Source organism: Patiria miniata, unplaced genomic scaffold, assembly GCF_015706575.1.
Source record: "Patiria miniata isolate m_02_andy unplaced genomic scaffold, ASM1570657v1 HiC_scaffold_23, whole genome shotgun sequence".
Classification (NCBI taxonomy): domain Eukaryota; kingdom Metazoa; phylum Echinodermata; class Asteroidea; order Valvatida; family Asterinidae; genus Patiria; species Patiria miniata.
The window spans coordinates 6,300,357-6,444,535 of NW_024037062.1; the positions used below are offsets into that span (position 1 = coordinate 6,300,357).

Below are 144,179 nucleotides of genomic sequence, written 5' to 3' on the forward strand. Positions count from 1 at the left end.
TGGTGGGTGTCCTCGAAGCAATATACCCCCAGGGAACACGAATACGTATAAACTTGGGACCAACCGTATTTTTTCTTGTTTACCCATCTTATCAAGATGGTAAAAAGTGCAAACAGCTCACGATGGGACCATTTTAGGAGAGCACTGTCCGAAAATATGATTTTATCTGGTTTTTTTTTTTTTTTTTTATAAATAAGCTTCGAAAGTAACAGTTTTTAGGAGCTGGAAGGCAAGAGATCCCGGGCGAACAATTTGACAGTTATTTTGGGCGAACGCTACGCTCGATTTTTACGGCTATGGTGTTTAGAAGCCGTAATATATCAGCCTAAAAGCCCACCCTCAACACGACAAATGGGACTAAGTTAAAAGCGGTTTCGGCATGACAAAAATTGTCCCTACAAAAATATCGCACCTACCTTTCGTACAGGAGACATGGACCGCATCCAGTTGGTCTCGAAAGACGTCCAGTTGGCTATATAACGGACGCAGAGCTGCTTCGAGACACGAATCGCAGTCACTGTCGGCGTGTGCGGTTGCAGCAAACAGGCAGCACTGGACCACCACGGCAAAAAGAGCTATCAGAAGGCACTTCATCTTGATCATCAGAGACACACACTGTACTCGAATCAGTTGCAGAATCGCACTTATGAAGGTATACAATTATGTATGCTAGTTTGGAGAAAACGTTGGTTCTTAGCATGACATTTTTACAATGAATGACAATGCAAATAATGATGAATAGGTAATTCAAGTCCCGCTGAGTAGTCAATTTAGAAGCTTATGATGTCTAACATCTGCTCATGTAATATGACCCACTGGGCTTGTCATTGGTGCGTGTCTGTATGTATTTGTGAGGAATTTCTCAATTTTCTTCAATAGTGCAAAACAAATATGTAATTCAACCAACTGACTTCTAACTATTGATATTACATTTGTATTTACATATAGATTTCCTGGAACATCGTTGGTGCCACCGATACGACTACCCCATCTGTGCTGTTGATCTACCGACCTCACTTATTAGTGTGGCAATTACAACACATAACGTACTGTAGTCCAGCAGCCAGAGAGAGAACTGTGTTTTGTTGGATACTAACATATATTTCTTCTTGCATATTCTATGCAAGGAGATCAAACTTTTGTAGAATTTGAATGATGACACCTTCGCAGGGTTGGGCAATGTTGGATATCGATTATTTATTTACTGATATGTTATCAATACATATGGTGTGCGCGCAGTTAAAACAAACACACAAACTCACAAATGTTAATATAGATGTCCCACATTTACCTGTTAAGAGGCATGAAGCATTATAATAGCCTTAAAAAATGTAGGAATTGGGTGAGGAGTGGTTAGGATGCGGCCTAGGGCGTGGCTAGGGCATACACAAGTTTAAATGAACTTTAACACTATAAATCCACAAACTTCAGGTTAGGATTCATTATGTTGTCATTTTAAATCCAATTCCATGTAACATTACATGACTTTCTAAGACAGATTATTGAGGCTGCATTGGGGGCGTGGCCTGAGGAGATAATAAGTGTTGAATCAAATGTAACATGACAAAACCATCATATTTCAAGTGCCATGTCGATTTGTTAAGACCAATAAGCATGATTGTACTAAAAATGCCTGTGTTAGCGTGGGTTTGTAAACACCGGCAATCGTGGACGTAGGACAAAAGAATTGGGGCGCAAACAATACGTCCACGATTGACCGAACGTCCACAATCTCAAATCGTGTACAAAACCAATGAGAGCTGTCGCTAAAAAATTGCCGGCATTTACACAGGTGTGTGTGAGTTGTGGGTAGCCATTACATTCACTGCGTGGACTTCCGAGCAAAAGAGGTCCACATAAACCAAGTAGAGACGACGTTGTGTGGACTTGGGCAAGTCCACATAGTGTTTTCCTATTTCTGGAAAACAGGTTTAAAGGCATTTTTTGGTTAGGTTTATCCGTGGTAAAATGAAGAGAAACACTAAAGAGGATCATAGAAAAAAATTGGGTTGAAAGCGTTTTCACAGTTTGAGAAAAAGAGGTTTTTTTCACTGGTTTTTCTTCACTACATGAAACCAAGGGAATGTCCCCACTTGGTATGTAACGTAAACATGCGAGTGTGCAGAATAGTCCCATGTGTTTCATTGCACGCTACGGTATTTCCGTAGGCCCCCCATTTCTCGTTTGTTTGAGTATCATCGGTTTTCCACAGAGCTAAGTGTTGTGTATAACGTCTGATATTTCGAAACATGCAGATATATTCAAGCCGCGCGCCAGCCAATTGGAGTCGACTTTACTAAATAGTAAGGTAATTTCATTCCCAACTCAGGACTAATGGTTTGATTGGTCAATTCGAATGCAGTGTTTTGTAATACAACAGCCGGGCGCATATTGCGTAAATGATACAGAGCGCGTGACACGTGTTTTTTTTATCCATGTCTATGACGCGCAAAGGTTGAATGACCGAAGACCCGATGTAAAAAAAACGCCCGCTGATTGGTCAATATCTAAAAGGTCAAGAAGCAGTACCTTGCAATACAGATCAGCGAATCTGTTCATATGTAATTTATTACATAGACTAATTTCTAGTAGGCCCCGAATTTGTCGAGGCCCTAGGCACAGTGTGCCCATTAGGTAATCCAGGCCTAGGTGGGACCAGTCAGTGGCCGTGTCACGCACACAGCCTTATTTGACCTCAGTTTCTTGTCCCCATGTCATGCATATATGGCCCAAAAGCCTACGAGAGTTTTTACGAGTCTGTATTCAAGACTACAAAAAACAAGAACAGTTCTAGATACATGCACTGTTTGGCCCAGATGGCGACGTTAAGACGTTGCGACCTGTCAAACAAAAATCATATTTTATAGCAACAAAAGTGAGGGCCGTTTGTTTTTAGGTGTACATTCTATTCTTAAAAAAGCCGGAAGAAATGGCAAGGTTTCAGTAAATAGATAGTGTACGCTTCATTCTTATGTGAAAAACGTGCAGGAGACTTCTATTTTTTTGGTCCAGACTTCTAGACTTTTGCGAGATTTCATGATTTGCAATTACATGTAAGCGTGCAAACATACGTAAGTACTGACGTAGGTACGTACAGCCATATGGTTGCTACGGCAAAGTGTCGGTCGTTGTAGAGGAAGGCTAATCCGATTACGTACTAAGACACTGTAACAGAGCATTGAGATTCGTGAACCCACCAAAACATGGCCTTTTGAACATTTCGTTTCTCAGAAAATATGCTCGGTATGATTGCGATGTCACATTCTAACTGAAGAAAGAATTTTAAACTTCATGTCAGTGAAAAAAATCGCCGCCATCGATGCCGAAACGTCGATACTGGTTACTGTCAAAGCTGACCATCAAGTCTGGAAGAAATCGTTCGAAAACTTCTCCAAATGCATTTATCCCAATTTCTAGGAATTTACCCAAGTTGTTATTTCACCAGATAATTGAACACTTATATAATCGAAGTATATTCAGAATATCTGCTTAATCTGTTGTTGCGGACGCTAGTGTTACACTTTGAACCACCTCTAAGGAAATTTTGAAGACGATCTGAAAAATTATTTGCCGACCCAACCCATGTGCATTGTTCCGCAAAGCGCCGTAGATGCTACGGCTGATCGATTTTTGCCCGGCACACAATGATGACCGGCATATTAACATATTCATAAGCTGCGTCACTCGGCGTGACATGGCTTGGGTCTCGGTATCGACCAATGGAAGCCGGCAAAAAGGGTGATATTTGTTAATTAACAACTCGTGAAGGAGGCTTTTATGCATATGTTTACTGGACACCTTAATGGATAGGAACCTCAATAATATTCGTGAGGCTTGAAAAGATTGATAGATATTGCGCACGTCAGTGTTACAATTTTCAAAATTGCACGTAGCAAGGCCTCTTTTTCAAATTTCAACGAAAGGTAATAAACACATCACAACGACTATTAACACATACTTGGATCATTAAAGGGGAAATGAATCCTGAAAATTGCAAAACGATACGGTCTTCCCAACGGGAGAAATTATTTTTCAAAGGTTTCACCCGTCAACGTGAACATGTCTGTGTACATGTAGTTTCATTCAAAAGTAACCTTTAGAAATCGCCCTTCGCAACCATATGGCTGCGTAGGCCTGAAAAAAATTGTGAATAGCGCGCGCGAACGCGTAATGAATGATTTATGAATATTAAGCAGGCCATCTCGAGCTAGCTCGACCAATGTCTGATTTTTGCTACAACTAATAAGGAATGTCAATATCTTTAAATTATAATTGAATGCCCTGTCACGAGTTGGTAGCTGTATGGAATAACCCATATCTAGAGATTTACAGGAATGACACCCAAATGGCAGGACCAATTCTTGAATAAAGTTTTGCCTGTAAGCCTATATGTGTGGATGTTTATATCCTACTTTTTAAATTTCTTTCCAATTAACATCATTTCATTTAAAGCGCGTTTTGTAGCCCAGTTGGATTGATCCATGACGCAGTGTCCCTTTAAGCTTGAGTAACAATTTAATTAGGCCCTAGGCCGCGGTTATGCGGCATCCCGAGTCATTTAATAAGAGGGAAACAAGCGTAGTATTATTTTCATTGTAAGGTTTGTGAAGTAAACAGCTTTTTAACATTACGGGTTGTTCCAACCCTGAAATTGTGGGTGGATTAGCTTTTACTGAAACAAATTCTGGTCAGTTTCTGGTCACCCCAACGATCAAGTGAGCTGCTCCATAGTAATCGGAATCTTCATTAAGCAGGGGAATCTGCCTCGATATTTATTTATTTATTTTGTTATTCTTTTTTTTTTGCGGTCAGACTCTACTCGCAAGTTGGTAAGGGCCTGAATGGCTGACAGGATTTCTTGATTTACTTCGCTGGGCTGCGACTGCAAGGAGCTGTCTTCCTGAGACGTGTTACAAGAGTCAAATCATGCACGAGTGACAGGTGAAAATCTTTTTTTTTTGACTTTTTTGCCCAATAAGAAGAAGCCTTCGGCTCTGGGCATTATCCGCGACCAGGTCGGTTTTAAATGTACTTGTTTGAAATCGTCTATTCAAAGTCATATGATTTGGTGGGTGTCCTCGAAGCAATATACCCCCAGGGAACACGAATACGTATAAACTTGGGACCAACCGTATTTTTTCTTGTTTACCCATCTTATCAAGATGGTAAAAAGTGCAAACAGCTCACGATGGGACCATTTTAGGAGAGCACTGTCCGAAAATATGATTTTATCTGGTTTTTTTTTTTTTTTTTTTATAAATAAGCTTCGAAAGTAACAGTTTTTAGGAGCTGGAAGGCAAGAGATCCCGGGCGAACAATTTGACAGTTATTTTGGGCGAACGCTACGCTCGATTTTTACGGCTATGGTGTTTAGAAGCCGTAATATATCAGCCTAAAAGCCCACCCTCAACACGACAAATGGGACTAAGTTAAAAGCGGTTTCGGCATGACAAAAATTGTCCCTACAAAAATATCGCACCTACCTTTCGTACAGGAGACATGGACCGCATCCAGTTGGTCTCGAAAGACGTCCAGTTGGCTATATAACGGACGCAGAGCTGCTTCGAGACACGAATCGCAGTCACTGTCGGCGTGTGCGGTTGCAGCAAACAGGCAGCACTGGACCACCACGGCAAAAAGAGCTATCAGAAGGCACTTCATCTTGATCATCAGAGACACACACTGTACTCGAATCAGTTGCAGAATCGCACTTATGAAGGTATACAATTATGTATGCTAGTTTGGAGAAAACGTTGGTTCTTAGCATGACATTTTTACAATGAATGACAATGCAAATAATGATGAATAGGTAATTCAAGTCCCGCTGAGTAGTCAATTTAGAAGCTTATGATGTCTAACATCTGCTCATGTAATATGACCCACTGGGCTTGTCATTGGTGCGTGTCTGTATGTATTTGTGAGGAATTTCTCAATTTTCTTCAATAGTGCAAAACAAATATGTAATTCAACCAACTGACTTCTAACTATTGATATTACATTTGTATTTACATATAGATTTCCTGGAACATCGTTGGTGCCACCGATACGACTACCCCATCTGTGCTGTTGATCTACCGACCTCACTTATTAGTGTGGCAATTACAACACATAACGTACTGTAGTCCAGCAGCCAGAGAGAGAACTGTGTTTTGTTGGATACTAACATATATTTCTTCTTGCATATTCTATGCAAGGAGATCAAACTTTTGTAGAATTTGAATGATGACACCTTCGCAGGGTTGGGCAATGTTGGATATCGATTATTTATTTACTGATATGTTATCAATACATATGGTGTGCGCGCAGTTAAAACAAACACACAAACTCACAAATGTTAATATAGATGTCCCACATTTACCTGTTAAGAGGCATGAAGCATTATAATAGCCTTAAAAAATGTAGGAATTGGGTGAGGAGTGGTTAGGATGCGGCCTAGGGCGTGGCTAGGGCATACACAAGTTTAAATGAACTTTAACACTATAAATCCACAAACTTCAGGTTAGGATTCATTATGTTGTCATTTTAAATCCAATTCCATGTAACATTACATGACTTTCTAAGACAGATTATTGAGGCTGCATTGGGGGCGTGGCCTGAGGAGATAATAAGTGTTGAATCAAATGTAACATGACAAAACCATCATATTTCAAGTGCCATGTCGATTTGTTAAGACCAATAAGCATGATTGTACTAAAAATGCCTGTGTTAGCGTGGGTTTGTAAACACCGGCAATCGTGGACGTAGGACAAAAGAATTGGGGCGCAAACAATACGTCCACGATTGACCGAACGTCCACAATCTCAAATCGTGTACAAAACCAATGAGAGCTGTCGCTAAAAAATTGCCGGCATTTACACAGGTGTGTGTGAGTTGTGGGTAGCCATTACATTCACTGCGTGGACTTCCGAGCAAAAGAGGTCCACATAAACCAAGTAGAGACGACGTTGTGTGGACTTGGGCAAGTCCACATAGTGTTTTCCTATTTCTGGAAAACAGGTTTAAAGGCATTTTTTGGTTAGGTTTATCCGTGGTAAAATGAAGAGAAACACTAAAGAGGATCATAGAAAAAAATTGGGTTGAAAGCGTTTTCACAGTTTGAGAAAAAGAGGTTTTTTTCACTGGTTTTTCTTCACTACATGAAACCAAGGGAATGTCCCCACTTGGTATGTAACGTAAACATGCGAGTGTGCAGAATAGTCCCATGTGTTTCATTGCACGCTACGGTATTTCCGTAGGCCCCCCATTTCTCGTTTGTTTGAGTATCATCGGTTTTCCACAGAGCTAAGTGTTGTGTATAACGTCTGATATTTCGAAACATGCAGATATATTCAAGCCGCGCGCCAGCCAATTGGAGTCGACTTTACTAAATAGTAAGGTAATTTCATTCCCAACTCAGGACTAATGGTTTGATTGGTCAATTCGAATGCAGTGTTTTGTAATACAACAGCCGGGCGCATATTGCGTAAATGATACAGAGCGCGTGACACGTGTTTTTTTTATCCATGTCTATGACGCGCAAAGGTTGAATGACCGAAGACCCGATGTAAAAAAAACGCCCGCTGATTGGTCAATATCTAAAAGGTCAAGAAGCAGTACCTTGCAATACAGATCAGCGAATCTGTTCATATGTAATTTATTACATAGACTAATTTCTAGTAGGCCCCGAATTTGTCGAGGCCCTAGGCACAGTGTGCCCATTAGGTAATCCAGGCCTAGGTGGGACCAGTCAGTGGCCGTGTCACGCACACAGCCTTATTTGACCTCAGTTTCTTGTCCCCATGTCATGCATATATGGCCCAAAAGCCTACGAGAGTTTTTACGAGTCTGTATTCAAGACTACAAAAAACAAGAACAGTTCTAGATACATGCACTGTTTGGCCCAGATGGCGACGTTAAGACGTTGCGACCTGTCAAACAAAAATCATATTTTATAGCAACAAAAGTGAGGGCCGTTTGTTTTTAGGTGTACATTCTATTCTTAAAAAAGCCGGAAGAAATGGCAAGGTTTCAGTAAATAGATAGTGTACGCTTCATTCTTATGTGAAAAACGTGCAGGAGACTTCTATTTTTTTGGTCCAGACTTCTAGACTTTTGCGAGATTTCATGATTTGCAATTACATGTAAGCGTGCAAACATACGTAAGTACTGACGTAGGTACGTACAGCCATATGGTTGCTACGGCAAAGTGTCGGTCGTTGTAGAGGAAGGCTAATCCGATTACGTACTAAGACACTGTAACAGAGCATTGAGATTCGTGAACCCACCAAAACATGGCCTTTTGAACATTTCGTTTCTCAGAAAATATGCTCGGTATGATTGCGATGTCACATTCTAACTGAAGAAAGAATTTTAAACTTCATGTCAGTGAAAAAAATCGCCGCCATCGATGCCGAAACGTCGATACTGGTTACTGTCAAAGCTGACCATCAAGTCTGGAAGAAATCGTTCGAAAACTTCTCCAAATGCATTTATCCCAATTTCTAGGAATTTACCCAAGTTGTTATTTCACCAGATAATTGAACACTTATATAATCGAAGTATATTCAGAATATCTGCTTAATCTGTTGTTGCGGACGCTAGTGTTACACTTTGAACCACCTCTAAGGAAATTTTGAAGACGATCTGAAAAATTATTTGCCGACCCAACCCATGTGCATTGTTCCGCAAAGCGCCGTAGATGCTACGGCTGATCGATTTTTGCCCGGCACACAATGATGACCGGCATATTAACATATTCATAAGCTGCGTCACTCGGCGTGACATGGCTTGGGTCTCGGTATCGACCAATGGAAGCCGGCAAAAAGGGTGATATTTGTTAATTAACAACTCGTGAAGGAGGCTTTTATGCATATGTTTACTGGACACCTTAATGGATAGGAACCTCAATAATATTCGTGAGGCTTGAAAAGATTGATAGATATTGCGCACGTCAGTGTTACAATTTTCAAAATTGCACGTAGCAAGGCCTCTTTTTCAAATTTCAACGAAAGGTAATAAACACATCACAACGACTATTAACACATACTTGGATCATTAAAGGGGAAATGAATCCTGAAAATTGCAAAACGATACGGTCTTCCCAACGGGAGAAATTATTTTTCAAAGGTTTCACCCGTCAACGTGAACATGTCTGTGTACATGTAGTTTCATTCAAAAGTAACCTTTAGAAATCGCCCTTCGCAACCATATGGCTGCGTAGGCCTGAAAAAAATTGTGAATAGCGCGCGCGAACGCGTAATGAATGATTTATGAATATTAAGCAGGCCATCTCGAGCTAGCTCGACCAATGTCTGATTTTTGCTACAACTAATAAGGAATGTCAATATCTTTAAATTATAATTGAATGCCCTGTCACGAGTTGGTAGCTGTATGGAATAACCCATATCTAGAGATTTACAGGAATGACACCCAAATGGCAGGACCAATTCTTGAATAAAGTTTTGCCTGTAAGCCTATATGTGTGGATGTTTATATCCTACTTTTTAAATTTCTTTCCAATTAACATCATTTCATTTAAAGCGCGTTTTGTAGCCCAGTTGGATTGATCCATGACGCAGTGTCCCTTTAAGCTTGAGTAACAATTTAATTAGGCCCTAGGCCGCGGTTATGCGGCATCCCGAGTCATTTAATAAGAGGGAAACAAGCGTAGTATTATTTTCATTGTAAGGTTTGTGAAGTAAACAGCTTTTTAACATTACGGGTTGTTCCAACCCTGAAATTGTGGGTGGATTAGCTTTTACTGAAACAAATTCTGGTCAGTTTCTGGTCACCCCAACGATCAAGTGAGCTGCTCCATAGTAATCGGAATCTTCATTAAGCAGGGGAATCTGCCTCGATATTTATTTATTTATTTTGTTATTCTTTTTTTTTTGCGGTCAGACTCTACTCGCAAGTTGGTAAGGGCCTGAATGGCTGACAGGATTTCTTGATTTACTTCGCTGGGCTGCGACTGCAAGGAGCTGTCTTCCTGAGACGTGTTACAAGAGTCAAATCATGCACGAGTGACAGGTGAAAATCCAGTTAACAACACTAAGGTTCACTGCTTGACCGAGCTTGAGCTAAAAGCTAAAGCTTTATGCAAGGGTCATTATATTGTGGATTATAGACCATTAATTATCATGTTGCGGCCATTTTTATTTTTTTTCCCGTTCAGAACAAGGTAACCAAAGCGAGGCTGGAAGGAAAAACAGTCTGGTTACTTTTTGCCCAAAATCACTATCGTTCAGGACTGAAATGGCGGTAGCATGATAAAGGTACATATACATGTGTATTGTGTTTGTACCATACTATCTATGACTATTGTTAGTATGTGGCCCAAGGAACGGGAAAACGCACAGCTGCTTCGTTATGTTAGGCAAGTGTATAGCGCCCTCATGTGACGGGTGAAGATGTGACATCCCCCTTTTTTGAAAATAAAAATGTAATTTTAAGAATAATCTTTTCCAAACTTGACATACACAGTTCTTTTAAAAAGAGAGAGGATGATTAAATAAATGATTATAATTGATCAGTCTGTATCCACTCTTGCAAAAGAAAGAGAATCGTTTGATTGTAATTAAAATATATAGTAGTTTTCCCAAAATTCTTGGATTAAAAATAATGTCTACTGACTGTTTTGCTTAGACTTCTTTTCTTTTTTTTGGTTCTTGTGAGTTACAGGATTATCAAATAAACTTTTTAATTTTTTTGGAAGAAAAAACAAATTAAGATAATTAAATAAAAATCCAAAAGAAAATTGTGCTTTCTCAAATCAAAATGAATTGAATTTTGGATCCGGCAAAACCGGATTTTTCTTGTTGTTCTTTCTGATGAAAATTTGGTTTCCTGCTGGTAATAAGAGTGTGAATTAAAAATCAAGTGATTTACACCGAAAATGCTTAGCCAGAGCACTGATGTAGAGTCTGATGGAGAATCGGATGGAGATCAATGTTCACAATGACAGTCTTTCTGGCCTTCGCACAAGCCTTCCAAAGCGAGTCTTGTAGAGTTGCTTTTGGATCGCCTGGGTGGTAGGTGTCTGTGATGTCATTGAGTAACTTGCAGTTGGTGAGTCGGATGATGGTGGTACTTGACGACTTGGGAGTCAAGGTTAAAGGTCATGGTCTTCCTGGCTGGCTCTATGTCACGGATGTGTGTACGGTGTCGACGTAAAATACTGCCGTTAGGGGTGTTGACCATGTATGATCGGGGTTCATGACATTTCTCCTTGACGGTGGCTGGTGTCCATCGGCCGGGTATCGGATCTCGGATGGAGACTGCTTGGCCTGTCTTGAGAGGTGGGAGGCCGGTGGCATGTTTGTCGTGGTACTGTTTCTGGCTCAGTTGTCGCTGATAGAAACGGTCTTGAATTTCATCTCACGACCTCATGTGACGGGTGGAGATGCGACAACTATATACTAAATATGTACAACACACTCGCGCTCTTGTGCAAAAACAACAATAAAATCCACTTGTCATTGAGATGATTGAGATTGCTTATGTGTATTTTGTTTATTCGGTGGTTAGTAATCAGTGATGATTATCAGAGCAGTGTTTGATTTACTTAGCTTTATATTTCCTTTCATCATAATTAATTTAATTATATAAATGAACATTTCAAATTTACGGACTTTACAACCAACGTGGTGAATGGCGTAGGCAGTCAAAGGCCAAAGCTTGTACATGGGCAATGCCCAAAAAGTAAACAATTCGAAGTTGAAATTTAACAGAAAGAAAATTATTACACTTAAAAAAAACAGATAAAAGACTAACATTACTTTGAAGTAGCTACAGAAATATTTACCAAATAAAACATTGATTGGTTAAGGCCAAGAATTACACGTGATATTATTCATAAGTAAATCAATTGAGAGAAGTGTTTGGAACGATATATGCAAAATAATTCATCATTCCTATTTATTACAATTATTCAGCAGGTATTTTGAAACCACCAATTGACCCATGAGGGGTGGTGCAGAGAGACTATTCTTGCTGTACACTGGATATAGTATTGTTGCGTTCCCGCAAATTGCGCAGTTTACTTCTTTCCCAACCAATCCATTCCACTCCGTGCACAGCGTAATGCTTGCAGCGATTCTGTGTGCCCTCACACAGCGCGAAGCTTTACCACGAAGTCTTAGACACACGTAGAAGTGTGCAGCACATTGCATGTACAGTACGCTATTGTATAGCGCGCAATGCATGTAGCACTCACTGCTATTGAACATGTACCGCCATGGGACATGTACTTAGGACTTAGCCATTTTCCCTCCACCTTTCCCCGGAGTCGATGCGAATTCCCCTCACACACCTTACCTCGCATCCGACTCACATTGACCCCAAGCATTTAGCGAATGTGGCTCGCTAAAACCTACCCGTGTATTCACCCCTTAGTGACCCCGTACACCCCAGCGAGTGTGTCCCGCTAACCCACTGGCCGAGACCCACGGTAGCTAGAGGTCAGGTTACGTCCTTCGTCTCATAGTTTTACTCCATAGCATTAGTGTGTAGATTCTTACCTAGTCTAGAGACTAAGTCTTGTACACAAGCCTATGTACCGAGAAGTTATTCCCTTTCCCTTTTCCTTGAGGATCAGTTCCCCGTAACGCACCCACGAGTGATCCTACTTCGCCCGCTAACCACTGCTCTCGGACTTTCTCCCACTAGAATGTCTGTCAGTCGTGTACAAATCTCCCATAGAGAACTTTCCCCATGCCTTGTGTACACGGATGCATTATTCATAACTACCAGAATCCAATGCTCCCATTGGCTAAGACGCGCACCCAAAAGTGTATATAAAGCGCGCAGAAATTGCAGTTCTGGTCATTGTTGATCTGGGCTCTGACCCCGACAGAGTTCCTGACATGTACACGTAGATTATCGAGCTGTCCGCTCACTGACCAAAGACCCTTGTCTGTACCAGATAATCATGTACGCCTTAACTTTACATTGTATAGAGTGCGCCCTCTATTGAGCTGAGATGTAAATAATCCCAAATAAAGTACTAGTGTGTGTGTGTGTGTAAGATATTTGTATCTGACTCTTTATTTGATAATGTCTCTCACCCCAGAGAGACGTTACAGTATGTAGCTGCCTTTACCACATAACAACTGATCCGCAGATCGCATATATGTCTTACCTTTTCCCGCAGTCAATCGCTATGTATTTGTTCCTTAAAAAGTCTCCTTTTTTTGCAGTTTTAAACAACGACCTCGAATGACCCCTAGATGACCTTTGACCTCCAACTTTGAAAGAGTTGTGATGAACCCCCACCCAAGGATCACTCAATCTAAGTGACATAAAATCCATCAAATTCTGTAGACAAAGAAAGATTTGGAGCACATTTGAACAAAACAATGACCTCTACATTACATTAAATTTGACCTCAGTATCTGATGAAGAATTGTGTCTTCTCATGGAAGGGTCACTGCATCTTAAGTTCATCAAAATTCATGAAAGCATATACAATATCGTAAACTTCCCAACGACTGTATTACAGCATATTATGAACCTCAGTTGACCTTATCCACTACTCGATGCTCTACGCTTGGGTCCAAGTGTCATGGAATTCGGGTGGATATTTATTACATGAGAGCAATTCCAAAAACGTTAAAATACGGTGATCCCAGCAGATGGGGGTTCAGGGGTACTTACTTGCATTGTACTTTTATCCCGTTTCTTGAACATGCACATACATGTACTTCTGGGGGGGGACCTTTTTCAAAAGAAAAATTGTTGGGTACCAGTCGGCACCTTTGTTCCATTTGTGTGCAGTATTCTACAATGTAGCCCTTGTAAGTACGGGTTTACAGGTCTATACGGTCAACCAGTTACAGAATTTAGGACTGGAAATGTCCCCCAAAACTTTGTTTAGGCGACAGAAGAATGCAAGTTACTTGAACTCCTTGTGTACTTGCATAATATTACTCGCAGAAACGTGTTTGATTAATCTGGCTTATTATGACATTATTGAAAAGAATATTATGAATTCGATCTGGATCATTATTATGAAATATCATACAGCATTTCTTCTTTAAATTAACTGATAGTCTTTTGCAATTTATTCATATAAACAGAATCCAGCTCCAAATTTAAAACACTTACTGCTTCTTTAAGATCATCACTACTACAATGTATAAAATAAATTTGTAACATCTGCAAAGAGAATACATTCTAAAATATCTGAAGAATTTGGCAAATGAGGGTGGGCTGGGGTGGGCCAAACCCTTGGCAGAAAAATAAGAAAATAATGCAGAAAAAAGTCGCATATGGGTCATTTTTCATGTCAGACCAACGCACTTTTTTACCTCATGTCTTCCGATTTTGATAAAAATTGCTGTGCTTGTAGGTCCTGATGAGCAATATAATGCATACCAATTTTTAGCACGATCTGACCTACCATGTGGTCAGGGAAGAAGCCACAAAAAACTGACATTTTGGGAGTAAAATACCACCCTTTTGGTAGAAATATGTCAAAACAATGTCAATTTTCATCGAATATATGCGAATTTGGTATCAAAATAATAAGAATCGCATGCTCAAATCAACTCTTTTGTCAAAATTAAATTTTGTGAAAAGTAGGTCACGTGACCTTTAATACGTTGTCGTGACCTTTGACCCAATTTATGTACTAATGTATCCTTCCGAAAATCAACGAAATTAAAATGACTTGAGCATGTCTTCCGCTATCAGAATCCACTAGAAATCAATTGGGGTCTTGAGAATTTACAACTTTATGACTATTTTTGTACAGTTGGTAGGTTACAAAGAAGTCAATTTATAGACTTTACATTAGAAATCCACCATCACAACTTACTATTCTGTTTCTAAAACTACTTAAATTAATCTTGGTTTGGGAATTTCTCATGTTTAGGGCTGATGAGGTCTAACCAGACTCATAATATAAATTATCAGCAGAGGCGCACCCAGGATTTTGATTTTTTTTTGTGGGGGGGGGGCTCATAATTTGTTTGTTTTCAAATTTCTGTAGAAGATTGACCAAAAAAAAATTCCAAAAATCAAACAAGCAAATTGGCAACCTTGGAGGGGGGGGGGTTCCAGCCCCTCGAGGCCCCCCCGGTGCCACTGATAATTAGTTTTCCCACGAGTGCGCTTAGAATTGAGCCCCCCCCCCCCACCCACCCAGGGGTGCCACTGATAATTAGTTATCCCATGAGCGCGCTTGGAATATAAAACAATGCACTGCTGCTGTGACCCATATGCGACTTGACGCACTACATTATTCCGTGTTCCACGAGCGCAAGTAGGCTAACGAATTTATCTTCAAGCAAACTTGACGTCGAATGCTTGAGAGTCGATTGTTATCAGCAGTTACTGTTTAGGGTACGCAACAGCTCTATGCTTTCTACCCGGACCCAGTACAGTGGACACACATCCAGGTGAAATTTATCTCGAAGTAAAAAATTGCCAAGTCTGTGAGACTCTTTAAATTTCAAGAAGCGCAGTGATGAATGAGTAAGGTAACTTTGATTGCGAAATTGAGTATTATCTTCAAGCAATCTTGAATCCTAGACCCTGATTAGTCCATCTATAGCAACAACAGTGTGATTTGATATAATACTGCACAGCTATATTGCACCCCAGATATCGAATGTACATGTATGTATTGTGTTTTTTTATTTGCTGCTGAACGGTCCGATACACTATGCACCTACATCCCTCACCACGTACAATGTACGCATTCGACGTCAAGTTTGCGTGAAGAAAATTGCACATCAGAACCTACAAGCACAGCAATTTTTTTCAAAATCAGGAGACACGAGGTAAAACAAAGTGCGTTGGTCCGACATGGAAGGACCCATAACCGTTTGCATCGGTTAATATAACCGTGTCTAACCTGGTGATTATCCCTTATAAGATGGCTGGTTTTATCCAAAAGTATGAGTTAAACCAAGGTATGTGCAAGAAAAAAAAACTCTAACTACTATGAAAATGGCTAGTATTAACAGCGTCACCAACGGTGTCTAAAATCTCTCGGAGGCGGCAGGACCTAAACAATACAGGTTCTACTCTTTTCATAACAAAAATCTTCATTTTCACACTCTTTATATATCGTGAATCACCTCAATATCATTTGACAAAAGTAAAACAAAATTAATCACTCCCTGAGCTCGGCTGTCCTAGTGTCAAAGAAAAATAATGGCAAAATGTGATGGAAATGTTAACGTTGAAAAAACGATGACAAGCATATGGTGGAAAGGAGTAGCGCCCTCTAGCTTGAACAAAATATCGACCATAAGAGTGAATAATACACTGAACGATATTCTGGCGACTAATTCATTGCATGGGTAAGGCGAGCTATCAGATAACAGACCGTTGGGGTACCGGGTCCGGTATGCTAATTTCTTTCACCCCAATCGGTACGAAGCCAGAAGCCACCCGGTCACTAAAGCGTGACGCCCCAATCGGTCCAAACTGATGACTCAGGGTTTCACAATAGGCAACATAAATTGAAGTCTGGCCATTGTTGGAGGATTATTCGGCCCACTGGGATTGCCAGCGGCAACTTCTATGAAGCTCATCACAGTCATTGTTGCCTACTGGAGGATTAGCGCGTTGCAAATTGGTTCCTTTGTGATGAGCCAGAGCCATGGTGCAGAAGCCTGGTGGAGTTAATCCAGGCCGATCGGTTCCATGCAAGGTCCCAATCCCTTCAACATGCTGGGCGGGCTCAACCCCGAACTGTCCGGGGAGGGATTCTAATTTGAGGGCTCGCCTAAGAAGGGATGTAAATTAAGTCGCGATATGGCATCATCGACTCTTCAGGTATACAATGTGTGTGTTCCTTCAGTAGCCCTAGCAGTCTTGTAATGAGTCCGTGAATATTGTGGCTCAAGTCGAGTCGAGTGATACTATTTGCAGTGACTCAAAATGAGTCTTTGTAAGAATACAGTGACTTAAGTTGGGTAGAGTCGTTCTAAGACAAAGACTTGAGTAATGACTCAAATTCAGGTTGAGTCGTTTGGAAATAATGGAAGTTTAATTCTGAGGAGTGACTCGGGTCAAGTTGCGTATTCGTAGGTAGTGACTCAAGTTGAGTCGTTCTAAGTAATTGATAAAAGTTAAATAGTTCTAAGGCAGTGACTCGAGTTGGTCATTCGAAGGCAGTAGCCCAGAGGCATTGACTCATTCTAAAAAAAGTGACTGTTTGAGTTTAGTTATTCTAAGGCAGTAACTCGAGTCACATTTAGTGCTTTGAAGGCAGTGCTCGAGTCAAGTCTTTAAGATAGCCACGTTGATTCGAGTTATGTCACATTCTTGCTTGAGTGACAAGAATTCGGGCGTGGAAGGATTTGGATGAATACTACCTAGAATTTCCTCCGTGTTGTGCAAAGTCGGATTTGATGAAACTGTCTAGTCCTTCGCCCTGAAGAGGATGAAGCTTTCCAATGGCGTAGCCAAGGGGGGCATGGGGGTGAGCACTTGCCCCCCCCCCCACAAATTTTCCGTGCCCCTCCCGAGATGCCCCCCACCAAAACACTGATAAGGTCCCTTTTCCTTTTTTTCAGTTAGCCAAAGGCCTACCTTTTACAATCTCTTATGTCAATGAATATAGCGAGGCATTATAGGGCCCAACTGGGAAATACTGCAATAGGAAGTTTGCGATATGTGCCCCCATGATATTCTGATCCCCCCCCCCCTCCCGTGCCCCTCCACTAAAAAAATCCTAGCTACGCCACTGAAGCTTCCATGAATGGAATAATGATTTTAAAAAGACCCAGTCAGTCCTGTCTGTCGGTCAGTGCGTGCGTGCGTGATTTAGAACACACTAGGCTGGCCCTCTGGGTCCAGCGCAAAGTTAGCCTTGAAAGATACACAGGTCAGGAAAGGACATTCATGTCAGGTTAGGTCAAGTCAGGTCAGGTCAGTCAGGTCAGGTCGGATTGGGTCGGTTGGGTCGGTTGGGTCGGGTCCGGCTTATGCAAGTCTAAATCACAAGAGACAGTCAGTCCGGTCCGGTCAGTCGGTCTGTCAGTGCGTGCGTGCTTTAAAGTGCACTAGGCTGGCCCTCTGGGACCAGCGCAAAAATAGTTTAGAAAGATGCATAGAAGGCCATGAGACACTTTAAAAGATCACTGACAGTAATAAATGATATCTAGAGACAACACAACACTGCAGGTGCACGCTTACACTCTATCTAAAGTGCTTTTATTGAATGAATATAAATTTAACACAGGAAAGAGACGTGGAAAAAAAGGTTTGTGCCATGATATGCCGAACTTTCTCTATCTTGTCTCTGACTACATATTTATTAAATTGATTGGGCTTTAAGTTAATGGCCATCATTTGCAAACACTTTTTTATTGGCGTTTCAAGAAACATAACAATAATGCAATCAATCGGATGCAGGTTATTAATAACAAACAAACAAACAAATTGTCGAAATTATTAACAGTAGATGACTTGTCATACTTTTGAGAAAACTGTGACAATGCATTTTCATTTTTCTCACGCAAAGCATGTTTCCGTTGACAGTTTGAGGGTTTGGTCCTACCCATCGCGAGGAAATGATGGTTATTTCTCTTGTGTGGCAAAAGACAGCATACTAGTCGCATTTCACAGGATGTTCATTGCTATCACTTACTTACAAAAACATGGGACATTTCATGATATTTGACAGTTTAAATTTGCAAATGGTGTCGATTACCTTAAACCTCTTTAAAATGTAAAGGAAAAAGAAAGAAAAAAGAAAAGAAAAGAAAACTAGACAAGATAAGTTTGCGGTAGAACCATGTCAATAAATTTTTTTGTGAGTATATGTGGTTCTGAAACGTCCCTCCTGTTCTTTTCGGGGCACACATACTCACAAAAGAGATATGTTCACATTGTGCTACCGCAAACCTATCTTATGTTAATATCTTTCCACCATGCAAATATTAAAACGTCAAAAGAAAACTATTTGCTGAAAAAAATAGGTCCAGTTCCTTTTTTTTTAAATTTATTTCCACCAGTTACTGAACTGCATGTATGTGCTTAACCATGTTCAAAAGGACAATTAAGAAATAGTAATAATCTATATAATTATGCCAACTTTTAGGCCGAAAAAAAGTTCTGCTTCCGGTTACCCGACCGACCCTATTTTTAGGCTGCGACCCAAAAATTGTATCGGCAATTCCCCCCCCCAAAAAAAAAAGAGAAAATAATGAATGAATAAATAAAAATAAAAACCTGTTGTCTTTTCTGTCTCCACAAAATACCTCTCAACAACCCTTCTGCGTCAAAAAAAAAAATGCTTGTATTTTTTCGTTTTCTTACTTACATTCGCTATTTTTTTTTCAAAAGAAACCTCCGTTATTTTTACAAATTCGCTTTGCACTATAACTAGTTCGCAATTCGATGTCACGGTGACTATAATCACGAGCGTAAGCTCAATGCGGCGGCGATCTGGTTAATTCACAGAATGATCTAGCTTGTCTGTGTATGTATTTTCCGTGTTGCACTACATGTACTCGTATTTGGAGTGATACAATGCAGCCTGTTTTTCTCGAAAATTTCGACCGTGAAAACGAGGTCTGCTGGCCACACATGCACAGTGCATCACTCACTTCGGAGTTTTGGCCAGCTTCCCGTCTTGACTAGCGTTGTGCATATGTTGCGAACGACCTGAATTTTCCATTATTTTATTAAGAATTATCGAACGTTAATATATTGACAATAATTAAGGTAGGTATAATTTACTTTTTGTGGCCATTTTGTGTATAGCTTTCGTAGTGCAATGGAAATAGTGCAGGCTAAAACTTCGCATATAATTGAATACCCCATTCAATCTGCATAAAAAAAATGGCAAAAAAAAAGAAATTCCGACCGACCAACCCTATTTTTGAAAGGCATGTAATCGGAAGCAGAACTCTTTTTTTGGCCTTTTATAAGAAAATGTTGTATACCAGATTTGCTAATATAATAAAATAAGCTATATTGGATATTTGAACAGTTTCATGCAAAATGTATTGGAATTTTAAAGTCCTATGCGGAAAAAAAATGTTTGCAGTGCATACTGAATAATATTCGTCCATGGGTTTACGAAGCGATTTTGAGTGGGGAAACTCTTTTGTATTGACTCAAATTCACCCACTTCAAATTGCGTCCTCTTATTGTGTCCATCATACTTCAACAAGGATAATAGTTTGTGAGGCTTGAATTTATTATCCAAGTTTCAGGTGCACTTTCATCCGGAGATTGGCAAACCTTGGTGCTTTCCGGGTCCAAAAAAAAAATGTCCTGTGCAAAATGTCTGACATTTTCCAGAGAAAATGTTGAAAACACCCGTTTGTTTACATATTGCTCGTCAGCAATTTTTGCCTCTCCTTTCAATTATTTCAATTAGTGAAAAAAGCCATTGAATTTCAAAGCAAAAGTGAAAACGTCACTTTCACGGTAGTGTTGTGTGCATGGTACTTTTTCTACTTGTCATCAATCTTTCCAATGATTATTATTTCGTGAGCTATGCGTTTTTAGAGCCCAAAAGATCGCAACCGGCCAAAAGTGCACATTTAAGAGTATTATATTTTGAGTGAAAACAATTTCATGTTCTAGCAGGTCTTCCAAAATACAATTTTCACAATTAACTTCTTGAAAAAAGGGATACTACAAAATGAAAATACATGCCATTGTGTATTATCACTGATTAAGCCAATAAGAATCTAAAAAAATCTGGGAAAAAAAACCTGTTAACCATCAGTTTTTATACAAATAATTTCTTTTGTCGGCATCAATATAGCACGGGAAACTCCTGCCTCTAAAGCTCATTGGGACATTTGACAACTCAAAACTGAGGAAGAGTCTATATCTTAAATATGGGTTAACCGTTAGACTGGTTCCGGGTCCCTCCATCATAGCCCTTACTCCGAATGTAGGAGGTGGGAACAAGTCCGGACGTCCATATTAGGGACTCAGGAGGAGCACTTAAAGTGCAAGTCTCTTTTGCTTTTGAGCATTTGTTTTAAGATTAACAACAAAATCTATCAAGAAGGGTGCATAACAACTATTAAACGTGTTGAATTTGCAGCTAAGTGGATACTAGACATTTTGAGAACAAATGCAACATTAATGGAGTCTTTTGTAAATGGACTGCGTTGCTAGCGCACGTACAGAACAGTGCACATATTAATAAAATAATCACCTTCAAAGAATGTTTCTTCCGAATGATACCATTTCAGGCAGGGAACTTGTTAGGAGTTCTGTCTTCGTTTTGAGCGAGGATTTCTTGTTAAAATCGGTTGGTACATTTCTAGGTAATTGCAACAGTGTTGCTATGTGCCTTAATTTGTTGAATGGAGCATTCTGTGCCTGATGTGGGCAGACCTTTATAAAATCACCTTCAAAGATTGTTTCTTCCGAATGATACCTTTTCAGGCATGAAACTTGCTACCAGTCCTATCTTCCTTTTGAGCGGGGATTTTCTTGTTAAATCGCTAGGTACGATTCGCGGAAACTGCAAATGTTCCTATGTGCCTTTTTTGTCGAATTTCCAGCGAGCACTTGAGCAAGGTTTTCCCAAGCTAGCATCGATGGAATTTACTCCTTAATTGTGCAGCCGAGGACTTCAAACCGCATGCAGCAGTGTCCATGACACCGAGTAGGCAGGATACGCAGGAATCTGGCCTGGAAAGCCTTCGGGAAAGTGGTGGTCACGTGGGTGTTTCTGTCCGAGTTTCCAGGGAACTGTGGAGTAAACGATATGAACACGATTTTGAAACCAGCGTTGAAAGGTTAACGGGGATGAGTTTTCCCTTGCAGTCACACGGTTTTAACAGGATGGACAGAGGGAGGGACAGAGGACAGAGGGTCATATGGCATGTATACTCATAGATTTCAGGGTTTTGTAGAATCAGTAAAATAAATAAAGATTTAAAGTATTTAAAACACTAAAGCAAAAAAACAGATTTGTTGATTGGAAAATGGTTGGAAGGAAACATAAGTCGATCTGACAACAAATCCCAAGGTTACCTTTTGTTCCCTTCTCATTACAGCCCTACTTCTTTTTTTCCATTTACTTTTAAATTCAAGAGATACGAGGAATTATGTTCACTTGGGACTTGAACCCACGACATTGTGCTGGTTGGAATCTGATCTGGCTTTCCTTTTCATCCAAATCTGCGCACATCAACAGGAGGTCGTGGGTTAGAGCCCTGGCCAATCGACTGAGTAAGCTGTGAAGTTTATCTCACAAACCCTCTGACAATACTTTACAAGTATTATATTCACTGTGTGGACTTCCAAACAAAAGAGGTCCACATAAACTATGTAGCAGCGACGTTGTGTGGATTTATCCACGTCCACACAATGTTTTCCCCTCTCTGGAAAACAGGTTTAGAGGCATTTTTGGGTAAGGTTTATCCGTGGCAAAATGAAGAGAAACACCAAAGGGAATCATAGAAAACAAATTGGGTTGAAAAAAATTTCACAGTGTGAGTTAAATTAGTTTTTTTTTCACAGGTTTTTCTTAACTACGCGAAAACAAAGGAATGTCTGCGCACTACGTATGTAACGCAAACAAGTCAGAGTAAACAGTGTTTATGAAATTACATTGGTGAAAGGGCAAACTGAGCGATGTGACTATACCTTCATTGGTGAACATGATCCATCATTAGTGACGTCAGTCCAATCTACGCCATCATCGCTGAAGGCTACTTTGAAGTCTGTCACCCATTGGTCAAAGTTACCATAGATGTAATCCCCGCGCCCCTGGGTGATAACGTCAGTGATGATGACACTACCGAGGTCGACTTGGACCCATGGATTGGGGTCACGGTAATTACACCAGGCTGCGGACCCTCTTGTGGCTGCAGAGTAAGCAGATAATCAAACCTGCTAAGCATAAAATTCCGCTTAGCAAATGTATGCACTAAAAACTGAGAACCTGCCACAAGCCTTACACCAGGCTACACTTGCAAAGCGGATAATAAGGAGAAAGCATCGCATGGCTAATTCATGCTCATCAACAAACGGGAGGAAAACAGTCACAAGCAATGCACATACTTTTTGGTGGTAACACTTCTTCCCTTTATGCATGGACGTCGCCAGGATTTTTTCTAGAGGGGGCAAAAATTCTTTTTTTGCAAAAAAATTCTTGTATTTATCAACACATTCTCGATTTATCAGTTTTAGAGGGGGGCAGGGACATTTTGCCCCCCCCCCTCAACTCATTAAATTTACACCACTTTGTCTTCGCGCCTCTTTTTCTTTTCTTTTTTTTTCATTTTTTTTTCTTCATTTTTTTTTTTTTTTTTTTTTGCATGGGCGTCGCGAGTGGGGGGGGGGGGGGGGGGGGGAGGCAAGTGCCCCCTTGCCCCCCCCCTCGCGACGCCCATGCCTTTATGTGATTTAGATGTTGTGCTGAGCGCCTGTATGGGTGTCAACCAATGAGGAACTTACGCGACTTGTGAAAGCTGTGAAACTTTCTGACCACAAAATGTGTTATGATAACATTGATAAAAAATGATAAAAAGTCTTATTTTTTGGTGTGCATTTTTGTCACCTTTAACGAATTATTTAGTTTGAGTTGCTTTATTCTTTATCCCATGTTGAACAAAAATAAAATTACCTTCAAGGTTAAGCCGAGCCCTGGTGGGTCCGAAATGGGCCCAGTTCCTCCACATTGACGACACAGTGATGCTTGCATCTGGGATGCGTCCATCTTCCATCCCTAAGGGTCCTACGTCAGAGCACTCCAAAATATCTGTCGGAGAAGAGGGAAAAAATCAATGAGGGTGGGAGGCGGTTTATTAAAACAATCACAACCATTTTTATTGATATGACGGCGGATTCCAACTTCTCCTGATCTTTGAAACGTGATATGAGACTTGATCACTTTATAATCCAATGTATTACATGAAAAGGAAACTACCAGAAAGGCCTTGGCAATATTGCATTCTAAGATACTTATAAAAAACAATAGTGGCTTCTGTGGCCCAAAATGTTTGAAACAACACTAATATTTGTCTTATTATTGAACACCACGACTGAATCACCCCCTTTATCGGTACCTCCATGTCTCATATCGTTTGAATATTTTTACTGCTTCCAAATATCATCGCTCCCTGTCACTTTCCAATCAGGAAGATATACATGAATGTACACACTATGAGGTCTCAGCAACTCTCTTGTTGGCCCCATTCTACTGGCCTTGCATAAAGTGTGAAATCATCGTTCAAATAATCCACGAAAGAGAAAAATTATTACATTCATATTTATTAACCTATCAAGAATACTGGCAAGCAATGACACAGAAAGCACTGGATGACTGTGTTCCTTTGGGTATATTCCGGCGGTTAATGTATTATTAATGACATAACATAACATACAGAAAGGCTTCAGTGACCACGCTTTTAGTGAACATATTTGTCCTTGAGTACGGCAGCCTTTATTTGGGGGATCCGGCACCACCCGGTCACCGTTTTAGAATCGTACGAGCTTTTCTTTCTTCTTCCGGACGATAATTCTCGGCCACTTTTCTTCAAACCGTTCACAGCAGGAACTTGAAACTTGGAATGAAAATCAAAACTGATACAAAGGTCACGTCATCATGACATCATCTGGTATCAATTACAAAAGCGTCATTTTTAACTCATTGACAAAATAAACAATCACGTTAATATAGGTTTTCCCGGGCAATATTCCCAAGTATTCATTCATTCATTGTAACGTCTGTGTCATTCAATTTTGATTAAAGTTAAAAGATCACGCATATCGTCATTCGACCATCAAAAAGAATCATTCATTTTCACTATCCCAGCAATATGTCGTCTTTTCGCTTCACTAAATTAAAAGTATCGTCTTGTTCATTCAATTTCATCTGAACTAGCAGTAAGGGGTTGATCGGAAATTCCTTTTTTTTTTATTAATGGGCAAACATATGTTACATTTTGTCAAGCATCTGTTTACTTCCTGCATGTCCGTATTCCTTTAAAATTCTAAATTATCTCAGCATAAATTACAGGTTTTCCCGGCCAATTTCCTGAAATGCTCATTCACTTCTGAAAATCGGTCGTTCATTTTCGTCTAAATTTGAGAATCGCTCGGAACACTCGTTTCATTTTCGCTACCAGAACAGTCGATTCCATTTCAGTTCAATCAATTAAGTGATTGAGCAGCACCTTTCGTTTATGTCCATTCAGATTCGTTTACAAGACTTCTATTTCGCTTTAAGAAGGCGATTTCAAACATTGACCATTCTATTTCACTTTTAGTTTAATGACATCGGCACCAGATACAATTGGTGGTTTCTTTTTCATTAACCGTCAATCAAATTAGCTGTACCTGAAATCAATTTAGAAAAGGTATGCTTGCGTGAATGAATGCACATGTAACGTTATTGGCAGTCTGTTTCTCAAAACCGAATGTATGGACAGTAAAAACGATTGAACTTTCGTTGAACTGAAAAGGGATGAATAAAGACATGCATTCAAATTCAGACGAAAAGGAAAGACCGATTTTCAGAAGTGAATGAACATTTCAGAAAATTGGCCGGAAAAACCTATACTTTTGATTCCGGATCATAAAGACGCTTGATCTTTACTTTCTGTGCTACCGAAAAGTGCAATGAGAAATGAATATAATAACTTGAATACGAAAACATCTTCCTACAATCAAACACAATTGATTATACATAAATGTTTAACGTGGGATGTAAAACACAATCAATACCATGATGACATCACTACTTGAAAGACCACCCTCTAACAGCAAGTGAAATAAAAGATTTCTTTTTAACTATAGGTTTTCCCGGCAAACGTTCAGAAGTTAATGAACATTTTAGGAAATTGGCCGGGAAAACCTATATTTGCTAACTTGTACCATATGGAGTCTTAAGACGACCACAACTATTTGGCGAAGTTTCCGAATTTTCACACGTTATTTACGTTAGGCATCCTAAAGCTATATAAACTAAACCAGATAAATCCTAAACCAGATAAGGCGTAAAATATACGTACACCTTCACGTCCGGGTAATTGTTGTATTAGGGGGAAGTTCTTTTCATATGATCTTGCATATGTATTTCTTCTTAAGTAAATCAACATTCATTGTGCACATGTTTTGACTTTCGACAGAACATGTATACACATGCTGTGAACATGTACATGTACATTTGTACTTGTATGAGTACTGTGCAGAATGTTCGCGCCATAGAGTTATATTAAAAACAAACTAGAGAGCGCACTCATCACTTGACCCCGTGCTGACAAGGACATTTTGTAAGTGGGCAAAGCACATGCGCACAACACATAACGTTCGGCAAAACAGCACGGTAAAACAAGACATCGTCGGGGGGGGATTGATAAGTGGAACCAACAGTGAAAAAAAATTACCCTCCTCTTGAAATATTTGCGTATCTGAACAGAAATTAATCCACATTTGCAGACTTGCTGGATCTTCCTGTGGATTGCGATGGCTTTTTTTTTTTCATTTTCAATTTTTGACTTTACAGGAATTCCATGACGTCTGTTTGCAGCGCTGGCTGTAATAAAACCTGTTGATCTAGGAGCCTTAACATTCATAAGGTTTTATTTTTTTCTCAGTGTGCACTTCACTCTGATGCTTTCTATTTTGCCTTTGAATATTCCTGTTTGACATGGTATTTGGAAATGTTACTGATTAACTTGAAAACAGAAAAACATCAGCCAGATGACTAGTTGCGCCCCCCCCCCCCCGATTAGTTTCATGTTTCCTGGGTCACTTCGTCCATCAGAAATCCTGTTCATATTTGCTATAAGCCCAAAAAAGAAAATATTCGGTCTCTGGTCAGACCGAAGTTCCGGAATTGACGCGAGGACGCGGCATTTTTTTTTTTTTTGATTTTTTTTTTTCTTCAAGCTTGGATTGTACAGACAAGGTGGGGTACTATTTCGCTTTTTTTGGTGTCCTCATGTACACTGGTGTCCTCCATAATTTGCCTTGGTGCTCTCGATCATTTGCCTTGGTGCAATTTCCCATTCCTTGGTGCTCTTTGGTAAAAAAAAAAATGAGGAGGTGCGGCAATAGAGGGCGCCGTTGGAGCTACCGCGGAACATTTTGGAAAAAAAAAATTGACGCGCATGATTAAAATCGACGCGCGCGCTGACCAGAGACCGACTTATTTTTTTTTGGCCTAAACCTAGGGAAACCGCAAAGATTTTCTAATACTGCAGACTGTCGGATAGCTCTACAAACATGAAACAGCCTGAGGGCTGTAAACAGCCAACACCGCGAAAGATACGCATTGCAGTCAATCCTGAAGTGTGCACATCCGGGTATTTTTTTGCCCACTTACAAAATGGCGGTGAGGACCACAGGGTGGCACGTCTGCATTGTGCGTGCGGTATAGTGAATGCGCGCTCTACTTTTTATAATATAACTCTATGGTTCGCGCATTGTTTCGGGGCTGAAGTGGCACGCGTGTTAATGTGGCGCTTCTACTTCTGAAAAAAAATGTTAGTGATGGAATGGAGAGGGTTTGCACCGATTCTTCTGGATATAGATTGATGTAAAGTCCAACTTGAGTCAAAGTCTACATCAGGAATGTAGTTTGCCCCAGGAGGAGCTGAGACAAAACACTCAGTAGGGAGTCCATTGGTTTGGGGCCGAGTAACTATAACCACGCAACAATTAGTCAATTTCAAACCGTGCTAATAAGTATCCTGATATCCAGAGGAATACTGACTCTTTTTATCAAAAACATTAATTCAGAACTTTCCATTCATTTAGATGAACAAAGAATGAATTTTCAACTTTAGCTTTCCATATATCGACCGATTGCGCCTAACATTACCGTGCGCCGCCACTTTTCTAATTGATAAATCCTAGCTGTTTTTGTCAGAACTTTATTAATAGAAATGGTACAGACTACTAGTACACACACGTACCCAGAAATTCACACTATTATTGAAACAGTGGTACCAAAAGAAATGATAAAAAGCTATCCGCACCTTTCCGCAAGCATTTTTAAAGGTCGGGTACAGAGGCAAAACGAGAACATTTAGTAAAAACGATCGCGATGTTTTTTTGTGTAGCGGCAACTAGACTGACAGTCTTATGGTGGCCCTGAAGGGACATCGCATATCGCAAACGTGTGCGCATACGTATGCGATGTCGCGAAATTTATCGCGAATGTGTGCGCACACGTATGCAATGTCGTGAAACAATTCGCGAATATGTGCGCACACGTATGCGATGTCGCGAAATTTATCGCGAATATGTGCGCACACGTATGCGATGTCGCGAAATTTATCGCGAATATATGCGCACACGTATGCGATGTCGTGAAATTTATCGCGAATATGTGCGCACACGTATGCGAATTTGTTTGCAATGTCGTGAATTTTATTGCATACCTTGTCGCATACCTTTCAGTAAAATTCCTAATGAACTGGGGAGTTGTAGCAGCTAGTCTGGAATCTAGACGTACTGTTAGATATAAATAGGGTCTGACTAATAAACCTGTCGAGCGCAAACTTGCTACTTGCCCAACTTTGAAATTTGCGCGCGCAAGTTTGAAACTCACGTGGTGTCATATTTCAGCCAATAAATTTGCGCACGCAAATTTAAATTGCCGTGATTTGCAGGTGTTGCGATCAATTTGTACTTGAACTGCACGTTCTATTAATGATAAATGAACTGCTGCGAACTGCTAATAATACCACCTAGATAAAATTACTTGATCTTCCCAGTAGATGGATGAAATGGATTATGCAATAAAAATTCAAATTTATAAAACTATGTTGGGTACATTTTGTTTTAAAGGGGTGTTATAGGTCAGCAGCACTCCCTTTTGTGCACTTTTAGAGTGGAAAATGGAGACTCCTGATTAGGGCCTTAATTAACAGCTAATTAACGACATCGCATACGTATGCGCACATATTTGCGATAAATTTCACGACATCGCATACGTGTGCGCACATATTCGCGATAAATTTCACGACATCGCATACGTGTGCGCACATATTCGCGATAAATTTCACGACATTGCATACGTGGGCGCACATATTCGCGATAAATTTTGCGACATCGCACACGTGTGCGCACACGTTTGCGATATGCGATGTCCCTTCAGGGCCACCATACAGTCTACTACTGCATGTTATTGTTTGCATTGGTCCATTGCCAGATGTACATGTAGTCTGGCACGCGATAACAGTAATAACCCGTGCACACGTATTCCGTGTTGCTGCGTTGTGTGGAGCGGGATCAGAACTATACTTTGCCCGTGCCAAACGGAGGGCCGTCTGGCATTGTCTGGTCGCATCGCGGTGTTTGCTCGGCGCACACCTGGACAGTTCGAAGGTCCGGGGGTGAATCGTAACTTTTTTGTTATCAGTGGTAAAAACCTGATTCAAAAATCAAGTCATTGTTTATTTAATGAGAATTCCTTTGATATCAAACATTTCGAAAGGTTTGAAACATTTATATTTATGGAACATGTTGAAAGTAAATACAGCAATTCTTACAGGATTGAAATTCCAAATTTAGCAATTTAAATGGTTGTATCTCTAAAGTAGAAACACCTATCAAGCTGATTCAAACACCATTGATTTTATTGTGTAATGTTGTTTTCAGTGATACACAAATGAATGATATTTCTTTGAAAAACCAAATGAAATTCAATGGAACCCCTGCACTCAGTAAGGACAAAATTAAAATGTTGAGAGGGCGAAAGCACGAGGCAATGACGGGCGACGGAAGGAGCGACGTTCAGGCACAAAAATCTGCAAGATAAAAAGGACGACGCGACGGGCACGACGTGATGATGCAACGGTGCAGTCGTGCCGTCGCCTCGAGCAGTGGCCGGAGTCGCGTGTTGAAGAGGCGATGCACTGTGTCATCAATAGTACACCATAGGTTAGAATCTCCGTGATTCTTCAAATGTTCGATTTGTTTCCCGAACGCAGCTTCAAAGAATATGATGTCCTTAAAGGAATATAGAACGCTTGAATAGCATTTAGGGGCACTGAATATTCCTTAACAAAAGCCTTTTGTTTTGCGCTCGTTTCTTGTAAACAAAGCGTGATGTCATTAGGTCTTAGGCATAATTATTACAATCCGCTCCGTTCACAAGTACCCCCTCACCGGCAAAGAGAGTACAGTTGGGGGTGACCGACTGATATGCCATCTTGCCTGAATGCAATTAATTTTATGCGAAGCGCGACCTCTGCGTGTAAATAGAACAATTCCCTTGGTGTACGTGCGTCACACACAAGGAACAGTGCGCGTCAACCAGTGAAATGTCCCGCCCATGGGACGTCGTTGCTAGGTAAAAGGGCGCCCTCTTTTGGTAGCGCACGGAGCTCATAGGCCTATTCTCAACATGACAGTTGAAGTAATCATGTCACTTGGTGGTCGGTCGGTCTGTCTGTCTGTCGGGCTGTCGGGCTGTCGGGCTGTCCGTCCCCAAAAATTGACCAAAAATAAATGACTAATTTACCAAATGCCGTGGTCATACATGCACTTTTGCTGACAGTTTTCGGAACAGCGATTATGTTCGATCGATGCGCATGCGCGTTTATTTCCACAAACGAGGGATGATTTACGTCACACCTACTGCAGGTTTTCCAGGCCAATTTCCGATTTTTTTTTATCAATTTCGTGTGAGTTTTGCACATGTGGTCAAATTGGGGTTGATTTTTCATTTGGGGGCATTCAATTTCGTTTTAAGGCATCCAAAATTTGGCACTGAATGTTCATTTTCGTTTTGGGGCATTCTCTTTCGTTTTGGTACATTCAAGACTTACTTTGTAGCATTCTTAAATTAAGTCTTTGCAACCTTTTGCCGTTTGACACATTCAAATTAGCGAACGTCGGTGGGCTTATAAATCCCGGTACATACCGTTTTGGATTTCCTTTAAAACAAAAACCGTAAACCAACCACTGACCGTTTTATCGTTTTACAAATTTGTAAAACGGTCAAACGGTATTAAGATAAATAAGGTTATTCCGTTTGATCAGTTAAGTAAAATTCATTACAGCATAACAATCAATGATTTTATATTACAGTTTTACACAAATAACTTTAAAAAAACAGCAAAGCGGTCAGTATTGAATGCAGACTGTTTTTTTTTTATATTTCAGTGTCATAGTTAACTTCACAGTCCGTGGTGCATTTTTTTGTGGCGGTGGGCAAGGGGGTGGAGCTAGGGGGACCATGCCGTGCATGAAGAAGTGTTACTGTATGGTTATTGGCATAATTAATGCGTGGTGTGATTCTTGGCATTACCCTGAAGGCCCCACCTACGGTGCTTAAAGAGCTGCAAGCAAAAATGGCGCTGAAAATTTCAAGGAGGACATTTCACAATGGATACAGGATGGTAAGACGTGTGAAGAAGTTGCAGATATGTTGAAGGAATATCGGCGCGGCTCTTCAATAGCCAATATTCGCAAATTCTGTCGTGAGAACGACATAAACTTAATATAAGGAGGGCAATTTCCCCGGCAGTGACTCGATCCCAAGGACACATTAACATTCCAAGGTGCCTTGCTTAATCAAAAAATGGTCGACAAGATTATTGACCGTTTTGTCATTGTCACGTTAGTGTAAAACAGCACTCTAAAAATAAAGCAACTAACCGTTTATCGTTTTGTACAATTAAAAACAACAACAAAAAGGTAGTTTTTTCGGTGATTTAACACCGTTTGACCGTTTGACTAAACTGTAAAACGACAAAACGGTATGTACCGGGATTCTTATAGCGTATTACCATGGTTTTTGTTTCTTATTCGTTTATGGGCAATCACTTTCATCCTTTGGTCATTCAAATTAATCAGATGTTTTAATTGATATATTTTCCCATTTTCCTCCGAGGTTAATTATTCCCCCCCCCCCCCCCAAAAAAAAATCGGACTGTAAAATTTAAAAATGTAACAAATTAACTGATATGAGGAAAACAAGTTGTACCAAAATAATGAAAAGAAAAGGGCTAAGATGATTTCTTTTTCACTGTTGATCTGTTCTACTTTTTTGAACGTTTGATCAAGGGGCTTTTGTTAAAAAAGACGATTTCTTGATGTAGGTCTGTTTGATAATGGTTGTAACATCGCGAACACTTCTCTTGCTTGGGTAATTTCTTAAATGTTTTCTTGCGAATGTCTGACCGAACAACCTTATTTGCAAGTTTTATTTTCCATTTTGATGGGTGTTTTTGGTGCCTCCTCCGTTTTTATGCTAATGCAAAGTTTCATATTCATTAGAAAACACGGCTATTTCAGCAAAAAAAGTTGTTGCTGTCATAAATTTCTTTAATTTGGTGATTATATGATGTGTCAGTACATGGCAGTAAGCCAATTACCAACCCTTTCCCACAAATGATTTCAATTAGCAAATTTTGGATGAATAATTTGAAAGAAAATCCCTAAACTGAACAGTGTCTTCCTGAAATGACATCACAGTAACAGCATTAGTCCGGAAAAACATAGAAATTTGCAATAAGATTAACCCAAAAAGTGTTGTCAAATGTGTAGTTTTCTTACATTTCACAGAGTTGCGCAAAAAGAATTCATGAGAAAAATTCCTTGCACATACCCTTTAATTAAGAAAGAAAGTCAATCTACGGTTTGAAGTCATCAAATATGATTTACGCTAAGGAATACGGACACGTATGAAGTCTTAAAAGATGTTTGACAAAATGTAAAACATGTTTGCCCATTAATGAAAACGAATGCCCGATCAACCCCTTACTAATGGTTAAGACGAAATTGAATGAACAACGCGATATTTTTAATATGAATGCATCTTTGATAGGGACGAGTGAAGCTACAAGGCGATAGAATGCTCGGATAGTGAAATTGAAGGATTCTTTTTGATTGTCGAATGCCGATCTGCACGATCTTTCAATGTCAATCTAAATCGAATGAGCCAGGCGTTAAATTGAATGAATACTTGGTGAAATTGGCCGGGAAAACCTATACATCTTTTAATTTAACACTTTCACATTAACCTTATTTTCAAGTTTTTATTTTTGTTTCATTATGAGGGGTGTTTTTGGTGCCTTCTCTGTTTATATGCTGATGCAAAGTTCCATATTCATGAGCAAAACGTTGATATATTCCGGGCAGATTAATGTTACATGGCTATTTCAGCACAAACAAGTTCCTGGAATTTTGGGTATTTTGCCGTCATAATATTCTTTCCTTTGGTGATTCTTTGTTTAAGTATACATGCATGGCAGTAAGCCAATGAGCAATCTTTTCACACAAATGTTTTCAGTTAGCAAATTTCAGGTGAATAATTTGAAAGAAAACCCCTAAACTGAACAGTGTCTTCCTGAAATCACATCACAGCACCAGCGCCATCAGTAATCCGGAAAAGCATGGACATTTTTAAATGTTTAAAGCCCCTGTCACACCTTTGAGTATCCTAATTCCTTATGAGTTCCTTATCGAAAATTTTCAATACGCAGCCGTACGCTCAATTAATGTCGAAATGTTTTGATTACTTTGACTTATGTGCGACGCACATCTAGCGTACAAGTAACGAATTCAGCGCATCCACTGCGTATGAGTTGCGTATGCAGTGCACAACATTATATTTTGGGCTGCGAATAGGTCAGTATGCAGTGCGCATGCCGAGCGTATTTCGGACGCACCCGACTTATGCCGACCGCATGCTTGACGCACTTCTGAGCGTATTCCCTCCGCATTTCCGCCGCTCGCCATTCAGCGTGCGTTGCATCTGCGCTGCAAGTACGCTATGTATACGTCCGATACAGGCGGCTCATATGCTGACGGGGTGCGTCACGAACACATAGCGTACTCGTAACGCACTCGACCGATGTGGGACCAATGCGCTGCGTATTTATAACTTATGACCTGCGTAACAGCGTACGCAGCGTAGTTTTGTGCATGCCCAAAACTATCCTGCGTACTGGGCCGTACCATGCGTATATCTGCGTACATAAAACCTACACAAAACGATAGAGATGCATATAAGGTGCGTATTGTGCGTACGACTGCGTATGAAAAAAATGTCAATGCGCAACTAATAAGGAATAAGGATACGCAGAAGTGTGACAGGGCCCTAAAGACGTGCGCTTTGCAATAAGACTAACCAAAAGAGGATGTCAACATACATTTCAGAGTAGTAGAAAGTTGCACAAAATGCATTCCTGAGAAAAATTCATTGCACGGACCCTTTAATTAAGGAAGTGAGGTGTGCAATTATGGATTGAAGACACCAGGTATGATGCAGGAAGTCTTAAAACAAGCTTGACAAAAGGTAAAATTTTGCCCATTAATGAAAGGGAATGTCCGATCAACCCCTTACTACTGGTTCAGACGAAATTGAATCAACAACGTGATACTTTTAATTGGAATGCATCTTTTACAGGGACGCGTGAAGCTGAAAGACGATAGAATGCTTGGATAGTGAAATTGAATGACTTTTTTGATTGTCGAATGACTATCTGCGTGATCTTTCAATTTCAATCCAAAATGAATGAGCCAGGCGTTAAATTGAATGAGAATTAAGTGAAGTTGGGCGAGAAAACCTATACTTACGTGGTTATTATGTTAAAAAGAATGGACGAGGAACTGAAGATTCGTGCTACGAATGGACGAACCGAAATTCTTTAACGAATCTACAGTTCCGAGTCTATTCTCTGACTTAACCTATTTCTTAACAGTTTATGCAAATAAAATCCCTGGTTCACCACATTGGTGAATAAGTGTAGATTCGTACAATCTAGTCAATTTTGCTTGGGCCTGTGTTTTCATCGTAACAAGATCCTATTGTTAACCCTTCGGATGGGTGCACATCTTTTGTTCCATTCATCAATTGCACAGTACATTTGTCCTCATGGTAAGTCACACACACACATTCACGATCAGAAGTGTTTAGTGCGAACACACTGTCTTTCCTTACTCCCAAAGCCAAATGGAGTTCGCGCTTGTATGTTACAGCTAGGGGATTATACCGGAAAATACTTTGATGCTGTTTTTTTTTTTTTTTTTTTACAGGATTGATGTAAAGAGTTTAATCACCAAGCACAAGAAAAAAGTTGGCAAGCAACTCATTTGTGCATAGAGCTTCTTGATTTATGGAACCACATGTCATTGGCCATTCCATCAAGAACCGCATTTCTTTACCTTGATACAATAACATTTATGGAGTAGGTTACACTTCGGAATATGCCCATCTCACTCACCACAGGAAATTATTTTGCTTGGAAAATACATTACATTGGAATATATTCTGAGACGTTTATGATTGGGTAAGTTTCACTTGATTTCGTGCGTTATTTGTACATTATATTTATGATTGTCATTTTTATAATGAAAATGTGTACATATTCTTTAACCGAGGGGTATCCACTGATTTTTTTTATAATGCAAATTTGAAGACAAACAAATATAAAAATTGAATTCTTAGCATTACAATAACATTTAAGCATTTACATTTAGATAATAATATAATAATACAAAATAAGACTTAAAATAGAAATAAAGAGAACTGAAAATAACATAAAGAGGAATATTTTACACTGCGCTTTAGGTTAAAATTGATAATCGCCACCGCATATTATATTAAAAATATCAGCACGGCAAATTAAAAATCAAAGGAGAACATTGTGTGCAAAAATAAAAAAAATAGAGTAGTAAGGTATTTATTAAAATCAGATACACGGCAAATTCTTTCGGGAAAGAAACCCAACAAAATTCGTACATTTTGTAGTACCATTTACATTCTTTTTCTTTTCATTATAATGGACTGAAACTTAAAAAAGGATTTTTTTAGTGCAGGAATTATACATGGAATTATACAGGGCCGGAATATACATGGAATTGTTCACAACCAAAACTGTGGATCCTTAAAATAATCTACAGTTAGGTGTAGTTTCTGAAAATCATCTACACTAAAGTGTAGATTCGTGAAAATAATCAACACTGTGACGTCACAGAAATAGGTTAATTATACGGACCACGTCAGGTGGGGTCGTTTTGACCACGGATGTCGTCGGTGTATAGATGAGGATGGGTACGTGGTTAAAAATGACCACAACGTATTTTTAAGAGTGTAACAGTCCTGAATCCTCCAATTTCAATGTGATTGTGCACACCCCCTAGGGAGTTAGGGTTAACCAAGACTGCATCACCCCCTTTCTCAGTACCTCCCTGTCTCATATCGTTTGAATATTGTTACTTCCAAATACCAATGCTCCCTGGGACTTTCAGATCAGGCAGATGTACATGGATTTACACACTATGAGGTCTCAGTATTAAGCTTGCTTGTAATTAGCCGCGCTTGTCTACTGGCCTTGCATCTAAGTGCAATATCATCAATACAAAACTAGGATGGAGGAAAATCATTAAATTCATATTAGATAACCTATCAACAATACTGACACGCAATGAGGCGGAAAGCAAGCATTTGATGAATGCGTTTGTTTATATTAGTTTCGGAGGTTAATTATGTATTAAGGCTTCAGTGATCACGCTTTTATTGGCGTTAATTGTCCTTCAGTAGGCGTACGTAAGCCGTTTTTTATGGGGATCGGGCACATTCTTTTAAAATTTCAGGGATCATTAATAAAGCACTAAAAAACAAAACAAATCCAACTGATGCCATTTTTTTTAACCCCAGAAAAGTGTTTTTCGATCCAAAATAAAGAAGTTACATACCCATCTTTTTATGATTTTATTTTGTGGGCGGAGCGTCTTTATTTGGAAAAATCGCGAAATAAGCCGAGAATGGGAATCATTTATCAAGATTTCTTTTAGTAAAATTAAAAAAAAAATTGAATAAAATCATACGTTGACACACAAATTTCGGACACATTAATGTAAACTTATACGTCGAATGTTTTCGGAATTTTGCCTTAATAGCAGTCTAAAAGTAAATAGAGTCTGACCCAAACCAATTGGCATATCAGGTCGGCGTTTATCTCCCGTTTAAGTTCCATGAAACGACAGAGATTACTATACCTCATACATATTCATGATCGAGAGCCGAACTCTCACTGGTCAATTCACCATCACATGCCAGATGTTATTTTTGCTGTTTACCAAGCGCGCGCGAGAGGATTCACGCACAGGGTAGTAGACTGTCACGACAGTCTTCTACCCATGCGCTTTACAAAGCAATCGTGGAACTGTCGCACGGGTGTAGTATTTTCCCGAGCTCAATGATGCCGAACTAGATAATATTTATGGCAATAAAGATGCCTCCTGTACAAAAGAATATTGTACACATACTACTTTATTTACAGCTGCACTTGTAAGGTAAACGAACTGAACTAGTGAAGTTGAGCAATACGAATTTTTGGTGAACTGGACAAGTTTTTCAAAAAAAAAAAAATTGAGGTTCCTTCATGAAACGGAAAAAAAAAAACAATTCGGCGCTGAATATGTATGAGGTATAGTAAAACAAATATAACATGCTTTATTTCGGGTGGACAGCCGATATTAGCTCCCCTCGGTAATTGGAAGTTGCCAAACTAGGTACTAGTTTGTCAACTTCCAATACCTCGGGGAGCGAATATCGACTGTCCACCCTCAAACCATGTTATATTTGTATATAATTTAATATTCCCCTAGATGGGATGCAGGTCCATCGCAGGTTGCTCCCAAGATAATACCGGTGTCGCGGGCAAAGTGGGAATCCGCGCAATGTAAGAATTCGCACTTTGTCCAGCTGGACAGAGTGGGAATTCCGATACTGTCTGGTAAAGTAGGAATACATCCAAATATTGACAATTTGTTTGTATGAAGTTTCCAACGTAATTTGATGATAATCGTGCGAACATTTAAACAAAAGCATATTGTGCCCATGCCCAACAGCCAAATTGCCAATTATAAATATTCCTTTATGGCACTGCTACTGAACCTGGTCAAAGTGGAAATTTGTTAATTGGCTGTTTCAGCAACAAGCAGAAAAAGCCTTCGTTTTTGTGGGTTTTTTTTTTTGGGGGGGGTGCATGAATTTCACTTTTCCGTCTGTAGCGTCCAAATAAGTAAAATAATTAACTTTGTCTAACAACAGCGACGCTAGGGCCTTCGCAACAGCATGGCTGAAAATGCATAGAAAAAATGTCCAATGGATATTATGCCGGATCCAGCTTTCTTTTAGAAGACCTATGGGCGCAAACCAGTAAAAATATAGGCCAAATATCAGTCCGCCGAGCTCATGAATAAAAGTTATACACTCAGTTTGTTCTATATTGGAGGGTCTGGGAGCCATGGAATTGGGGAAATTGAAGTGATATGGCAATTCACCTGTGGCCCGGAGTTGGTTAAAAATGAACGTATTTTTAAGAGAGTAACAGTCCCGAATCCTCCAATTTCAATATGATTAGCACACCCCCTAGGGAGTTAGGGTTAACCAACAACTGCATCACCCCCTTTCTCAGTACCTCCCTGTCTCATATCGTTTGAATATTGTAACTTCCAAATACCAATGCTCCCTGTGACTTTCAGATCAGGAAGATGTACATGGATTTACACACTATGAGGTATCAGTATTAAGCTTGCTTGTAATTAGCCGCGCTTGTCTACTGGCCTTGCATTTAAGTTCAATATCATCATCAACAATCTACGATGCAAGAAAATCAGTAAATTCATATTAGATAACCTATCAACAAAACTGACACGCAATGAGGCGGAAAGCAAGCATTTGATGACTGCGTTTTTTATATTAGTTACGGCGGTTAATTATGCGTTAAGGCTTCAGTGATCTCGCTTTCATTGGCGTTAATTGTCATTCAGTAGGCGTACGTAAGTCCTTTTTATGGGGATCGGGCACATTTTTTTAAAAATTTCAGGGATTATTAATTAAGCACTAAAAACCCAAATCCAACTGATGCCATTTTTTTTAACTCCAGAAGAGTGTTTTTGGAGCCAAAATGAAGAATGTACATACCCATCTTTTTCTGACCTTTTTTTTGTGAGCGGATCGTCTATATTGGGAAAAATCGCGAAATAAGCCCAAAATAAGAATCATTTATCAAGGTTTCTTGAAGTAAAATAAATAAATATAAAACAAAAAATTGAATACAATTTTACGTTGACACACACATTTTGACAAATTAATGTAAACTTATGCGTCGAATGTTGTCGGAATTTTGCCTTAATAGCAGTCTAAAAGTAAATAGAGTCTGACCCAAGCCAATTTGGCACATCAGGTCGGCGTTTATCTCCCGTTTCAGTACAATGAAACGACAGAGAATATTTACTATTCCCCTGGATGGGAGGTAGGTCCATCGCAGGTTGCTCCCCAGATAATGCCGGTGTAGCGGGCAAAGTGGGAATCCACGCAAAGTTGGATTTCCCACTTTCTCCGGCTGGACAAAGTGGGAATTCCAATACTGTCCGCCAAAGTAGGAATACATCCAAATATTGACAATTTGTTTGTATGAAGTTTTCGACGTAATTTGATGACCATCGTGCGAGCATTTACTCAAAAGCATATTGTGCCCATGCCCAACAGCCAAATTGCTTGTAAGTATTCCTTCATGGCACTGCTACTGAACCTGGTCAAAGTGGACATTTGTTAATTGGCTGTTTCGGCAACAAGCCGAAACAGCCTTTATTTGTGTGTGTGTGTGTGCATGAATTTCACTTTTCTGTCTGAAGCGTCCACATAAGTAAAAGAATTAACTTTGTCTAACAGCATGGGCCAACAACATGTCTAAAAATGCCTAGAAAAATGTCCAATGGATATTATGCCGGATCTGGCTTTCTTTTAGTAGACCTATGGGCGCACACCGGTAAATATTTAGGCCAAATATCAATCCAGAGCTCATGAATAAAAGTTATACACTCAATATAATCTATTTTTTGAGGGTTCTGAGGCCATGGAATTGGGGAAATTGAAGAGATATGGCAATACACCTCTGGCCCGGACTTGGGGTTTCCATTTTTTTTATGCAATCGGACCCCAAAATGGCGCTACGGGATGAGTTATTAAAAGCAGAACCCAAACTCCGAAAAACATATTTCATATTTAATATGTATTTATAGCACCAAACGTAGTAATGACTGGAAAGCCAATTTCATAAACTACTTTTAGATAAACAAAATTACAAAAATCCGTTCAAAGAAAATGACCATTTGAAAGCAATGGCCCTGAAACCTGTTTCGTTAAAAAAAAATAATAAATAAAGAGCAGATGAGTGTGCATTCTGACTGTTTGGAACAACAGAGAAAATGACACAGAAAATTTGTTTCAACAACTGTAAACAACTACACAATATCTTTATTAACAACCCTGGTTAGGCAAACAATATGATTTATATATGCACCTTTTTTTAAGACGGGCCATCAAAAGGACTTTGTTGATTTTTTTTAAATTTTTGTACCGAGCTTTTATCGCTGGTGATGTTTGAAGACAACTATTCTTTTCCGCAACTATGCGGAAAGCCACTAAAAAATCAGAAGATAAACAATTGCTTTTCCATTGATGGCGGAAAAGCCAACCTGCAAAGTTGGCGGAAAAGCCAAACAAGCCTGAATTTAGCAAACTAATATGCATTTCAAGAAATTCGAGTCATGCCGGGAAACTCCATTGCACGGTCCTTTAAATGTCTATTCGATAAGCTCCATGTTAACACTTGATGCGTCGCCTCCTTATTTGCTTAAGTATCGCAAAACGATAGCAAACAGATCATTTGAGTAATCAATTTTTGCAATCAAAGTATTATTGCAATAAAAAAACGCATTTTTCTAATTTGGCAAAACCACAATATTTCTGAGATTTCCCCAAAAGGCAAAAAGGCGCTTTCAACACATTTTTATGGAGTATAATTACTGACCTTGTTTACCACGGCACTGGGTTCTGAAAGACGCGAAAGCCTTGTTACGAAGTGCGATCAGATCATCACCGGGTGCAGCCTTGACCATGGCACTACACGTGTTCCCTCGTACAGGTAGAATACAGAGGGAACTAAAAAGCCCCAGAGTCCAACTGAAGACCCACATTTTACGCGGGTATTTCATAACCAGCCAGCAGGTCTTCACTTTGATATCTGCGATCAAAACGGGCAGAGCACCACTCCCTGGCACGATGAGCCTTATGTTTGGAATATCACTTGCTGTAATCACACAGTTTCCACGGTAACCTTAGCAATGTTTATTGATTGGAGTTAGTTCATCGACGATCTCGAGTTTCGAGAGTCAAAATGCCGACCCCCGAAATTCATTCTCGCATGATTCTCTTAGAGAACGCGTTTGTAGCCCAATTGGGCGCATTTCAGGACGTAGTATCCCTTAAAAAACACAATATCCCGTTAAGAACGCGTAGGGCATTCGCGTGAGCTTGGCACCACCACAGTGACAACTAATTCTGGTCGATGGTTTCACGTTTATCTATGGTCGGGTCACTCTGTCGTGCGTCGCATCGTGCTTGACGTCGTGCGTTGCGTCTTGCTCTGCGCATTAATATCAGAAAGAATAAATAGCTAGATCGGAATTGCTTAGGCCGTGTCCGAAAAACCTCGTTTCCCTTTGGTACGATCTTGCTGCCTTATGCTGGTTCCCATCATGCCTTGCGCGATCGTAACCCCTGGGATTTGGTTATTTAAATATCCTACTCTTAAGGAAATTTAAATTAGGACTGCAATCGATGCGTTTAACGTCCGACGCAGTGCTTTCAATTTTGAAGTTTGTTGCCTGTAGAATCAATCCTTTCTAAGATGAAATTTCGGCGTCGCGTTACAGAGCCAGGATTTATATTATTGTGCGTACCTTTGTCGTCCGTTTTACAACACAAGATACAGTTTTGTTTTGGTGAAAAAAATAGACTTTTAGACTCCATATGGTACACGCATAGCGCAGTCTCGAAACAAGTGCGAGTGCACAATAAGCTCTGGCCGCCTTGCATGAACAATCCCCGGGCTGCCGTTCCACGCGAAAATCACGGGCTGAAAATTGACCAAACATAACCCCTCTTAGTTTCCCATAACAATTGCGCACTGTATACCACGTGACTATAACATTACCGCACATTTATCTTGCCTCCATTATCAAAATTTTCATAAACAACTTTACGAATTGTCACAAATCTTTTTGTAAAGTATTTAATTTGTTTTGTTTGGTGCTTTTTTTTGGAAAATGAAAGTGTAGTATTTTATATTTTATAGGAAACTTAGGGGGCTAGTTTTTGGTCAATTTCCAGGGGAAGGACATATGCAAAACAGGCGTGCATGCGCATCGATGGAGACAAAACCCGTTTTCCCGATAACATTCGCCAAGAGTGCATTTACCGACGACGGTATGGCACTTGGTCAATTTTCAGTCCAATCTTTTTGGTCAATTCTCGGGGACAGACCGACCGAACGACCGACCACCCGTAGAAGCTCCTACCAGAGCTTAAAAAGATGTTCGTACGTGACGTGACGTGCATGAGATGAGATATGCGGAAGCGCATTCAGGAAATGCAGCCCATAGGTATGGAATAAAAAAACACCTGCAGCATAAATATCCCCGAATGTCCTTCTCAATATTTTAAAAATAACTACAAAACCACAAAAGTAAATTTTGAAATTGTTTAATGCAGATTTTTTTAAATATTTCCTCACGCGCCCTCACTGCACAATGGTCAATTGATCAAAACAACATTTTTGGACACAGTGACCAAGCTCCTGGCCTTATAATTTTAGTGCTGTGTTAATGTAAGTTGTGTTAAAAGCCTTCATGTGAAAACAGGTTGATGTTGTTGTGGAGTGGATGCATTTGCCCTTGAGCATTACAGAGACACTGCGTCCTGGAAAGCGCCCAATTGGGCTACAAAGCGCACTTTGAACGAAATAATGTTAATCGGAAAGACCATATAAAACTAGGATCTAAACATCCACACAACTAAAACTGGGCGTTTTATGTAATTCTTGCGTTATGCGTGCGAGAACGACTTTCAGGTTCCACTTTTGCGACCCCAAAAAGTCGGGCTGTTCATGCTAGTTGTGATTCCAGCCGTAAAGTGCTCACCTTCGGCGGACGTGTAAGAAACTACATTTGTGTATTGGTGCTGTGTGTAATTTGTGTGACATACACAACGTGTATCGTACATTGACTGAAAACGACGTGGAAAAAAAAACCGCATCGTGTCCGATGTAAACAACCGGGGTTTTTGTCGTCTTTTCTCGGGAACGGTAAGACGTTAGGTTAGTTTCCCTTCAACCACGATTGAAATAGAATAAGTAAACAATCCGAAACATGAAACTTTCGAGGATTTCGGGACGAAGTGCCCCTTTAAACGGAGGTCTTGCTGCAAAATTTAGAGTGACGTGTAGCTATCAATTACAATGCAATAATTACTGAGAACATAACAATTATCCAATTTAAAAACCTTTTGATCTTCACTCGCATCTTCGAAATGTAAATTGATAAGCTAGCATCCACGTCGTAGTATATCATAAACTTTCATTACAGTTTAAACAGTGCAAAATGCATTGTATTCTTGGTGTTGAAACTAATCACTTCAACTTAAGGAAGCGTGGCTTGGTCAGGGGAAGGCGAGGGGGCCAAGGGGGGGGGGGGCAATTGCCATGTAGGTACATAAATTGCTTCGTTTTTGTCGCCCATTTTACTTGTTAACATGATTTCTCCTCCGGAAAAATAGGTAAGGGGTCTGGTTGACGGGGATAGTCGAATTTTAACCAGGTAGTGTCAAGCCCCATCACCCTGCGTTCTTGGGATTGCTTCAAGATATTATTTCATACAATAGCAACATGGAAGAGGCGCCGTCACGATCGAGCGCCCTCATTTTGATGGGAACTACCTTGATCAGGGCACAGTGCGATGGTACGACGCGATAAAAGTCGCGAGGGACAACGTGATGCACGACACAAAGTACGACGCGACGCACGACACGACGCACGACGCCAAGCATGACGATAAGCATGATGCGCAACAAAAGGGGCAACGTCCTGGCATAAAATCAGCGAGACGGCACGGCGCAATGGACGACGCGATGCCAGATGCAGAGTGCGTATAAAAGTAGGCAAGGGAGCGGCGGTGCGACGCGATGGCACGACGCAATGGAGACGTCGTGCCAACGCGTCATGTACTCGCGTCGCGTGTATATTGAAGAGGCGACGCGGTTTGTCGTCAATAACCCCCCTTTCGTTGCCCGTTGCAGCGCACCGTCGTGCTTCGCGCCGTGCGTCGCCTCGTGCATCGGATAGAGATTTCAATTGTGACGTCGCTGACTTAAGCAACTTTTTTCCTCTGGGGTTAACCCCCACCTCGCTGGCTGTTGGCGACTATAGCCGAGGCCTGAAGAAAGGATATGTGCCGGGAGACGGCTAGAGCCGCATTCCCGCAAGTACACATTTCATTCATCATGCACATGCGGTTGCTACAAGATTGTATTTTCTAGAAGCAGAAAGCTCGGTGAACAATTGTTTGTCATGAAAAACGAAGTTATTCAGCAAAACCACTTATAAACCACTTTTCTCGAGCACGGCGCACGGGGTCACAAGGGCGGATCCCCTCCCCTCCCCTCCCCTCTCCTCCCCAAACGAACCCAATCTTTGTTTTTGAAGTGACGTCGCAATAAAGGCAGGCACTGCGTACACAACCCCTAAAGTGTTAAAGTGGTCAGAAATTGCCTCATATTGCACCACAGATCATCTAGAATCCCCCCAAAAAATTCGGGGCCCTTATAAGCGGGCCGCGAACTCCACGCCGTATTTGTTTTGAACCAATTTTAGGGGGCCGAACCACTTTTTTTTTTTTTTTTGGCCCCTCAAATTGTGTTCTGGATCCGTCCTTGCAGTGTACGTGCTCGTTGTTCACGGATACGCACGGTTGATCACACTCGGCTTTCCGTATACATTATTGTGCACAGCGTATTACCGGTGTCACGGTCTTACTTCTCCGGCGTGCTAGCTTCTCCTACAGGGAAATTTCGCTCAACACGCATGCGCAAGTTGCACAGTACTGTACATTTTCGACAACTTTATTTGTGTGCTGAGTTTGGTGTTGTACTGGTGCACGTAAGATCTTGGGATATTTGTATGTTTACGTTATTTACAGGGTACCAGTCTAATCCAGATTTTTTGTAGCGCGCAACTCCCAATAACCAAAAAGACCACGAACGGGCAAGGAGTTCGTTCTTAGCCCTTTTATTCCCTCATGAACACACACACACGTGACACGTCTGCTTGCAAGACCAATGAATGACTTGACCCACAGGAAGTGTTACATAACACATTCTAATGGAGATCAATGGGTGTCTTTCACTGTGTTATTTATGGACTTTGTACACTTCAGCACACAGCCCCAGGAAGAATAAGCACAGTGGACACATGAGCATGTAGCGTGCTCTTGTAACGTGCACTGTAACGTGCTCATTTATCCGCCGAATCCACCCGGAGAAGCTAGTACGCCGGCTGTGACACCGGTCAGGTATCGAAAAACTATACCATCCAGGACGAGTTTTAAGCATGCTTTTATTGTGCTTACTGCTAAAGCCCGCCGCACACGCGTACGATAGGTACCCTACGTGTTGAGCAAAAAGCCATTTTGAGGCCGTTTGCATAGCATTTAACTCAACGTGTGCGGTGAAGTTTTGCTGAGTTTTCTGTCTCGCGAGGTCATGAGGCAAATATCTATCCTGATTGATTTCTTAAATTTGGGTTCGCACGGCGAACAACTTTACCGTGACGGTCAACCTGAGCTACGGGCTGAGCTAAAAAGATTAAGTAACCAATGAATTACACTATTCTTGTTTATCGGTCACGTGATTTAATAAATGGGGACAAACGCCAGCAGGCTTAAAAAGATTGGCACAAAAATCGCCTCGCGAGACAGACAACTCACACACAAAAATCACCGCACACGGGGATATTTTGTGAGCTACGTGCCGAGCAAACGGCCTCGAATAATTTTTGCTCAGCAAGTAGCTCTCTTGTGCGGAGGGCTTTACTGCCTCTATGAAATAAACTGAGGCTGGGTATTAAAGCTTAAAATCGGCTGTTAAGCAGCGCTATAATTGGGCCCCGATGTTTACATATGGAAATGAGGGGAAAATAACATAATTTTAATAAGAAATCACTTTGAACTAATACTCATTTATCCACCAGTCACATCCCAAAGATAATTCGATGTAAATATTCATGATAAACAAGCCTTCGGCGCGGCCAAACGTCTGTATATATGGAGATATATGGGCCCGACCCACAAAAGGTGCCGATGACGTCATAATAGCAGCAATTTCCGACTGGCACGGTTCAGACGATAGAGTGCGCAATTAATTTGCGCTTGCACAGCCGGCAGGGTCATTATCTTTTTCTAGAAAAGTACTCACAAATTTCACAACATCATCCACGATTGGAGCTCTTTCATCAACAATTGTAATGTGATAGACCCTCTTGCGAAGATCCCACAGCGATTTCTCCAAAATCTGAGACGGGCATTTGCTGTTGTTCTGTCCACCGAGCTTGCCCATATAGACCGTGGGCCAGAAATTCTATCTCTCCTAGAAAATGAAGTCCGTTAAATTTTTTGGTGACAAGAAAAAAATGCTTGTTCTTTGTCAATTCGAGGGTGCTGAATTCAATTCTTCCTGTTGCCGAGCTGCCAAGTGGCACGTTTAGTCACAATCGCCGTCCAAAGTTTAATCCCCCAAAAAATATATTAAGGGGCCCCTAGCGACCGATGGCGGTATCCATCCCCTTAAAGTTCTCAGAAACGGCTACTCCGATTCAAATGCAGATCGTCACCCACTTAGAATAATTAATGATTATTAACTCTATAGACTTGTAGGTTCATATACAAGGTGGTTTCTTAATTACATGTACTTTAATTATGCAAAAACAATGCTCATATATGTTTTATTGCAAATTGGCACAGAAGGCGTACATAACTGACTTTTCCATATAAGGCATGACTGACTTTTTCTATAATTGTATACGACTGCATTATATAACTAACCTAAAACAATTGTTATATTGATGCCAAGGAAAAATGTCATATTAATGGTTTTATTGTTGTGATCATTAAATATGAAATTATGCACAAAATAACGCTTTGGCCATATTCAGTGTTTTTATGCCAATAAATAGTTTGTTCAAGGTTCTGAATTTTTGCATGTGAGGCTGAAAATATTGAATTACATGTACATTTATGTCATTAATCCAAAATGAACCTTCTCCAAATTAACATAATCACATAATTACATAATTATGATAAATAATTGTGCAATTTTGCAACAAATTGGATTATAACAGCACTAAGTTTTGTTCTTATATGTTTATGAAAGGAAAAACTATTTAAAGAAGACTTACTTATTTCATTTACCTAAAATAAAGTCCTTGATGCAAACAATAAATGGTAACTAATTCTCAAACTATCAACAAGTAACGCTAAGTTGTCCACAGTCAACACTTTGTACCACCCAATTTTTTTTTTCAAGATATCACCGAGTTTTCCATAACATATGAAGTTCAAAGACTTATTTGCAGATTACCGAATTATGTCATTTACCTGAAATAGAGTATTTGATTTCAACAATGTCCTATTTGGAAAGGTTTTATTTTGTGGTAATTAATTAATAATGGTGGTACTCCAGCTTCTTCAGACATTTGACTTAACAGGTGCAGAAGCTTCGTCATTCTCATGACGCTCCCCTCAGAGATGATTTTTTTCTTCGATGTATTTGCTACAGAATGTCTTGTATTCTTGGGATTCACTCTCCTTTTCAGATTCTCTGCTTGACCGCCAATCACTTGCTTGCAAAACCTGTACAAAAGTAGATGGCTATGATCAGGCTTGGAAAAGATATGATGAAATTATTATACTTTCTCCCTGTATTTATTGGGAAAAAAAGTCTAATTAGGGAGAAAACATAAATGGGTATATAGGCCGAACATGAAATGTTCAGAAAATTTGTCTGTGCATGCATATTAAGTTATCCAATTTACAAGAATATAATGTGATGGCATGCCCATATAAAATTTATTTATTTATTTATTATTTTTTTAAGTATCCTAATATTTCCTACAATTAAAGGCACTATATCCTACAGTTAAGGGCACTATTACTGTGATCTGACTTTAATCACACACTTTATAATTTTTCATAAAATAGGAAAATAGTATCACCTTGCACATTGACTAGCTACCATTCTCTAAATCAACAGAAAATATTCCATACGTCTGGACACTTTTTATGATGAAGAAGGTTCTGCATTGTTTGTTTGTTTTTTAAGGGGGGGGGGGTAACACAACATTGGTGATAGCTTCAATGTCTTACCTTGATGTAATTATTGTGGCATGATCTGTGATACCGGACTTCGATTTCCACCATGTCTTGACCTTAAATATCAAGAAGGATGGATTCATCATTGAGTAGTTCAGCAGCCTTGAGAAGTTGTCCACCTGAAAAAAAAAAAAATCTGGTTCAAAGTGGTTTCAACAATTATGTGGAAATGTCTTTCCATATATATGACATTATGGTGGTGTCACACTTTATATACATGTACATGTAATTATGACTGTACCTTTTTCATATTCACAGTTTGTGAGTGGCTCTTTTTTCCGCGGTCCATATGGCTGCTGGATCCATTTGCTCTTCTTGCATATGATGCACTCCACTGGTAGAACATGCCTGGTCCTTTGCTCTTTCTCTCCTGTGCGTCTTCTCTTGAGGGCGATTACTACATCTCCTGCGACATCACCCCCTTCACTAATTGAGCTCTTCTCCATCCTCAGTTTTGCTCGCTTTATTTTTGATACATTGCAGAATCTGTTGAAATGAGAACGAGACAGATAAAATATTTGGCAATGAAATGGCTGATTGGATTTAAACAATTATAGAGATCAGAAAGTTTCAGTTAAAAGTATGTTTGTAATCAAATCATACTTCTTGTAGAAGTAGATTTAATTTTTTCCCTTCGTAATTGATATCCCTCATGTCTGTGGCTCTTAAAAAGAAAAATACAGAATGTCCGAAAACCAACCTGTCTATAGTCTGGCTCTTACAGCCATGGATCCCAACATTGAGTATTACAAGAACCAGAAAATGCTATAAAGACTAACGACAGAGGTTGACAATTACGTTACAGCTGCTGTAACGATAGCCGGTGTGAAACAAATAAGGGAAAGATTCCAAGATCTGGCCATCACTAATTGTTCCCTTCAGTGACCTATCAGCCATCATCAGAAAGTAAAAATCAGTCCTAAAAACTTAGCAGGGAAAATATTGAAGTATTTACTGAGAACACAATTCCAAATTTTAAGACCAGTTTCATATGTTCTGACTGTAAAGGGTGACAAGTGATGGCCAAATATGGTTACCTTTCCCCCAAAATACTCAATCAATCATTGTCATGGTAAATCCTTACTTTTAGGACCCCGTTCCTATATAGGAAGGGAAAGACTCACCGAAACAGTTGACTAAATGACACTAACAATTGACATTCTGATACTTCTTGGCACATCTGAACGATTGGCAATGACACCTTCTTGAATATCAGCAGGTTTAATTTTGTGGAACGAGGGCAGGGCTTTGATTTATGAGGGAAATGCAGGGGTCAAAGACGACGATGACAACCAGAAAACAGACTCAAAAACAAAGATGGCCAACGTGAAAGCTCGATGAGATGAAAGCTCGATGCTGATTGGCTGATAAAAAATAAACATCTTATTTATTTTTAGTCTGGTTCCCAGACCAAAAGATTCAGGAATAGTCAGTATCTTCTGGCCTGAGAACCAGACTAACTTATTTATTTTTAGTCTGGTTCCCAGACCAAAAGATTCAGGAGTAGTCAGAATCTTTTGGTCTGGGAACCAGACTTTTTTTTTTTTTTTTGGAACCAATCAGCATCGGGCTTTCATTATGTAGGGCGTTCACGCGTGTGAGAACTACAACATGCACGTCTGACTGAGAAAAAAGGTAGGAAAGTCACATTTTCTTCGAAAGTGCTTTCAAAACTACAACTAACATGAGTTTATATGAAGAAAAAAGACTGCTTTAGCCTGCAAAAGTCACTTTGGTACTGGACAGTCATCTGCAAAAGTCAGTTTTGAACAGAACTTGTAAAAAATAGAGGTGTCCTAAAAGTAAGGATTACAATTGTCATGTTTGTCCAATCCTATTTTATTTTCAATGTACTAATAGCAAACACAACCTATTTATTTGCTTTAAAAAATGACTTCAGTTACTTATTAACCTTATGAAAAATAGTAATAGCCCCCCCCCCCCCCCCCACTACGATGATAACAATTAAAATTCGACATGTTTGGAATTGGAAACTTACACATCCATGACATCTGGTGTAGCAATGCCGGTGGTAGCCATGCATACTCGGCCTTTGGTCGTTCGTTTTTCGCTATATCCTTGCTTTTTTGGGCAACTTCCCTCTCTTTTCCATCCAATTCTTGCCATTGCTGACAACAAGTTACAAACTTCTTCCAGCTCGTCTCTGAAAATGGTGAAATTTCACCGCTTTCTTCGCCAACGTGGCAAACGCACGTCCTGCCGACGGGCGCCGCCATGTTCCTCCTGACGTCCTCGTCCCCGGGAAAACTAACGCAATTTATTAAATCGCCTACGAAGCGCCGATTCGAGGTTGCAACATACCGCCCTCAATCGGCGTTCAAAAAAACATCGCCGACGCGACGGGAAAGTGGCAATTTTCTACCTTGATTTTCACATTAGTTTGCCGGGTTTTCTGCCGGCAACATCAAATATATTAATCAGTGTCACAAAAAGAGTCCATTAGGAAAGAAAAAAAGTTGCCACCAAAAACTCCGAACGATTCTGCACGCTACGATTTCTGGCCCACGGTCTAATAGTGTCCAGTGTCGCTTGACAATTCCTCAGTCCATCGGAGTAATTCAGCAATGACTTGTTGTCTCGTGTGTCAGGACGGTTGATGAGTTTGTTGACCCATGCCACAAGTGATGTCGTACTCAATCCCGAATCGATCTGTTAGCTACTTTGTTGCTAGAGCGTAAGCGGCTGTACCGGCTCTTAACTGTGTCTTACCTGGTGATTATCCCTAATCAGATGGCTTAATCCAAACTCATGCAGTTAAACCAAGGTTTGTGCAAGAAAAAAATCCTAACTGCTATGATAATGGCTACCATGAGCAGTGTCACCAACGATGTCTAAATATCTCAAGGAGGCGACAGGACCTGAACAATACAGATTCTACTCTTTTCATAAGAAATATCCTCATTTTCATACTATTTCTACATCATAAATCACCTCAATATCAATATCAATATATTTATGAAAATGTTCACGTTGCAAAAGGAGTAGCGCCCTCTAGCTTAAGCGAAATATACACCGTAAGAAAGAATGGTACACTGAACGAAATCTTTGCGACTTCAGACAGCATTTGATGCCATTCAATGCCTGGGAAAGAAGAGATGTAAATTAAGTCGCGATTTGGCATCATCGACTCTTTGGGTATAAAAGGTGTGTGTTCCTATAGTAGACCCCAGCAGTCTTGTAATAAGCCTATGAATATTGTGACGCGAGTCCAGTCAAGTCATACTATTTGCAGTGACTCAAGTTGAGGCTTTGTAAGTAGGCCTACACAGTGACTTAGGTCGGGTGGAGTCGTTCTAAGACAGGCACTGCACTGAATTTGAGTAGTTCTGAGGTGTAATTCGAGTAAAGTTTAGTGTTCTTAGGTAGTGACTCAAGTTGAGTCATTTCAAGTAGTGATTAAATTTAAATAGTTCTTAGGCCTAGGCATTGACTCAAGTCATTCTAAGGCAGTGGCATGAGTCATATTGACTCATGTAAAGAAGTGACTGGTTGCATTTAGATATTCTAAGGCAGTGACTCGAATTATATTAAGTACATGGAAGGCAGTGACTCGAGTCAAGTCTTTAAGTTAACCAAGTTGAGTGGAGTCATGTCACATTCTTGCTTGAGTGACACCAAACTGGGAAGAGTTCGGGCGTGGGAAGAATTTGGATGAATACTACCTAGAATTTGCTTGGTGTTGGGCAAAACTCGTCGGATTTGATGGAATTGTCTAGTCCTTAACCCTAAAGGAGCCGGGTTATTTTGACCATCTCTCAGCCGGGGAGCGGATTCCGCCCCCCCCCCCCTAAGATCTCGGCCATCGAGTGACGAAACATTTTGAAACTCAGCACATGCATAGAGCAACTCTTCCTAAACATACCCAAGAAATGTCATGACTAAAGGTCAAAGGGTTTTGGAATTATGGCTAATTAATTGTTCATATGTACGAATGGCAATTCTGCTCTGTGTACACGACGTATATGCGAAAATTCGGTTTTCACGTCGCGTAGCGCCGAAATTTTTTTCGCTACGCGGCAACCCGTGGTCCGATTTTTATGTTTTTGGTATCAAAAGATGCGCAAAGCTCGAGGCTAAAAAGTTATAACAGCTCGGGTTGCGAAACAATTTTTTTTTAGAGGCTATCGCGGAAAATGTTGAGGAGGGGGGCGGATTCTGCCCCCTCCCCGGCCCCTTTAGGGTTAACTGACCCCGAAAAGGACGAAGCTGCCATTGACAGGAAAAAATAAATAAAAAATCTTGATAATGCTTTTAAAAAATCATTCCTGTCCTTTTTTGTTGTGTTTTAGGTAGAAACGATTACATCAATGACTACCCTACATGCAGAATAAGAGATGTAAAGCTGTATCAGCTAGGGGCGGGAACAAGCGAGAAAAGGAGCTTATCATTGGCAGAGCCCTCAGTGCAGAATACAAATATTCCTACGAATATTCATAACTTGAAGGTGTATTAAATCGTGAGAGGCATAATAAGGAGTATAATTGGCAAGCTCTCAACGCTAGTAATAAGCCTATGATTATTCAAGGATTAAGATTAAAGGTATTTATTGTCAATCATGATTGGAGACATAAAATGAGCTTATCATTGGCCAAGGTCACAATACAATTATGAATAGTCTTGTGAGTATTTATAGGTTGAAGGTATTTGATTCATTATTGCCAGAATGTGTCGAGAAATGTGCGAATTGGAGATCTGATTGGAAAATTGTGTCTCATGTTTATTCATGACTTTCCTCTCTCCCCTATATCATGAGATATGCTGATGTGATGTAACTGTTTTGTTGATAGCGCCCCTAGGGTTCCAGACCAATACATAAACTTCCATTGACCCCAATGTTAAATGCTCCCACTACAGAAATTCTGGAAAAATACTCACAACTCTCCAAGGTGTTCGAGACACACATCAAATTAGAGCTTATTTCATCATCTTTAATTTTCTTTCCAATTTACGGGGGGTCAACTGATGACTTTTAGGAGAAATTTCCATCCGAAGATGATCATCTTTTAAAATAGTACTGAAGCCCATCGCCATTTTGAAAAAAAAAACATGCCTACACTCCATTGCCAAATAGAGCGCTTTTAGGGCCCCAATTTCATCCAAATTGAACGGAACTACAAGCTCACAGTCCTGTGCACGGCTTCCAAAATCACCCCCCCCCCCATTTTCGCTCGAAATTTCTGTAATCGGATGACGATCAGGGCCCCCTGAAGATTTAGGCGCATTTGTTGCGGAACCGCCATTGGAAACCCCTTGGAAACGCTGCCCACCCCCCCCCCACCCCGGTCACGCCGCCCTGAAAAACTACTGTCGCAGAATATTTTGACAACGAACGATAGACGACGCCATTTTGAAATTATAGGTTCCAGACCAGTAAATAAACTTCCATTGACCCCAGTGATAAATGCTCCCACTTCCGAAATTCGGGGAAAATACTCACAACTCTCCAAGGTGTTCGAGACGCACATCAAATCAAAGCTTATTTCATCATCTTTCATTTTCTTTCCAATTTACGGGGGATCAACTGATGACTTTTAGGAGAAATTTCCTTCCAAAGATGATCACCCCTATAAATAGTCCTGAAGCCCATCGCCATTTTGAAAAAAAAAAACCATGCCTACACTCCATTGCCAAATAGAGCGCTTTTAGGGCCACAATTTTATCCAAACTGAACGGGACTACAAGCTCACAGTCCTGTGCCCGGTTTCCACCCATATTTTTTACAAACCCTCCAGTTCATGGCCCACAGTATGCTCAAATAGTGAAGATTTTGAGGGCATGCAAATCGTGATTTGGCCGGCGTTGGCAATTTCGGACCGATTTACTGGTCTGCAACCCTAGCTCTGTGGCGGCTTGCTATGCGTATGCATATTCATGAAATAAGGAAATTATTGTATGCTTATTTTAAGTACGTTCGACGGGGGACAAAGGAATTATGTGCTCGTGGTAGGGTTTCAGTGGGTTTTGAGGCAAGGAGTTTTAACTTCTAAGACTTCTGACGCAAGTTCAGACATGTTTGCTCGTGACATTGAAGGAGAAACTAATTATTTTGTAGAAAATGTTCTTTCAATTACATCTTAAACCAGTAAGAGTTTATTTGGAAAATGTGTTGTTTTTCTTTGGGATCTTACCAAAATTTGCTTTTAATTGTTCTGCCAGCTTTTTGGGTTCGGATTGTCCTGCTCACTATTAGCTCAAAGTTGGTAAGCAACAACCACGAAAGAAAACAAGACTGGAAGCGTCTAGTAAAGATGGTCCTAGACAAATTTGGGCTGCGGGGTCTCAAGAGTTACATTTGTTTGGGAGCCACGATATAGGGCTTGTGCAAGTCTAAATCTTAAGAGACAGTCAGTCAGGCGAGCTGTGTTAAGTCAGGTCAGGTTGGGTTGAGTCCGGTCGGGTCGGGCCTACTCAAGTCAAAATCACAAGAGACAGTCCGTCAGGTCAGGTCATTTAGGTTAGGTCAGGTCGGATAAGGTCGGGTCAGGTCAATCAGGTCAGGTTTGGTTTGGTCTGGTTTATTTAAGTCTAAATCAGACAATCGGTCAGGTCAGTGAGGTCAAGTCGGGTCAGTTCAGGTCAGTTCAAGTCAGTTCAGGTCAGGTCAGGTCAGGTCATGCAGGTCGGGTCGGGTCGGGCCGGGCCGGGCTTATTTTGGTCTAAATCACAAGAAGCAGTCCGGTCGGTCGGTCAGTGCGTGCCTGTGTGCTAGTTAAGTGCTAAGAGAACTGTCACTAGGCTGGTCCTCTGGGACCAGCACAACTTTGGTCTTGACAGATACATGTAAGGCCGTGAGACACTTTACAGATTACTGACAGTAATAAATTATATTTAGAGACAACACAACACTGCAGGTGCACGCTTACACTCTATCTAAAGTGCTTTTATTAAATGAATATAAATTTAACACAGAAAAGAGACGTGTGAAAAAAAAGGCTAGATATGACCACAAGTTTTGATTGACTTTAACAGAAATTCTAACCCAAACAATTGGGTAAAGGTCAACCACATTTTGGGTGGTTGCAGTTTTCACCCTTGATTGGGTGAAATTAACCCAGAAAATTTTTCAGTGTTCATGTGTTAGCAAAAACTTAAAAGTAAAAAAAAAACAAGCTCAGGAATGAATTTCAATTTTAGGGGTCATGTCTCTGTTTGCTTGGAATCGCCCTAATTTGTATGCTAATGCTTCACATAACAACCAATTTTAAGTTGTACGTTAAATGCTTCGAATCGTGATTAAAACGTACCTTGCTTAAGCGCTGCGACTGAGCAGAAATGGAGAATGTTTTTGATGACAAGCAAACGGAAGAAAAGTGAGAATTATTCCGCGTAAACCCGGGCAGACATGTAACCTCTGTGCTTTTAGAAAGAACGCTACTAGCTCAAAGGCCACATGGCTGTGTTTCACCGATGGAGGACAGCAGAGCATTAAAAAAAAACTACAAAAAAAACTTAAAGGGATACTGCATCGTGGAATGGGCCCAACTGGGCCACACTTATCTTTTAAAAACTGGGCGTTTTTGTTTTATTCTTGTGTTATGCGTGCGAGAACGAATTTCGGGGTCGACTTTTGCGACCCTAAAAAGTCGGGTTGTTCATGCTAGTTGTGATTCCAGCCATCAAATATTCGCCTTTTGGGGATGTGTAAGAGACTACATTTGTACATTGGTGCTGTGTGTCAATTTGTGTTACATACAGAGCGTGTGTCGTACATTGACTGAAACGAAAGGAAAAATGTATGCGTGCACCGTCATGTCCGATGTAAACAACCAGGGTTTTATTTCGTCTTTTCTCGGGAACGGTAAAACATTAGATTGGTTTTCTCTCAACCAGATGTTTGGAATAGGATAAGTAAACAATCTAAAACGTGACAATTTCGTGGATTTCAGGACGGACGAGGTATCCCTTTAAGAGCAGTCCACTAGCCCCGGTGGTCCAGTAGCCCCACATTCCCGTACATCCTCTGCTGCCATTTGAATAAGGTTTCCCCAGCTAGCAGCGATGGAGTTTACTCGTGACTTTTGCAGCCGAGGACCTCAAAGCGCATACAGCAATATGTGCTCCACTGAGTAGGCAGGATACGCAGGAACCTGGCCTGGAAGGCCTTCGGGAAAGTGGTGGTCACTTGGGTGTTTTGGTCCGAGTTTCCAGAGAACTGTGAAGATAAACAATTTGGAAAGCATTCAAACAAGCGTTGAAAGGTTTATGGGGACGAGTTTTTCACGTGCAGTTGCAGGAGGATCGACAGAGGGAGCCCTCGCCCTACGGCATGCATATTCGTAGATGACCACGGTGTGTTGAATCAGTGAAAATTGATTAAGGAATGCCTTACCACTCGACCACCAATCTCGCCTCGGTCTGTGGCTGGTTTGACTCTGATCTAGCTTTATTTACATCAACATCTGCACGCATAAATTATAACATGAGGTCGTTGGTTCGAGTCCCAACCGACTGAGTAAGCGTGTGACTTGTTTTTTTTATCTCACAAAGCCTTGGACAGCAAGACTCACATTTTGTATTAACGGTGATGTCAAAAGAGCAAACCGGAAACCGCTAGACTCGCCTGCGTAATAATGGGGGGGGGAGGTCCCTGGTGGGTTCACTGAACACGAAGTGTGATTTTCGCAATTTAACTGCATAATTCAGTCTTATCTGAAATAAATTGTAGTCCTTTTTTTGTCGATTTATTGTTTTATCAAAACTTTTTTGGGATATAAACAAAGTTGTTGAAAAGACGTCCCCCGGTGAGCTGTTTTTTTATGCAAAACGAGACTGGATACAATTCGGCCACAAGATGGCGTTTTATACGAGCTAAAGCACGGACATGCGCACAAACCTAATGTCGCCCTGAAAACAGCGATGGGTCTTTAAAAAATGGCCGCGTATATACAAACGTTCTGCGCGGGCATAAAGCGCGCGCTGTATTATGAGTGACGTCACACGGGCTCAAAAGAAATCGGAGCAAAGGAAAATGGCCTGCAACTTCCGCGACAAAAGTATCGTTGAAGATTTAGTCTTAAAAAGCTCAGATTCTGAACATATTGGGAACATTTCAACCTAAACAACACCATACAATCTAAGGTATATTAAAGGGTAAATTATATCTTGTAAACCTGCCCCATGGGTTTCAGAAAGAGCATCCAGTTCTAGGCTAATGACATGGAGACTCGCCAGTACAGCTGGAAGGAAGTCCCTGACTTACAACGCGGAATTCAGTTCTAGGGGCGATATTGTCCATGTTCATTCAACTAATACAAGTAAACACTCACCTAAGGCTGGAGATATAGTTTTTACAGCTGTCACAAACCCGGGTCCCCCATCCCTCTCAAACGCAATGTGTCACCGGTCTCATCATTTAGTACGCTCAGACACAATAATAGTTGAAAGCAAAATGTACACTAGCCAATTATTTAGTTTACACCATCTACAAACATACACAAAAAAAAATAAAGGGGAAATATTGCTTAGCCAATCCAATATCTAGGCTCTAGTTATTTGCCAATACAATTCAACAATTGCAATATTTTGATCAGACAAGAAAAACCTTATTCCAATATTTAACGCCCCTTTTCAATACGAAACTGCAGCCTAAAGGTTACCGGAGGTTCAATTCTAGAACAGTTCACTTGTGTGGGAGCCTCCGTCCAGCGGCCCACAAACCTGTCCTTGGACTGACGATACGGTGGTGGCTGACACAACTTTGTCGGCAACTATATATAGGAGGGCCAAACGTCCACGTCCTCCGTCTACGGCTGGCGGGATAGGCCTCACGGTTAGATGTGAATCAAAGTGGTCCCTAGCCAACGGACGGATCCCGGTATAATAAGCCATTTGCGAGTGACCTATACCCTTTGGGATTAAAATTTGAAAAACGTCTGGTACACTGACTTGCTCAGGATGCTTGGCACATTGTAACTGTAAAATTCTCCAGACCAAGGACACTGTTGCTAATCACATGATTCGGGGCAAGCTCTTGCATAGTTACGTAAGAGACGCTCAGTACCAATACATCGTTCACAATGGGTGAGAATGGCACAAAGAAACCAGACCATGCCGGAGCTGGGGGTTGCTAGCATAAGGCTTGCCCCGAATCACGTGATATAGTAACAGTCTCTTTGGTCGGGAGAATGCAAAGTATACACGTGCAAAGCATTGGATTAAGTCAGCGTTCCAGATTTTATTCAAATTTAACTCGCAAATGGCTTATTGCCGGGCATGGATTTAACTCCGCAATAAGGAGCCCTAAAAATATTAAATACAATAATAAACACCTATCCTAGCATTTTCAGGCTAAACTTTAAGTAAATCAACTGGGTCATACAAATGACGTCTATCCGCCCAAATGGGAGGTGTCTCAAAAAGCAGATTTGCCCTTGCTAACACATTCAAACAAGCACGAGCTACAATACAACAAACTTGATACACTCACTGGTGTTAGAAATAAAATAATTACATTAAATTTATGAAACAAATATTTAAACAAAACTTACAGTATATACTGGCTCCTAAGGCCTGGAACACCATCAAGGGGTGTAAATTCGCTGGCTCTGACGCAGCTCTTGAGAAGCAGGCGAAAATCCTACTACGTCAGCAACTATCGCTTAAATTTAGGCTATCGCCAGAAACAGGATTCTCGAAACAGGATCCAAAATAAGATTTAGCACTATGTCGCTATATCTATGGAGCTATAGCTCTGTGCATGCTACCGCACCTTCAGTCTATATGCTTCTCTCTAAAAACACCGCCCCTAAAAATCCACAGCGTCAAAGTATGTGAGTACTCCAGTGAACCAGTATTGAGGATTACCTCCTTAGGAATCCCCTTGCCCACACTACACACAGGCGTTAACAAAAGAAGATCACACCTCGATTTGCATAAAATGTACATATAAGGTAATTGGGGCAAAGTCATCAACATGCAGTTGGAAATACTAACTGAACGCGCACTTGGAGTAAAATATCAGTCTAACTTGCGACAACAGCAAAGGATATACGCAGAATGAAAATACATCAAGCCGAACTTGATAAAAAGAGGATTTTTGGGTCAAACTCCGGGTGTGTACAATACATTTACTGAATTGTGAAAAAAATAAGCGGTTGCGGGAAGTCGAAACCGAGTGGACAATGCATAGACTGTTCACAGTGCATCGAAAATCAGCCGTCGTCTGGCGCGCCTGCTGTCAGTGGTAACCGCAAACCACCGTTAGATGATTGGTTTACAGGGTGTCCCAATAAACATTATGCATAAAGAAATCGCTGATTTTCTCAAAAGTTAGTCAGACTAGCTAATCAAATTTTATAGCAGTTTTAAGCCTATGGTCTTGTTTATAATCGGTAAACAAAATCAAGGTAATTCACCGATGCAAACTAGAGATATCTTTGATTTGGTAAGGCTATTACTTCATTCATAATACTTGAATAAATGATTAAGTAATTTGTTCCACGAGATGGTTAAGGCCCTCGCTGCTTCGCTGCTCGTGCTAGTCTTTTTTACGTTCCAGCACCCGGGGTGCGTCACGTGTCCGGGTGGTGTGTGGGCCTTGACTAAAGGCTAAAGTAAACCACGACGTTTGACAAATTTTGAACCGTGGTCACCAGGCGAACCACGATGTTACAAATACGGCAACTTGTCCTTTTTAGAACACCAGCCGGTCTCCCCAATATAGCTTCAAATGGCGTTCTGGTGCAGCTTTCTAAACGCTATCCAGAGTCGTAATAACTCGAGTCAGTGACTCGACTCGAGTCCGACTCGAGTCACAATTTTTGGTAACTCGACTCGACTAGAGTCCCTAAGGGTTACTGACTCGACTCGACTCGAGTCACTGCGAGCAAAAGACTCGACTCGACTCGAACCGAGGCTAATAAGACTCGAGTCCCAAAAATAAAGACACAACTTTGCGAAAAGTATTGCGAATTACTCTTGATAAATTTACAACGTTTCACAGACTCCCACCTCATGGTTCTAGAACGCACAAAATACTATCCAGGAACCAGATTTTTCGCTTCATCAAATTAGTTTTGCCCTTCACCGACGTATAAACACTGTTTACTCAGTGTGTTACCTCGGGTGGGACTCGAACCCACGACCTCCTGCTTTCTAGTGCAGATATCTTACCGCTCGACCGAGCAAACGGGATCGGTTGGCTGGTTCGAATCTGATGTTCATAGCAGCGGGTACCGCATAAACCATTAAGATGGAATTTTGGGTCGGGGTGATATAAATCAAATTAGTTTGCCCTTCACCGACGTGTAAACGCAAGAAGGGCAAACCTAATTTGATTTGTATCACCCGACGCAAAATTGCATCTTATAATAGATTTTTCGCTGTTTCATCATGAGTTTTAGGCGATTTCTTATAAAGCTCTTGGATTCGAACGCTGGCTAAACTTATGGCCTCCTTTTATAAATGTTGGTAAATAGTGTTCAAATATTCGTGACCCGAATTGACTCGAGCTAAATATTTTTTTTCTCGACTCGACTCGACTCGACCTTTCGACCTAATGACTCGACTCGACTCGAGTCACTTCTTTAAAATGACTCGACTCGACTGGAGTCACAAAAATAAGTACCGCGTAACCGCTATCCAGTCTTTTATATAGAGATCAGTGGATTGGACTACCTTCATTGGTGTACTTGATCCATCATCGGTGACGTCAGTCCACTCTTGGCCATCGTTGCTGTAGGCCACTTTGAACTGTGTCACCCATTCATGGTAGTCCCCACGCCCCTGTGTGATAACGCCAGTGATGGTCGCATTACAGCCGAGGTCGGCTTGGATCCATGGATTGGTATTATCACTAGCTCCATCATTACACCAGCCTGCTCCGGCCCCGCCGCTTGTGTCTGCGGAGCAAGCAGATAATCAAACCTGCTGAGCATAAAATGTTGCTTACAGGTTCGACCTGACCTTATCCTATTTTTTTATCACTAGCCAGCCGGGCTACTGAAACAGAATCTTAACTAGCCCGCGGGCATTTTCACTGTTCTTTTATAAACAACAATGTGCATACATACAAAACGGGTATCCTAAAGCAATCTTGTCTAAACAATTTAACTCTAAACAGCCGAAACAGCCTTCGTTTTCGTTAAAGGTTTTTTTTTTTTTTTTTTGCTTTCCCGCATAGTTGCAGAAAAGCCTTTCTTTTTGTTAAAAATGTTCTTGGCTTTTCCGCATAGTAGCGGAAAAGCCTTTCTTTTTGTTAAGATTGTTGCTTTCTTCTTTCTTCCTTTTCTTTTTATCGCCTAAACCCCATAGACTTTGTACACGTTTTTCAACCAGACTTTTGGCATTAATCTTTGTCGTACATCATTTAAAGTCAGCATAGGCATAGTCCAGCATAGTTGTGTTCAGAAGAGTGACGTCATCGTGACGTCATTGTGGGTCACGTGACGTCACGTTAAAGATTAATAGATTAAATCTTTGGAAAAAAAGTATTCAATCAGCCGTAAGAGACCCGAACTTGACGTTTGCGGAATTGATAGATTTATCCAGAATCTTCATTTTATCTCGTGTGAGCGAATTCACGTGACCCTTCCTCCCGGTCTAAACCGGAAGTAACTCAAATTGCCTTATAATTAAAAATTGAAAAAAGATGTGAACTTGCTTGCAACGATGGTAGTCTGTGGCTAGGTTGTACTTTACGAAAAACACACCGGTGACGTCATAACATGTTAGAGCGCCCTCTGGGCAGATTGAAAAAAGGTGTAAAATGAATTTTCAGTCGATGTCTGTGGCAAAGTATGCGGTAATCACTTCAAAATTGGTCCATGTGATGACCTCAATGCAGACAACACCTGTGCGCGAAAAAAAGAGATGACGTCATCAGACCGGAAGTTATAATGAAAAGAATTTTTTTCCTTTGAAAATTCCTGAAAAATCAACCCTGAAAGCTTCTGTTATTTAATTGTGCTTAAATTTGGCTCTAAGGGTAGGTCTAAAACATTTCGATGTGGCAATAAGCGAACTTGGACATGTCCTACGCACGCTTTAAATTTCAGTTTGATAATGCCTCGGCTATCATGCACAGCACGTATGTGTGTACATCTACTTGTACATTATTTACATGTACATGTACATTGTATGTCAGTCATATATACTACACAAATATTGTGTACCCATACATTTTAATACCCAAGCCCTTGGACTGGGTCTCAGCTAGCTGTTGAGTGGATTCCCAGCCTATTGACTGGTTACCAACCTGTCGATTGGATTTAAGCTCGTCAACTGGACCAGTTGTGGACCCCAGCGTGTCGTTTGGACATTTACTTCAACGCCTGGATCCCAACTCCATATTTCACTTGGATCACAGCTCTTGAAATGGAACTGGTGACCCAGGATCATGGTAAATGTGTAATTGTGTTATTGAGCGCTTACTCAATGTTCACTGTTATTGAAGTTTTTAGGATTTAGGAGTTTGTTTGCTAAACAAAAAAGGTTAATTCCAGTTTTTGAGCATTTAAAGGAAAGCAATAGTTGTGTTTGTATGCGGTACGTTACATGAAGTTTTGCACCAAAATATTAAAAGTGTGTGACGTCATGATTACTTCATCAAAAATGCATTAAAACATATAAGGGAAGGTCCTATCGTCATGATATTGGTAAGAAGCTAGATAACATCAATATGCAAAATCCGAAGTGACATCAACATTACGTCATTAACTAATTTTTATTATTTTATATCTGTTGGCTACTAGCTCATTACTTTTCATAAACATTGAAGAAAAAACAATTATCATTTACATGATTGCACATCGGAATCATAAACGGATTTTCAATGTCCTAATAACCGTAAATGTTATTGAAACTTTACACAATCATGTTATTCAATTAAGTTCGTGCCCAGATCATTAGTCTCATTTCAAAGCTGAACATGTTGCATGGCATTTAATGTGGTTCATTGATATATTGAAACTTGAACACCCCATTCAAAATTTCGCAAACTTAAACATAAAATGCACTTTGCGCTTTGAGTATATTAATTTTAAAAATAATTTACATAATTTACGTGTACATTTATATAACCTTTAAAGTATAAAATAATACAACAATCATAATGCGGAAAAGCCCTATGATATGTTGCAAACAGACATAGATCTCTAGTTTCTTCTTCTCTTTGTCGCCTAATTCCCATAGACTTTGTACACGTTTTTTTTTTCTCAACGCCACTTTTGGCATTTATCTTTGTCGTACATCATTAAAAGTCAGCATCGGCATAGTCCCTATAGCAAAGTTGTGTCCCGAAGTGTGACGTCATCATGACGTTACCATGGGTCACGTAACGTCATCTAGAGAACTGTAAGTCCGATTGTGTTAAAACTCAATATGTAGGTAGACCGGGATGTGTGATAGGTAAAATTGAGGTGACGTCATGATGACGCCATTGTTTGATTTTATATTTTTTTTTCGAATTTTTGGACCTTTAAGCCATATCTCACGAACGCAGCAGGCAAAATTCAAAATTCATTTTGTATTTGGATGTTAGGGAATAGGTTTATGCACAGCATTTAGAAAAAATGTGTGACGTCATCATGACGACATCAAAAATGCGAATTTACAAAACACATATCAGGGAAAGTTTGATCGTCTTGAAATTTGGTGGATACCTAGATAATGGTACTAGTATGCAGAATCCGAAATGACGTCACCATGACGTCATCGATTTTTTAAATGATTTTTTAACATTTACAATTTTATTCTGCTTACAAAATGTAAGACTTGTACATGTATTAATCCAACTTGCTTCAAACTTGGTACAGACTAAAAACTCAATTAAATAATGAGCACTGCCAAGTATTGTTACAGTGACGATGACGTCATCGTAAACGTGCTTACTTTAAGCCCATATATCTCATGTACAATCAGTCTGATTGGGTTTAATCTTGGTATTTGGGTAGGCCGGGATGTGTTATAGATACAAATTAAAACGACGTCATCATGAAGTCATCATGTAATTAGATATATTTTTTTTTTCAAATTTTAAAGCCTTTGGCAATATCTTTTGAATGCAATATGCTAAAATCAAAATTCATTTTGCATTAGGTTAAATTTTTTTCAATTCAACATTGTTTATTAAAAAATCACGAATAGCAGCCACAGCTGATTTGCACGTGATTTACATTTTAAAAAAATACATTTAAAACAAGTTAAAAAAAAGTTTAAAAACATTGTGCATACAGATCTGACTGAAGAAAATTGTCCATATAGAGAAATACATATTATTGTTACAGATTGTGTTGCAATCAATTTATCTTACTTTAAAAAGGGGACATTCAAATTGCGTTAAAACTTATAAAAGACATTCAAAAAGGTTGCTGGTAAAAAACTTTATTGTTTTATTTAGGATTAGAATTATAAAAATGAGCCAGATGAGGAATGAATTTAAAAATTGTGCAAGATGTGTGGCAGTCAAATTATCTGTTTTAAATGAAAGGTAGTATTAAAATAACGTTAAAACTTGTAAAATACAATAAAAGCTTGCAGGTAAAAATCAATTCATTTCATTTGGGATTAGAGTTATACAGATGTACCAGATGAGGAATGGCACTATTCTGCACTCTATTTGTTTTAAATTGATGTGCTAAGCAAAACTGCCATAAGCGCTAAATCAGGGAAATGCCACACTTGCAAAGTAAGCGGATAGTAAGGAGAAAGTATCGCATGGCAAATTTTATGTGCTAATTAAAAATTGGCAGAAAAACAGTCACATACTTTTTGCTGGTAACCATTCCCCCCTTTATGTGATTCATGTGTTGTGCTTAGCACCCCTATGACATTCAGCCAATGAGGAACTTGGCTATGTTTGCATGAGCGACTTGTGAAACCTGTGAAAGTTTCTGACCATACAAATGTGCAAGTATACAGTTGAGCAAAACAGACTTCACTTTAAAGAATCATCCCTCCGAGGAGTGTTTTAAGCTTTTGGCATTTGTTGTGACCTTTGACGATTTTTTTGAGTTGTCTTGTTCTTCATCCCATGTATTCGTTGAACGAAAATTAATTACCTTGAAGGTTAAGCCGAGCCCTGGCGGGTACGAAACCGGCCGAGTTTTCCCAAATTGACGACGCTGTGATGCTTGCATCTGGGATGCGACCGTCTTCCATCCCGAAGGGTCCTACCTCAGAGCACTCCAAATAATCTGTCGGAGGTAGTGGGGAAAAATGATCAGGATGGGGCGGGGTTCATTAAATAAATCGCAATAATTTTTGTATGGACATCACGGCCGGGCGCGGATTCCGCCTTCGCCTGATCTTGGAAATTTGTTATACAACTTGGAAGATTCTTTTTGTACATTGACATTGCCGCTCAATGAGACGGTGTTTCAGGTAGTGATCAACATGTTACTCTTGTCCGTCTGTAAATGGAGCTTGTTTTTTTTTTTTTGGACACCATTCAGAGATTAAAGCCTCTGTTTGTGTTCTGGTTTCCTTTCAGTTGTTTGGGCAAGTCACCTAAAACAGCTATTGTTTTCGTTAAGATTTGCTTTGGCTTTTCAGAACAACATCCAAAGAAGTGTTTGTTTTTCTTCTGAGAATGTTGTCACTTACGTCTTAATCCAACTTAGCATAAATCAAACTTAGCATAAGTTTAGCCTAATTAGTCCAAAGAAGGTCCCCAAAGCGTGATGTCAGATGACGTCATCTTAGGTCATGTTAAGGGTGCATACTGTGAAGTCCTATATCTAGAGAACTTCAAGTCTCTTTTTACTGAAATGGCACATAAAAGCGTAAATGCGCATATGAATATGCCCAGCGGCATAGCCAGGATTTTTTTCAGTGTGTCTGGGTGTGTGGGGTGTGTGTGTGTGTGGGGGGGGGGGGGGGGGCACCAGCATGTTATGAGGGGGCACTAAGGGTGAACCCAACAACAACATTTCCCCAAAATTTCCAGGCCACCGTAAGTGCTACTAACTCGAATAAGGGGGGGGGGGGTTGACTTGACGCTAGGGAGCGTTTTTTTTTTCCTTATATTCCTTTTTAAACTTTGTGCTTTCGTTCCTTCGACAACTTTATTCACTATTTAAAACACCCTTATCATCCTTCCTCATCTCAGTTACTGCAATATTGTCTGTGTTCGATGTAGCAGTAACAATCTCTATTCTCTCGCAATCACTCAGAAACGAGCCATTAGGATATGCACTTTGTGTCTTCCTCATGAACACACCGCACCGTTATTTGCCAAGTTAAACACACTTAGGCCTACTCTCTCAAACATTAATTAACACCCTTCAAACTGGTAAACTTATGATTAATTGCAAAATAATTCTCTTCCTCGATCTTTCTCTCAGCACTTCGCATTAGTACGGAATGCACACCATCACTTCACCCGGTCTCGCAACAACCTCTATGTACCTTTTGCTCGCACGTCTTAGTCACGCACTACTATTCGCTATTATGGACCACGCTTGTAAAATTCGGTCAGTCAGTCAAGCTCTAAAAACAAAACCCTCTCTTGGCTGCTTTTTACCCTTAAGGGGCCGGGGGCAGAATCCGCCCGCCCCCCCCCCCCTCATTTTTTTCCGCGATAGACTTAGAAAAAAAAAACTACTTTCGCGACACGAGCTGTTCTGACTTTCTAGCCTCGAGTCTTGCGCATGTTTTGATACCAAGAACATAAAATTCGGACCAGTACTCACTTCGCTTCACAGTACTAGTTCAACCAAACACGGCGCAAAACCGTAAACAATCGGGGAATGCACAGTAAATTTACGGGAATTGTTTACAGTATAGATAAATTATCATAGATTAGGTGGGTTTTTTTTAGGATTTGGTGGCTTTTAATATGAACAGTAAAGTGCAAAGACTAAAAATGAGAAATTGTCAGACAGTTTTCAAAATAAATGTGTAATATATTTGTTGCGCCCTCTTCATTTGGTTTCCATGACAACCAACGATATATTTTGAAAGAGCTATTCATAAAGATTAGTTGTGGTAGGCCTACGTTTGATAAAGATCAGTCATGGTGTGGTTAGCGATGGCGTTTTATTTCTTCCCCTTTCAACCCTAGTGCTAAGAAAATGCATATAAGCTCAATCGGAGGCGGTTCATCCCTAAATTATTACTGTTAACATCTGTGTTCCTCTTTGGAACATGCCAAGGATCACAAAGATATCGGTGGCGGTGGGTTCTGGAGGGGGGGGGGTTGCACTGGGACCCCCGTAGCCCACGGACTAAAGCTTTACCCGGGAAATTCCGGAAAAATCGCTTCCATAGTAATATAACAATTCATGTTCGAAAATTGGTTTTGTTTTTAATAAATGGTACAAATATTCGAAAAAAAATAGATGCATAATCATATCAAAGAGGGATGCATGCCGGGATCGCAAGCGACTTGACGTGTTTCTTAGCTGCTCCGCAGAATTTAGAGAATCAAGATCAATTTTTCGCCGTTTTCATGGACGAAAAGATCTGATAACAACAGAGTAAGTGCATAAGATCAAGACCTCAGTGATTACAACAAACGTTAACAATTAACGAATCTTTAGTTTGAGATTGAGGAAAGGAGTCATTTTGGCTGTGGATCATGACAACCTACGCCAGCATTGCAATCAGTGCTACAGACGGAGAATACCAAGCTGACAACATACGAAATATGCATCGCTGCCGAGTCAGTTTCTGGCCATAACACCGTGGAAGGGGCCCAGTTTGTTCGAGGCATCTGGCGTCTTTATCCAAATAACGTGGAAGCCAGAGCTCTGCTCCTATCTCACGGGATAACCATACGGAACCAAAATATCCGTCTACTAAACAACAACCCCTTCTTAGCGGGATATGGCGAATCAACCAAAGTCATCATATCAGACCTACCACTGTCTGTTTCCAATGAGGACATTACACCAGAGCTGCAGGAAAATGGGGCCAAGCTCTTATGCGATGTCAAGATGGACTGTGCTAGAGACAGCCATGGAAAGCTCACCCGTTTTAAGACTGGAAAACGATTCGTATACATAGCCATACCATCCCGTCCCCTACCCAAACGAATGAAGATTGCAGGTTTCAACGCAGCAATCTACCACAAAGAACAAAAAATCAAGGAAAGGGAAGACGAAATGAGAAACCATGTATGTCTTAACTACTCCCAGTTTGGCCATCATGGAGGAAGTTGCCCGAACCCCCCAAAGTGCTTCAAGTGTCTACAGGTTGGACATAAGGAGGGTGACCCCCGGTGTCCACACTTCGCCATGGTACGAAGACACCGAGACAAAGCACCTGTGGCGATGACACCAACACCAAAACCCCCACATCATGAACAATCCAGTGCGACATTTCCAGTGCCAGCTGACGACCCACACGAATGCACATTTGATGCACCAACGACCCCAAGCACGGCAGACGCAATACGCGTAATAGAATCGGCATTCCAGAGCCACATTCAACAGAACCTAACTGTCACACCTGCCAACAACAAGATCGACACACCAAAAAGACCACGTCCAAGCCCAACAACACCCAACGCCGACGACCAACACACTGGAGAAAGAACCGCTCGATCATCGAGACGTAGCAAGAGAAGAAAGCGACAAAGTCAACGGGCGCAAGTCCACCAAGGATCTTCAAACCAGCGTGACAAAGTGGCGTATGACACCGATGAAGAAGAGTTAAAGAGGTATAACACCAGCTAAATAAATCTGAGTAACGTTAATGACATGTAGTTCAATCATCCAACCGTTATGACGTCGCTCCACGTTATTAGTTTAAACGTAAGAGGGTTAAGAGATCGAAACAAACGATTAGCATTATACAAATGGTTTAACGATCAAAAAGCTAACATAATATTTCTTCAAGAGACGCACGTCACTGACAACATAACAGAAGTTCATGATTTGTATGATATTCAAGATGGTAAAAGCTTTCATTCGTACGGTGATTCTTATAGTTGCGGGACCAGCATTATTGTTAAAAACTCAGCCAATTTTGACATAAATGGGCTTCATTGTGATTCGTTTGGTCGAATCTGTTTAATTAATACAACACTTGTGGATAAACCTGTATCTTTTATGAATATTTATGCTCCAAATACGTGTAAACAAAGAGTAAGTTTCTTTAGAAAGGTTGAAAAATGGATCTCCCAATATGTCCCGAAAAATAACGAACTGTACTTGGAGGCGACTTTAATTCTGTTTTAAATTATAAGTGCGATTAAGGAGGTGGAATAAAAATTCTTAAGCAAGATACAACTTATGTTAATGAACTAAGTAGAAAGAAACTTCTGGTAGATGTATGGAGAGAACAACATCCAAATGATAAACAATATACATTCAGAAGAAAGTCTCTCGATATAAAAACTAGAATTGATTATTTCCTTATTTCACGTTGTTTAGCAGACACCGTTACCTCAAGTGATATTCGACCTGCAATTAAAACAGACCATCAAGCAATTTCAATAAAAATTACCTTATGTGATGATAAACGGGGACCAGGATATTGGAAGTTTAACAGTTCACTTATTGACGATAAAACATTTGTTAATGCAATGAAATCCCATTTGGAAAAGACAACAATCAAACTCAAACTTGAATATGAAGATGAACGACTCCGTTGGGAGCTATGTAAAATCGAAATTAAGGATTTCGTTATTCATTACTCAAAACAAAAGAAAAAAGTAGAGAAAAATGTTAAACGTTCAATTACTGAAAGATTAAATTACCTAAACAAACAATGTGACGTAGAAAACGAGGAGGTGTATGAACTCCAAAACGCACTCGACAGAATATATGAACGAGAAATTGAGGGTCAAAAGGTTAAATCTCGCGAAAAGTGGGCCGAGGACGGCGAAAAAAAAACAGTCGATATTTTTTAGGTTTAGAAAAACGAAACGCAGTCAAAGAACACATTACTTTACTGAAAAGCAAAAATGATCGTATCATTAAAGACAAAAGGCAAATACTACGCGAAGAAAAAAGTTTTTACCAAAAATTGTATTCTTCTAACTCTGTTGAAACAAGTCAGGTGAAACAGTATCTAGATGACACACAGTTTGACTTTGTATTAAAGAATGAACAAAAAGAGAAATGTCAGGGAATAATTACTGAGGCAGAGTATGAACGAGCTTTAAACAACTTAAAAACCAATAAAAGTCCCGGTACAGATGGTATAACGGTAGAGTTTTATAACAAATTCTGGAACCAAATAAAGACACTTTATACTGAATCAATGAATAGAAGTTACAAGGAAGGAGAATTGTCTATTTCACAACGCCGCGCGATTATATCACTGCTTTAATAAAAAAAAAGGTGACCGCACAAACTTAAAAAACTGGAGACCAATTAGTCTACTGAACATAGATTACAAAATAGCTGCCAAAGCCCTGAAAAATCGTCTGTCTGAAGTCATAAGCCATATTATACAGGAAGACCAATCCGGATATATAAAAGGACGATTTATTGGAGATAACATTAGATTGATTGATGACACCATCCACTTTTTACGCAGTAATAACAAAAATGCTGCTATCCTCTTTCTGGATTATGAAAAAGTTTTTGATACGGTTGAATGGAACTTCCTACAAGAAACACTCAACAAATTTAACTTTGGAAATAGTTTCATTCAATGGATAAAAACATTGTATACAAACATACAAAGCACTATTATTAACAACGGATACATGTCCGGATTCTCTACATTAAATCGAGGCCTTAGGCAAGGATGTCCGCTCTCAGCCCTCTTATTCTTACTCGTTGCTGAGGTACTAGCTAATAGAATTAGAAGTAACAAAGACATAAATGGAATTGAATTATCAGAAACATCAAATTTGCGTATCACAATGTATGCAGATGATACGACAATTTTTGTGTCAGATCCCACATCCATAAATAATACTATGAGTATTGTATCAAACTTTGGGCAAATTGCTGGACCTAAACTGAATCTTCAAAAAACAAAAGGGCTTATTATCGGCAATTTGATCATTGATACACGTTTGCTTGAATTGATAAATTGGCAAGAAGAACCAATTAAAACTCTTGGAGTTTATTTTGGAAAAAACATGAGTCAATGTTACGAATTAATTTGGGAAGAAAAAATTAAAACATGTACAGTTTTAATAAACCAATGGAAGAGAAGGGCATTAACACTTCCCGGCAAAGTAACTATATTAAACAGTCTAGCGTTACCTATATTTACCTTTCTGGCATCTGTAATCCCAACGCCACAAAAGTATATCTCAAAAATTAACAAATTTGTCTTTCCTTTTATTTGGAATGGACGCACAGACAGAATTGCAAGAAAAACTATCATACGGAGGCTTGATGAAGGCGGTTTGAACCTCATCGACATGGAAACCCATAACATGGCATTAAAATGCAACTGGATTGTTAATCTACTAAACAACACAAGCGGTAAATGGAAAACCCTTTGTAAATATTTCCTAGATTAATGTAGTCCCAACCTTACAGTTTTGAACATGAACTTTGGGAAAACAAAATATGGGTCAACTATAACACAGTCGTTACCACAATTTTACAAAGAACTAATTCTGTGTTGGCAGGAACTACATCCACAACCTGATATGCAGAAACGATTTAGTCCCACTGAAATAAAAACACAACTGCTATGGGGTAACCAACTTATAACTTTCAATGGTAAAATACTATTTTTCCGTAATTGGATAAAATCCAACATTATTTATGTAAATGATCTGTTTAACGAAGAAGGGGAATTTTCTATAAACTATCTTAAAACAAAGCTGACCACAAAACGGAATTGGTTAGTCGAAATACTTATGTTGAAAAGGGCCTTACAAAAAGACTGGTTATCAATTATAGTAGACAGTAAAGAAAAGATCGGTGTTGATTTTAAACTTTATGTTAATCCTAGTCTAGGTAATCTAGAAAACATTACAACTAGAAATATTTATAATATATTGATAGACGAAAGAAGTAAAACACCTCAGATTGAAACGTGGTGGGAAAACGTACTTGGTGAGAAGATTAATTGGACTTCCACATGGAAAAAGAAAATAGTCGACATTAAAGAAATTAAGTTGAGAAACTTCAATTACAGATTCATGCATCGTTTAATAGCAACGAAAGATTTATTGTATAAATGTAAAATTGAGAATAGCCCGTTGTGCTCAATGTGCGACATGATTGACGACTATAAACACGCATTCTTAACTTGTTTACAAACAATTGAATTTTGGAATCAATTAAAGGTTACTACCAAGAAAAACAAAAAGTAGTTTTATCACACCAACATTGTCAAACCTATTAACAGGTCTTGATAGAAGACTTGAGATTAATTTAATAATTACGATAGCAATGTTTTCGATACATAAAGCAAGAATCAAAATGAGTATAGAAAATAAAAGGATAAATATTTTTAATGTGTTTATTACAGAGCTTTTATTCAGAGCAAAGTTTCAAAAGAAAAACACAGACTTCTGGCAACATTTTATGACTTAATTGTATATTTCTTTAATTAATATGCCTACTGCTGTTCACACTTATATATTTATATTCAAAGTGATAACACCAGATATATTATAACCTATGGTTCTAACATACATTATATACATGTAGTACATCAAAACCAATGTTGTGTATATCATTTATGATTGCTATATGTATACTTTCTAAACATTGTAATAACTAACATTGTAATAATTATTTGCAATATTGTAATTAATGGAAATAAATTTAAAAAAAAAAAAAAAAAAAGTTACGCAATATTAAACATACTATTTAAAAAATATATATATTTTAAACAAAATCCATGCATTGATACAATGAAGAACCGCACATGCTTCCATTTTACAAATATCGTGACGGAACTGAAAATACCGAAGTCGAAATTAACCGAACTTAAACACCTCCTGGCATTTTGCTTTATCAAAAAAGTGCTTTCGTTTTGCGCAAAAAACGGTGTTGCGTTCGTCACGTGTTGCTTGCGTTTTTTGTATCTGTCCTCCAGCACGTGACCCTCAAAACCAGGCCGCGCGTATGTACGCGTTGTGGATCTCGTCTTTTTATTATATATCTAGTACTTATTAATACGTTTTATATACGGTTTATAGCCTATATGGGAATTGCTTTCAGTAGTCTGCGGCCGCCTCGATAATTTTGACATTCCGTTCAAAAAAAATAACGCTTGATATGGAACTTGGCGTCCGCAATACATCAGTCTATAAGCTCATCACCAATCGACACAACAAAAGAGCTGCTTTTTGGCTTGACAATATTTACAGACAAACACACCTACCTTTCTTGCAGGGTACATGGACTAGCGCTTTGACGGCGTCGAGTTGGTGACGAATGACTTCCAGTTGGTCCCGAGTGACGTCAAGTTGCCTATACAGTGGACTCAGAGCTGCTTCGAGAACCGGGTCGGGGTCCCCGTTGGCGTGTGCGGCTGCAGCAAACAGGCAGCACTGGACCACCACGGCACAGATAGATACCAGAAGGTACTTCATCTTGATCATCAGAGACACAAAATGATCTCGAATCAGTCCCAGAGTCGCCTTATATAGGTTTACAACTGATCTATAGCATCCGTGAAACCAAGATGCGCGCAGATGGCATTGACCGTCCGCAGCACATAAACGCTGCAGGACCGTCACGTAATGTGGATCAATCAGTTTCCTCTAGTGTCCAGGGTCCACCTTTTCCTGCAGCGGTGTGACACATCTGCACGGGAACCAACAATTAGAACAAAAACTGCTGACGTCAGTTTTTTTGTTCACCTCAACTTAAGTTCTTTTCGGAGTTTACACCTCTGAACCAGATAAAATGTTGGCTATAACTTTTGGATTTGGGCCATGCAGGGTTTTATGTAATTACAGCAAATTCCGGATTTATTTGGGTCGACCAGGTTTTATCTAGGTTCAGTATCGTGTGGAAATTACGCCAACAGGATATTGTCCAGGTCTCAAAACTAGTACATTCAACAACAGTAGGAAATGGGGTTTGGAATTTAAATCCGGGGTTAGTGTATACACAGAGCAATGAACAGAGGCCTGAAAATTGTAAGTAAAAGCAGTAAACCAAAAGCAGGGTAACACAGCCCCTTTTAGATATCGTTAGTAAAAGTAGGGTAAAACATAGGTCTAACCATTTTGGAATAAGCTAGAAACCTTCTTAAATGATCCACTGTTGTCATATCAAGATTTTTGTATTGGATTTTTGTTTTATTAATCAGATATCTCTAAATGAAAATTAGATTTAGTGTATGCACGTTGTAAACCAAATATTGACTGTTTTAACTAGCCTTCCTCGCTGATTCTTGGGCGTTTTTCCCCCTCGGCGTCGCCGCGGGGAAACAAAATGGTTCATGGATCACCCATAGGGAGGCCATAAATTGGATTAAAACACTCAAAGCAGTAAATATTTGAAATCTATATTCAATGCCTTTCATTATCGTATGCTACTAGACATGAAGCATGTGTCATAAATACACGTCTATAATTTAAAGCAAATGATATTTATAGCAAATGATAAAATACACGTCTTACACCAAACAGCTACTTTGTCACGATTTGTTATTGTTTGCCATTGGAGCAAATCTCTTAATTTGGATCACCCAAAAATCACGGTGTTAACTGTACACTATACGATAGATCATTTGCATTGCAGCAATGTTTCAGGTGCGTGATTGTGTTCCTCATGGACCCAATGAGTAGACCTTTTGGGCATTCACATTTACTAACTTGAAATAATACCTCAAAGATGGTTATTGAGTGCATAGGATCTATACATAAGTATGATATGGTAGGTATTATTTGTTGTGTGCACTTTTACATTGTGACGTGGGGTACCAGCTTTCCTTCGAACAAAAACAAAAGCTGTTTCCAATTGGAATTGGGAACAGCTAATAATTGTCCCAATCAGTAGGAAATAAAACAAAAATCTTGTCATCACTTAATTATCTTCTAATAATCTGACTGAAATCTTGCCCTACAGCCGCTTTTATAGCTCACAACACGATGGGGCAAGTACTTTTTTTGCCATACAATAATGCATATTCTCAATTGACCAATCAGATACCTTGATTTTTCAATATGCAGAGTGTGGGTGACTCACATGGTCTATGATTCTTGAACATACATTTGGCGAATATAAAGTTTGTGTTCCGTCACAATATTCTACTTTTATAATCTACTGCATGCAAAAAATAATGCTGTATATGTAAATACATGCAATTACATTTAATATTTTGTGCCACTCTAAATCTTTATAATTCTTTAAAATAATGTAAATTATTGTTAACTATCAGTTTCATCAGTTTTGCCCACGTCGGTGTGACTTGGAAAACCCAAGCTGTAATGGTAATTGGAAACTTGACACTAAAAGTTGGGGGTTATGCCATAAATCTTGGTTTAGAGTTTTTAGACTGGTCCGTCAGAACCCTCATTCGGAATGTAAGAGGCGGGAATAAATCCTTATTTCTGAGCGCAAATGTCTCTTACCTTTTTTAATGTTTATTTTTTTGTTTGGGTTTTTAAAGTCAATCAAATATTTAATGAGCATTGTAACGGGGGTTTCCGAATCAAACTTAGACGGAATTTATTCGTGACTTCTGCAGCCGAGGACCTCAAAGCGCATGCTGCAGTATATGCTCCACTGAGTAGACAGGATACGCAGGAACCTGGCCTGGAAAGCCTTCGGGAAAGTGGTGGTCACGTGGGTGTTTTTGTCCGAGTTTCCAGGGAACTGGAAGAAATAAACAATATGGATAGGCTTTTTTAAAGTAATTTTGAAGTAGGGATGTGCATTGGGAAGTTATTATAGCAGTGTTTCACCGAAGTTTTGTCTGGACCTATTTCTGGTCGGCCACAGGAGAGATTTGAATATGTATAGGCCAAAAATTTGCCTCTTCTGTAAGACTACATTGTCTCTGATACTTTTTTCTTGTTTGCTTAAGTTTCTTTAATTTAGTTTTTCTTTTTTGTTGGTGTGATGTCCCCCTGACATCAGTACTATACATTATAGAGGATCTTTTTACAATAAAGGAGGACACACCCCGACCCCGTTCCCAGTGCTAACTCCAATTTCAACCTCTTTCATATGATAGAGCAGGTGGTGGTAGCGTACTACTTGACATCATAGAAATTCGCCGCAGATGACCGAAAGTTAAATTTGACCTCAATGTTTCAAGAAATTAATATAATTATTTTCCGTGCGAAATATTAGAGCTCTGCGTACAATCTTGCTTACTGAAGCAGTATAACAACATTGGTGTAATGTAAACATTAAGAATGGGCCTATGAAGGTATATTTGTTTACAATGTAGCAGCATAAATATTGATATATCGTGGTCAATAGCCTTGGACCTACATCTGGTTAGGCCTGTACTCCATAAATACTGTCGTAGCATCGTCCTAATTCACTCATAAATATGACTTATTATGTCCTTCAATAACAGCAATGTAATGTATTACTGACCTTTGTCGGTGCACTTTCTCCTTCCGCAGTGACGTCAGTCCATTTCTGGCCATCGTTGCTATAGGCCCACGTTGCTATATATCACCACGCCCCTGAGTGATGAGGCTAGTGATGATCACAATGCAACCTAAGTCGACTTGGATCCACGGATTGCGGTCACTAGGTCTGGCCCGGCACTAGACCAGGAAGAGGCTGGGTCGCCTACAAAATAAGCAGATAATTCAGCCATAAATATAAAGTGAGTCTTAGCACATGTGCTTCAAGCACTTTACCAGGCAGGGCCGTGCTTAACTTGCAGAGTGAGATAATATTTCCAGGGGAAGGGACCCCCCTCGCCCCGAGAAAAAAATGAATGTAGTGCTTCTTCAACTTTGGACTTGTTTGTCATCTTTGACGTAAATCCTACCATTTCGTTTGAGTTGTCTTACAGTTCGTCCCATGTAATGGTTCGTGAATTCAATACATTTAACAATTTACCTTTGAAGTTATATGAGACGAGCCTTGTGGGCTGCATAATTGAGGTTCTTGTCCCAAAACGAGGAAGCGGTGATGCTTGCATCTGGGATGCGACCATCTTCCGTCCCAAGGAGTCCAATCTTAGAGCAGTTAAAAAAAAGTAGGAGGTAGTGGAAACAAATACGGGTCGTGGCCATCAAAGCAATCGCACCAGTCCTTTCCTGAAAGAGTCTTTGTATATGATCTCAACAGCTGGGCGCGGATTCCTCCTGTGCAGATCAAGGTGCATTCACTTTCCAAATTTGATATGGCAAAATTTTTGTTCATGACATTTCCTGAAATTGTGTAAAAAGTGCTTAGGAGTCATTTCGTGTAAATACTTCATATAAGTGTCCACGCTCAAAAAATCATTCTGTTTTTTAACTTTGTGGGATTGAAGGACTTAGGGAGCAAGTCCCCTAAATAGAGTTTTTAAACTTTTATTTTGCCCGTTGCCATGGTTACGAGCCATTATGTGTTTTGGCCATTTTTGAACAATTTTTGAGGCTGCAAAAATTCATTTTTTGCGTTATTTTCTAAGGTCATCAAGTTATGTTATGTCACAAAAGTAACTATATCAGGACAAAGTATCATCCTTACCCTTACAAGAAAATAATAGAGACACTTCTGAAAAATCTCCTTTATATTATTTTTAGGCCCTATCATACAGCATGCTTTTACAACTAGCAACATTGCATTTTTACCCCAATTTTATCCCTCCAAAATGGCACTTGCCAGGGCACTCAGAATAATTTCCCTTCGGCTATCGTTAGTTCAGACATTGGTCTTTTCATATCTGGTGAGAAAATTTTGCGTTATTGTATATAGATTTGCAAGTGAAGCTTTCATAACTTACACCAACAGGCGTACCCGTCTCACAGCCCACCCCCTGCCATCCCTCTTCTTACTCCAGTGCCCATTATGAGCAACGACCCCTCCCCCTCCCAAAGAATTCAACATGTATTATTGTTAAGGTTACATATTGCCTTGCGGAAAGTCCACATATTTATATGCACTATGCAGGTTTGGCTATTTTTTTTGTCAACGTGGGAGTTGTTTGGAATATCTGGAAAGCACGGGGGGGGGGGGTGTTATATGGAAACATGTAAATGGTACATGTACATAATGCTGTAATTTTTGTTAACAAAATTGCATTTATTTTTTATTATTTTCAATACAGAGAAGTGATATGGCGATTACGAGAGCAATTAACTCATATTTTTATATTAAAATACATGTACTTTAAAACAACTATCACTCAGTGAAAACTCAAAATGGCCTCTATTGTGATTGATTGAATTGTCTTGGCCCTACGTGTAAATATGGTCAGATCGAGCACATATAAAGTCGAATATAGTACCGTTGTGTGTGCTGCTATGTCCTCCAAAATCGTAATTTCGTAATCAGCATGACATTTTGAGTCTCTTCCAAACTGTCATCAGTAGTCAACATGACCACACTTCTGTGGTGCATCCATTGTTGCATGGCAGGTAATTTAACTGTATTGGTGCTTATAAATGACAGGTTTTTTTTGTTTACAAGCAGGGAATGTTTTGTTAATGTGTTAATTAGAGAATATCAACTTCCCCACCGAAGCAAAAGTGCTTACAGATTTTAACCCTTTCTGGCGGGTATTTGGGGATTTTTGTCTGAAAGGGAGGGGTACAGCACACTGTGATCCCCATGTTGATTTGCATATGCTTTGACCGATTTTCCTACAACTGATTTGGCAGGAAAATATTGGTTGACCATTACTCTATACTATGACATGCTTGGTTCTATTGCTGTTACCACTAGAGGTGTTTTTTAATATTTTTTTCCAAACTCTTGGCTAGATAACATTTTGGGCATTCTGTTTTTTTTGTGTAACCATTCATCCCAGTCAGGCAATTGTATGCATCCATTGTCACTGATTTTATTCAAAAAAATGTGTGCATTTTCAATCCGAATCGGCAAAACTAAAGTAAATATACATAATTGTGGTGATGTTATTTAATGCTCTGCGATTGATTCATGTAATAACTATCAGAAAAGTATATCAAAACAAAGAAAATGGTACCGATTGAAACGTGAAAATTACATAGGCTTCTCGCACCAATGGCTGCCACATTACATATTGACTATGTATTATTGTTAATTATATAGCCATGCATTTCAGTCTTAAGATAACACTTTCGTGATAGGTTTTGAAAATGGAAGTATTTTTGACTTTAGTTTATGAGCACCGATGTCTTTACAACGGTTGCCATGGTAATAATGAAATAATGAACACACTACAGAAGTGTGTTTGGTGCCATGGTGACCACTGTTAAAAGTCACAAAATTTCATGTTGATCAGGCAAATACAAGTTTGGAGGATCCTTCCACTAAACAAATACTTCAGATCCTAACTACATGTATATAGCCAAGACAAGTCAGAGTGAAATTCATGCCATCAAATTGGTGCTGTGTTCTCTCGGAGTTTTCACTGGAGTCATCCTTGTTTTAAAGTACATGTATTTCAATATAAACAAATAGGAGTTAGTTGCTCTCTAAATCGCCAGATCTTTTCCGCTTTGAAAATAATGAAATAAACGTAATTTTGTTCACCACACCTTTACTGTAATTCCAAAGTAAATTGCAATATAAAAAATGTGTACAGTGTACATGCGTGTGTTCAGATCACCCTTCCCACCCCCAACTCCCCCTCCCCTCCCCCGCGACATACACACCCCTTCTCCTCCTCGCTTTTCGGATATTCCAAGCTGCCCCGTGTTGTAAAAAAGCCACCTTACATAATTCAGACTTTCCCCAAGGCCATATGCATGTATGTAATCTGAACAACATTGTACTTGTTGACTTGTTGGGGGAGGGCGTGGTTCTCTTTTGAGCTTTGGGAGTGGGGGTGGCAGGGGAAGGGGCTAGATGTGAGACGGCTGTTTGTGTAGATTGTAAAAAGGTGCACTTGCAAATTGATATCTAGTATTTACAATTTAATTTAGGCAAATACATGCAGAAATCAAAATCTCAATTTGGTGGAAAGTGAAGGGGCGAGGCCTAGCTAGGAGGAGAGGACTGGACATCACTTGAATAATGGTGCACTTCAATCAGAGGACAATGGATATGGCCATTATTATTCATTGCGGCTTGCAAACACATGAGTTTTGCCCATGTGACAATGATTTTACCAACACTGCCAAGTTATTGGTGGGTGGTCACACCCCACCCTCAACCCCAAGCAATGCCCCCGGGGTGGGGGAGGGGATGCTGTGAAAAGGAAGTCTATGTAATTTCTAAAGTGTTCACTTGCATATTATTTAATTACATTTGTTTCGTTATGCAACTTCCAATTCAAAATTCGGTGGCACTTGGGGAGTGGGCAGGGCCTAGCCAGGTGAGTGGGGGGGGGGGGGAGTACACGACCTACTATTCATCCACTGGTCTAAAAATGATACACAGTCTGATTCTGTTTGTGGAAATGTGCTAGATTCATGAACAATACAAGTTATTACTCAAAACAAATGAAAACACTGAAAATACATTTTTAAAGATTTTTGTGAAATTTACCATATTTGGAGCGCTACTGCACAAAGGATATACAATAACCCACAATTTTCTCACCAGATATGAAAAGACCAACGTTTGAACTAACCATGGCCGAAGGGAAGTTATTCTGAGTGCCATGGTTAGTGCCATTTTGGTGGGATAAAAATGGGGTAACAAATGCAATTTTGCTAGTTGTAAAAACATGCTGTGGGCCTAAAAATAATATAAAGGAGATTTATCAGAAGTGTTTCTATTTTTTTTTCTTGTAAGGGTAAGAATGATACTTTGTCGTGATATAGTTACTTTTGTGACATTACTTCGCAGTTCGGCTTGATGACTTTTGAAAATAACGCAAAAAAATAATTTTTGCAGCCTCAAATTGCCCCAAAATGGCCAAAACACATAATGGCCCGTAACCATGGCAACGGGCAAAAATATCGGTTTAAAAACTCTATTTTGGTTACTTGCTCCCAACGTCCTTTCATCCTAAAAAGTATTTAAAAAAAAAATTAAAAAAACACGATTGTTTGAGCGCGGACACTTATATGAAGTATTTACACGAAATGACTCTTAAAATTTTCTAGCAGTTTACTGATTTGATTTCCTTAAACAATTATTCATAAACACCCGAGACAGTTTACCCATTCCTTTTGGTCGGGTGCCCGTCACGTGGGAGATTATAAACTGCCGATTAAAAACTGCTGCGTTATGCACCACAACGTGCGCCATTCTTCATCTAGGGAGGATTCTTAGCACTTCGCGCTAAGGGAAATAAAAGTGTTGAACAAAATCGTTGAAAGTTTCTCAAATTTTGACTTCTCACTTTCTGACTTAAAAGGTCCGAAAATCTACTGACGGAAGGAAAAACGGCTAGGGGCAAGGTCACGTATAATGGCCCTCGCTTTTGCCTAGAGCCTTTAGTCGGTTTTAAACGCTTTAAACTGGCCCATAACATGTTTATTACCCTGCTAACTCGAAATCACATTGTTATTTGAAATCACCAACGTAATGACATAAAATCGATATCGCTTCATGTTTAATAGTTTCTCACTTTTCCACAGAAAGTCCCCTTGAAGCTTCGCTGCGTTCTCAACGTTTTCATTCGCTGGCACGATTTTAAGGAGATTGCAGCTGTTTTGCAGAGGCACCAAAAAGGGCCATATGGACACATTTTTTTGGTTTAATTTCCTTTCAATTTCCTTCACATTTTGGATTTTCCTTAAATTTCCTGAAATGTTTCATTTTCATTAAAATAAGAAATTTCCTCAGATGTGGAAGCACTGCCTAATCTTGAAAATTCGTTATCAAATTTGGTATGTTTATAGAACGTGCTTTGTACAATGACGTTATATCTCAATCGGACAGTATTTTGTAAGTTATGGTCATCATAATGCTTCACGTGTTTGCTGCTTATCAGTGCAAATGGCTACATTTTCAAAACGGGCGGTGGAATCGTGTTGTCCATATCCAGCGTCGACACCTGAAAGGAGTTAAAAGCTGTTTGCCATGACTGAAAAAGAATGTTCATAGAAACGTCTCACCTACCTTTGCAGCTAGGGGACAAGTACTTTGACCGCGTCGAGTTGTTGTCGAAAGGACTCCACTTAGCTATACAACAAGACGAAGAGCTACTTCGAGAACACTGTTGGAGTTACTGTCCAAGTTAACGGCAACATTAGACAGGCAGCGCTGGGCCATCACTGCGAAAATATACCTGCCCATACGAAAAGGCGCTGGACAGGACCAGCACGCTAAATGATCTTCCGTTCTGTCTCATTAACCACAATGTGCTGATGATATAGTACTTTATTGTGTTATCATCTGCCCATTGCTGAAGACATTCAGTATAACCATTTTGACATGATTTATACTTGGATTGTGCAAAATAAGATGAATAGCGCTATTAAAACAATGCAAAACTATGCATATAACCAGATTCTCATTTCAAAAACATATGAACAACATATTACCAACAACATATATTAACATCATATTAACATCAGTGTTTTGGAAATGGTCAATTCTGACAATTATTTCGGGGTTGTTGTTTCATCTGATCTATATCTCTCGTGGTCCAAGCATGTTGACATGTTTTAGGCCTCATCGCTAGAATTTCCGGTTGGTCACAATTGGAGTCACGTCGCATATGTGTGTAAGGTTGTACATGTACAGGGTTCCTCATGGGGCAGAAAGTACAATGGAAGTTAGTCTTTAGAAATCAATCACCTATAAAGGAAACGCGGGCTTAGATTTCAATAGGAACAAAGGAAAGCAAAAGAAGAGAAACAAAGGTTTTCTTCATGGATATTATGTGTGTAAGGCTAAGTATGTAAACACCGGCAATCGTGGACATAGGACAAAAGGGTTAGGGCACAAACAATACGTCCACGATTGACCGATAGTCCACGATTGAAATTCGTGTACAAAACCAATGAGAGCTGTTGCTAAAAAGTTAAAGTATAAACAAAAGAATGAGGATAAGGGACGATGGGGGTCGACGATTGTCGGTGTTTATCAAAGATGTACTAGCATACCTTTCACTGTGTGGACTTCCGAACAAAAGATATCCACATAAACCAGGTAGCAGCGACGTTGTGTGGACTTGCCCACGTCCACACAATGTTTCCCCCTCTCTGGAAACAGATTTGGAGGCATTTTTGAATTAGGTTTATCTGTGGCAAAATGGAGAGAAATACTAAGAGATTAATACAGGAAAAAAACTTTGGTTTTTACATTATGAGTAAAATGAGATTTGTTTCACAGGTTACACGAAAACGAAAGAATGTCCACACTAGGTATGTAACGTAAACATAGGTGTGCGTGTTGGATACTTCCGTATAGATTAGGCTGTGCTTCATGGCTTTAACTGCTGAGCGTTGGTTCATCCATCATCATAGGTGTTGTGTGTAAAGTTTGTTCCTTAAACCTTCCTCTTTTATGTGATGTAAAAATGAAGTCCATACGTGTAAATATAAGAAAGTTATGCCTTTTTGTTCATCTGGTCCCAATTATCAAACTGCAAGCCATTTTACCACATGACCCAATGGCACTCCATACCTCAAATTGTGCATGGATACTTCTGAAGCACTTTTCTCATTTTTTGTAATAGTAACACTATGAATAAACCACACCATTAGAAAGATCCGAAAACACTCTTTCAGCTGGTATATAGTTGATGTATGGGAGGCCAAACATATCAACATGCTGCCTTTCTGAAAGGTAGTGAATATATCTGTGCTAATGGTGTTTTGTGTGTGGTTTCCTGGTCGACTAAAGTCGCCCATGGGAACCAGCAGGGGGGTACTTCTTGTCGACAAAAGTCGCCCATGTGAAGGAAAGGGTTAAGCGAGCACGATCGTTCCAACAAAAAAATTGGGTGACCAAACCGGCCATTGTAGACTCCTGGTGTCTGTATCAGACACAAGTTGGAAGCATGTTTAGTTGCTCTTCTTTGCTTTGATTCTAGGAACAAACATACGAGCACGAACTTCACGGTCGGATTCAAATTTCACCCACTCAACCACAAGACAGCTCCGTCACAGCTTGGAGTTGGATGAGGTTGCATAAAAATTCACACTACCCGGATGCACACAACATATACAATTCAACTCTGCATATTCCAAAAACTCTGGAGTTGAACTGCATTCAAGAAAGACTGAATAGGGACTATAGCTTAATGATAAACTCCAGCCTTCGTTTGATAAATTGAACTCTTCCCCCAGACAGTGTATTAACTCTGACTGAGGTCTCTTCATTACAAGTAGCTGTAGCTTCGAAAGCTTATATGCCATATTTTAAAATTTAGTTAGTCTTTAAAGTGCCACCTTCACTATATAATGGTAGTAAGCAGAACACGGCTGTAGGCTATACATCTGTATTCGAAACAAACATAGGCCTCTGCTATATTTCAATTTAATTAATTCTACTTCATTAAACTACGTTCCTCTTATCTCCGAATGATTAGTTTTGTTGTTTTGTTATTTTCAATTTTTCGTTTTATTATATTTTATGATTTTCTTTTTATTTTGTTGTATTAATATTTTTGGCAACTCTCTGGTTGTTGTTGTTGTTCAACTCTGGCACAGGTTTTAAGACCGATTAATTTCAGAGGGAGTGATCATATCGAGTTAAAAATCACAAACACTGACAGAGAAGACGGATGGGTATTTGGTCCTGTTCAACTTTCGGCAAGTGAACTTTCTTGCACCGATTGCACCACATGGTGCCAGGAAACAAAACCCGGAATTCATGTTAACAAAAATCAATAGGGCACGGATGTCCCAGAGGCCAACTGAACTGAACCCGGATCCATAAACATTCACTTCCACTTTCGACACAGGAGAACGTGCACTATGTACTACACGTTACGTCCAAGAAAAATATAAAACAAATACCAAAACATGCAGAAACACGACATAACTTAAACCTAATACAAATGTAGTTCCTATAGCTATCCCTTGCAACACATCTAAAAGAGTTTCTGCAGCTGCAGAGCTTGCAAAACTGGTCACTGACGCATGACGAACACAATTTGATGTGATTGGGTGACTTCGAGCGTTCCGTCTCGAAGGTGAATAAGCCTAGTCGTGACCAAACCTGGCAGGCAAACTGAGTTGCAAGAAAAACTTGAATGTCAATTTCCTTTTTGACTAAAATCTTAACCTTGACCAAGGTTGTCAGCTTGTTCCCCAAACAAGCTGTTCCCGCTACATACACCGCGCGCAGCGCCAGCTAGTTGTATTTCTGTTAGCCTCATGGACCCTAGCATGTGCTTTGACTGCATATAATGCGTACGCCCCACAAACACATCCGTAAACAGCCGTAATATGCTCAATATGATAATTAGTACACGCTATGGTACATAGTCTTCTCTCATTGGATAATAGCTTTTAAAAAATGAATATTTATTATACTGCATACTGCATAATACAACCAAACTTAATCAACCTGATGGCTAGTGGTAATTAATGTAAAAAGAGACTCTGAAATAATAGTAGAATAATAGGCCTATTTATAAAAATTAGTTATTCATAGTTCGGGTTGAAAATTAAATGCAAAGAATGAAAAATTTGACCTTTAAAGAACGGCGAACGGTACAAACCGCTCGCCAGAAAAAAAAGATGTCGCCGTGCACTGAGGCCACTTTCGGGCCGTACTGTAGGCACCGGCGGCCTGGCTAGCGCCATGCGGTAAACCACGGTGCGATTTCTCGGTCAGCGGCAAAAAAGCGCTCACACTGTTGAATCCTTGTGGTATTTCCACAAGGCTGTCAATAGGGACATGGGGGGAAATGATCTCTCCTTCAGCTACAACTTATTCCTGATAACTTGTACGTACAACATATAAGTTATTTATCGTACGTACGACTTATGTCGACATGGTACGACATATAAATTATGTTGCACGGTTCGTACGACTCATATGTTGACAGGTGCTGGTACGACATATATGTCGTAGGTACGACTTATGTGTCTGCATGGTATGACATATGTTTCATACGACTATGTCGTATATATACGTACGACTTAATATCTTGTTGTATGTACAACATATGAATTTGAACTCGCTTGAAAGACTTGTATGTCGATTATGTCGAACATACAACATATCTTGTGAGTTTGACTCGCATGTCATTCGACACAATACGTACGACTATATGGCGTACGTATGTGATATATTTCGTACATGGTACGGATTACTGAAGGAAGAGAAGTTCACCATGTCCCTATTACAGTTTCGTATATTTCCATCCCAAAGTGTTGGAAGTAAAAAAAAAAAAAAATAGCTTGTTTCGTGTAATTAATTCATACACTGATGGGTACGAGTTGACCTACATTCGATTGAATGGGTACGATTTGACCCGGGACGAGTTGACCTGTTTCTTAAAATTAGCTGTCCGGTCTGAATGTCACGGTGTACCTATACGCCGCTATCGGTCGCTGATGTACCGACAATAAACATCGGCGGATAATCTGTCTTGAACTGTTCAAGTTGCAACCTTGGAAATCATTTTTAAGTGTTCAATCATGTGGCGGCATTTTTTATTGGTCTGGGAAAAACCTGGAGAAAAAGTTTGAAAGTGGGATCGAAAAACCTGGACTGTGGACATTATTTTGAGTGAAGTGGTGTACACAGGTTTTGCTATGCAAACATTAATATGTATATCGTGGGTCAAAGTTTACGGGCTTTGATTGGATATCTCGGCCGAATTTGGCCGAACATATAAAGAAACACATACGAAATTCGCCACGGTTGCGTCAAGGCTGTCATCTGCCTACACTTACTGAATGTACGGCTGTTTACGGATGTGTTTGTGGGGCGTACGTACACAATTATGTGCAGACAAAGCACATGCAAGGGTCGTTGAGGCTAACGGCAAAGCAACTAGCTGGCGTGGCGCGCGGTGTATGTAGCGGGAACAAGCTCGTTTGGGGAACAAGCTGACAGCCTTGGTGAAGGCTACTAAAATCTGAAACAATGGAAATCTATAGAAGTACCACCCTTTTCTCCCATTGATGAAACTTGGTGATGAATCAAAGTTCAAGCAGTAAGCACAAACTATTATGCGCTTCGGTACTGCATGCCAAATAAAATATGAAATTATGCGGATTTGGCTATACAAGTGTACTGAATATTGTCATAATTATCTCTATCTCAAGTTTACTGATTTCGTTCAAGTTGGGGTCTAAAATTAAGCATTATAGGATCCTTTGTCGATTCATGCAATTTTCCCTCACGCGTGCCACTAGTCAATAAGCCTGATCGCCGCACTCTGCTTATGAAAGCGTTTTGTACTTTAATATGTGTCTAGTCTCGGACTAGACCAGGCGCGGTTCTAGAACCAATATTTTGGGGGGGGGGGGCTAGCAGGGTGGATCCAGAATTTTTTTTCAGGGAGGCGTGCTGAAATGTAGACCGGTTATTTTTTTCCAGACACTTAGGCCTCCGAAAATCAAGAGGTGTGTGTGTGTGTGTGGGGGGGGGGGGGGGGGGGGGGGGGAGGCCTCATGCCATATTTTCAATGGGGAGCGCCAATAAAATCCTAAAATCATTGACACTATATTAACTAATGCACCCTTGTCACGACTATTTATTTTAGGGAGACCGTTCGCATGTACATCACAATCCTTCTTTTTGCTAATGCAATTTTTTTTTTTAAGGAATTTATTTGGTGGGGGGTGGGGGGCTAGACACAATTTTATTTTTTTTTTTGGGGGGGGGGGGGGGGGGGGCTAAAGCCCCCCCTAGCCCCCCCCCCCCCTAGAACCGCGCCTGGACTAGACACATGAAGTACACAACACTTGTCTAGCCCTTGTCTAGCAACACAAAGTCTGGACCTGGTCAACAATTAACTAGACAAATGGATGAGTATCGAACAGTAATTTCTTTGCGATTAGAATGCGATCGTATTATTGTTGATTCTCCATGGACGAAGGATTTCGAAGGGATTATCTGAGATGTATTAATGAGAATGTGCAAAGCAGGGATACGACTTTGGCGACGAAAGGTATCTCTTCTATACAAGGTCACTTTTTGGTGACACTACGCCACAATTGACGCATAAGCAAGAAACTGTTTAGGCCTATGGAAGAAATTTAAAAAAAAAAGTGGCATCTATGTACAGCTGTTGCTGCTGTTGCTGTTATTGCTGCTGCTGCTGCTGCTCTGCCGCTGATGTTGTTGCTGTTGTTGCTTTTGTTGTTGTTGTTGTTGTTGTTGTTGTTGTTGTTGCTGTTGTTGCTGTTGTTGCTGTTGGTGTTGTTGTTGTTGTTTCTTGGGCAGGGTTGGTCGGGGAAAATAATCATTAGATATACAATGGACCCGCTTTTTCATAATTAAGGGACACGGGGGAAATTATTTATAGAAAACAAGCCATCCCCTTTTCTGCATTGAGGAGGTCGGAAACTTGTATAGAAACACACACGTTCCTTTTTTCTGAAATAAAGGGTCTGTCAATTTTATCATTAGCAGTAAACGCGCTCCCCTTTTCTGAATTAGGGGTCGGACATTTTATAAGAAGTACACGCGACCCCCCCCCCCCCCCCCCCCGTTCTGAAGTTAGCGGTCGGGAATGATAGCTTTCGGATCAGCAATTCGGTGCTCTTCTGGTAGCGACAAATCTCATGGAGGACGCCAGTTCCCGGTCATTTTTTGTTAACAAGTATATCATGCACTATCGGGATTTAATAAAGCAACACCACCCCATGACGCATGGGCCATACTGCCATTTCACAGCTCGGCCTCTTTTTCGACCCCGCTGGTTGCACCCATGTGCCGAGCTCATGAATAAAAGTAAAACACTCAAATGCCTCTATATTTAGTTCTGATAGCCATGTAATTTGGAGATTGAAGATACACCTCTGGCCCGGACTTGGGGCTTCCAATTCAGAGCATTTTGTATGCAATCGGCCCGAAAGTGGCGCTATTTAGCCATGTTGTGTAGGGATCCGTTTTCAAGATGGCTACTTTTCCACTTTGGATAATATCACTCGATTTAGGGGTCGTCTTCTTTGGGTGAGAATTTCTGGAAAATTCATAGGTCAATCCACCAAAAATTGAAAAAAAATTTGAAAGATGACATTTTGATCATCAATTTCTGTGCAGCCTGTGCGAAGTATGGGCATTTATCACCGCTATGACCTGGGTAGTCATTTTATACACGTTTGGCTGCCACGAACTGGCTATAGGTGTGGCCATGGAAGGCCATCACGCAGCTGATTGGTCAGTGGTCACTGCTGCTGATCGTGCACAAAGCAATGGTCCCAAAGACGCGTGTACAAACTTAAAATGACCGCAAACATCGAGGCCGTCCCTGTTATGCTGGCACTACCTACTTTCTGCTTATTAGCCTTTTTTGGCAACAATGACAATTTCGGCACAACATTGGCTGAACATTGGCTGAACATTGGGAAGTTCCAATATTGGCAGTGTTCCCAGCATAGGACAAAAATTACCACTGATTACCACTGTATGAGTGATCGGACTTTAATGTTATATCTACAAACACAATTGTGGGGTGGTTTTTAACAAGGAAATGAATGACATAGCATTGGCTTGAGTGTCTCCGAAATAAGGTAGGACAGTTGAGTGACCACTGACTGACCACTTATTCACTTCCTATGAGGTTTTTTCCAGAGATGTGAACTGACTAATTTTGACATTAATTGCATCATGTCTGTTTGGGGCCTTTTGTAATTTTGAAGAAAATGACTTCTACTAACCACAAGGTAACCTGTGACCCCAAATGCTGGTCATCTCAGTTCCGTCGAGAAAGATCCTGTCCACATTTGACAGATTGTATTTTAAAGGCTCATTGGGAGAAAGAAGAACGGAAGATAATTGCCATATCTCTTCAATTTTCCAATTCCATGGCTCTCAGAACCCTCTCATAGAGGAATTGGAGTGTATAACTTTTATTCATGAGCTCGGGGGACGGATTTTTGGCCTATATTTACATTGGTGCACCTCTAGGGTTTCAGACCTGCAAATCATACACGTACCTCCACATTTTTTTCTTCTAATACTCACCACTCCTGATCTCAAAGGCGTTTGAAATTTTAATTGTAATAGTATGTCTTGAGTTGTTGCCCCTAAAACAAGTTTGTTCTGTATGTAGGCATACTTTAAAACTGAAATTTCGTCCATTGATTTGTCATGATGACTGTGTCACATGATGCGATTTATTTTTATGGGAAACCGTCAAACAATAACAAACAATACAACCAAAACAATAGTATTTAAAACGCGAAAGATACAAACCGAATGAAAAAAGAAAGTCAACGCCCATGCACACATTTTATAACACACTCGTTGTTTGATTTGGGCAATAACCCGAGTTTTCCAGGCCCAACTGTATTAAGTTGTAAGTTTGGCCAGTGATTCGTCTTGATGTGTGACATAAGGAGATTTAATTTCGTGAGAAACCGTCAACAACAGCTGAAAGTTTTTATCGACAAAGGTACGCTAAATAAAACTAGTGGTCACGCATCAAGACAAACGTGCGCACGTGCTTCGATAGAGGGCGCGCCACATCAATAGTGGTCTCCACAAAGCATCAACACGGACGCTGCACTGTGGAGCAAAAAAGAACACACTCAGTTTTCGAACAACAACTCAAGAAATACAAAATGTAGAGAACTGAAATTTCGTGCACTGATTGTCCACGATATGTAACAGAGGGGGACTGAAAATCATGAGAAAAAGTCGAACAATAACAATGATATGATCGCAACAATGCAGTGCTTAACACGCGAAAATCCAATGTTGATTTTCATTCGGATTGTATATGTCGCGCTTAAAGCACTGTATTGTTACGGTCACAATAGCTTCATTGTTTGACGGTTTCTTTTGAAGTTAAATCTGGTAATGTTAAACATAATAACAAATCAGTATATGGCAATTCCATTTAATACATGTTGTATTTCTGGAGTTGTTGCCCCCCAAATCGAGTTTGGTGGCGGATATCGAGACCACTATTTATGTGGCGCGCCCTCTATTGAAATAATATTCAAGCAGGCATTGGTGCGAGACCACTGGTGCACCCAATCAAATAAATTTCCATAGAAACCCGTAATAAATGCCTATACTTCAAAATTATATTTATAAAAATACTCAAACCTCTGTTCAGGTGTTCAGGCTGCACAGAAAAATGATGAGCCACATGTCATCTTTCATTTTCTTTCCAACTTTTTGTGGGTTGACTGATGACTTTTCGAGAAATTCTCACCCAAAGATGACGACCCCTAAAACGAGTGATGTTTCTCAAACTGGAAATGTAGCCATCTTGAAAACGGATCCATCTGGCACAACATGGCTAAATAGCGCCACTTTTGGGCCCGATTGCTTCGAAAATGCTCTGAACTGGGAGCCCCAAGTCCGGGTCAGAGGTGTTTTGCCATATCTCTTCCATTTCCCAATTCCATTGCTCTCAGAACTCTCTGATATAGAATATTTTATGTCCAATATTTTGCGCTGGTATTTGACACAAGAATCTCAAAAATTTACAGGAATCGTGAAAGAATAAATGTACTGTAAAAGGAAATTGCATTTTTAGGACAGTCCTTATTTTATCGTCATTAATTTCTTCCAAAAGTGGGCGCGCTATATAGACACTGCTCACCGCGAGCCGACTCCTGTCCATCCACGATGTAAACATAAATTTTGTAAGGAGGACATCTCAAGATAAACCCTTTGCATTAAAATGAAATCTCGTCCAATATTTTGCCATGGTATTTGACACAAGAATCTCGAATATTGACCAGAACCGTGAACAAAATGACATAAATATAATTTAAGGAAAGTGTAGTGTCAGGACACTCCGTATTTAAATCGTTCACTTTCATATGTGCTTCCCATTCTCCCCTAAATCAATACGAGATATGTTGATGTGAACTAACCAATTGCTTTGTTGATAACGCCCTCTACCGCTGCGACAGCTTTACTATGCATATTCATGAGATTAGAAAACGATGGTGTGCTTATTTTATTATAAAATATGTTGGACAGTGAACAAAGGAATGATGTACTTCCAGTAGTTGTTAGTCATGCTAGTTTTGTTGGTAAGGAGTTCTAATTCTGAGATTTTTGATGTCAGTACAGACATATTTGACATCTAGAAAATTGTTAAATTCCATGTTGTTTTAATTTCATCAGTGAGAGTTTCACAGGGAAATGTTTAATGGAATCTAGTCAGAAAGTGCTTTTAATTATTGTGCCAACTTGTATTTATTTATTTATTTATTATTATTATTATTATTTGGTTTTTTTCGGGGGGGGGGGGCTAATTTATACCATTAGCTCAAATTTGGTTTGTAACAACCACGAAAGAAAACAAGACTACACATGTGTAGTGAAGATGGTCCCAGATAAACGTGGTCTCAGGGGTCTAGGGAGATACCTTAGTCATTTGTTTGCGGGCCACGGTAGGGCTTATGCAAGTCAAAATCTTAAGAGACAATCAGTCAGGTCAGGTCAGTCAGGTCAGGTCATGTCAGGTCAGCTAGGTCAGGTCAGTCAGATCGGGTCGGGCTTATTCAAGTCTAAATCACAAGAGACAGTCAGTCAGGCCAGCTTCTTCAGATCAGGTCAGGTCATTCAGGTTTGGTCAGGACGGGTCAGGTCAGGTAAATCAGGTCGAGCCGGCCAATCAGGTCAGGACAGTTCGGGTTGGGTCTGGTTTTATTCAAGTCTCAATCTTAGACAGTCAGATAGGTCAGGTCAGTTCAGGTTAGTTCAGTTCAGATCAGGTCAGGTCAAATCAGGTCAGTCAGGTTGGGTCGGGTCGGGCTTGATATTCTAGTCGAAATCACGAAAGACAGTCCGGTCCGGTCGGTCGGTGCGTGCCTGTGTGCTAGATAAGTGCTAAATAGCATAGGCTGGCCCTCTGGGACCAGCACACTTTTAGTCTAAACAGATACACGTCAGGTCATGAGACACTTTAAAAGATCACTGACAGTAATAAATGATATCTAGAGACAACACAACACTGCAGGTGCACACTTACACTCTATCTAAAGTGCTTTTATTGAATGAATATAAATTGAAGACAGAAAAGAGACGTGGTAGAAAAGGCTTGTGTCGTGATATGCCAAACTTTCTCCATAGTGTCTCTGACTAAATATTCAATTAATTTAATTGGCTTTAAGGTAATGGTCACCATTTGCAGAAAAAGTTTATATTTGCCTTTTCAGGAAACAATGAACAATACATTTGAAGCAGGTTATTAGGCCTAATACAAAACTAAGAAAATGTCGAAATTGTGTACAGTAGATGTTATACTTTTGAGAAAACTGTAACAATGCATCTTTATTTTTTTCTCACGCAAAGCATGTTTGACTGTTTGATGGTTGGTCCTAACCATCGCGAGGAAATGATGGTTATTCTTTTTTCCTAAAAACAGACAGAGTACTGGGCGGAATTATTTCACAGGATGCTTCATACTTTTAATTTTCTGAAAATTAAGTAGGATAATTCATGATATTTTGATAGTTCTATGTTCGAGTGTTTGCAAATTGTGTCGATTACCTTCAACCACTTCAAAAGATAAAGGAAAGGGGGGAAGAAAAAAGAAGGGGGAAAAGCCCAAAAAACAATTTGCTAAGGAATATTTCTAGTTACAATTGGTTTTTATCTATTTCCACCAGTTACTGAGATTCATGCTTAACCATGTGGGAAAAGACAATTAATAAAGAGTAATAATTTATATATAATAATGCTCATTTCTAATAAGAAAATATTGTATACCAGATTTGCTAAGATAATTAAGTAAGGTATATTGGATATTTGATAAGTTTCATGCAATATTTTTTGGAATTTTATATAGTGTTGGAGAACAAAATTGTGGGCAGTGCATACTGAATAATATTCATTCCATGGGTTAACGAAGTGATTTTGAGTGGGTAACTCTTTTGTAGTGACTCAAATTTACCCACTTCAAATAGCGCCCTCTTATTGCGTCTACCATACTTCAACAAGTAAAATAGTTTGGGACGCTTCAAGTAATTATTATCAAAGTTTCAGGTGCACTTTCATCCGCAGTATGTCAAAACGTAGTGTTTTCTGGGTCCCAGAAAATCCTGTGCAAAATGTCTGACATTTCCAGAGAAAATGTTGAAAACACCCGTCTGTTTACTTTTTGGCCATTTAAGTATTTCTAGCAGTGAAAAAAAAGCCAGTGAAGTTCAACTCAAAAATGAAACCGTCATTTTTGGCGAGCTGCGAAGCAGATGCGAGCCTATGTAATACCAATTTCCGTCCGTCAGTCCGTCGGTACGTCCGGACGGCCACCCGCGTTCAGAAAAAAATGTTGAAGTTTTTGGTTCTAGCTAACTTGGGGTAAAAAATGAAATGCAGTTTACATGTATCATCTTTATAACTTCAGTTAGGTTCATATTGCAGTAAATTTTATTATTTTATTGAGGATTTTTAATTCAAGAAAATGTTTTATTAAGTTTTTAATTGTTACATGTTCATGTATACCGGTATAACATGTACATGTATGTATACCGATATAACATTTACACTATGCATTTCGGGGATGTGCATGTACTTGAACTTGTAGTTTTATGTGGTTGGAGTAGGGATGGGGATAGGGGGAGGGGACAGGAGTTGGAGTTGGGGTTTGGGTTGGTATAAGGATGGGTAGGGGAGCTAGGGTGGGGTGGGGTAAGTGGGTTGGGGTGGGGGGTAGGGGTTGGAATACTGGGTTTGGGTGGGGTGGGGATGTGTACAAATGTATGGGTGGGGTGGAGACAGGTAGGGGGGGGTTAGGGGGTCGGGGAGGGGAAGGAAATAGGGATTTGAGTAGGGTTAGGGTGGGGATGTGTAGGGGTGGGTGAGGATGGGTAGCGAGGGTGTATAGGGTTGGGGAGGGGGCAGGATATAAGGATCGGAGTAGGGGTTGGGGTCGGGTGGGGAGGTATGGGTCAGTATGGGTAGGGGGATGGGGTGGGCGGGATGTAGGGATTCGAGTAGGGGTTAGGGTGGGGATGTGTAGGGGTGGGTAAGGAGGGATAGGGGCATTATAGGGTAGGTGGGTGTAGGGGGTTGGGGGAAGGAGATAGGGATTGGAGTATGGGTGGGGTTGGGTAGGGGGAGGATGGGATGGGTGTGGGCTGGGGGTTCGGGGATGGGGTAAGGTTTGGGGCATGTGGTGATGGTGCTGTGTCTATATGTACCTGTTTACCCATTCTTGTTCCGCATTTAATTGTGGGGACTACACAAGAGTACGGGGACCCGAAGACACTGTGGGGGCTGCAAAAAAGGCTCCACAACTGGGTCCTAATTTCCCTAACAATGGAAAACTTCCCCATAATGCAGTAACGGCTAACCTATATACACATGTATTTATTAGGTCATCTATTGACTGTTTATGTTGACATTTAAAAACTGACCCCTTCACCTTGGCACATTAACGAGAATCCTGATCCCGATCATGCCCATCCCCAACCCTACCTCCAGCCTCCCTTCCCGCCTTCGACAGCGAGCCATGGCGACTTCGCCGTTCTAGTTCAAGGTATAGTTGTGTGCACGTTTTTATTCTACTGGTCATCAATCTTTCCAACGATTATTATTTCGTGAGAAATACGTTTTTAGAGCCCAAAAGAGCGCAACCGGCCAAAAGTGCATATTTAAGAGTATTGTATTTTGAGTGAAAACGATTTCATGTTCTAGCTGGTTTCCAAATATATTCCTTTCACCATTATTTTTCTACATGCAAAAAATGATATTACGTAATTATATGCTCTTGTATTTTATTTCAGATTGTACCACTAAGGATCTAAAATATGCTTAACAAAAAACTTGAAAAAAGGTAAATTTAAATTCTGTTCACCATAATTTTTGTTTTAATCCAACTGATTTCTTTTGCCAGCATCAATGTAGCATGGGAAATTCCTGCCTCTAAGACTCACTGGAAAATTGGACAATTCAAAAATGTGGAAAAGTCTATGTCTTAAACCTGGGTTAACCGTTAGACTGGTTACGGGTCCCTCCGTCCTAGCCCTCACTCGGAACGTAGGAGGTGGGAACAAGTCCGAACGTCCATATATGGGGGCTCTGGAGGAGCAAAGTGCAAATGTCTCTTTTGCTTTTGAACATTTGTTTTAAGTTTAACAACAAACTCGCTTAAAATCATGAGAAGGGTGCATAACAAATTGAACTTGTTGAATTTGCAGCTCAGTGGATACTAGACATTTTTAAAACAAATGCACAATTTGTTGGCGTCTCGTAAAAAAATCCCGTTGCTAACGCACGTACAAGGCTGTGCCTGTAGGGTAATTTATAAAATCACCTTCAAAGATTGTTTCTTCCGAATGATACCATTTCAGGCAGGGAATTGGTTACCAGTCCTATCTTCATTTTGAGCGAGGAATTTCTTGTTAAATCGCTGGGTACGATTCGGGGAAACTGCAAATGATCCTATGTGTCTTTACGTTTTGACTGAAGCATTCTTAAATTTAACACCACGCATCTATGACTTATATATCCCGATGCTCCAATTTGTCGAATGTCCAGCGAGCACTAGAGCTAGGTTTCCCAAGCTAGCCCCGATGGACTTTACTCATTAATTGTGCAGCCGAGGACTTCAAAGCGCATGCAGCAGTGTTCATGACACTGAGTAAGCAGGATACGCAGGAACCTGGCCTGGAAAGCCTTCGGGAAAGTGGTGGTCACTTGGGTGTTTCTGTCCGAGTTTCCAAGGAACTGTGGAGTAAACGATATGAACACGATTTTGAAACCAGCGTTGAAAAGTTAACGGGGATGAGTTTTCCCTTGCAGTCACACGGTTTTAACAGGATGGACAGAGGGAGAGACAGAGGACAGAGGGTCATATGGCATGTATACTCATAGATTTCAGGGTTTTGTAGAATTAGTAAAATAAATGATGATTAAGCGCAGTTTAATCAGGTTTATGGACGCGCGGACACCTCGAGATTTTTTGAGAAGATCCCTTATGTGGTTGTTTACGATTACGTCACACGCTGAAAGCGTGAATAACTGGCGGTAATTGGTGGAAAGTTCTTCCGTTTACATGTAAATAGCACGCAATAGTTTGGCGTCGCGTCATTCTCGATTCCACCTCTGACCGGAGAAAAGGCAAATGTTTTGCCCATGAAACTTAACCCACCACCACCCCATCAGCCACCTTTGTTTTTCCCTCATTTCTTTGCTCTTTTGGGTTCAGAAGCTCCGCTTTCTTGCACTTGTTTTGCGTGTTTTCCCCACACAAACACTGGTTCTATCTGTCTATTACCGCAATTATCTCAGCTTATTCCTCGAAATGTCATATGATTCTATCAAACAATTTTATATTGTGTTCTGAATTGTTAACAAGGTTATATTTAAATATGTAATATTAATATTGTGATTTTTCTGGTACTTCAAAGGAAGTTTTTTTAATTGATGGTAAAGTAAAAGGAAATTATATGTATGTATCTACTTACATCCCAAACGTTTTGAATCTGAGTGGGAAGTAGTATTACTGGTTAATGTTTTATGGCAACTATACTTTACTTTGAAAAATGTAATATTGCCATGGAAACAATCTAAAGATTTCAATGAACATGTTCTTGCAATGTATTTATTATTTTACATCAAACTGCAAATACTAAATTAAATATAAAATATAAATAATATACAATGTGTTACATTTTAAATAAATTATTAAGGACTCCTGAACCCAAATGGAGATTGGTTGTTTCAGTTAGATGTGTATTCATTTTGAGTTCGAGTAACGCAAGTCCATAAATAAGGATTTAAATTATTTAGTACACTAAGGCAAAACAACAGATTTGTTGATTGGAAAATGGTTGGAAGGAAACATAAGTCGATCTGACAACAAATCCCAAGTTTACCTTTTGTTCCCTTCTCATTAAAGCTCTACCTCTTTTTTTTCCCATTTACTTTTAAATTCAAGAGATACGAGGGATTATGTTCACTTGGGACTTGAACCTACGACATTGTGCTGGTTCGAATCTGATCTGGCTTTACTTTTCATCCAAATCTGCACACATAAACAGGAGGTCGTGGGTTAGAGCCCTGGCCAACCGACTGAGTAAGCTTGTGAACTTTATCTCACAAACCCTCTGACAACGCCTTATAAACATTATATTCACTGTGTGGACTTCCGAACAAAAGAGGTCCACATAAACCAAGTAGCATCGACGTTGTGTGGACTTGCCCACGTCCACACAATGTTTTCCCCTCTCTGGAAAACAGGTTTAGAGGCATTTTTGGGTAAGGTTTATCCGTGGCAAAATGAAGAGAAACACCAAAGGGAATCATACAAAACAAATTGGGTTGAAAAAGTTTTCACAGTGTGAGTAAAATGAGGGGGTTTTTTTCACAGGCTTTTCTTAACTACACGAAAACAAAGGAATGTCTGCGCACTACGTATGTAACGCAAACATGTCTGAGTATACAGTGTTTATGAAATAACATCGGTGAAAGGGCAAACTGAGCGATTTGACTATACCTTCATTGGTGAACGCGATCCATCATTAGTGACGTCAGTCCAATCTACGCCATCATCGCTGAAGGCCACTTTGAACTCTGTCACCCATCGGTCCAAGTTACCATAGTTATAATCCCCGCGCCCCTGGGTGATAACGCCAGTGATGATGACATTGGAACCGAGTTCGACTTGGATCCACGAATTGGCGTCACTAGATCCAGCATCACACCAGGCTGCGGACCCGCTCTTGGCTGCAGAGTAAGCAGATAATCAAACATGCTGAGCATAAAATACTGCTTAGCAAATGTATGCATTATATATAGAAGAAAGTGAGAACCTGCCACAAGCCTTACACCCAGGAAGAGGCTACACTTGCAAAGCGGATATTTATAAGGAGAACGTATTGCATGGCCAATTGTATGTGCTAATCAAAAATCGGCAGGAAAACAGTCACAAGCAATACACAGACTTTTTGCTGGTAACCCTTCTCCGCTTTATGTGCTGTATGTGTTGTGCTTTGCACCTCTATGGCTTTCAACCAATGAGGAACTTACACGACTTGTGAAACCTGTGTTATTATAAAATTGAGCAAAACAGACTTCGCTTTGAAGCATCATCCCTCAGGGGAGATTCTTAAAGTTTTAGCATTTGTCGTTACCTTTGACGAATTATTTTGGTTTGAGTTGTCTTATTCTTCATCCCATGTAAGTGTTGAACGAAAATAAAATTACTTTCAAGGTTAAGCCGAGCCCTGGTGGGTCCGAAATTGGCCCAGTCATTCCACATTGACGACACAGTGATGCTTGCATTTCGGATGCGTCCATCTTCCATCCCTAAGGGTCGTACCTCAGAGCACTCCAAAATATCTGTCGGAGAAGTGGAAATCAAATCGATGAGGCAATCACAATCATTTTTATGGACAATTACGGCCGGGTGCGGATTCCGCCTTCTCCTGATCTTTGAAATGTGATATGAGACTTGGTATGATTGTAGATTTTGATTCGTATATTGACGCTGTAGATCAGACGAAGTGTTTCAAGTAGTGATCATCATGTTTCACTCGCGGTCCGTGAATGAATGCAATTATCTGTATGTAACGGGGTTGATAATTGTTCCAAATTTACATATTACAACACGCAACACAAAGGTCAGGTCATCCGCACCAAATGCGAGATGCGAGATGGCAGATTTGGTAGCGCACATGTCACTTTATTAGTGTGCCTAAAGGCTCGTTTGAACCAGAGATGAATAAGTCGTTTAAACGGGGTAACATGTCGTTAAAACGAGATACCAGTAGTAATAAGTCGTTTAAACGATAAGTTTTTTTTTTCTTTTCTTTTTCTTTCTTTTTTTTTGGTAGGCAGCAATACGCTTCCGCACAAAACGCAGAGCCTGGCCATGTTCTTCCCTTAATTTATACGCTAGCGATTTCGGTGCACGCTTCAGCGGCACAACGACATAAAACAAGCCGAATACGTGTCAGTATCAGATTATGTTTTTATCTGAGACCGGCTTTTTTTTTTAAGAAACATTTCGTCCTGGAAATACAGTTTGAAAGAACATTAAAAGAAGGATATAAAGATGCACACAACCATCCTTTAAAAACGGGACATTTCTGTGTTATTTTTCAAAGAACGAATTTCGGGGGTTAACATTTTGACTCTAAAAATGGAACTGTTGGGTGCTAGTCGTGAATCCTGCCGCACATTTTCCACCAGTGCATTGCATTTTGCGGACGTGCGAGAAACAACATTTGTTTCTTGCTGCTGTGTGTATAATATGTCGAACACACGCAACGAGTACTGTACATCGAATGTACCATGCCTAGTTGACATTTGGGCGAGAAGACGACGCAGATAGCCAGCAATTAATGGTTGTGCCTCTTGTGTGTATTTTCTCGGAGTTACTGCATTATAAATGAACGAGGCTCACTTCAGTTTACGATCCAATGTATTAGATGAAAAAAAAATTACCAGAAAGGCCTTGGTAATGTTGCATTCTAAGATACTTATAAAAATGGTGGCTACCGTGGCCCAAAATGTTTGAAAAAAACCCTAATATTTGTCTTATTATTGAAAACGAATGCCTTTTGTAGGCTTCATACTCATTAACCAACGACTGAATCACCCCCTTTATCAGTACCTCACTGACTCATGTCGTTTAAATATTTTTGCTTCTTCCAAATATCATCGCTCCCTGTCACTTTCTGATCAGGAAGATGTACATGAATGTACACACTATGAGGTCTCAGTAACTCTCTGGTTAGCCCGATTCTAATTGCCTTGCATTAAGTGTAAACTCATCGTTCAAAAAATCCACGAAAGTGAAAATTATTAAATTCATATTTAATAACCTATCAACAATACTGGCAGGCAATGAGGCAGAAAGCAAGCACTTGATGACTGTGTTCCTTTGGGTATATTACGGCGGTTATTGTATTATTAACGACATAACATAAAATACAGAAAGGCTTCAGTGATCACGCTTTTAGTGAAAATAATTTTCCTTTGAGTACGGCAGCCTATATTTGGGGAATCGGGCACCACCCGGTCACCGTTTTAGAATCGTACGAGCTTTTCTTTCTTCTTCCGGACGATAATTCTCGGCCACTTCTCTTCAAACTGTTCACAGCAGGAACTTGAAACTTGGAACGAAAATCAAAACTGATACAAAGGTCACGTCATTATGACACCGATTCTACTGGCCAAATCTAAATGGGGAACAGTACAGACCCAGGAACCATTCGGAGTACTGCTCTTGCCTTGTGCTACTCTGCAGCTGAATATGCCTGCCCAGTATGGGAACGTTCCTCGCATGCCAAGAAGTTGGATCCGATGCTAAACACAACCTGCAGAGCCATCTCTGGCTGCCTCAAACCTACACGCGTTGATGACTTGTACCTGCTGTGCGGAATTGCACCCCCTCCAATCAGAAGAGCAGTATCCACAAAAGTGGAACGTACAAAACAGGAGGATGACCCTCGACACCCTCTATTCCAGCACGTCCCGGCACCAAAGAAGTTAAAGTCCAGGAATAGTTTCCTGCATACGGCTCAACCCCTGGATGGCAACCCCCGTAGCTGCAGAACAGACGCGTGGAAGAATCAACTTCAATCAAAACCCCACATGCTGTCACTAGACCCTGAGGAGACACTACCACTCAGAGTTGCTGACTCGAGTCATGTGACTTGGACTCGAGTCGGACTCGAGTCGCTATTTTTGTGACTTGTGACTTGACTTGTAAATACCAGCTTTGACTTTTGACTTGACTTGGACTTGCAAACAATGACTTGTGACGTGACTTGGGATTGCAAAAAATGACTTGTTACCAACCAAAGTCAGACGCTACTCGAGCGACCCAATGGCTAATACACTTTAATTAAGCTATTATACTTTTAATTAGCTATTCGGATTGCGCCTTACGTGCATTAAAAAAGCGCACTTTGGCTTGCGCGGTTTCTACTTCGCCCAGCTGCAGCTGTAGATCATATCAGTGAGCTGAGCTTTTACGTTGCGTACGCGTGAGTGAAATAAATAGCGCCCTCAATATGTCATAATTGACAAGCAAGCATGGAGGCTTCTAGCGGTGTTGTTCCACGGGTGGTGAGTTTCGCATACCAAGATTACAATTCAACTGCAGAAAGTAAAAGGTCTGCTGTTTGTAAAATATGTAGATCCACTGTCACTGATGGCCCAAACACAACGAGCAATTTCGTGAGGCACCTTAAAACCCACGATGAGCGGTGAGTAGTCGCGCTTTGACGCGCTGTGACTTTTTTTTTTCGGGGCCGGGGGGGGGGGGCTTAACCGCGAATAGATTTTCGGTCATTCTGGGCTGCGTACAAACTCTTGTTTCATATGGCTATTGAATCTATTGAAACTTCTAGCCTCTAGTACTTGAAAATCTGCCCTAGACCGAATGTATATTTTCCCTAATTCCAGATCGGGCATGTTCGGGCATTTGCAAAAAAATGACTTGCTGCCACCCCCTGCCAGTAGGAGCCAACGAGACATGGCCAGTTTGGTTCTGCCTCAACCGCCTTAGAACAGCTGGGGTTGGTCGGTGTAAAGCCCTCATGCAGAAGTGGGGGTACAACCATGATGGTTCAACCAATTGTGACTGCGGGGAGGCACCCCAAACTATGGAGCACCTCCTAAACTGCCCCCTCCTACCAGAGCCCTGCCAACCAGAGGGAGAATCTCAAGGACGTCAACCCGTGTGCCAGAACCTGTGTCATGCAGTGGCTAGGAAAAGTGTAGCGACACGACAACAACAATCATGACACCATCTGTTATCAATTACCAAATCGTCATTTTTAACTCCTGGACAAAATAAACAATCATGTTAATAAAGGTTATCCCGGCTAATTTACCCAAGTATTCATTCAATTTAACGTCTGTGTCATTCAATTTTGATTAAAGTTGAAAGATCACGCATATCGTCATTCGACCATCAAAAAGAATCATTCATTTTCACTATGCCAGCAATATATCGTCTTTTCGCTTCACTTAAATTAAAAGTATCGTCTCGTTCATTCTTTTTCGTCTGAACCAGCAGTAGGGGGTTGATCGGACATTCATGTTCATTAATGGGCAAACATATGTTACATTTTGTCAAGCATCTGTTTACTTCTTGCATGTCCGTATTCCTATGAAATTCTGAATTATTTTAGCATAAATAACACGTTTTCCCGGCCAATTTCCTAAAATGTTCATTCCCTTCTGAAAATCAGTTATTCATTCTCGTCTGAATTTGAGAATCGCTCGGAACACGCGCTCCATTTTCTCTACCAGAGCATTCGATTCCAGACGAAAAGGAATGACCGATTTTCAAAATGAATGAACATTTCAGGAAATTGGCTGGGAAAACCCATAATTTTGATTCCGGATCATAAAGACGCTTGATCTTTACTTCCTGTGCTACCGAAAAGTGCAATGAGAAATGAATATAATAACTTCAATACAAAAACATTTTACTACAATCATACAAAATTAATTATGCATAAATGCTTAACGTGGGATGTAAAACACAATCCATGCCATGATGACATCACTACTTGAAAGACCACCCTCTAACAGCAAGTGAAAGAAAAGGTGTGCTTGCGTAAATGAATGCACAGGTAACGTAATTGGCCGTCTGTTTCTCAAAACCGAATGCACGGTAAATGAAAACGATTGAATTTCGTTGAATTAAAATGGGATTAAAGACGTGCATTCAAATTCAGACGAAACTGAATGACCGATTTTCAGAAGTGAATGAACATTTTAGGAAATTGGCCGGGAAAACCTGTATTTGCTAACTTGTACCATAGGGAGTCTTTAGACGACCACAACTACTTGGCGAAGTTTCAGAATTTTGACACGTTATTTACGTTAGGCATCCCAAAGCTGTGGCGTCATCAAACCAGATAAGGCGTAAAATATACGTACACATACACGTCCGGGTAATTGTTGTATTTGTGGGAAGTTCTTTTCATATGATCTTGCATATGTATTCCTTCTTAAGTAAATCAACATTCATTGTGCACATGTTTTGTCTTTCGACAGAACATGTACGCACATGTTGTGTACGTGTACATGTGCATGTACATGTACATTCGTACGCTTACTGTGCAGAATGTTCGCGCATTGTTTAACGGCGCTGAAGTGGCACGCGTGTTAATGTGGCGCTTGTACTTCTGGAAAGATGTTAGTGATGGAATGCAAAGTGTTTGCAGCGATTCTTCTGGATATCGATTTATGTAAAGACCGACTTGAGTCCAAGTCTACATCAGGCATGTAGCTTGCCCCAGGAGGAGCTGAGACTAAACACTCAGTAGGGAGTCCATTGGTTTTGGGCCGAGTAACTATAACCACGCAACAATTAGTCAATTTCAAACCGTGCTAATAAGTATCCTGATATCCAGAGGAATACTGACTCTTTTTATCAAAAACATTAATTCAGAACTTTCCATTCGTTTAGATGAACAAAGAATGAATTCTCAACTTGAGCTTTCCATATATCGACCGATTGCGCCTAACATTGCCGTGTGCGCCGCTACTTTTCTATTTGATAAATCCTAACTGTTTTTGTCAGAACTTTATAAATAGAAATGGTACAGACTAATACACATGTACCCAGAAACTTCAGATTTGTATTAAACCAGTAGCACAAAAAGAAATGATTAAAAGCTTTCCGCACCTTTCAGAAAAGCATTTTTAAAGGTCGGGTACAGAGGCGAAACGAGAAATTTGAGTAAAACGGTCGCGATACTTATCGTGTAGCGGCAACCAGACTGATAGTCTACTACCGCATGTTATTGTACGCGGATAGCATTGGTCCATTGCCAGACTTACATGTAGTCTGGCACGCGGTACCAGTAATATCCCGTGCACCCTTATTCCATGTTGCTGCGTTGTGTGGAGCTGAGCGGGATCAGAACTATACTTTGCCCGTGCCCAACGGAGGGCCGTCTGGCATTGTCTGGTCGCATCGCGGTGTTTGCTCGGCGCACACCTGGACAGTTCGAAGGTCCGGGGGTGAATCGTAACTTTTGTTGTTATAAGCGGTAAAAACCTGATTCAAAAGTCAGGTTATTGTTTATTTAATGGGATTCCTATGATATCAAACATTTTGATAGGTTCGTAAAAGATAGATTCATTAAACATGTTGAAAGTAAATAAAGTAAATCTTACAGAATTGAAATTCCAAATTTAGCCATTTAAATTGTTGTATCTCCAAAATGCAAACACCTATGAAGCTGATTCAAACCCCATTGATTGTGTTGATCTTTTCCGTGAAACAAAAAAAAGTATGATATTTCTATAAAAAAAAAAAAAAAATACAATGGACTCCCTACAGTAAGGCCAAAATTAAAATGTTGGAGAGGGTGAAAGCACGAGGCGACGCACGACGCGGTGACAGACGCGAAACACGACGGTGCGACGCGACGGGCGACGGAAGGAGCGACGTTCAGGTATCTGTAAGATGAAAAGGACAACACGACACGACGCGACGGGCAGGACGTGATGATGCAACGGTGCAGTCGTGACGTTGCCTCTCGAGTAGTGGAGTTGCATGTCGAAGAGGAGATGCATTGTGTCGTCAATAGTTAACCACAGGTAAGCATCTCCGTGATTTTGCAAACGTTGGATTTGTTTCCCGAACGCAGTTTCAAAGAATATGATGTCTTTGAAGGAATATAGAATGATTTTATAACATTTTAGCTAGTGGCAATATTCGTAAACAAAGCGTGATGTCATTTGGTCTTAGGTATATTACAATAGGCCTATACGCACCATGACAGTTGAAGTAATCATGAATGTCCTCCGGGTCGTTGGTAAAGATTGGAGTGTCGGTGTAGAACGGTGGGTGAGACCAACGGACTGCCTGCATGTTAACGGGCCCTGGTCTGATACTGGTACAGGCGCAACGATCTTTTTTACTCCCCGGCATAACCCAGCGGAGACGGCCTGACTGACTCGCATCAGGCTCCTGGCTAAAGTAGCAAGCCCTCCTAGCCAAAACCAAGCCCACAAGGGTCACTAAAATGAAGAACATTTTCACGAAATACAAAAAAAATACATTGCCGTTATTTTTTTCGGTATCGATTGTATCCGCTGAGGGAGTGTCTTTACAAACAAAACAAAAGCACAACAAAGCACCCCAAAACTAAACAAACAAGCTACAAAAACCAAACAAGTGCGAGTGCACAATAAGCTCTGACCGTCTTACATGACAGTCTAGCATGAAATCCAACAAAATCATCCCTGCCATAGCTTAAAAATAAGACGCCCACAAATGGGACGCCGATGGCACATATAAAACACCATAAATGCCACGTGACTATAACATATACAGCACATATTTACAAACTTTTCATAAACATCTTACCGAATTGTTACAAACAATTTAATTTATTTTGTTTGCTTTTTGTGAAAATTTAAATTGGGTAGTTGTATTTTGTGGAAAACTTATGGGGCTTATTTTGGTCAATTCTCGGGGAAAGATATATGCTAAATAAAAGCGCATGCGCATTGATCGAAACAAAATCGCTGTTCCAAAAACCGTCAGCGTTATTTTTACCACCACGGCACGGCATTTGCTTATTCAGTCAATTATTTTTGGTCAAATTTTGGCCGACCGACCAACCACCAAGTGACATGTAAAAGCTCCTGCCAGAGCTTAAAAACCCACACAGTACAAATGTTGCGCCCTCCCTTCATGACCAAATCTAAACATCTCAAATGGTTTCTACAAACCTGTGTTAGATTTAAATTTGAAATGGTCAAAATTATTATAAACGGAGAAAAACGAACTCACCTGTACACAAAATCACGAGCAAACAAACAAAAAATCCAGCCTTGATTTCATATGACTCAAGAGACAGGCGTAGACACAAAATAACAGAATGATGATACAAAAGAATTATTCAAATCAGGAGAATGATTAAGGAACAAGAATATCGTTCTCAATAAGGCCATTTTTAACTTTAGAGATCCCTTCTGCCCCCGGCACACCCTCCACCCCTAGCAGCAGGGGCGGCGAAACGCTTTTCAAACTGGGGGGGGGGGGGGGCATCACCAAAATGGGCACTTGCTCAGAATAAAAGGCACCTTCCGTCGGTTTGAAAGAAAAGACATTTTGAAAATATTTTCGTTCGTCGCAAGGAATACATGTTACCCGGAACAAACTTTACTAACAACTTTGATATACACTTTTAAAAATCTTATTTCCCTTACTCAAAACTTACAGTGTAGGCATATTCCTGAAATAGTCTTAATATAGCCGTATTGTTCTTAAAGCAGGATTTTTTTCGGGCTTGAGAGAGTCCTTCGGCCTCCGGCACACCCCCGGCAGAAACCTCTCTGGGTCCGCCCTTGAATTTTACTAGTTAGGTCTATGCAAAGTGACAAATTTTTGGTTAACCACACATGAAGAAAAAACAAAAACAAAAATCAATTTTCCCTTTTGAAGTAAAACATTTCCCAACATACAATCAAAGTCTTATTTAAATGAATATTTCTTGTCGTGTTGGAGAAAAGGCTCTGCCAAAGCCCTGTAGACGGATTTCAAATTAGAATTAAAACCGATGCTCTCGGTGCTATACCATTGTAGTCACGGGCTAGCTGCACCGACCCAAGCGATGCCATGCGGTACGCGGTGCACGGACGTACGGCCACGTCGGATAGGGCTTGTCTCGGCGCAGTAGGCTAGCCCGTGATCATTTGTTTAATACCGTTCATTTATCACAATGAACTGTAAGCCGTTGCCATATTTCACAGCATAGCCGGCTAACTCTGCAAGATCACATTGGCCTGGTAGTTGCGCAAAGGAACGTTTTCCCTTTAGAACATTGTAAGACTTTCTCTTAAAGCCGAAATTTTTTGCCGAATTGGTAGTCTAGGCGATATTTTAAAAATAAAAGGGCTCATTTAGGGCAAGAAAAGGATTTTTTAGTAGAAGTTGATAACATAGCTATTTTACCTAATCTGGGAGTGCAGAATCCGAAAATGATTGTTACCAAGCTGGATTTTTAGTAGAAATATGCCTAATTTGCATAACTCTTTAATACCTGTCGTGTAATAAATTTGTTCCCATATTTGGGTATATTTTGTATTATTTTATTTTTTGAACAGTTTATTTTGGTGATTCTACTTATTACACTTCCTGACTTCCATAACATTTTCTAAAGCAAGTGACTGAATGATTATGAGGACATAGTAACAATCCAAAATGGCTACTATTACACCCTATAGTTGCGCGCATTTACCTTGTCTCCAGATATCACCAAGTGGTCCCGCCAAACCTTAGTAACGATTAACTTGTATTCTTGATTGCAGAAAAATCCAAACCCATTGAACGAAATGTAAACAAGCAATTTAAGCGTAACTTCGGTAGTGATGATATTTCCCAGTTTGTCAATGATGTAAATTCAACTGACTGGAGTTATTTATCATCTTCGGATGATTTAAATGATTTTTACGACAGATTCCTACAAACTATAATTAAATTGTATGACAAGCATTTTCCATTACAAAAGGTTAAATGCCGATATGGTAAGTGCAAGTCTCCCTGGCTTTCTAATGGTATCTACAACTCGATAAGGAGAAAAAACTTCTTGTATAAAAAATTCCTTAGAAATCCTAATCCTCATAATAAATCCATTTATACCTCATACAAAAATAGATTGAATACTTTGATACGAAATGCGAAAAAAAAATATTTCTCCAAGAAATTCGGCCAGGAAAAGGGCAACATTAAAGGGACATGGCGTTTAATTAATAACATACTTAACAAGGGTAAATCGAAACCCAACCCGTCTCATGTAGTCCAAGATGGCGTAAACATAAATGGTAATGAAGAAATTTCCGACACATTTATTGAGTATTTTGTAAATATTGGAACTCAACTTGCAGACAAGCTACCATTATGTAATACCGATTGTCAGTCTTTTCTTAAAGACAGATGTTCACATTCTCTCTTTTTAACACCAATAACAGAAGAAGAGATTGAGGATGCCCTCAACCAAATTCCAGAAAGTAAGGCACCTGGCTTTGATGACTTAAGTCCTTTTGTTATGAAACAAGCAAGGAGTAGTCTTTCAAAACCACTGGCTAAAATCTTTAATAAGTCCATGGCTATGGGTTTTTTTCCTGATGGGCTAAAAACAGGTAAATATATTCCAGTGTATAAAGGGGGAGATGAACATGAAGTCAGTAATTATAGACCCATTTCAGTTTTATCTACATTTTCTAAGGTTTTCGAAAAGTTAATTTACAAAAGACTTATATGTTTTATAGATAAACACAATATTTTATCAGAATCTCAATTTGGATTTAGGTCAAACCGCTCCACCGAGATGGCAACTTCTTATGTGGTAAATAGACTTCTTGAGGCCAGCCATAGACGACAAATAGATCTCTATCGGTGTATTTTTAGACTTGTCTAAGGCCTTTGATACAATTAATCATGATATCTTGATTTCTAAATTAGAGCACTACGGAATTCGAGGAATAGTTTTAGACTGGTTCAAGAGTTATTTGTCCAAAAGAAAACAGTTTGTATCATTCAATTCTGCAAAGTCTACATGCAAGACTATTACCTGTGGAGTTCCGCAAGGTTCTGTTTTAGGACCACTTCTATTCATTCTGTATATAAATGATATTTGCAGTACATCAGATGTAATTGAATTTACTTTATTTGCTTACGATACAAGTTTGGTGTATAGTCATAGTAATGTAGATGCTGCTGTAAGTAATGTTAATCGTGAATTTCTCAAAATAAGCGCTTGGTTGGTATCAAACAAACTTTGTATTAATCTATTTAAATCAAATTATATCATTTTCTGTCCTAAACAAAAGAAATACGCACAAACCATTCCTTTAAATTTCAATGGTACTATCATGAAACAAGTCAAAACAACCACATTTTTAGGTATATATATTGATGAAAACTTAAATTGGAAATTTCACATTAATACCATATCTGGCAAAATATCCAGAACTGTTGGGATTATGAATCGCCTAAAGTTTTTTGTTCCGGAAAATATCCTTATCATTCTCTATAATTCTCTGATTCTCCCTTATCTTAATTACTCAATTCTCACGTGGGGTGGTTGTTCTTCCCAATGTGAAAAACTACTAATTTTACAAAAACGAGCGATTCGTATTATATGTAATGTCAGTTATCGTGAGCACACTACTCCCTTATTTGCTGCCCTCAAGATTTTACGATTTAATGACCTTTATTACCTAAATTTAGGTAAATTCATGTATAAATATTCAAATAATTTACTCCCATATTGTTTCAACAATTTCTTTACTTTCACCTCGAATATTCATTCATATAATACTAGAAGCGTTTCAAAGCAAAACCTTTACGTTTATTCCAGTAGAACGTCAATGTTGAAAAACGGCCTTGTCCACCGGAGCATTGACCTTTGGAACAGGCTGAGTGATTCAGTTAAATTATCGTTAACTTTATCTACATTCATCAAAAAAATGAAAACTCAATTGCTTAACTCTTATAATGTCTGATGAATAATTATTTTTACTCCTGTTTGTTTTGTTTGTTTTGTTATGTTCCTGTTTTGTCCCTGCGTTTTTGTCCCTATTCGTAACTTGTATGGTAATAGTAGGTATTTGTCCACAGGTTGGGGTACAAAAGCCATCCTTCACCCTATACCTAACGTTGTCCCAGTATGTATGTTGTTGATTTATGATAAATGTTGGTTTGAATTCAATTTATATCCAATTATAATACATGTAATTATAACATTAATTTTGTGTATTAATGAACAACGTTGAATAAATGTCCAGCAAATTGAACTTCAAATTCACCATGTTGCTTACTGGTACAGTCACCCTAATAAAAACCTTATGGAAAAATCATGTAAACAAAGATAACATTGTGATATAAGACCCCCCGTCTTATATCACAATGTTATCTTTGTAAACGGTGTGTCCGCAACTTGAGCTAAAAAAAAAGTTGAAGGGTTGCCTAACGTGGGAGACTTGAATAAGTTCCAGGAAATTCCAAAAAAATATTGGTAAGAAAATGTTTTGACGTTGACATAACTATTGTAAGCAACTATAATCTTATAACGTTAGGCAATCCTTCACCTAATTTCAGCCCAGTTTACGGTTGCCTCATTGTATTCCCCTGTTTTCTTTTTTTTATCAAGATGTCATCATTTTTCACATGTCATCATTTTTCAACTAATGCCATATTTATATTTGTTAGGCTAACTGTGCTAGTAAGTAACTGTGTGAATTTGAAGCTCATCAATACTGACGTTTGGCGAGACTACTTGATGATAAATGGAGACAAGGGAAATGCGCGCAAGTTTAGAGTGTAATAGTAGCCATTTTGGATTGTAACTATGTTCTCAAAATCATTCAGTCACTTATATGCTTTAAGAAATGTAATTGAAGTCAGAAAGTGCAAGTAGAATCACCAAAATATATATTTTTTTTTAAGAAAATAATAAAAACTATACCCCAATAAAGGAGGTAATCAATTAAACGACAGGTATTAAAGATTTATGCAAATTAGGCATATTTCCACTAAAAATCCAGCTTAGTAACCATCATTGTCCGATTCAGCAGCCTGAAATTAGGGAAATTAGGGTTTTTTTGAAGAATGTTAGTTTTATTAGCGATGAGGCTACCCTGCTTAACGTTTCAGTTCCTAAAAAGTATGCACATTACAATAAGTAAGCACGGGCTCGGTGTATGCATTTAGCCTTTACATAACTGTACGTGTAGTGCAGCACGTATTTAACGCACTGTTGGTTTGTAAAGAGGATGGCCATTTACTTGTAATGAATCACGCGTTGGATGTTCAGCCGATACCGATTCGTCAAGCTTTCTATCAGCTTCTCCAAAGATGATCATTGCCGCACGCTTCGCGTCACAGCAACAATACCTTTTCATTGAAAATAACTCTAATGGAATCATTATTCATCCTTCTTTGTACCGCTGAATGTAGAAATGGAAATAAACGAGCTAAAGCTGTGCATATTTTATGAACATCAACAAAAGAGACACAACCATCAATTTCCTCCACTCGCTGCATTTTGATAAAATATGTCATTTTCAGTCTCGGTGTCGGGTATTAGTCTCTACCAATGCTATAATTTAGATATATTCAATGTACCCTCTTTACATGTCGGCCTACTTTTTTCAGGTTGTCTGCATGGTATTGTGCCAGACAACCTGAAGACCACTACTATTTCTTGTTTATATAAATGACCTAGTTAATGTCTCAAAACGTTTGTCGTGTATCTTATTCGCCGAAAATTCAAATGTATTCTATAGTAACAAAAAAATAATGATTTGATTGACATTGTTAATACTGACCTTGTTCTGATATCAGACTGGATAAAAGCAAACAAACTTTCCTTAAATGTCAAAAAGACTAAGTGAATGATGTTTAGTAATTCTTTACGTTCATTACCAAGGGATATTTTCATCGATAACAACAAGATTACTGTAACAGATTGTGCTAAATTAAACTTGGAACACCCACATCGATTATATATGTAAAACTATTTCTAGAAACATTGGTATTATTAATAGGCTCAAGTTTTATATACCTAAATATATCATTTTATCCCTGTACAATACTTTAATATTGTCATATATTCATTACGGAAATCTTAGCTTGGGGAAACTGTATTCAAAAATCAATGAATCGACTAGTTTTACTCCAAAAAAAGGCTCTACGAATTACAAATCTTACCAGCTATCTAGCTCACTCTGACCCGCCTTTTCTACTAGATAACACACTCAAGGTAAACGACATATACCATTTCCAACTCGCTATCTTTATGTTTCATTTAAGAAAATAAATGATCTACCGAACTGCATTTCGTCCATGTTTAACAGAAACAGGGACTTTCATGGATACTTAACTCGACAGGCCACCGAATTTTATTTACCATTTGTACGGACAGCTCTAGCCAAAAAAAGTGTTAAATTTGAAGGGCAAAAATTGTGAAACTCTCTAGACAATACAATAAAAAAATCGTCATCTATTTCTACTTTCAAAACCAACTTCGAACAGATTTTTCTCAACAAGTACTCGAATTCTTGAACTCAGAATTTCATCGCTTATCAAATTGTCTTTTCTTGTCAATACTGTTCTGCAACATTCCTTCTAAATCCTTTGTACTACCTGTTTGTCTTCATAGATCATATTTTTGTGTTATTTTGTATTATTTTATATCTTGTTGGTGTGGCTTTCTTGCATTCTCCTTGTGTATTACTTTTGCTTGTTATGGAACTTTTTTATTCGTCCTTCATGGTACCGCCGTCCGCTGAACAAGAGACACAACCATTAATCGCCTCTGCTACCCGCATTTTGATAAAATGACATTTTAGTCTCGGTGACGGTATTAGTGTTTAGCATTGCTATTCAATAATTCAGATATATCAAGTCAGTTGAAGCAGATGAATCTCAATGTACCCATTTCAAGGACCCCCCCCCCCTCTATGGATGCTCGTGACCAGATTTTCTTTTCTTTTTTTCTGTGGAGTCGTCATGATCTCAAAACAAAATTTATGTCTACGGGCTCTTAACATGAACTATGATATTGGAGGAAAAAAACCCTGAACACTAAGGAAGCTCCTTCGTCTTTGTTGAAAACATTTCACTGCCCACTGCCTACCAATTAAGTTATCACAATGCTCTCTACAAAGTAAAGGCATATAACAACGTGAAGTCATGCCTGAGAGCCTTCACAGATGTCACATAAAAGCAATACATGTAATTGGACATTGTCACCACTACATGTATGACGCCCCATTACCACATGCATGACAATGCCAAATGACGCCACCGGTGAATTTCAATTAACTTGGTGAAATAACCGACCCCCGCACAAATTAGCCTGGAACATTAAATTCCGGTGTTGTGTCTCCAAGAACACAACTAATCTCCCAATTACTGCATTATACCCATTCGTGATTGTTTTTGCAAATTTAGCCCCCCGATCGCCTCAATTCTGGGCTGGTGCTGCACTTTTTATAGCGGCAATGAATAATAATTGCCTTATATTGAACTTGTACATCATGTTGCAAAATCTAGGGATCAGTACTGAAGTTGTTTTAATGGTGTCCAGAGGCCCCTGAAAATAGAAGCTATTATGAGGAATTCCATAAACGCCGGAACATTTGGGGCCAGAAGTTCAATTTCAGAGAGTGACCTATTTAAAAAATATTCCTTGCAATCAACCCTAGTGTCACAAGAGTTTTATAACATAACTTCTGAAACAAGTTCCTCCCAACACTTAAGCGAAACTTTCCGCAAATCCAGATCTTTCTTGAAAAAATAATTGCAGTTTCTCATGATATAGATTTTGTCCAGATTTGACCCAAGACATCAAGGCACTGCACGTGAAATCACTTAAATTCGGTACTGAAGAAATAATGGTTGGTATGGGACATCGCCGTGGCTATTTGCAGTTTGACCCAATTTTTAAAACTAGGTTCACTGAATTAATCAGAGGAGATGAATGTAGGTGCATGGCCAACTTAGATAAGAACCAACAAACTTCAAAGAAAAAAAACCAAGCGCTTCAGTTTCGGATCAAAAATCACCCACAGGGGATCAGCGGGAACATTAGCTTCCTTCTGTGTGTCAGCAGGATTTGACAAACTAGCGGACTGATTTTTCCCTTCAAAAAGCATCCTCGAATACTCTGTGTCGGCACCGAACAGTTTGCCAATTTGGTCTGGCGGTACTGACGGCAGTGTAAATGGCTGCCTGGAGAGATTTCTTGACATTACCATGTTACGAAGATGTTATAAATTTTGTTGCGTCATCATGACGTCATCAGGCATCAAATTACAAGCGATGTAAGGGCAAATTTTTACAAAATAGTTTGCGTTATATCTTTTGAAATAAATAGAGTATCGTGTTCGTTATTTGGTGAGGTTGTAGACTATGCCGTGAGAAACATTTTGTGTTCTCAGACCGCTTGACCTTTACTTCCAGTGTTACCGAAAGTGCAATAAAAACTGAATATAACTCAAAAGCGGAAGCATTTTACTACAGACTCATATATTATAAAAGTGTTTAGTGAGGAATGCCAGACACAAAAAACAGTGTGATGACGTCATCATCCGAAAGAGCGCCCCCTAGCGACACATAACATATTGTTTCTTTTTTTTACTTTTAAAACCATGGGTTCAAATTTTACAAAATCGATCCTTGATATTCTTTGATTAACCACAGATAACTTGGCAAGGTTTCAAACCCAAGACGTCATCAGACTGGAAGTTACTTTTATGAGAATTTGCCAACGATCATATTTTAAATTTAATTCTATCATTTGATTCATGTTGTATATCTTAGCCCAAATAACGATACCATTACAATGTTCACCTTTTGCTTCCAAACACTGTGACGTCATCAAACCGGAAGTTCGGTGTTATGAATACATACACTTATAGTTTCCAAATTTTCATACGTTATTTAACTTCACAATGAACATCCACTCAGAACTAAATCAGTAATCACTTCCCGTTTTTGACTAATGACGTTATCAAGCCAGAAATGACTTGTATGTGTACATATAATGTTTACTGAAATTTAATTGATTGTCCTGGAAAGGATTTAATTTCCTGATACTTTGTTCTTACACAAAAATATGCATAACTTAACTGGACAGTGTTTCCTAAAATAGTTGTCTACCAGACCACTCTGCGTTTGTAACAACAAACGCGAATCTCTAGTTTATCTCTGATTTTTTTTTTCAAAAGCATTTATCAATTGAGTTTTTTGAATGATGGGTATTATAGGAACCTGTAAACTCCTTAGTGATGGGTGTAAGGGTGCATGGGGAGTTTTTAGACACATTTTAGACATATCAATATTTTGAATTAAAAAATAAAAATCTGATTTAAATTTAAGAAATCTGAATATCAATCAAATAAATCCGATTTGTTTTAATTTTAATGTCATTCACGAATTGGCCTAGTTTCAAGCAAAAAAAAATAATGTCTTGGTGCTGCACTTTGCCGAAAGCAGCTTCAGCGCAGTTACAGTCTTTTCACTGGCATTATGAGTAAGATTTGAGGCTTTGCATGCATGGTGGAGATACTAATGAATGAAAAGTTTGCAGAAACACCATGTGGAAATAATTTCTCAACTAAGAGAATGGTTCTGAAAAAAAAAACAGGTATATACGCGACGTTCCGGTCAGTATGCTCTGACCGTCTTCAAGAGAGTGATTATTACTGGCATTAACATTATGGTCAATCACAATTTATCGGCCCGTAATAAACGAATTGTAATTCATGGCTTACTAAAATACTAAAAAAAATATACAATAAAATTGAAGGTGTCATGTCGCTGCCTATGGAAATGCCCAGGTTTATCAATTTGTGAGTTTTGACGTATTCAAATAATGTTAACTTCGTTCCCAACCCTAATAACAGTTCTTGCCTTCCTTTCCTATACAAATTCGTTTGGTTCGGAAATGAAGTGCCTTTAGAAAACACAACACGTCAAGCGATTAAGCTGAGGTTAGGGTGAACGTCATCATCTGGAATAACGAGACAATAAAACTAGTCAAATGCTGGGAGAAAAAAAAATTGAGGTGAAATAATGGCGACTTACCAAAGACGCAAGCAACAAGTGCCGCCAGGGCAAGACGCCGCATCCTGATGACAGGCTCGGTTACTTCCTCCCAGTAGAATTTAGTCCGGTTTTTTTTTACTGGGTTCGAAATCCAGATGACAAATGTTTCAAAATGTAGATATTTCACCACCAGAATACACGTTTTGCCGGGTACATTCAACGCACTAATCATAGGCCTATCGGGTGCGATTCAGCATTACGCCCGGTCAGCCAGGCTCATTGATTCACGATAATTGGCTACTACGATTAATATTAACGCTAATGCATATTCATGGCACAGGAGCCTTGCGGTGAGGGAGGCCCATGGGAAGACTAGACTGGTTCCCGCTCCCATAATATGGGGACCGTTAGCTATGGATCACCTCTGCGCGTGCGCAGCATGATAATTTATTTTTTTTGAAAAATGATGTTTACATCATGGACGACAGTTGAACACATGGCTTATCTAAAAAACTGACTCTTATCATAACCAGCAGAAAAAAAATCGCCAGTGTCTCCACAAAGGCAACATTTAAGCACACTTCAACTGCATAGGTTTCAAAAGTACTGCCCCTCTTTTTATCTCTTTATTGATAATTGCCAGAGACACTTTCGAAATCAGCGAAAATCGAAACTTATCACCAAACAAACTGCACATTGCACATAGGCTGGTTCCGCGCTAACATTTGTGATTTTGTTTTCAGGGGGCGGGAATCAGACCTATGATAGTCCTGCATAAAATGATCTGAATTGGAAGCCCCAAGTCTGGGCCAGAGGTGCATTGCCATATTTCTTGAATTTCTCAATTCCATGGCTCTTAGAACCCTTTATTAAATATAGAAGAATTTGAGTGTATAACTTGTATTCATGAGCTCGGCGGACGGATTTTCCCAGTCAATTTCCTAATATGTTCATTCACCTCTGAAAATTGGTCATTCGTTTTCATATGAATTTAAGAATCGCTCTGAACATGCGTTTCATTTTCGCTACCAGAGCATTCGATTCCATTTCAGTTCAATCAATTAAGTGATTGAGCAGCGCCTTTCGATTCCAGAACTCTGCGCTTAAAGATAAATGCTTGCGTAATTGATTGCACATGCAGGTAACGTTATTGGCCGTCTGTTTCTCAAAACCAAATGTATGGACAATGAAAACGTTTCAACTTTCATTGAATTGAAATGGGATTAAAGGCATGCATTCAAATTCAGACGAAAATGAATGACCGATTTTCAGATTTCTTGAGTTGTTGGCCCTAAAACGAGTCTGTTCTGTATTTCAAAGTAAAAAATTCGTTCATTGATTAGTCATAATGACTGTGTAACATGATGAGATTTAATTTATGGGAAACCGTCAAACAATAACAAATAACATGACCGAAACAAATAAAGTATTTTAAACGCGAAAAATATAAACCGAATAAAAAAAGAAAGTCAACGCCCATGGACAAAATAACACACTTGTTGTTTGGGCAATAACCCGAGCCTATGCAGGCCCCGGCTGTATTCAGTTTTAAGTTCGGCCAGCGATTGGTCTTAATGTTTTACATAAGGAGATTCAATTTCGTGAGAAACCGTCAAACAACAACTAAACGTTTCTTTCGAGAAAAGGCGCGCTAAATAAAACTAGTGGTCTCGCACGTGCCTAATTGAGCTAGTTTCGTTCAATAGAGGGCGCGCCACATAAATAGTGGTCTCCACACGGATGCTGCACTTTTATTAAACAAAGACAATAATTCAACAATACATCTTGTATTTCTTGAGTTGTTGCCCCAAAAACGAGTTTGGTGGTGGATATCGAGACCACTATCTATGTGGCGCGCCCTCTATTGAAAGAAAATTAAAGTGGGCATTGGTGCTAGACCAGTAGCGGTGCACCCAATCAAATAAATTCCAACAGACAACAGTGATAAATACCCATACTTCAAAATTCTTTTAAAAACTACTCAAAACTCTCACGGGTGTTTAGGCTTCACAGAAAAATGATGAGCAACATGTCATCTTTCATTTTCTTTTCAATTTTTGGTGGGTTGACATAATGACTTTTTCGATACATTCAAACCCAAAAAAGACGACCCCAAAAACGAGTGATTCTTTCCAGCCCTAAGTGGAAAGGTAGCCATCTTGAAAACGGATCTATCTATAACATGGCTAAATAGCGCCATCTTCGGGCCCGATCACCCAAATGCTCTGAATTGGAAGTCCCAAGCCCGGGCCAGAGGCGTTTTGTCATATCTCTTATATTTCCTAATTCCATGGCGCTAAGAATTCCATAGAAGAATTTGAGTGTATAACTTTTATTCATGAGCTCGGCGGATGGAATGTTTTTCTATTAACACGGGTGCACTCCTAGGTATCAGACCTTTAAATCGACTCCCGAAGAGATAATTACACTTTTCCTCCACATTTTTTGTTTAAATACTTTCCACTTTCGATTTCCAAGGCGTTTGCCAATTTTAATTTCAATACATCTAGTATTTCTTGAGTTGTTGCCCCTAACGAATTTGTTCTGTATTGCAAAATTAAAATTTCATAAAGTGATTTCTTATGATGACTGTGTGTGGAATTTAATTTTATGGTAAACAATAACAAATATTATGACCGAAACAAATACAGTATTTTAAATGCGGAAAATACAAATCGAATGAAAAAGAAAAGTCAACGCCCATGGACAAATTTTATAACACACTCGTTGTTTGAGCAATAATCCGGGCATATAGGCCCAGCTGTATTAAGTTGTAAAGTTCGGTCAGTGATCGGTCTTGATGTGTTACATCAGGACATAGGGAGATAGGGAGATTCGATTTCGCGAGAAACCGTCAAACAACAACTAAAAGTTTATTTCGAGAAAGGGCGCGCTAAATAAAACTAGTAGTCTCGCACCGAGACGAACGTGCGCACGTGCCTACTTAAGTTTCGTTCAATATAGGGCGCGCCATATAAATAGTGGTCTCCGCAAAGCGTCAACTAGGGCCAAGTTCTCGCAAGGAATATAGTTGACCAATGGTTAACTAACGTTAGCCCGAACTCTGTCTAGTCGACGATGGTTGACTACGCTAGTCGACTATTTGGAACCAGCCTCCATAACGCTAGCAGAGAGCTGGGATCCAGAAGGTTTGCGATGACATTTTGACCAGCGTTCGACTAGAGACGTTCGCACGTTGCTATTAGTGCGCAGGCGTAAGGTACGTCACAAATCAACCACTAGTCGACTAATGGTCCTAGCCCGAACTTGGCCACGGTTGCTGCACTATGGGTGCAGACCAGTAAATCGGTCCGAAATTGCCTACGCCGGCCAAATCACGATTTGCATGCCCTCAAAATCTTCAGTATTTTAGCATGCTGTGGGCCATGAACTTGAGGGTTTGTAAAAAATATGGGTGGAAGCTGTGCACAGGATTGGGAACTTGCAGTTCTGTGTAATTTGGATGTAATTTGGACCCAAAAAGCGCTCTATTTTGCAATGGAGTGTAGGCATCGTTTTTCAAAATGGCGATGGGCTTCAGGACTTTTTTCAGGGGTGATCATTTTCAGATGGAAATTTCTCATAAAAATCATCAGTTGACCCCCCCAAAAAAAAATTGAAAAGAAAATGAAAGATGATGCAATAAGCTTTTATTTGATGTGTGTTTCGAACACCTTGGAGAGTTGTGAGTATTTTTCTCGAATTTCTGAAGTGGGAGCATTTACCATAGGCGTCTATGGAAGTTTATTTACTGGTCTGCTACCCTATAGACCTTTCTTTTGTTTGTAAACATTGGCGCCATTTTATATGGGCTGCCGCAAGTGCATAAATTAAAACCGTGGTTTGCAACATATTTCCCCCCCCAAAAAAAAAGACCCCGTAACGCCCTCAATACAAAGTAAAAAGGCATGTTTAGGAATTATGTTTTAGCTTTGTAGACAATGTTGTATTTCCAACACTCATATTATATTTTGGTTATCTGTAAAAACTCTTCTTAAGTTTTGCAGGGTTGAACCTTCCATAGTTTTGCAAACCGTGGTTGGCAAAAATGCAGTTAGTCTGGTTCCCAGACCAAAAGATTCTGACTATTCCTTATATTATGAATCTTAGGTCAGGCAGCCTCCGTGGCAAAAATAAACATGACGACATTGATGGCCCTTTTTCAAAGCTCGGCTTCGTTTCCGATTTCGCTTTATCGCTTGTGGCTTTTAATGTTCTGTTCAAATTTTTAAATAAATCACTTGCTTCGTAATATCATACGGTTATGATAATACAGTTTGATGTTTCTGTAAGATAACATTGACTAATGTTGATCTGGAATCTTCAAAATTAGGCACCCAAATAGCACTGTTAGCAGGCAGAGCCGAATGAAGACCGAGTTTTGAAAAATCTCGGTAACGGTCGTCAAATTCAAAATTGTACATGGCGCAGCAAAAAGTTCGCCCCATACGATCCGAGTATATTTGTTGCACAAAACGTCGTTCAATTTCAAGTTTTCTAAATGAAAGCAATGAATATTAATTATCAACTCATTTAAAATAAAATTAATAAGCAATTAGCATTTAATTAAACCTATATTATATACTCGGAAATACTCAAAAATTCCAAATTCCATGGCTCTCAGAACTCCCTAATATATAGAATATTTAACCTCCAATATTTTGCCATGATATTTGACACAAGAATCTCGAAAATCGACAGGAACGGCGGAAGAATGACTCTACTATAGTTTAAGGAAATTGCATTTTAGGACACTCTGTATTGTATCATCAATTTCTTCCAAAAGAGGGCGCGCTATATAAGCACTGCTCACCGCTAGCCGACTTCTGTCCATTAACGATATAAACATAGTTATTGTAAAGACGAAATCCGAACTGAAATAAACACTTTGCATTGAAATGAAATCTCGTCCAATATTTTGCCATACTATGTGATACAAGAATCTCGAATATTGACCGGAACCGTGAAAGAATGACATATATATAATTCAAGGAAATTGTAGTGTCAGGACACTCCGTATTTAAATCGCTCACTATCACATGTGCTTCCCAATCTCCCCTATCAATCAATCCGAGATATGGTGATGAGAACTAACCAATTGCTTTGTTGATAACGCCCTCTACCGCTGCGACAGCTAGACTATGCATATTGCATGATTGACGGTGGACAAAGGAATGATGTATACTTGCAGTAGTTTTAAGTCATGTTAGTTTTCTGGGTATGGAGTTTTAATTTCTAAGATTTTTGATGTCAGTGCAGACATATTTGACATCTAGAATATTGTTAAATTTCACGTTGTTTTAATTTCATCAGTGCGAGTTTCACAGGGAAATGTTTTATGGAATCTAGTCAGAAAGTGCTTGTAGGTATTGTGCAACTTTTATTAATTTTATTATTATTATTATTATTATTGTTTTTTTTTTTTTGGGGGGGGGGCTAATTTATACCGTTAGCTCAAATTTGGTTTGCAACAACCACGAAAGAAAGCAAGACTAGGCACGTCTAGTAAAGATGTTCCCAGAGATGGACTTGGGCTCAGGGGTCTAAGGAGTTACCTTAGTCATTTGTTTGCGGGCCACGGTAGGGCTTATGCAAGTCGAAATCTTAAGAGACTGTCAGTCAGGTCAGGTCAGGTCAGTTAGGTCAGGTCATGTCAGGTTAGTTAGGTCAGGTCAGTCAGATTGGGTCGGTCTTATTCAAGTCTAAATCACAAGAGACAGTCAGTCAGGCCAGCTACTTCAGGTCAGGTCAGGTCATTCAGGTAAGGTCAGGTCAGGTCAGGTCAGGTCAATCAGGTCGAGCCGGCCAATCAGGTCAGGTCAGTTCGGGTTGGGTCTGGTTTTATTCAAGTCTAAATCTTAGACAGTCGGTGAGGTTAGTTAGGTCAGGTCAGTTCAGGTCAGTTCAATTCAGCTCAGGTCAGGTCAATTCAGATCAGTCAGGTTGGGTCGGGTCGGGCTTGATATTCTAGTCGAAATCACAAAAGACAGTCCGGCCCGGTCCAGTCGGTGGGTGCGTGCCTGTGTGCTAGATAAGTGCTAAAAAGTATAGGCTGGCCCTCTGGGACCAGCACAACTTTAGTCTAAACAGATACATGTCAGGTCATGAGACACTTTAAAAGATAACTGACAGTAAGAAATGATATCTAAAAACGATACTGCAGGTGCACGCTTACACTCTATCTAAAGTGCTTTTATTGAATGAATATACATTTAACACAGAAAAGAGACGTGGTAGAAAAGGCTTGTGCCGTGATATGCCAAACTTTCTCCATCGTGTCTCTGACTAAATTTTCAATTAATTTAATTGGCTTTAAGGTAATGGTCACCATTTGCAGAAAAAAAGGTAATATTTGCCTTTTCAAGAAACAATCAACAATACATTTGAAGCAGGTTATAAATAAAAAAGAAGAAAATGTCGAAATTGTGCACAATAGATGACATACTTTTGAGAAAACTGTAACAACGCATCTTTTTTTTCTCACGCAAAGCATGTTTTTGTTGACCGTTTGAAGGTTTGGTCCTAACCATCGATGGTTATTTTTTGCCTGGAAACAGAAAGAATACTGGGCGGAAATTATTTCACAGGATGCTTTATATATTTTTATTTTCTGAAAATTAAGTAGAATAAATCATGATATTTTGATAGTTTTATGTTTGAGTGTTTGCAAATGGTGTCGATTACCTTTAACCACTTCTAAACTTGAAGGAAAGGGGAAAAAAAAAAAAAAAAAAAAAAAAAAACAATTTGCTAAGGAACATTTCCAGTTACAATTGTTTTTTTTTAAGGAATTTCTACCAGTTACTGAGATTCATGCTAAAAAAAGCCATTGAATTTCAACTTGAAAACGAAACTGTCACTTTTTAAAGTAATATTGTGTTTACGTTTGTATTCCACTTGTCACTAATCTTTCCAATGATTATTATTTCGTGAGAAGTGCGTTTTTAGAGCCCAAAAGATCGCAACCAGCCAAAAGTGCAAATTTTAAGAGTTTTGTAGTTTGAGTGAAACAATTTCATGTTCTAGCTGGTTTTCCAAAAATATCCCTTTTACTATTATTTTTCTACATGCAAAAATGATATTACGTAATTATATGCCCTTGTATTTTATTACAGATTGTACCACTAAGAGTCTAAAATATTCTTATTTTTTTGTATTTTATTACAGATTGTACCACTAAGAATCTAAAATATTCTTAGCAAAAAAACTCGAAAAAAGGTAAATTTAAATTCTGTTTATCATTATTTTGTTTTTAATCCAACTGATTTCTTTTTCCGGTATCAATGTAGCATGGGAAACTCCTGCCTCTAAAGCTCACTGGAAAATTTGACAAATTCAAAACTGCGGAAAAGTCTACGTCTTAAACCTGGGTTAACCTTTAGACTGCTTCCCGCTCCCTCCATCATAGCCCTTATTTGTTTTCAGTTTAACAACAAAATCGCTCAAAATCATGAGAAGGGTGCACAACAAATGAAACTGGTTGAATTTGCAGCTCAGTGGATACTAGATATTTTGAGAACAAATGCCCAATTTGTTGGCGTCTCGTAAATAAATTCCGTTGCCAACGCACATACAAAACTGAGCCTGTAGGGTAATTTATAAAATCACTTTCAAAGATTGTTTCTTCCGAATGATTGCAGTGCTATCTTCCTTTTGAGCGAGGATTTTCTTGTTAAATCGCTAGGTACGATTCTGGGTAACTGCACATGTTCCTAGGTGTCTTTATGTTTTGACTGAATCATTCTTAAAATTTAACACAAGTCTCATATCTATGACATATACATCCCTGCTCCCATTTATCAAATTTGCAGCGAGCACTAGAGCTAGGTTTTCTCAAGCTGGCATCGATGGACTTTACTCATTAAGTGTGCAGCCGAGGACCTCAAAGCGCATACAGCAGAATCGATGATACTTCGTAGGCAGGATACGCAGGAACCTGGCCTGGAAAGACCTCGGGAAAGTGGTGGTCACGTGGGTGTTTTGGTCTGAGTTTCCAGGGAACTGTGGAATAAACAATATGAACACGATTTTTATACCAGCGTTGAAAGGTTAATGGGGATGAGTTTTCCCTTGCAGTCACACGGTTTCAGCAGGAGCGATAGAGGGAGCCCTCGTCCTACGGCATGCATAATCATAGAATTAGGGCTTTGTAGAATCAGTAAAATAATTAAAGTATTTAAAACACTGAGGCAAGACAACAGATTTGTTGATTGGAATATGGTTGGAAGAAAACATAAGTCGATCTGACAACAACTCCCATGTTGGCGTTTTTCCCTTCTTATAGTATATATATTTTTTTCATTTACTTTTAAATTCAAGAGTGGTGATGGATAGGTGTTTACTTGGGTGGGACTTGAACCCATGACAATGTGCTTACTAGTGCGAATGTCTTTCCACTCGACCAGCAAGGTTGCCTGGGTCTGTGGCTGGTTCGAATCTTATCCAGATTAATTTCAATCCAACGCCAGCACCTGTAAACAGGAGGTCTTGGGTTTGAGTCCCAAGCGACTGAGTATAAAGCTTGTAAATTTTATCTCAAACTCTCGGACAACACTGAGTATACGTTATTTATGAAATTACATCGGTGAAAGGGCAAATTGAACAATGCGATCGGACTACCTTCATCGGTGTAGGCCTACATGATCCATCATCGGTGACGGTAGTCCATTCTTGGCCATCGTCGCTGTAGGCCACTTTGAACTCCGTCACCCAGTCGTGATAGTCCGCGCGCCCCTGGGTGATAACGCCAGTGATGGTTGCATTGGAACCGAGGTCGACTTGGATCCACGGATTGGCTTCACTAGCTCCAGCATTACACCAGACTGCAGCCCCGTTCGTGGCTGCAGAGGAAGCAGATAATCAAACATGCTGAGCATAAAATACTGCTTAGCAAATTTATGAGCTAAGCAAAAACTGACAACCTGCCACAAGTATTACACCTGGGAGAGGCTGCACTTCCAAATTAGGCGGATATAATAAGGACAAAGTATCGCATGACCAGTATTATGTGCTAATCAAAAATCGGCAGGGAAATATCGTCACAAGCCATATTGCGTGTCAAACGTTGCAAAATGTAATGTTTTACTGTAGGCCTATATATTTTCGATGTACATTTGATGTTCACTTTACATTCGATGTTTCTTTAAGGGTCGCAGTCTGGTTACTAGACCGCGAAAATCTGATTATTTTGCCTAAAGTCAGTGTATGAGACGTCAGGGGATCGTGTAAAGTGATTAGAGCCAGACCTAAACGGTAACAATTGGAATTGTTGGTAATCTCGGATCATGCGCAAAGCAGTCTTTATTGTTTGGGCAGTACCACCTGTCACATGAAAATCCGACTCCTATGATAATCGGACCCCTATTTCCCTATTATCGGTTGATCCCTCGCACGTGACAGGTCACTCGCCCGAAACGATCCTAAAAATAGCATAGTATCGTACTCACGCGTGCGCAGTAGGGCCTACTACCAATGAGTCCACATTTCATGGAGTCAGATATTCACGCTACACCGCCAGCTGCATGTGTTTGCATTTTGTACATTGTATGTTCGTGTACATGTACATGTACATGTACATGTATCATCCGTAATGCCCGCATGTCATGAGCCCATGACGATTCCAAAACCAGCCTTTATTTACACATAAGTGCTAGCATTGCGCTCGCAGTACCGGTTGCAGTTTCGTCGTAATTCTAGAATAAACAGCCCACCGAGTGTTGTATAAACAATTAAAGATAAGCAGAGTTACAGAATTCGTTGGCTTTAATAAAGTGGCACACGCGAGGGCTTCCTTGCTCTATGGTGAGAGACTGAGGATATTTCAAGATGTTCTCTTTTTAAAACTTTGCGGATTAATATTTAGTGCAAGGAGTGAAGTATACATATTTAGAATTCTTCTCAAGTTACACTCTCAGTCAGTTTAAGTACAAAAGGGCAAAATGTCAAAATGTCGAATATCTGAGTGTTGTAAATTCGAGCCGGGAGGATTACCGTTGTGCCGAGAGGGATTGAGACCTTTACGGCCGACACAGAAAAGAAAAACATCACTGTCTGCAAAATTTCACTGAATCGATAGATGGGTTAAGCATAGAGAAAGGACATCCAAACTTCAATTATAAGCGCCCCGAATTGCGAATAATTCGGTATCAAAACAGTTTCAGCCCAACTCATTTCACATCGAGCCTACATCCAGGCACTTAAACACCCATTTTTGGTCCGTCATTTAATGACAGCAATTTTAATTTGTTGTTAAATCATTTTACGAAAGGGGACAGAAAAAGAATGTATAAGCGCCTTGAGAAAATTGGTGCATTGGTAAACCCAGCCCGATTAATTTTATGATGAGACAGAGATTCGGCTTTTTTTTCAACATTCACTGCCATTGGGTGAAACGAAAACCAGTAATTCAGTCAGACGATTTTGTTCCATCGCTTATTTCAGAAATGTCCAGATTCGATAGATGATTAAGGCACATTTAAAGTTCAATTTATTAGCGCCCCAAATAATTCGGTATCGAAACAGTCTCCGACCAACCAATTTGACATTGAGGTTAAAATCCAGGCAAAACATTGTTTACATACATCGTTCATCAGAATAACGGATCTCCAGCTTTGAAATGAATTTGTTCCATCTTTAAACAGACAATTTGGGTGTACCGGTGTGAGTTTGTCTTATATTCCCTATATGGACTTGTGAACAAAAGATGTCCACATAATGCAGGTTGTGTTAACGTTATGTGGACTTAGCCGTGTCCACATAACGTTTTGCCCTTTCTGGAAAACAGGTTTAGAGGCATTTTGGGGTTAGGTTTATATGTAGCAGAATGAAGAGAAACACTATAGGGAATCATAGAAAAAAAATTGGGTTAAAAGAGTTTTCACAGTTTAAGTAAAGTTATTTTTTGTACCGAGTTTTCTTAACTACACGAAAACAAAGCAATGTCCACACAAGGTATATAACGTAAGTCTGTGTGGGTGGGTGGGTGACTACAAATTCGTATCCTTGTGGAGACACACACACAATAGGGAACAAAACATTGTAAAGGTCTCCACAGGGCAATTTATATAGATGAATAGGTCTCCACAAGGTTTTCATGAAATAGATATATGCGTTTTACTCAAAAACTAGGAATTTCCAAGGTGGGTTGATCGGTCGCAAATGAAAGAGTTTTAGAAAAGGGATATTAAGTCCAAATTTCAGCCAAGGAAACTAATTCTAGTTAAAATAAGAGCATTTTGAAACTTCACTTTCAAAATTGAACACTTTACTACACGAGAACAAAGGAATGTCTCCACAAGGATACAAATTTGAGAAGGTGTGGGTGTGTGTGTGTGTTAAAGTAACATACGAAAGGGGAATGAAAGAGAATCCTGCCCCGAAAAATATCGACGCACTGACAAGCTCAGCCCAATTTAAAAACGGAGATCCGGCTTTTTGAAAGTCCTTTAAATTCACAGTGCAATCGGGTTGGGAAGGGCCACGTTCTGAGGCCGAGGGCCAGATCCAGAGATGAGAGTGCCCGGCCGGTGCTGACAGGCGCGGTCCGCTGATCAGAGTGCCTGTACGTGCCGTTCGTTGCGCCCCGCACACCGCCGCGGCCGATAGCGGGTTCAGCTATTGTTTTGGACGGGAAAATATTGCAAAAATAACAAACGGACTGGGGTTTTTACCAAAACACAGTGCTCTCCCAACACGCACCCATCATAATGATGAAATGTTTCAGACATATTAACTTGTTTGTGGTTGTAGTCGGTATCGGCCGTATTACATCATGGTCTTAATCCCTCTCGGTGCCGATCCCAGCTCGAATTTACAACACTCGATCGGATATTCGACATTTTGTACTATAACAAAGAGTGCAACTTGGGAATAAGCCTAAATTGGTACTTCACTAGTTGTACTGAATATTAATATCGTCAAGTTTAAACAAATATCTTCGTAGGCAGACTTTCGCGGTCTAGTAACCAGAGTGTGACTCTTGACAAAACATCAAATGAAAAGTGAAACATCAAATGCATATTGCAAAAGATTGAATACAAATATACCGATGAAATATCGAATACATATTGCTCGAAATGTCGAACATATAGTTGTAAAACATTGCTCACATGTGTGAGAATATCGCAAATATATTGTAAAACATTACACACAATTGTATCGAAAAACATCGCATATTTAATGCCAAGCACTCATCGAACATAATATTGAAAACATCGCACATATATATCGTCAAATATTGCACATATAAATGTAAAACATCGCACACTTATATTGAGCATTGCACATAATGTAAAACATCGCACACATACATGTAGCCTATATCAAACATCGTAAACATAATGCAAAACATCGCACACTTATATTGAAAATCGCACATAAATGTAAAAGATAACACACACATATTGAACATCCAACATATATATTGTAAAACATTGAATATTGCAACGTTTGACACGCCATAAAGCAATGTACATACTTTTTGCTGGTAACCCCCCAAAAATGCTGCAAGCAGAAACGGGCTCTGTGTCCTTGGAATATTACACAATATTTCATAATGCTTATAAAACGTTAAACCACGGATATTCAGCTCTCAAATGCTATTTGTTTTATCAATGTTGCTTTTGCCAAGTTAGCAAATATAGTCCGTTGAACACAAACACTGAAAATTCAATTTGTGCCGCTTTCTACATTATTAGGCCTATAATGACATGACAAGACATGGCACTGGTTCAAATCCGACTTCAATTGAGGTTCGCAATTCCAGAAGATATGTTTTTATTATGATGATTTGGAGAGTGTGTTACAAATAATGACAAGAACATTATAATATGAAAAAAAGGTGTTTCTTCACCTATTCATTACTAATTGTATTTCTGCACGATCATACATGTGTATAATACTGGTAATTTCTGTTTATAGTATCAACTTACGGAAAGTGGCACAAGTTTGAGTGTTTGTGTTCAACGGACCATATCTTTGGTTTAGCAAAAGCAAAATGGATATTAACAAATAGCATTGGAAAGTTTAATATTTCAGGTGTAACATTATATAAGCTTCATGACACATTTTTCAATATTCCAAGGACATAGTGCCCGTTTCTGCTTGCAGCATTTTTTTTTTTGGGGGGGGGGCAGGCTGTATGTTGTGCTTAGCATCTCTATTTGACAGTCAGCCATTGAGGAATGAGCGACTTGTGAAACCTGTGAAAGTTCCTGACCACAAAATGTGTAGTTATACAATTCAGCAAAATTGACTTCACTTTGAAGCACCACCCCTCAGAGGAGAGTCTTAAGCGTTTGACATTTTATAGTCATTTTTGACGAATTGTTTTTGTCTGAGTTGGTTGTCTTATTCTTCATCCCGTGTAATTGTTGAACCAAAATGTTGTTACCTCGAAGGTTAAGCCGAGCCCTGGTGGGTCCGTAATCGGCATGGTTACTCCACACTGACGACGCTGTGATGCTTGCGTCTGGGATGCGTCCATCTTCCATCCCAAAGGGTCCCACCTCAGAGCACTCCAAAACATCTGTCAGAGGTAGTGGGAAAATAAATCGATCAGGGTGGGCGTGGTTCATTAAATCAATCGCAATCATTTTATTGTGTAGACATCACGGCCGGGCGCGGATTCCACCTTCTCCTGTTCTTGGAAATGAGTCATGAAACTTGGTATGTTTGTAGATTTTGATTGGTACTTTGACTCTGTAGCTCAATCAGACAAAGTGTTTCAAGTAGTGATCATCATGTTTCACTCGTGCGTCCGTGAAACGATGAATTAATGCAAAACTCTGTATGTAACACTAACAGGGTTGATAATTGTTCCAAATATGCATATTACAACACGCAACACAAAGGTCAGGTCATCCACACCAGATACGAGATGCGAGATGCGAGATGGCAGATTGGGAACACTTAATAGTGTGCCTAGGCTCGTTTAAACGGGAGATAAATAAGTCATTCATAGGGATAAATAAGTCGTTTAAACCAGATAAATAACTTTTTTGAACGAGATAATTAAGCGTTTAAAACGAGATAAATAAGCAGTTTAAACGAGATAACAAGTCGCTGAAACGAGATACCGGATAAGTCGCTTAAACGAGAACTATGTCGTTTTCGGTTTTTTTCGGTTTTTGTTTTTGTTTGGCAGTATACGCTCTACAAAACGCAGAGCCAGCCTGAGGCCATGTTCTTTTTTCTTTTAAATTTACACGCTAGCTATTTCGGCGCAAAATTCGTCGGCACAATGACATAAAACAAGCTGAATTAATGCGCGTCGGTATCAGATTATTTCCTTTTTTAACGTTCTGGAATGCGCACAGTTGGGATACAAAAGTGGAAAGAGCATTTAAAAGTAGGATACAACATCGACACAACCATCCTTTAAGGGAAGTCAACATTTTTTTACTTTAAAAAATCGAGCTGTTGGGTGCTAGTCATGAATCCTGCCGCACTTTTCACCAGTGCAACATATTTTGCGGACGTGCGAGAAACAACATTTGTTCATTGGTGCTGTTTGTATTTTTTTTATTGGTTTTATTGATTTGGTTTATTGCTATTTATATACAATGGTACACAATAGAAAGTGTCGCGGTTCTCGTGCTCAAAAACATTAAAATACATTAAACTTTACATTACAAACATTAAACTATATTCATAATTTAAATAAATTACCCCTTGAAATATCTCTCTAAAAAGTAAAAGTCATTAACAAGACAAACGAATTATTATAATGTATAACCAGTGCTTTGACTAGCCCGCCGCTGTATTTACTCGCATTTGGCTAGCGGGCTACCACTAAGCTCGAACCATTATTATGCCTGCATGGCAATCTCCCCTCCCTCCCTCCCTCCCCCCCCCCCCTTCAAGATTCGTCTGTCGACGCCACTGTGCCCTCCAAATCCTAAATAAAGATCGCCGCCATTGGTGCGTATCAGATGGGTTACAATTGAAATGTCATGGATAATTGGACTTATTTTTTTTAATTTCATCGCTGCCAAAGTGAAATTTGGGCGGGAAGACAAGACAGAAAGCTACATGTAGCAATTAATGGTTGTGCCTTTTTTGTGTATTTTCCCTGATTTACTGCATTATTTATAAATGAACGAGGCTTACTTTATGATCCAATTCGTCACCGACACCACGAAGTAACACTCTACCGTGTTAAAGCATATTTTTTTCGATTTTCAGTTTTTTGGATTTTTAAACAATATTCATCAAGGCTCACCATTGCACGAAGTTTCAAAGCTTCAAGAGCTTTACTTTAATAATTACGCTAAGTATCCATGGCAACTTTTGCGCAAAAGTGACAATTTTTGTTTTCACGAAGTAACACTCAAGTTCCATTTTCCATTGCAATGCATGGCGCGCACTCTGCTCATAAGTGAGCAAAAACATTTTCACGAAGTAACACTCTTCTTGTAACAAGTTGTATGAGCGCGCGCGCGCTGACCTGAAGTTGCACTTTCCTCGTGTTAAATACATTGAAGAGTGTTACTTCGTGGAAACGAAAATTTACAGTTTCGCAGCTTTTTCGGTTTCACGAACTAACACTCATCTTTTTTCTCTTATTTCTTGTTTATTTAATACACAAACGAGTGAAAAACAGCAGATTTAATAAATTCAATTCATCAAGTGTCCACAACGAGAAACCCAACTGAAAATACTCTGTCGTTTTGACGATAAGTGTTGTTTTAGAAGGCGTTCAACTTTAGTTGCCGTTTTCTCCGATTGCTAGTTTTTACTGGTATATAGATGGGTGTTACTTCGTGGTGTCGGTGACGAATTGATGAGAGAAAAAATATTACCAGAAAGGCCTTGGCAATGTTGTGTTCTAAGATACTATAGGTTTTCCCGGCTATTTAAAAAAAATTTCATTCAAATTCACCAACTCAAACATACAATTTCGTCCGAGAACAATTTCTCATGCTTTACAGCAAACCACTTTAGTCATTTACCATTCAATTTTAAAGTTTTGTCACCCTCTTTAGTCACCGGGTCGAGAATATTCACTGTTAAAAATGCCCGAAAATTTACGGACTCCGTAAAGTGAAATATTCCGTATTTTTGGTGTAATTTCACGGACTTGCAAATGCAAATACTAATTATGCTAATTAGCGTGATAATAATCGACCACATCGGCCCAAACAGCTACAATATAGTACATCTTAGTACATATTGATATTTCACCCACAATCGTCTACACATGTCCAAACTCATGTGTAAAGGTCTGTTTATTTTAATACGGAATGAAAAAAAACTTTTTCAGGAAATTTTGCTGCCAGCAAGAAAATAGCATTCCGTTTTCCTGCAGCAAAATTTCTATAATGTCTGTAATTTTGGACCCTCTTTAAGGATGACCAAGGAAACAATCTTTAAACTTCGGAGAAGCATACGTGGTATTTTGTTTACGCATGTCATGGGTCCTTTGCTAAGGACCTTTTGTGATGCTTCCCTGACCAATTACTAGGCTGGTTCAGGATTATAATAGCAAACCTATAGTGCCATTATTGAATTAATTCTGTTCGACTTAGCTCGTGTATATTCGTATCAAGTGTTAAAGTTCAGGTTCTGATGAGTTTTGTTTTCGGTATTAACCCCCTCCCCCCAAGTTTTTGATTTTTCCATGGAGCTATGGGCTCCGTGCACAAGTGCCCCTTCAACGGCCAGAAACGGAGAGTTGGGGGAGGGCCTAGACTGGTTCACTGTCCATCCACTGCGTATTTTAAATGATCCAAAGTTATTGGGGGAGGGAATAGTCTAGAAGACAGTGGCGTAGACACCGGGGGCGTGGGGGGACCCCCCCCCCATGAAACCTTGTCGCCCCCCAGTTGCCCCCCCCCCCCCCACTGAGATTTTGAGTTTCTAAAAAAAATATCATTGATCTACATGACGCCATGGGCTTCAATCCTGGGGGGGGGGGGGGGGGGGGGGGCAGGGGACATATCTCCCCCCCCCCACTTTTTGAAGGGTGGGGGACACAATATCAAATGTCCCCCCCCCCCCCAGATTTTTGAACTCGTGTCTCATTTACAGGGCCCTATTATGTACTACAATGTATCTTTTGCTTACAAAATATTGGTTAAAGTGGTCAGAAATTGCCTCAGATAGCACCACAGAGCATTTAGAATCCAAAATTTTTTGGGGCCCTTCAGCAGGCCCCGAACCCCACGCCTGAAGCTCAGAATTCTGATAGCTGATTCAATGACTCCAACCCCGAAAACAATGTTCAAAAATTTTTCTTATGCCTTTGCCTGAGAAAACCTCGAAAATTATTTTTAAATTATTATCTTTTGTGCTAAGATAATTATTGGTTAAAGTGGTAAGAAATTGCCTCAGATCACACCACAGAGCATCGAGAATCCAATTTTTTTAGGGGCCCTTAAGCGGGCCCCGAACCCCACGCCTGATTCAATGACTCCAACCTCAAAAACGATGTTCAAATAATTATCTTTTGCTAAGAAAATATTAGTTAAAGCATGGAGAAAAGTGGTAAGAAATTGCTTCAGATCACACCACCGAACATCTAGAATCATTTTTTTTTCGGAGCCCTTAAGCGGGCCCCGAACCCCACTCCGTAAGGGCTTCGCCCCCCCCCCCCCCCTCCACTTTTGAAAAGCGATTGACGCCCCTTCATGACGCCCCCCCCCCATGAAATGTTCCAGCCCCCCCCCCCAGCACCGCCCCCCCCCCCCCCCCCCCCCCCCACTGAAAAATTCCTGGCTACGCCACTGCTAGGAGACCATTGCAAGTTAAATTGAACGTATGCGTTCGCCGACGTTGCCTGACGATCATGCGTAGACGCTGCGGCTAATAGCTTGGCACATTCTGGAAGTGGTGTGGAACTTTGCGCGCGAACCAGTACAGTACAGTACGCACATGCTGTGTCCCGTCCATGCTGTGTCCCGTCCATACGGAGACAATGGTCCCGTACGTCCATGGTGCTCTCAAAAGTGGTAACACGCGTCCTCTTGTGTGTTGGAGCACGGAGCCCATACGGAGGCCAAGTGTCCGGAGAAAAGAACTGGTCCACATTTCGGCGCGGATGTGCGAGTGCGGTTACCCCCCTCTCTCCCCCCCCCACCCGACATCAAAAGCCGGATACGCCATATAGCCTAGGCCCACTTGGAAGTAGAGCGTCTCCGACCCCCCCCCCCCCCCCACACACACACACACACACACATTCAAAAACAAATATTCTTAATGATAAACTTTCCCGAGTGGGGACTCATCATAGTAAAGGCACTTATTAGACTTTCATTAATTTGCAATATTTCCACCTTTTCCAAATATACTGATACATTATCGGTCGATTTATCGGTGCCAGTTGATTTTGGGGGGTGCATTGTCTCAACGTTTTAAGCTGAACCTCCATCTGTTACATGTACTTACATGTAGTAATGCAAACATTTTGAACTATATCAATTTTTATATATGTACCGCCACCACTGGCAATGTACTGTAGAAAAATACTTTCTTTAAAATAGTCAAATATTAGACATTGTGCACCTGTTTTTTAAATTATCAGGAATGGGGTTTTTATGTACTTTTTACCAAAATGATACTTTTTGAATCTGAGTGAAAGACATTGTTAGTGTGCAAGATATGCTACTTTTAGACATTTCATGAATTTTCAGACTGAATATTTGGTCAAGTGCAACTTGTAATAAATTATTACGTTAGTACTCGACCGCTATATTGCAACACTTTAATCATACATGTACGACACCAAAGATGAATGAAAAAAAAACATTCTTTTGTAAATAGCCCTAATGGCAGATGGAGGTGGCAGTGCACATTTTAATGATTATTTATTATCTATTTTTTTTCTTTTTTTCTTTTTTTAAATAGCCCTAATGGCGGATGGTGGCAAATTTAGTGATCATTTATTATATATATTTTATATTTTTTCCCTTTGTAAATAGCCGTAATGGCGAATAGAGGTGGCAGGGGACATTTCGATGATTATTTATTATCTACATTTTTTTCTTTTTTTTCTTTATTAAATAGACCTAATGGTGGATGGAGGTAGCAGTTTGCACTTTAGTGATTATTCATTCTCTAGAATTGTATGGGTTTTTTTTTCCTTTGTAAATAGCCCTAATTGCGGATGGAGGCAGCGTACATTTGAGTGATGACTTATTATCTAGAATTGTTTTTTTTTATTCTATGTAAATATCCCTAATGGCGGATGGAGGTGACAGAGTACATTTGAGTATTGTTGATTATTTGAATTTTTGTTCTTTTGTAAATAGCCCTAGTGGTGGATAGTGGCAGTGTACATTATAGCGATTATTTATTTTCTAGAGTTGTATATTTCTTCCTTTGTAAAAAGCCCTAATGACGGATGGAGGTGGCAGTGTTCATTTGAGTGATTATTTATTACCAAGAATGTTATCCTTTTCATTTGTAAATACGTGCTTTTGTTATTGTTTCCCTATCGTACTTGGTGATGTGCTCATGTTCTGGCAACGGTTCCAGCCCTATACTTTGCCTAGCTGCGCAACGTTGTAAAACAAATTAAACATCTTAGAGGAATATAATAACATCATATACGACGGATGTTTGCATATGTTTTGTTCATTCACGAAACAATCAATGAATCACCTCTGCCCACCATTTTGAATGTTTTAGCTGACCATCTTTGTGCGGTAACTTCAGGTGCGGATCCAGGATTTTCAAAAGGTGGGGGGCGGGGTTGGATTTTTTTTTAAACCTGTAGGGTAAGTTTTGTCGTGATACACCGACTTGCGAAGCCACGGCGTGGGGTTCGGAAGGTTTCCAAAAACATGTTGAACTTAAGAAGCTATCTGGTGCATTTTAGAGCAAACTGGGGATCTTCGAGGTAGATTATTCCTCAAAATTCAGAGGAGATTTAGAATATTTTTAAAAATAGAAAGAGAATAAACATTTCACAGACATTACAATTTCCTGAACTGGAAAAGCATGGACTTTAAGTAGCTTTCAAATTAAGAAATATGAGTCAAAAATAAATAATTTCTACTTACTATTACATGCCTTTCCAAAAATTAGGGTCAGTAGGTCAGAATTGTTTTTATTTCGTCAAAAAAAAACATTGTGTGCTGATTGAAGGAATGGAACATAATTATGTACAATGAATCATGCATATTTTGTGCCTGGAGAATTTTCATTTGCACCACGAAAGTTATCGAGACTGTCCATCAAAAATTGATAAAAACTTGTCTCATCTAATATGAAAAACGTTTATCTAAGGTGGATGATTCTTAAAGCTAATGGAGAATTGAAGTCGCCCAAGCCACTATGCTCAACGTTAGTCACCGTCAGCCGCCGGCCAGCAGTGGCTGTATATCGCCTGGCGCACACGGCGCACTATCACCGTGTATTGTGTAGTGGGCCCGGCAACGAACCCACGTGCTGTGGCCGAACATTTTTTTGAGAAACACGCTAACGGTGTATCAAGTACGAACAAGCGGAACAATCTCGTTATAATATATTTTAATGAAAAACATACACAGAAATGAGAGATCACGTTCTGGGAATTAATTGGAATAATTTCTCTTTCTCCATCAATGTTTTTTAATTATTTGGTATTTTCTACGATCATAGCTTTGATTCTGTTAGCACGCGGTGGGAACCAGTGAATGGCGATGGCACTGCACTGCACTGCACTGCACTGCCATGCTTTGCCGCAAGGAACGTCGTATACGCGGACAGCCAGCGGCATGGGTTTGGTGCATTTTGATCACAAATATGCGTCAGAAGTATAAGCTTTTTCGTCAAGATTTAGCATGTCAAGATGAAATAATGGCTTTTGTAACGATTACAGTGTGTAATTTCAGCGTATCGGGCCGATACGCACGTTTGTACATGGGGAGAACATTTTTTTTTCTTTTTTCTGAAGGACTATTCTGTCACAAGTAAAATAGTACAATGTAAGCCACCTCAAATAACTGCGTCATGCCATAATTTGTCGAGCAATCCACAGATTTACGCACTAAGATACTTTCTTAAAATTGTCATGACTGAAATGTTGCGCAACGTACACAATAAATGGTGGCCCGAGTGTACTTATGTCATCGGATAAAGTTACATGAAATCGGCTGCAGGGATGAGATTGTCAAATAAAAAAGTCTGAAAATTGAAAGGTGTGAAAGATTCATGTCTGTCTATGCATTTTCATGAAGGACCATATACAAACTATAACTGTGTGAACTTGAATTATACTTGGTTAGTCAAAAAGAAAGTGACCTGGATTAATGATTTTTGTATCTTAAAACCAATCTAATTGGACACACTAATGAAGTACGTTTTAAAAGAGCATGTTTTTTTTGATATAAAAAGACAAAGGCAAAAGTAATGGTCCAGCCAAAATAACAAAGCATAATAAAAAAAAAATGCACACACTGAAATTAAGTAAGATTGATTGATAAAATGGATAAAATTGACCTTAAAAGATGTCACAGCCACCAGGAATAAGATATTGCAGGAGTACACAACAGACCCATACATAGTATGATATTGCATAAAGCACACTAGACCAGACATATTATGAAACTCAAGAATTTAATAAGCATGGTCTTGTATACTCATCTGAAAAGGTGGGTATATTAAAATAGCTTTTTAAAAATAGCAAATGTTAAGTTACAGGCCCCGTACCTTAACTACGCACCTCTACTTATTAGACTAACCACACTAGTTACAATGTTAGTGACGTTTAAAATAATAGTATGAACTGTTTGCTTAAAAACTGTGATAAAGATCACACAACGTAATGTGAAAAGATGGTTATCGGCGCAATGCACTGTGAAAAAGTAAAACCGCGTTGATGTCGCTACGCAGGCAGATTGAAAATGCGTAGAAAAATGTCTAGTGGATATTATGCCGGATCCGGTTTTCTTTTAGTAGGCCTATGGGTGCACACCAGTAAATAGGCCAAATATCCGTCCGCCGAGCTCATGAATACAAGTTATACACTCAAATTCTTCTATATTAGAGAGTTCTGAGAGCCATGGAATCGGGAGATTGAAGAGATATGGCAATACACCTCTGGCCCGGACTTGGGGCTTCCAATTCAGAGCATTTTGGATGCAATCGGGCCCGAAAGTGGCGCTATGTAGCGATCATGTGGAGGGATCCCTTTTCAAGATGGCTACTTTTCCACTTTGGGAAACATCACTAATTTTAGGGGTCGTTTTTATTTGGATGAGAATGTATCGAAAAGTCATATGTCAACCCAACAAAAATTGAAAATCAAATAAAAGATGACATGTTGATTATCATTTTTCTGTGCAGCCTGAACACATGTGAGAGTTTTGAGTATTTTAAAAAGAATTTTGAAGTATGGGCATTTACACTGTTGTCTAAGGAAATTTATTTGATTGGGTGCACCCCTATACGATGTTAAGCCGGGAGATCTTACAGCGCCCTCCTTGACGCATAATTATAGACGAGGAAAAAAAAAGAAATACTTTTCTGCAACTATGCGGAAAAGCCAAAAATAAAAACCAAAAAAAACCCAATGGTTTTTCCGTTGATGGCGGGAAAGCCAATCTGCAAAGTTGGCGGAGAAGCCTGAAGTTCGAAAAGTTATTGCATTTCAATGAATTCGAATCATGGGAAAAACTCAATTGCACGGTCCTTTAAATGTCTATTCGATAAGATGAAGCTCGACTTTAAATTATAATAAGGAGACTAACACTACAGTTACGTGATCTAACAATTTGCACACGGATCGCAAAACGCCAGCAAACAGATCATTTTAGAAATCTGGTTTTGCAATCAAATGACTAATATTGCAATAGAAAAACTCATGCTAGTAATTATCACAACCACCACATTTCTGAGATTTCCCTGTAAGACATCATGCTATAGTTGCACTTTTAACAGATTTTTATGGAGTAGAATTACTTGCCTTGTTTACCACGGCACTGGGCTCTGAAAGACGCGAAAGCCTTGTTACGAAGTGCGATCAGATCATCACCGGGTGCAGCCTTGACCATGGCACTACACGTGTTCCCTCGTACAGGTAGAATACAGAGGGAACTAAAAAGCCGCAGAGTCCAACTGAAGACCCACATTTTACGCGGGTATTTCATAACCAACCAGCAGGTCTTCACTTTGATATCTGCGATCAAAACGGGCAGAGCACCACTCCCTGGCACGATGAGCCTTATGTTTGGAATATCGCTTGCTGTCGTCACATAGTTTCCACGGTAATCGTAACAATGGTTATTGTGTGGAGTTAGTTCATCGACAATCATTACTTATTCAAACCCAATGTCATGTGAAGCTCGGGAGTTTTTTAATTTATTTATTTTTTCTCCCGGAGGAAATATTTTATTAAAAGAAGCCAAGGCAATGTCGAAAAATATCTTGACCTATAAATATCTTGACCTATAACACATTTGGCATACAAGTTAATTTTGACACAGTACTTCAACGGAGTCCCGTTTTGTATAACATTTTGCAATAGATCCATTTGTAATCGAGATGTACTTTTCCAAAGTAAAATAACGTTTTAAATCAAGTTTCAGAAGTGGAAGGGATGTTCTGCTACTGTTCATCTTCATCTTATAAATGCGAAAACGACACAAAATAAGGATCAGGTTGAGAGCAATCCACGATGTTTTACTTATATTGAAAAGTGTAGCCTCAACGTCTAAGCATATGTTTAAATTAAGAGTCCTCTCAAACCAGTCATTAACCCGGGTCCAAAACAGATGAAATCTCATACTTACAAAATAGATGAACAAGCGTTTTGCTCTCAAACTTACAGAAAGTACACTGAGCACTATCTTTTTCCCCCGCCATTTTGGCTAAGAAGGAATTAACGCCAAGAATTCCGTGGACTGGTTCTAAATTGGAATCACCGTAGTCTATCATCAATTGTAACGCTGAATGGAATATTACAAAGCACTAGTACGATTGACGCTCAGTTTTGTTTCCCACTTAGCAATACATTTATAGACATTTTTTTAGCAGATGTTAGACGGTTGCAAATACGGTTGGAGCCTTTTTTGTCCTCCAAGAGTAGCCTAAAATTGAATGGAATAAATGGGAAGCAGGTACTTTTCCTACGCTCCGGATTTTGAGCACCTTGTCTTTATCAGGATTTCCACAGCTAATGTTTTGAATGATATTTGGTTCTTTACTCACTCCTCACATGCACCGAAATGTATCACCTGGTACTCACCACCCTGGCTGAAAGTGGGAGTAATGTATACTTAAAGGAAAAACTTACTAGACTAGAAAGCACTCAGAGAGCGCAAACCTCCGCCAAGCCTAAATAATTTCCCGCCATATTGTCAGTACGCCGAAAAGAAATATTCGCATATCCACTGGACTTCCATATTTTATTGCACATTTAAGATGTCAACGGCTAGGATGGCTCATATTCTGAATTTATCGAAAAATAGCAATGTTGGCCGCTTATATCCTTTAGTTATTCAATAAAACAAATACTTAAAGGGGTATTTCGGCCTGAAATCCCCTCCCCCCAACAGTCATATTTTGGGGGGATCGTTCACTTATCCTACTTCAGAGGTCTGGTTGGAAGGAAACAAACGTAATGTTTTTTTCCGTTCCCGAGAAAAGAAAAAAAAACCTGTTGTTTACATCGGACGCGGCGGACATTTTGTGGCATAAGCATACCTATTTTCAAGCCGTCTCTATTCAATGAACTGTGCACGTTGTGTGTTTGTCACACAATTCACACATCACCAATACATGTATACAAATGTTGTTTCTTACACGTCCGCAGAATTCGAATCACTGTGCTGCTAGACTCACAAATGCCTCAAATGCTTAATATTTTCGGGGTCAAAATTGTGACCCCCGCAATTCGTTTTTGAATAGTTCTCGCAAGAATAATACAAATACGCCCATTATTAAAGGATGGTCGTGTTGATGTTGATATACTTGTCAATGGACCTTCCAATTAAATTAAAACGCGTTTTGTAGCCCTATTGGGCGCATTCCAGGCCGTAATGCCCCTTTAAACTCAAACATTTTGTGGTCTACATGTATATGCCTGGGTCGGTCTACTTCTCTACTCCCCCACTGCATAAAATGGTCCAGTCTATTGACCTGTGTGGTTAGATTAGGTGGGTGATAATGCATACGGGGTCACTGGGTCAGTGCACGGACACGAAGCTGCTCAGTTGTACCCAGGTGTTTCATGGTCTCTCTACACATAGCATATAGGCACATACAAAATGGTAAGGGATCCTTTCAAAAAAATCCTGGATCCATACACTCTTATTGATTTGTACTTGTACCAAGGGACACTCCTAAAAATCACGAAAATCAGGCATTACTTTTTCAGTTCTCCTATATACAGACAACCAACCAGCCAACCAACCAACCAACAAATAAACCAATGCCGAGGAAAATATAACCTCCTTGGCGGAGGTAATAAAAGGTATACCATGGACCTCGAGACATTGATCGAAGAGTCTGCATGTAGGTCTACGTGTATGTTAGGCTCGCATGTTCTGTTTTGGTCATAGAGCAAGAAACAGATGGTCATGCGTGTATCTATATAAATGAATGACTCTTAACACGTTGGCAGGTGTAAGGACTTCCTGAAACCAAAACAATTATTTCAAACCATAGAGCTATATTAAATTACTAGAGCGCTAACTTTGTGTTCAAAGTAATGCCTGCTGGGCGCATCCATGTTTGTGCACAAACCTATGGAGACCTAGAAATTGTGTACGGCTTTTGTACGGCTATTTGCATATCTGCGTTTGTATTCCATACCGATGCGTTATCGAAGCCATAGTAAAGTCATTTTCCTGGAATCCGTGACCATGTTGCAGTACCCTTTTTTTCTCAATGGATTTGACAAATAGGACCAATTTGAAGAAAAAATAACTCCTATACACCTCCCAAAAGTGACGGCAAACTTTTTTAAAGCACGTTTTTCAAAATGGCCGCCGACGCCATATTGAAAAAAAATATAAAATGATATCTCTGGAACCAGAGGAGCAAAACGAAAATGCCATAGATGTGGAATCAAAGAACTTGTCAAAAATTCAAGCTAAGCATCAACATTGAAAAGAAATCGTAAACAAACCAAAAGTATAAATAAACAGATGAATCAGCTGATTAAACTAACAAAACCAAAACACAAGAAAGTGAACAGATGAATGAATGATGAATGATAAGCAACAGAATAATTATAATCGCACCCGAAATACACAACCAAAATAATCAAAATAATGGCACCTATTTGTCCGGCAAAACTGCAAATAACAAACCATGCAATGGCGATCAAATTTATTTAAGCAGTAAAACAAATTAATTTAAAACAACTTGTTATAGGTTATAACAGAAAGAAATAGGTATCAAGATAAAACTCAAAAGAACCACTCAATAAGTTAGGTGTGGCGGATTTAAAGGGGATGGCTCCTCAGTTACAAACCACGAGCATCTGGCCCAAGAGATGATATTGCAGATTGACGTTTTGAAAGATGGCGGACAGCAGTCATCTTTAAATTGAAGATCATTTATCAATATGGCTCATCAGGTTCCCACGATATCACATTTTTATGTTTTTCAATGTGGCGTCCGCGGCCATTTTGAAAAACGTGCTATATAAAAAGCGAAATGATAGTTATGTGCATGCGTACAAGACTAGTGCATGTACCGTACCCCCCGCGGCGCCCTCCGAGCGAACCGAAAATCATCGCTCGATCATATGCGTGCACGTTTCAAGTGTCAGGTTGGCTCAGTGCGGAAAGGGCATATTTTTCATCATTTTGGCCTAAAAACCGACAGAATCCACCTATGTTAGTTCTGCGCATGATACGTGAGTATGTCAAGAGATAAAGTACGGAGTATAGGGGCAAACTGTGCAGCGGTTCTGTGTGAAATGTCTCCATTTTGATGGACGTTTTTGTACTTTATTAGTGTTTTGTGCTGCAGGCAATTTTGCGGGCTCTTGATCTACGTGAAGCCTCATAGTTCAAGGAGTAGGTTCTACCCACGTACAAACGTGCGTATCGGCCCGATACGGTGGAATTGCGGCCGGCCCGATACGCCGACAAAAACATTTATCATACACGCCATTAAAATGCACAATTTGATTGTTATATACGCCATTATTTCATCTTGACATGCGAAATCATGACCAAAATCCTGTTTTTCCGATGCATGTGTGATCAAAATGCACACGATGACGTGTTCTGTCGACCACCAGCAGCACCCAGCTAACATACAGCATGGTACACTGGTTCCCTTCGCCAGCTAACGGAATCAATGCTATGATGAAGGACCGGAACCAGTGACTACTGCCTCTCTCCGGTCCATACTTCGTATCATACAGCATGATGATGTAGTGGGCCGAAGTTGGATCGTAAAAATATTACCAAACAAACATCGCTGAAATGTATTGGTTGAGCGTTTCGGTTTCTGGCGTATCGGCTTCGATAACGCACCGGTATAGAATACAAACGCAGATACGCAAATATCCGTAATAAAGCCGTACTAAATTTATATATCGAGTTTTCTAATTGTTTGTGCACAAACGCGGATGCGCCCAGCAGGCTCCACTTTGTACAGCCAGACTGAGCCAGTTAGCACTCTAGTAATTTAATATAGCTCTATGTATTCTATTATTT

The 144,179-nt window shown here is 39.7% G+C and overlaps 5 protein-coding genes and 1 long non-coding RNA gene across 7 annotated transcripts in view; all 6 read right to left on the minus strand.

Annotated features, from left to right (window-relative positions):
* LOC119731086 (lactadherin-like) overlaps positions 1-690 on the minus strand; it is a 4,940-nt gene extending 4,250 nt beyond the window's left edge. Inside the window, exon 1 of the mRNA XM_038204100.1 lies at positions 417-690. Within this exon, the coding sequence (XP_038060028.1) occupies positions 417-603 (187 nt within the window). The 5' untranslated portion in view covers positions 604-690. The remainder of the gene's footprint in view (positions 1-416) is intronic.
* A 20,823-nt stretch (positions 691-21,513) lies between these two features.
* LOC119731423 (lactadherin-like) lies at positions 21,514-23,642 on the minus strand. The gene is made up of 3 exons (XM_038204593.1): positions 23,543-23,642; positions 22,561-22,781; positions 21,514-21,660 (listed from the first exon to the last, which is right to left on the minus strand). Exons 1-3 carry the CDS (start codon positions 23,640-23,642, stop codon positions 21,514-21,516), a joined length of 468 nt encoding a protein of 155 aa, XP_038060521.1.
* A 23,450-nt stretch (positions 23,643-47,092) lies between these two features.
* Positions 47,093-48,674, minus strand: LOC119731104. The gene is made up of 3 exons (XR_005271430.1): positions 48,395-48,674; positions 48,148-48,272; positions 47,093-47,634 (listed from the first exon to the last, which is right to left on the minus strand). It is a non-coding gene; the product is annotated as an uncharacterized LOC119731104 (long non-coding RNA).
* A 6,346-nt stretch (positions 48,675-55,020) lies between these two features.
* LOC119731484 (lactadherin-like) lies at positions 55,021-73,762 on the minus strand. Of its 2 annotated transcripts, XM_038204669.1 has the most exons (4): positions 73,366-73,762; positions 65,172-65,306; positions 60,790-61,013; positions 55,021-56,326 (listed from the first exon to the last, which is right to left on the minus strand). In XM_038204669.1, the coding sequence occupies exons 1-4, from the start codon at positions 73,583-73,585 to the stop codon at positions 56,180-56,182; spliced, it is 726 nt and encodes a 241-aa protein (XP_038060597.1). In that variant the 5' UTR covers positions 73,586-73,762; the 3' UTR covers positions 55,021-56,179. The 2 variants fall into 2 exon arrangements, 1 of the variants encoding a protein (XP_038060597.1); XR_005271453.1 differs by lacking the exons at positions 60,790-61,013; positions 65,172-65,306; positions 73,366-73,762 and adding an exon at positions 58,662-59,099 and having other exon boundaries at positions 56,238-56,326.
* Positions 73,763-75,665: 1,903 nt separating this feature from the next.
* On the minus strand, positions 75,666-116,665 carry LOC119731424 (lactadherin-like). The gene is made up of 6 exons (XM_038204594.1): positions 116,623-116,665; positions 105,795-106,040; positions 99,249-99,383; positions 98,539-98,768; positions 77,045-77,140; positions 75,666-75,812 (listed from the first exon to the last, which is right to left on the minus strand). The coding sequence occupies exons 1-6, from the start codon at positions 116,663-116,665 to the stop codon at positions 75,666-75,668; spliced, it is 897 nt and encodes a 298-aa protein (XP_038060522.1).
* Positions 116,666-124,009: 7,344 nt separating this feature from the next.
* Positions 124,010-130,073, minus strand: LOC119731425 (lactadherin-like). The gene is made up of 3 exons (XM_038204595.1): positions 129,974-130,073; positions 125,203-125,423; positions 124,010-124,584 (listed from the first exon to the last, which is right to left on the minus strand). The coding sequence occupies exons 1-3, from the start codon at positions 130,071-130,073 to the stop codon at positions 124,438-124,440; spliced, it is 468 nt and encodes a 155-aa protein (XP_038060523.1). The 3' UTR covers positions 124,010-124,437.
* Positions 130,074-144,179: the final 14,106 nt, after the last annotated feature.

Bases quoted from the DNA above. Each gene is read 5' to 3' on its own strand.
- LOC119731424 (XM_038204594.1), bottom strand. From the start codon at position 116,665: ATGCGGCGTCTTGCCCTGGCGGCACTTGTTGCTTGCGTCTTTG. The intron at 106,041-116,622 runs GTAAGTCGCCAT...TCTTCATTTTAG, and splicing joins ACTTGTTGCTTGCGTCTTTG to TGACCCTTGTGGGCTTGGTT. The intron at 77,141-98,538 runs GTATAGTCAAAT...AACTGCTCTAAG, and splicing joins GATCGCGTTCACCAATGAAG to ATTGGACTCCTTGGGACGGA.
- LOC119731423 (XM_038204593.1), bottom strand. From the start codon at position 23,642: ATGGAAGATGGACGCATCCCAGATGCAAGCATCACTGTGTCGTCAATG. The intron at 22,782-23,542 runs GTAATTTTATTT...CTTACTCTGCAG, and splicing joins GGCTCGGCTTAACCTTGAAG to CCACAAGAGGGTCCGCAGCC. The intron at 21,661-22,560 runs GTATAGTCACAT...TTTACTCCACAG, and splicing joins GATCATGTTCACCAATGAAG to TTCCCTGGAAACTCGGACAG.
- LOC119731484 (XM_038204669.1), bottom strand. From the start codon at position 73,585: ATGATCAAGATGAAGTACCTTCTGGTATCTATCTGTGCCGTGGTGGTC. The intron at 65,307-73,365 runs GTAGGTGTGTTT...TACCTCCGACAG, and splicing joins CCATGTACCCTGCAAGAAAG to ATTATTTGGAGTGCTCTGAG. The intron at 61,014-65,171 runs GTAATTAATTTT...CTTGCTCCGCAG, and splicing joins GGCTCGGCTTAACCTTCAAG to ACACAAGCGGCGGGGCCGGA.
- LOC119731425 (XM_038204595.1), bottom strand. From the start codon at position 130,073: ATGGAAGATGGACGCATCCCAGACGCAAGCATCACAGCGTCGTCAGTG. The intron at 125,424-129,973 runs GTAACAACATTT...CTTCCTCTGCAG, and splicing joins GGCTCGGCTTAACCTTCGAG to CCACGAACGGGGCTGCAGTC. The intron at 124,585-125,202 runs GTAGTCCGATCG...TTTATTCCACAG, and splicing joins GTAGGCCTACACCGATGAAG to TTCCCTGGAAACTCAGACCA.